The sequence below is a fragment of the Corythoichthys intestinalis genome, chromosome 9 (genome assembly GCF_030265065.1).
Source record: "Corythoichthys intestinalis isolate RoL2023-P3 chromosome 9, ASM3026506v1, whole genome shotgun sequence".
NCBI classification, from domain to species: Eukaryota; Metazoa; Chordata; class Actinopteri; order Syngnathiformes; family Syngnathidae; genus Corythoichthys; species Corythoichthys intestinalis.
The window spans coordinates 16,412,014-16,530,223 of NC_080403.1; the positions used below are offsets into that span (position 1 = coordinate 16,412,014).

The 118,210-nt window shown below is 41.9% G+C and overlaps 4 protein-coding genes across 10 annotated transcripts; 2 read left to right on the top strand and 2 right to left on the bottom strand.

The window, feature by feature from the left end:
- The first annotated feature begins 4,371 nt into the window (after positions 1–4,371).
- Positions 4,372–19,179, top strand: aldh4a1 (aldehyde dehydrogenase 4 family, member A1). 2 transcript variants are annotated; one of them, XM_057847109.1, is made up of 15 exons: positions 4,372–4,533; positions 10,304–10,400; positions 10,464–10,556; positions 10,634–10,681; positions 11,096–11,251; positions 12,311–12,460; positions 12,522–12,596; positions 15,420–15,607; positions 16,771–16,844; positions 16,912–17,108; positions 17,182–17,229; positions 17,310–17,462; positions 17,638–17,759; positions 17,828–17,946; positions 18,014–19,176. In XM_057847109.1, the coding sequence occupies exons 1-15, from the start codon at positions 4,490–4,492 to the stop codon at positions 18,124–18,126; spliced, it is 1,677 nt and encodes a 558-aa protein (XP_057703092.1). In that variant the 5' UTR covers positions 4,372–4,489; the 3' UTR covers positions 18,127–19,176. The 2 variants fall into 2 exon arrangements, with proteins under 2 accessions (XP_057703092.1, XP_057703093.1); XM_057847110.1 differs by lacking the exon at positions 4,372–4,533 and adding an exon at positions 5,082–5,137 and having other exon boundaries at positions 18,014–19,179.
- Positions 19,180–25,569: 6,390 nt separating this feature from the next.
- Positions 25,570–89,113, top strand: LOC130921367 (E3 ubiquitin-protein ligase RNF123). Of its 3 annotated transcripts, XM_057845184.1 has the most exons (41): positions 25,570–25,734; positions 30,460–30,571; positions 30,650–30,734; positions 31,030–31,109; positions 35,573–35,670; positions 35,741–35,795; positions 35,862–35,947; positions 36,010–36,096; positions 36,162–36,229; positions 39,366–39,491; positions 39,563–39,677; positions 39,752–39,856; positions 39,927–40,052; positions 41,046–41,138; positions 41,201–41,274; positions 41,345–41,462; positions 41,535–41,634; positions 42,019–42,080; positions 42,221–42,292; positions 42,398–42,518; positions 42,596–42,697; positions 42,830–42,930; positions 43,006–43,198; positions 43,272–43,417; positions 45,289–45,372; positions 45,434–45,541; positions 50,379–50,556; positions 50,635–50,709; positions 51,385–51,472; positions 51,540–51,627; positions 57,358–57,442; positions 57,654–57,680; positions 58,135–58,274; positions 60,936–60,992; positions 61,067–61,198; positions 61,266–61,341; positions 61,402–61,486; positions 79,300–79,448; positions 79,522–79,616; positions 85,230–85,315; positions 85,394–85,624. In XM_057845184.1, exons 2-41 carry the CDS (start codon positions 30,487–30,489, stop codon positions 85,497–85,499), a joined length of 3,957 nt encoding a protein of 1,318 aa, XP_057701167.1. In that variant the 5' UTR covers positions 25,570–25,734; positions 30,460–30,486; the 3' UTR covers positions 85,500–85,624. The 3 variants fall into 3 exon arrangements, with proteins under 3 accessions (XP_057701167.1, XP_057701166.1, XP_057701168.1); XM_057845183.1 differs by having other exon boundaries at positions 79,300–79,616; positions 85,394–89,113; XM_057845185.1 differs by lacking the exon at positions 57,654–57,680.
- LOC130921368 (amphoterin-induced protein 3-like) lies at positions 61,287–71,850 on the bottom strand. The gene is made up of 2 exons (XM_057845186.1): positions 71,495–71,850; positions 61,287–70,792 (listed from the first exon to the last, which is right to left on the bottom strand). Exon 2 carries the CDS (start codon positions 70,662–70,664, stop codon positions 69,321–69,323), a length of 1,344 nt encoding a protein of 447 aa, XP_057701169.1. The 5' UTR covers positions 70,665–70,792; positions 71,495–71,850; the 3' UTR covers positions 61,287–69,320.
- nicn1 (nicolin 1) lies at positions 85,160–108,743 on the bottom strand. 4 transcript variants are annotated; one of them, XM_057845190.1, is made up of 7 exons: positions 103,600–103,717; positions 96,055–96,225; positions 95,796–95,978; positions 88,433–88,549; positions 88,295–88,360; positions 88,126–88,237; positions 85,160–86,090 (listed from the first exon to the last, which is right to left on the bottom strand). In XM_057845190.1, the coding sequence occupies exons 2-7, from the start codon at positions 96,190–96,192 to the stop codon at positions 86,014–86,016; spliced, it is 693 nt and encodes a 230-aa protein (XP_057701173.1). In that variant the 5' UTR covers positions 96,193–96,225; positions 103,600–103,717; the 3' UTR covers positions 85,160–86,013. The 4 variants fall into 4 exon arrangements, with proteins under 4 accessions (XP_057701173.1, XP_057701174.1, XP_057701172.1 ...); XM_057845191.1 differs by having other exon boundaries at positions 85,969–86,090; positions 88,126–88,236; positions 88,298–88,360; XM_057845189.1 differs by lacking the exons at positions 85,160–86,090; positions 103,600–103,717 and adding an exon at positions 106,994–108,743 and having other exon boundaries at positions 87,252–88,236; positions 88,298–88,360.
- Positions 108,744–118,210: the final 9,467 nt, after the last annotated feature.

The window sequence follows — 118,210 nt, forward strand, 5'->3', positions numbered from 1 at the left end:
CAGTCTCTGAGGCATGGACTTGATGAGTATTCTTCATCAATTTGGTGCTAACTCTCTTTGATTGCAGTTGCCAGATCATCCTTGGAAGTTGGCACCTTGCTGTGGACCATGTTTTTCAATTTCCACCACAGGTATTCAATAGGGTTGAGATCGGCCATTTGCAGGCCATGATATTGACTGGATGAGTCTCCAAGGAATGCTTTTACAGTTTTAGCTCTATGGCATGATGCATTGTCATCTTGGAAAATGACTAACATTTTTTCAATTGAAGGGATAAGACAGCTGTCTCAAATTTCAATTTAACTTGTGCATTTATTGAAGATTTAACCACAGCCATTTCCTTAGTGCCTTTGCCTGACATGCAGCCATATATCATCAAGGACTAAGGGGAGTTGGATGTTTTCTTCAGGCAGTCATCTTTGTAAATCTCACTGGAACAGCACCAAATTAAAGTTCCAGCATCATCACCTTGTCAAGAGTCAAGAAACTGCATTGGACAAGGCGTTTGGTACTTAAAGATGATTGAAAGGCAAGCCCGTCGACAATGGGTGCAACCGGGCATGCTGTCCCGGGTCTCAGGACCATAGGGGCCACTGAATGACCCTGAATTTATTTTACTTTACATTCACATATTTATTTTTTATTTAAATCATTGTCTGATTAAATATTTTCTACTCGTGATGATATATACTTAAAAACTTGAACAACTGCTCTGGCGCACTCAAGGCTACACAACGTGCCCTGAAGCGGGAAATTAAAATCTGTCATAAAAACTGTAAACATGGAGAGTTGTCATAAATCGACGAGAAAAAATGACTAAGTCTTTGAAAGGGGGACAAGAAGCCATAGAATTAGGGCTAGAGTTTGCTGTGGTTGGCTGTTATGTCGGTAAGTGAACAACAGCCACTAACACTAAACGTTTACATTCGCGATCATCGTGACCACAGCCCGATTCGAGTCTGTCACCGGCCGCTTGTAGCCTATTGAGCTGCGGTATGACAAGACATGTTGCTCACGACTCTGGTCCGGCGGCTGGATTTATATATGGTTAACAACCTAACCATGCTCTCCATTGAGCGTGAGCTTGCTCAAAAACTAGATTTCACTGATATTATAAATGACTTTGCTGTCAAAAAAATCTAGGCGCATCACTGTTTGAGGGCTTGATAACCCCAGGGATGTGGAAGGGGCAAGCACAGGATGTTTAGTTATACTGTTTTGTTGCTTAACAGGCAGGCATAGCACTCTCAGTTGTATTGTACTGTAGCCTACATGGGACAATAGATGGAAATTGCTTGTTTATATTGTATCACATCAAATTACGGTCTGCTAAATCTAACTGTCCATCTCAAATTAGATAATCTGAAAATTTACACTGTCATTGCTTGCAAAGTGTTAAAAGTACTGCCTATGTTGTCGTGACAAGCCGGTGGTGAGGTTGGAGGGCCCTATAATGGTCTCTTGTCCCGGGTCTGTTGAAAGCCCTGTTGACAGGTTTGTAGTTTTGATCTGGCCTGAGAAGCTTCGGTAGCTATACGATCGAAAGCACAAATGTGTTAATCATCGTTAAACTTGCAGCCCAGTCTAAGTGTGCTGTGCCAACTCATTCATTGTGTGAGAGGCTGTTCTCGGCAGCGTCAAAGCATGAGTGGATTCTTATGAATTATATGAATGTTAAGGAAAGTGATTAAAAGTATGGCGATGGTGATGCAATGAAAAATGTGGGTGTGCCTACATTTTGTGCTGGTGCATCTTAAGGAAAAAAGGTAGGTGCTACCAGTGCTATCGATGAAAAATGTAAGTGTGGAGCCTTGGCAATACATATCGCAATGTTCATTTTTTTCTAATATCGTTTAAAGTGCACCAAAAAGAATGTTTATTTCATATTCCAAGCGGTGTTTTATGCTCCTGAATGAAATGGACCGCTTGGATGTGTGTGGAAGCAATCGTTTTATATGTTTAATTTTGACTCTTGCACCATTAAAATGAGTTACTTCGGACTCTGATTTAGGGTGAATGCGAATGTGACGTCACCCGGGTCAGCATCTCACAATACAGCAGTGCTTTATAGCGTGCAGATGGACTGCGGATTCATCTGATTTTTCGGATTAATTCGTTTATTTTTCGCATCACGCCAGCCAAGTGGCCGCAGAAATTTTTTGCTGCACCAGGGAGAGGCGTGTGAGCCTTTTTGGGTTTCAAAAGGTTCCCGTTCACTGCGGAAATTGGTCAAAACAAGCCCTACTACTGTGGGACCATTGGACCTACGAGGAAGTGAGTAAACATTATATTTTGTATTTTGTCACATACTGGGATCATGGCACACGTTTTAATACTGAGGTGGCTTGCATTTTGTGGCTGACTGTCCACCGAAAATGCCACTCGGCCGACGACCGGCAGCTTGTCACACACCCCCTTGCTGCTGGGAGAGTGCTAAATTTGGCTTATTGCCCTCTTTGTGTGCCCAGTGTTCTGTCAAATTTTCAACCCCATCAGAAATTGCAACTTTGACCCTATTTGGCATGTTATGAAATTACTTCACATTTGGTCTTTAAAGAGCATACGACAGGAGAAAAAAAGTCTTAAATAACATTATTATCTGAATTAGAATAATATTTTGAGACGATTCGACTATATACAACAATTTAGCAAAGCGCAGATGACGAGAAATTAGTCTTTTAATCTGCCGGTTAGCCACGCCTACCGTTATAGGGCTCGAGCGTCCCCAACAGGTGGATGACGTCAGCAGGAGACTGGGCTCATCGGTTTTACTATTCAGCCCATTGAGGGGGAATTATTCAGAACGAGGAAAACGCGACGAAGAGAGCCGCAAAATGTCATTGTTTCAGTCTCTCTACTCCAATATTTTTACAGGATATTCTTTTTATCCAAGTATTTTCCCTAATAGCTAAATAAATGGCTTGAGAAGGACCAGTCAGCCTGTCGAGGGGGAACTATTCACAACGAGGAAAACGCGACGAAGAGAGCTGCAAAATGTCATTGTTTCTGTCTCTTTACTTCAATATTTTTACAGGACATTCTTCTTATCCAAGTATTTTCCCAATTGCTAAATAAATGGCATGGTCATGACAAATTGCAGTCTTGTGCTAAATGGAATATGAAATAATAAAAATGCACTTATTCAGGACGACATGGCAAAATTACTCAATAATGGTCAAAACTGTCCACTTCACCTTTACTGTCGCACCTCCCGAACGATATTTTATGACACCTAAATCGGACATATGTCATTTCCCTTCTCTGGCTTCGGAGAATGTAAACAAACCAAGAGGCGTGACAGCTAGCCGACATGCTAACCCAAACCGAGTGATGTTTCAAAGTCTTCGAAGCGGAAAATCACACATAACTAGCCCGGATTATTTGACATGACGACTGGGTTGTCGATTGTCTTCGTGGATCGGCAAACCGCCCGGCGGAGAGCAATTTACAGTTCGTTCCCCGGAGGAGGGCGGCTGCAGCTGTTGAGCAGCTAATGTGCACGAGGAGAGCTTTTTACATGCCTATCAATGATCAAACGTAAGTAGTCCTTTATTTAAAGAAAGTTTGTAGTGTTTACTTTGTAATCGCTGTATTAATATTTGACATAATACAAAACAAGATGTTTACTCACTTCCTCGTAAGTCCAATGGTCCCACAGTAGTCGGGCTTGTTTTGGCCAATATCCACGGTGAATGGGAACCTTTTCAAACTCCAAAAAGGTGCACACGCCTCTCCCTCATACAGCAAGATTTTTCTGCAGCCGTTTGGCTGGCGTGATGCGAAAAATAAACGTATTAATCCGCAAAATCACCTGAATCCTTAGTCCTCATACACAACAGTACGGCTGGAAAGTGAAGAGGAAGCCTTCAACCGTACACGTCACAGCGCCCTCCTCCTTAATGCAAGACCGAAGCCGGAAGTCACTCATTTTCATGGCGCGGGATTAAAAAAACTAAATAATTATAGCGATCGCTTCCACACACATCCAAGCGGTCCATTTCATTCAGGAGCATAAAATAGCGTGTATTATGAAATAAACATGCTTTTTCTAGGCATAACCAGTGCAACTGATGCAAAAAGTAAGTGTGGAGCCTTGGCAATATTTATCGCATAGTTCATTTTTTTTTCTAATATCTTCTAAGCCTATCCAAAACAGAGCTATTAAAGTTATCTGGTGAATGACTCTTCTACTTTTGATATCGCAATATAATATCGCAACCCCCCCTCCCCGCCAAAATCGCAATGATAGTTTTTTTCCAATATCGTTCAGGCCTACTTCATATCCGTTATTCCAATTCCATCCAATGGCTCCATTAACTCATTTCTGCCATATTTCAGATGGTTTTTAATTAGTCGTATTAATCCCACTGGACACGGAGCGTTTACTGGAGGTTTGAGACGTCAGGTGTCGGGAGGCGGCGCCGCCGTCGTCGGCACTGTTACCTCCTCCCACGGACGTCACTTTAGTGCTCCTTAGTCTCGTGGAAACATGCTAAGAGTGACAGCGGCGGCAAGGCGCCACTCTTGGCGGGGGTGAGTCCTAACTCCGTCCGCACAAGAAAACCGCGCGTCTAGGGTGTTTCGCGCTCATTCGCGTCCCGGAGCGGAGGGAGACATTGGGCTCGGTCACCTCTGCTGGGAGTCACTTAGCTAATGCTAAGCCAAGTGTTAGCTAGCTGCCAGCCCTGGAGAGGGGCTTCCACTCATGGGTTAAGACCGCCCCTCTCCAACGTCACGCTAATATAAAATGTCAAGCTGCTTAGCCTCGGAGCTAACTTCACTTTTACGCCAATAAGTAACTAACTTTGAATTTCTGTTTGTATGTGCGTGACCGCTTGCCTTTGTAATGTTGTTACCGTGTTTAGTGGCTCTCTTATTTGTGTGTGTCTCTCTCTGATTGTGTCGTTGTCCTTTGTGTGGGACAAATTGTGATTTTTGTCCATGCTCATGTCCATGTGTGTCTATATGTAGGTGACTTGTTGGCAAGGTCCAAGAGTCGCTGCTCAACAGCTAAGCCAATGATCCCCGTGATCAGTATGTGTGACTTGGATTCTAACATGTTTATTTCGCCAAAAGTTATTTATTTATGATCTTGCATGCTTGAGCCAGCTGCACAAACAGCCGCACAAGCTTCACGGTAACTCATTAATGGTGGTGGGAGGGTTGGCAGCGAATCAAAGTTCAAAAAACGACAACAACAAAAAATATATATATATAAAAGACAGCAATTTTAAACGAGACTAGTTACCGTTTTCCTTTTTTTCAATTTCAAAGATATACTCTTTATTTCATTTTTTTGGGGGGGGGGGTTTAAAAATATATTTCCATTTTGCACCTTTTTATTTGTGTATGTGTTTATTATTTATTTGTGATAAAATGGAACGATACCATTTACTTATTTTTCTCTTCATTTCAAAATCTATATATATATATTTTAAAATAAAAAGGAACATATATGCTTTTTGTACTTTTAAAAAATATATAACATTAACAAAATGAGAATATTGACTATTTAAGCATTGGCTGCTAATGATGTCCAATCAGTTCAAAGTGGGAGGCTTGGCAGCTAATGATATTATTATTATTCATTCACTGCCACCCACACACTTAAAATGTATTTGGACATCTATAGGTGATAAATTGGTGGGAGGGTGCATCGTAGTTTGAGGAAGGATTTTTTTAACTTGAATTTTCTGCCATTGACAGCTCTGAGACATCCAATCCATTTGAATCGGGAACCTTCCACTTCAAATGGGTTGGACGTCCACTAGTGATAGTCTTAATGAAATTCACAGCAGATGGATGATTGGATCATGGATGTCGAGCTTTGTCATTTGCACTGAAAGAGTTAACAATTTCACATTGCGGGACGGACCCCTTTGGACCTGCTTCCGATGACAACAACGTGAGAGGACAGAGAGGAGGCTCACGACGTGCTGGTTGACCTTTGGCTGGTTTTCCACACCTAAGTTAAATGTTAAACCATTTGATGAAAAAAGGGAACTTTTGGATCTTTTTTCGCAATAACCGTAGCTGCCTTTAACGCTGTACGATATGACTATATTTATTACTAAAATGATATCAAACTTTCATCATTTGCCATGTCACTAATTCTTGAGAATTTGCCAAAAACATGTCTCACCTGGAAAGATGCTTATTCTGTTTGAAAATAATTACATTTTCACAAAAAACATGAATCAAATGTATAATCAGAGGGTTTTATACACATATGTAACGGGCATTTATTGGTGTACTATAAATCTAAATAATTTTGTGACATTATGCTGACCCATTGCCTTCAAAATCAGCTGTCCCCCGATGGGAGCTTTTCTTGTCAATTTGATAAAAAAAAAAAAAAAAAAAAAAGTAATTATGAAATTTAATAATAACCTTACCAGATTAAAAAGTTTATTGCTATGTTTATAAAAAACTACAAAAAGTGAATTTTGAAAAAAACTAACCATTTTCTGATTGATCAAAATGTGTCCCTCACCTCCTGTCACTACCGTCAGATTTTTTGTAAAATCAATAAAATCAGGCAAGTACAAGGTCCTCTACATTCCTGAGGACCTCTTTTCAAACCTTCACTTCTTCTTGGTTCAAGATCACTCAAGCTCCTATAAGTTTGCCATTTTCTCTAAAACCTGTATATATTCTTTTAAACTGCTTCTGTTGCCACCATAACATGTCACCACTGTATCTTTTGTGTATAGAAAATAAAATAAAATTATAACATAAATGTTTAATATTTAAGAAGAGGTTTGTGGCAGCTAGCAAGAGAGTGAAAACAAGATGGCTAATGTGGACTACCTCTGCATAGCATGGAAAAGACTACATTTTTGTCACTACCGTCAGATGTCACTACCGTCAGACTTTCTGTTTGACGATGGTGACATACAGACTGACGGTAGTGACGAAAATGTCCAAATGGTCCCTAAGGAAGGATTAAATATGATTTGCTGACCACAATTAGTACAATTATAGTTTTTTTTATTTTTTATCTATCTTTATTTTATCTGTATTTGTGTATGAGAATAGCAGAGTTTCTTATTTATTTCTCTTATAACGTTGATACGATTCACTTCTGGTCAGATGGCCCCAGCAAGCTGTATAAAAACCAAAAAAAACTTTTCACTTCTCTGCAGTGTCCCTCCAACTCTAGGTTTCCAGAGCACCACCTGGAACTTCTTCCCCACCTCAAATGGGAAGGGAGCCCCAGACGGGGTTGGAGGAACTGTGAAAAAGGCTGCAGATAGTCTTATACTGAGTGGAAAGGACATTGTGGATGGCAGTGTCTTTCATGAGATGGTTGATTGTGCAGTAGCAAGGTCTTTATTATCACAGAAGCTGTCATGCAACCATAAGATGCACTCCTAAGTCAGACACTAAAAGCTGTACCTACCACTCAGAAAATCCATCAGGTCATCCCAACAAACCAAAAAGACTTTGAGATCAAAAGCAGGTTGCTGTCCTGTTTCTCCAGTGAACCAAAGATTTTCGAATGTTTCAGCCCTACGACATGCCAGTTGAAGGCCAGCATACCCAGGGCCGAGGACGACGGTGGCCCACCGCAAAAGAAAAAGAAAAGTCCTCTGGCAATGCTCATGGAGGAGATGGAGCAGGAAGAGGAGAGCGAGCCACAGGAAGTGGAGAAAGGTGAAACACCAACCAGCAGGGTTCCACTTCCTGATGGGACTGTAGCCGATCTATTTGCTGATAAAGTTCAGTGCGGGGATTGGCTTGCAGTGATTTATGACAAGAACTGGTGGTTGGGAAAGGCTGTAATGGTGGATGCTCAGCATGAAGTGGTACAGGTGGAATTCTACCATCCTCATGGGCCTAATCCACAATTCAATCCAAAACAGGGAGAAGGGATGTGTGCTTCATACCATTTCAACATATTCTGGTCAAACTCGTGGAACCATCTGCACCAGGTCGTGCAAGCAGAAGAAGGGAGGTATACAGCCTGTCTAATGAAGTCATGGATTACATAGAGGAGAAACACGTACATTATAGGGGCTGACAAAGGTGAATGAGTGTTGGAGTGATAAAGTTGTCTTCTCTCCAACAGGATTATATGTTCAGTACACCGTTTATATGCACTAGATGGCAGTTTACAATGTTATGACTTAAACATTATTTTCCAATGTTAATTGATTATTCTTGTCTGTGATTTGATTATTTTGTTCTTTGATTGTTCCTTATGTTGCCAATCAAATATGTATCACAGTGATCATACTTTTTCTTTGTTTTGCAAATTGTTAAATAAAGTTGTAAAACAAAAAAGCATGACTGGTGGTTTATATTATGGAATTATATGTGAAAATGGAGGGCACCGTCACCACCGTCAGATATGTGTCACCACCGTCAGGTCCAATGTAACCACCGTCAGAGGGACTTTTATTTGCTTTAAATACATATGTTTGTAATTTGTTACTTCAGTGCTTCTGGGCTATAGAGGTAACATTCTATTTTATTAGAGAAATGGGTTTTTAGATTAAAAAAAACATTATTGACATATTTAAGTGAAAAGTAAACATTGGATTATGTAAGATCTTATAGAGGAGTATACTTGAAACGGTATAAAAAATAAAGTAAAGTGAATATTTACCATTTAACACCATATACGTGTACTTATAATGAAAGGCATTGGTTTGAAAGCTCCAAATTGGTATTGGACGAGAAAAGTAAAAATAAATTAGCTTTTTATTGTGTCTGACGGTAGTGACAAATGCAACGCAGTGACTCAAAAAGCATTTTTTTTATGAAAACGGTAAAAATTGGGGAGCTGACACACATTGCTGAACAGCTAAGACATTGGTCTATAATAACATTACTTCAGATTTTGCAATCAAACCCCCCCCCCACCCCCCAAAAAAAAAAAAAAAAAAAATTTAGGCAAATTCTGAAGTATCACTGATGTGTATCATGATTATTGCCATAAAGAGTTAATCTTGTAATGCACATTTTGGCCAGCAAATGTGCTGACTAGCATAATTGGGGATTACATATGTCATAGTCGTATCACCAACTGGCCTCAAAACATTTCTATCTCCACTCACTAGTGAGCCAATTGGTTCTGCCTGTCAACCGTATGTGAGTAACGCTTGTAAGACAATTGATAATAGCAACACAGACTAGTGATGTCCCCGATCCCATCACGTGATCGTAAATTTTTCAGAGGATCGGAATCGGGTGAAAAGGATCGAGTTTTTAATTTCGGATCGGACCACTAAAATTTGCCGTCATACCGTGTCCTGTGTCTGTTGGTGGCACTACACCTGAGCGTTTCACCCACCTCAAAAAAGACAAAAGTGGCTAGTATGGGAGTACTTCGGCTACCAAAATGAAACAGACGGCCGCAGCTACCGAGGAGGAAGGACAGCAGAACTTCCAACATGATTTCACATTTACGTGACCGTCAACTGTCCCTTTACACAAAATTAAAGATAAGTAAAACGCTATCATAAACATTTCCCAGCAGCTACAAGAGTTCACTCCAGCATTTTTAGTGTGTCTAGCGATGGTAAAACAAATATAACGAAAGCTTGTTAACGAGGCAGATAACGCGGCTAGTTATCATGCCAAGATGGCTAACTAGTTTCCTCTCTACCATTAGCCTACTTTAGTAAAGTCTTCTCTAATTGTAAACATCTTTTCAAAATAACATTTTCATAATAGAACCTGTAGTGTTTTTTCTCTCTGGTGACTCGCTGCGCTGAGAGTATGTAGGTGTGTGTGTATCTTGTGTAAATAATGATACAAGTCATACAAACTCTTTTTTTTTTTTTTTTTTTTAACCCATACATCTCAAAATAACACCTTTTAGAGCTACAATTGCAATACTATGATACCGTGAAGCAGCAGTATTTTTGCTTAAGGTTATCATACCGTCAAAATCTCATACCGGCACATGCCTTGTCACAAGTTATTTCTTTAAAAAAATGATTTGACCAATGTCAAAGCATTACCTATTTACGCAGTGGTTGCCATCGACGGTGCTAGAAGTCCAAATCCATTTGAAGTGAAAGGGTTGGGAGTGAATGAATGAATGAATGAATGAATGAATTGAATGTTCACTGCCACCCTCACACTTCAAATGGATTGGCTGTCTAAAAATCCTAGTGATAAACGTATTGGTTTGAGGGTGCATCTTGGCCAGAGGACGAACAAATTGGCTGCCATTGACGACACTGGACATCCAATGAACATTCATAAATTCGCTGCCAGCCCTACTAGTTCAAATGGATGGGATGTCTATGCGGTAACCTTTCAAAAGTAAGAGCTGCTGTGGTGTTTTCAGTCTGAAAGTATCGGCGTCATGCGCCAGCGTGTCGGTGAGAAACGAGCCCATCCTCGGCTTCAAACAGGGGAGTCCGGAACGACGGCAACTACTCCAGGTAGACTCCCTTTCCACATTTGAGCATATTTTTGGACCTACTGATGTGTTTTTGCTCCCAAAGGCGCTAGAGCAGGTCAAGTCCAGCACAGAGGAGATACCGTGCGTAGTGGGAGACCAGCACGTTTGGACTGCTGACATCCGCTACCAACTTTGTGTGAGTCGCGTCGACGCTGGCTCAACAATCGAGTCGTCGCCCTGACGGAGTCTAACGGCGTCATTTTCTTTTTCAAGCCCTACAACCACACGCATAAAGTTGCCAAGTTCTGCTACGCCGACAAGGTGACAATACCGCTTCTGCACAAAAATGGGCGCAAATGATATCGTGATTTCGAATGAGTCTTCCTATAGTTTAACTGTTTGTCTGATATTGACTGTGATAGACGTCTGTGTGGCGTCCCATCATCCTTCTGCTGTGAATTGCGTTTTTTGTTTCCTGCGTTTATTTGCCGTTTTTCTTTTCATCTTTAACAAGTTTTTGCAGTTTTTCACTGATTTGAAACTGGATTAAGAAAAAAAACGACAACCGCAACAAACAGGAAAACGGCGTTAAGGACAAAAACTGAAAAAAGAACAAGTAAAAACTAACGACAAACTCATCGAAATTCACAGCAGAAATTTGTAAAGATTAGACGTCCAGCACAGTCAATGAGTTAATGCTGCCGTTGAGCGCGATTGAATGATTGCTGCGTGCAGGCTCTAATCGAGAAAGCCATCGCGGCGTCTGTGGCGGCGAGGCGCGAGTGGGACCTGCGCTCCGTCCAGGACCGCGCTGCGGTCCTCTTCAAGGCTGCCGACCTCATCGCCGGACCGAGACGAGGCGAACTGCTGGCTAAGACCATGATTGGACAGGTAGCTGTCGGCGGCGGGGCGGGGCCAGGATGCTAGACGCTAAAAGTCCTACAAAATGGTGGTGTCCACTGTCCAAACAATTCTGGTTGTGACATCACAACCAGAATTGTTGATCATTCCTAGCTTTGTAGTGCTCCGCTAGCTAATACATCTTGACAAAACTTTCACACGACAACAAGAGAATAGAAAGCCTTTGGATAGCATGCGTGCAGAAATCTGCAACTCGTTCTGGGTGTGACATCATCATCATCATTTTGGAGATTTTTTTAGTGGGCGGGGCCAAGTCAGCTGAGAAAGGAAGACTACCGTATTGGCTCAAATATAAGACGGTGTTTTTGCATTGAAATCAGACTGAAATAGACGGGGTCGTCTTATATTTGCGGTCTAGACATTATACCCATTTACGACGCTAGATGGCGCTAGATATCATTGAAGCGATGTTCTGTCATGACAGATCTCAGCTACTCTCCCCATTCACGACGCTAGATGCCACCAGATATCACTGGAGCGGTGTTCTGTCATGACAGATCTCAGCTACTCTCAAATATGACCAGTTTGCATTATTTTATTGCAATGTTTTTCCTTATTCAGATTCGTTTCAAGACTACGGTTAGACAGACTTCACTTTGATGGTTAATGCAGTTTTTGCAATTTTGTTGTTTTATCACAATAGATTGGTTTATTTACATTTCAAAAACCAGAAGCCATTCATTTACAAATGTGATTGCACTTTAGTTTACATATTTAAATGTTCAGATATTAAGATTTGAATGAGGCAAAATAACATGCTTTTCCTCTCAAATATATTGTTATAATCATTTGTATCAGATGTACTGTAATTATTTTCTGTATAAAAATTAATTTGGTGTTCAAAAAATCTTTTTTTTTTTTTTTTTTTTTTTTTTAAATCGAGTCTTGAAAAAGGAGGGGTCATCTTATAATCAGGGCCGTCTTATATTTGGGCCAATACGGTAATTAGGATCTAATTTCATTATTAAGCCTTCTGGATGGATTTGTGTCAAAAATATTTAACTGCCACCTCCATGTGGGTCCCGGCAGGGCAAAACGGTGATCCAGGCGGAGATTGACGCGGCGGCCGAGCTGATTGACTTTCTGCGCTTCAACGCCAAACACGCCTTGGAGCTCCAGGCGGCGCAACCGCTGAACGCCGAGGGGAGCACCAACACGGCCGTCTACCGCGGCCTGGAGGTACTTTTGCCGCAAAGGCGTCGCCAAAGCAGCTTTTCTAGCCTCTCCTCTCCATCCTCAGGGCTTTGTGGCCGCCGTGGCGCCTTTCAACTTCACCGCCATCGGCGGCAACTTAGCTGCCACGCCAGCCGTAATGGTGAGTCTCTTGCCGGAAAGTCTACCGCAGAATTGCTTTTAAAACAGGCCGTCAGGCAGAATGTGCTAAAGAATGCCTTAAGAAAATACTTAAATGTAGTTACATCAAATAAGGGTAGTTTAAATACGCTATGTGACCAATGTGGTCAAGAGATCAACACTCTGCTTTAATGCTACCACAAGAAAACACAATGCTTAAAAGTATGAGAGGGAAATACATGTAAAATTATTGTAAGGCAATGAAAAGTGAATAAAAGTGAATAAAAGACTCAATAAAAACAAATATAGTGAGTACTCGCCGCTGCGCACTGGGCGTTGTGTAGATGTCTTGTAGCGTAGAAGGAATTGCAGAACACCGGTATTAGTATCTGCACCAATACGGCAGTAAAATGATCATCGATATCAGAGAATACTACAAAATAAAGTGCTGATGCTGCGCAATACGCGCTTTTCCACATCTAGTTTTCAACCGCTGGTCGTCCTAACCAAGACGGCCGCCAGCTCCACGCCAGTTGATGATACACGTCCAATCGTGTGCCATCCAAACATTTTTCTGCTGTGAATTTATTTTATCAGTAGTAGACATTCAATATATTTGGGAGGGTGGCAGTGAAACGTTCAATCATTAGCTACCACACCTTACACTTTAAAATGTATTGGACGTCTACCGCCATCAATTGCACCCAATGAGTAAATAGTAGATGCTTTAACATTGATCAAATAATCTTTTTAAAGAAATAAGTTCGTTATGACTTGATTTTCACATCATTGAATTGGCTTTGATGGGACCGTTGCCTCTACCAACATGGCCGCCCTGAGTGAGGCCATGTTGGTATGGGTTATGAAAGTTTTTTTTTTAATGCTTCTGCCGTGGATTTCTATGAATTTATCACTAGTAGATGTCCAATTCGCTGGAAGTGGGAGGGTGGCAGTGTATGAATGTGTTCATTCACAGCAAACCATCCCACTTCAAAAGAATTTGACATCTAGCGCTGTCATTGGCAGAAAAGCAGTGAAGAAAAGGTGTGACCAAGCCATGGAAACTAGATCTCTGAGATTACAAATTGCACAGCATCAGCACGTTATTTCTTATTACTATATCATACGGCTAAAGTCATTTTAATACTATATTGGTAACCGATTCCACCACTACTAGTTGTAGTAACCCTCAAAACTACAGTGGGGCAAATAAGTATTTAGTCAACCACTAATTGTGCAAGTTCTCCCACTTGAAAATATTAGAGAGGCCTGTAATTGTCAACATCGGTAAACCTCAACCATGAGAGACAGAATGTGGAAAAAAAAACAAACAGAAAATCACATTGTTTGATTTTTAAAGAATTTATTTGCAAATCATGGTGGAAAATAAGTATATGGTCAATACCAAAAGTTCATCTCAATACTTTGTTATGTACCCTTTGTTGGCAATAACGGAGGCCAAACGTTTTCTGTAACTCTTCACAAGCTTTTCACACACTGGTATTTTGGCCCAATCCTTCCATGCAGATCTCCTCTAGAGCAGTGATGTTTTGGGGCTGTCGTTGGGCAACACGGACTTTCAACTCCCTCCACAGATTTTCTATGGGGTTGAGATCTGGAGACTGGCTAGGCCACTCCAGGACCTTGAAATGCTTCTTACGAAGCCACTCCTTTGTTGCCCTGGCTTTGTGTTTGGGATCATTGTCATGCTGAAAGACCCAGCCACATTTCATCTTCAATGTCCTTGCTGATGGAAGGAGATTTTCACTCAAAATCTCTCGATACATGGCCCCATTCATTCTCTCCTTTACACAGATCAGTCGTCCTGGCCCCTTTGCAGAAAAACAGCCCCAAAGCATGATGTTTCCACCCCCATGCTTCACAGTTGGTATGGTGTGCTTCGGATGCAATTCAGTAGTCTTTCTCCTCCAAACACGAGAACCTGTGTTTCTACCAAAAAGTTCTATTTTGGTTCCATCTGACCATAATACATTCTCCCAGTCCTCTTCTGGATCATCCAAATGCTCTCTAGCGAACCGCAGACGGGCCTGGACATGTACTTTCTTCAGCAGGGGGACACGTCTGGCAGTGCAGAATTTGAGTCCCTGCCGGCGCATTGTGTTACTGATAGTAGCCTTTGTTACTGTGGTCCAAGCTCTCTGTAGGTCATTCACTTGTTCCCCCCGTGTGGTTCTGGGATTTTTGCTCACCGTTCTTGTTCTCATTTTGATGCCACTGGGTGAGATCTTGCATGGAGCCCCAGATCGAGGGAGATTATCAGTGGTCTTGTATGTCTTCCATTTTCTAATAATTGCTCACACAGTTGATTTCTTTAAACCAAGCGTTTTACCTATTGCAGATTCAGTCTTCCCAGCCAGCCCAGCAGGTCTACAATTTTGTCTCTGGTGTCCTTCGACAGCTCTTTGGTCTTGGCCATAGTGGAGTTTGGAGTGTGACTGACTGAGGTTGTGGACAGGTGTCTTTTATACCGATAATGAGTTAAAACAGGTGCCATTAATACAGGTAACGAGTGGAGCCTCGTTAGACCTCGTTAGACCTCGTTAGAAGAATTTAGACCTCTTTGACAGCCAGAAATCTGGCCTGTTTGTAGGTGACCAAATACTTTTTTTCCACTCTAATTTCAAATAAATTCTTTAAAAATCAAACAATGTCATTTTCTGTTTTTTTCCCACAGTCTGTCTCTCATGGTTGAGGTTTACCCATGTTGACAATTACAGGCCTCTCTAATATTTTCAAGTGGGAGAACCTGCACAATTGGTGGTTGACTGAATACTTATTTGCCCCACTGTAGTTATTTTTTATTTTTTGGTGACTTGCGTTTTAGGGTAATGTGGTCCTGTGGAAACCCAGCGACACAGCGGTGTCGGCCAGCTACGCCGTGTACCGCATCCTGCGCGAATGCGGCATGCCCCCCGACATCATCCAGTTCTTGCCGGCCGACGGGCCCGTCTTCGGCGACACCGTCACCTCATCGCCACACCTGGCGGGAATCAACTTCACCGGCAGTGTCCCGTAAGAATTTGGCGGCATCTCACGCTAACTGCAGACTTTGTGCGGTAACCAGCAGCTTTGCGTGCTAACCGATGGCTTTCCGCACTAACCAATGGCATTGCGTGCTGCGCGCCAGCTTTGTGCACTAGCCACTGGCTTCGCACGCTAAAGCAGTGGAATTGCGTACTATCTGTTGTAGGAGTGGGAACCTCTTGGTACCTCACGATACGATGTGGTTTGCGATACAAAGCTCACGATAACGATGATCTGATGACATGGCGATACAATTATTATCGATGCATTGGTCAGGAAATCATTCTAGGATATTCTAAAAAACAACTTATAAACAGAAAAACAAGCTTCTGCTGTGAATTGGAATGAGTTTATCACTAGTAGATGTCCAAGCCATTTGAACTGGGAGGGTGGCAGCCCTCCCAGTTCAAATGGATTGAATGTCTATGGCCGACAGTAGCACCCAATGCCAGGCAATGAGGTCATTTTGGGCCATTTAAGGTCATTTACCTGTTGATTTTCAGTTACTTCCTGTTGATTTTGGGGTATTTTATGGGTCACTTCCTGTTCATTTTGTGTTACAGAACAGGAAGTGACCTGGGAATCCCCCAAATGAGTAGGCAGTGACTCAAACTCAACAGGAAATGACCTTGAAATGCCCTAAAAGGAACACCAAGTGACCTATAAATGCCCTGAAAATCTGACAGAATGACTGTGAATGCTCTGGTTTAGAATGAACGAACATTCCCAGTCCAAATGGATTGTGAGTCGAGCACCGTCAAGGCAGCCTTAGAGTTAACTGAAACACTATTACGGTGGAAGATTTTGCTAGCAACTTGTTGGTTCCTTTTTTTTTTTTTTTTTTTTTTTTTTTTTTTTTTGACATTAACACTTTTTTAAAATGGTATCTCGATTCTTGCAGGAGCATCTCAATAAGCTTTTGTGATACAAAGTATCACGATATACCACTATTTCGATATTTATCACACCCCTAATCTGTTGGGTTTGCATGCTAATTGATGCTTTTCCATACTAACCAGAGGCTTTGCACACTAACCGTCCAATTGCACTAACTGCCGGTGTTGCGTGCTAACTGGCAGTTTTCCACTCTAACTAGAAGTGTGATGCGCGAACTGGCGGCTAGTTGTCCTAACCGCTGACTTTGCACGCAGGACCTTCAAGCGCCTGTGGAAGCAGGTGGCCCAAAACCTGGACACGTACGTCACTTTCCCCAGACTGGCCGGAGGTGAGGATCAAGCGCTCGGGCCGTGGCCTCCGCTCTTCTCATTCCTCTTCCCGGTCTTTCCCGTCAGAATGCGGCGGCAAGAACTTCCATTTTGTGCACAAGTCGGCCGAGGTGCGCAGCGTGGTAAACGGAACGCTTCGATCGGCTTTCGAGTACGGCGGCCAGAAGTGTTCGGCCTGCTCCAGGATGTACGTCCCCGCCGGCTTGTGGCCTGACATCCGAGGCCGGTTGCTTGACACCCTCAGAGACGTGCGCGTGGGAGACGTGCGTTGCTCCCGCCTCCTCCTTTTTAATTCCTTCCTTCCGCAATTGACATCCTCCTGCATTTCTCTTGCAGCCTGTGGAAGACTTTGGCGCCTTCTTCTCCGCCGTCATCGACAGCAAGGTGGCCGCAAGCCTCCGATGGGTAGGCGTCCCGCCCGCCGCTGCATGTCTTTCCTGACGGCTTTTTCGCTTTGGCACCAGTCCTTTGCCCGCATCAAGAAATGTTTGGAAGAGGCCAGGTCTTCACCCGAGTTGGAAATCATAGCTGGGGGCCACTGTGACGACTCCAAGGGATATTTTGTGGAGCCCACCGTCATCGTTACCAAAGACCCCTGCCACCCGATCATGGCTGAGGTAGACGTTGCCCGTCTGTCCCCAAAGTTGACATTTTTGTCAAAAACAAAAGCAGAGCTGGTTGTTATTTCTTCCTAAGACAAACTGAGCTTTTAAATTGGTGATTCAAGGCGATTTTTTGCCATTTTTACATGGTCGTCATTGAAGTGGACTTTGACTTGGTTTTTGGTGGCAGGAACTCTTCGGGCCGGTCCTGTCAGTCTACGTCTACCCAGACGATGACTACGAAGACATTCTGCGTCTGGTGGACAGCACATCCCCTTACGCGCTCACCGGTGCTGTCTTCGCCCTGGACACGTGAGCTCACCCCCGTACGGACAGAGTGTCTGCGTGACCCTCCGCGTGACCTTTTTCACCTTTTCCAGGAATGTGGTGGAACAGGCGTCCAAAATTCTGAGGAATGCGGCGGGGAATTTTTACGTTAACGACAAGTCGACGGGGTCTGTGGTGGCGCAGCAGCCGTTCGGGGGCGCCAGATCTTCAGGTGAGACTTGGGCGTTCGCTGTCGGTAGGCCACCTGGACGCCATTTTTGTTTTTCGCCATTTCTCAGGCACCAACGACAAACCAGGAGGTCCTCACTACGTCCTCCGCTGGACATCGCCACAGGTGGTGAAGGAAACACACGTGCCGCTGACAGAGTGGAAATACCCCTACATGGCCTGAAGGGGGCGTGGCACCCATCCATCCGTCCATCTTGGCTCCGCCCTCCATGCACTGAACTTTACTGTGAACGTCGAGCAACGCGGAAAACCGTTTTAAAAAAAAATGTTTTTATATAAATCCAATTGCAATGGTAGCCATCTTCTATTAAGAGTATTGTTAATATATGGACATTGTTAGTGTTGAAACGCTTTTGTTCCGTTTTTTTCTGTTGAATTTTATGGTCTTTACTGATTCTAACAAATTCTTTAAAAAAACTGTTCTCGTGCTTGCTGCCTCTGCTTTTGCATTCATTTTTTTTTTTAAGGATGTCAAGTCAAAGTTTGTTTCTCGTTTGGATAAGAAAGCTCTTTCAGCTAATTTTACACCGCTGACAACCGCTCCACCTTCGTGCTCTCCCCGTTCTACTTTAAAAGCCTTACTTCACCTGTTGGTGGAAATGTTTGCACGTTTCAAGACGGTGGCTGCATTCTCATACTCATTAAAAATAGTGTTAAAAACCTTAATTGGAAAAACAGAAGAATGTTTGTTCGAAGTTTCCAACGTTGTCACTTTGCTGAGGGCGAACTCAATGGTTTTGATGGAGGCAAGAGACAAAAACCTGGAAAGGATAACTATTACAGTTTTTGATCTATACTGTATAAGAAAGTTGAACATGAAGTAAGCACAACACCAAGCTAACGGTGTTCTAAAAGGGCTTTCTTGTCCGAACGGGAAACAAGTAATTTTTCCTGATGTCCCTTGAGGGGCTTCGTAGCCTTCAGGCCTATTTTGGTGGTGAAACGTTAACTTCCCACAGCACCTTCATAGACCTTCCGAAAAGATGCCCATACCACCACCTTTTGACGCAAAGGCGCGACAATATACAGAACCTCCCATTTGCGAGACGAGGCTCACAAAAACAATCTCGCAATATGGAAATATCAATACTCTGGTCAGGAAATCAATCAACAATAATTTACTGTTTACTAAAACTATGATTGAAGGTTAATTTGCCACTTAAATACTTGAAAAACATTTTGCGTGTTGCATTTCCAATTAGATTTGACAAAAATTGTCCCTTTTTTTTTTTTTTTTTTTTTTTGCATGTTTTTTTTGGGGGGACTTTTATTTGTGTTACAGTATTTATTTACAGAAATGTTTTACAGGAATATTCTCATAGACTGAGGAAAACAAGTTTTTAATAGAGATGTCACGATCGCCTAATTTTGCGTCCGAGTCACCTGATTTTGAGAATCAGCCAATGAAGTCCCGATCTGATACCTTTAAAAAAAATTAAAAAAAAAAGTTTTTCTCTTGTTTTTATATAAAACAAAAGTTGCAAACATGTTACAGTTTTTACAGTACTTCCTCCTCCCCTTTGTCTGGGAGTGTTGCAGGGTATAACGCATATATATTTTTGTATCTTTTGGCATTGTATTTCTGGATTGTTTTGTTACTTTTTAGCCCTTTAAAGGTAAAAAATAAAAAATTAGGCCTGAATGATATTAGAAAAAAATTAACATTGTGATGTATATTGGCAAGGCTCCACAGAGCCCACACTTACTTTTTCCATTGGTTGCACTGGTGCACCTAACTTTTTTCTTAATATGCACCGGCACAAAATGTAGGCAGACCCATATTTTTTCATTGTATCACCTTTAACGCCACACTTTTAATCATTCTCTAGACGTCGGAGGAGCGTGTAGCTGCCACATGGTCAACACGAATATGGCGTAAAATAATGCTTTACTACACGGCGAAGACGTAAACGGAGAGCAGTGTGCAGTTGTTGTGCAGCTAACATGGTAGGATGTGTCTGAGGAGAACTCTTCTACATGTCCTTCCATGATAAAACGTAAGGAAATAGTCCTTTATTTAAAGAAAGTTTGTAGTGTTTACTTTGTAATCGCTGTATTCGACGTCATTTTTAACACAAATTTGCAATTTCTAATGGGGTTGAAAATTTGACAGAACACCAGGCACACGAAGAGGGCAATAAGCCGAGTATAGAGGGGTGTGTGCAAACAAGCCGCTGGTCGTCGGCCGAGTGGCATTTTCGGTGGACAATCAGCCACAAAATGCAAGCCGCCTCCGTATTAAAACGTGTGCCATGATCCCAGTATTTGACATAATACAAAATTAGATGTTTACTCACTTCCTTGTAAGCCCAATGGTCCCACAGTAGTAGGCCTTGTTTTGGCCAATATCCGCGGTGAACAGGAACCTTTTGAAACCCAAAAAGGCTCACACGTCTCTCCCTGGTGCAGCCATAATTTTCTGCAGCTGTTTGGCTGGCGTGATGCAAAAAATAAACAAATTAATCTGCAAAATTCAGCTGAATCCATCTGCATGCTATAAAGCAATGCTGTATTGTGAGATGCTGACCCGGGTGACGTCACATTCGCATTCATCCTAAACCCGAGACTTAAGCTGGAATTCACTCATTTTCATGGCGCGGACTTCAAAAATTGAATATATAAAAGGATCGCTTCCACACACATCCAAGCGGTCCATTTCATTCAGGAGCATTAAACACTGCGTGAAATATGAAATAAACATGCCTCAATACGCACTTCAAGCAGAAAAAAAAATCTTTTTAAAAATTAAAAACCCAATCATTTTCACCTGATTTCTCTTCTGAAAAATGGCCCGATCGGCCCGATTTCCGATCACGTGATAGGATCGGGACATCCCTAGTTTTTGACAGATAGGCCGCAAAAAATAAATTCTGTTTAGAAATAGCTTTTCTTTTTTTTTGTCTTTAGCTTGTTTTTGTATGGTAGCATATTGTTGATTTCCTGACCCTGCACCGATAATTGTTTTATCGCCATATTGTGAGCTCATCATTACCATAAGCCTCGTATCGCAAATCGTATGGTATCGGGTAGGAACCACAATTATCGATACATTGTTCAGGAAATCATTCTATATTCTACAAATGACTAATAAACAGAAAAACAAGCTTCTGCGAATGAGTTTATCACTAGTAGACGTCCAATCCATTTGAACTGGGAGGGTGGCAGCGAATGATGCATCCCTCCCACTTCAAACGGATTGAATATCTGTGGCCGTCAGTGGCAGCCATTGCCAGGCAATGAGGTAATTTTGGGTCATTTAAGGTCATTCGCGTGTTAATTTTCAGTTACCTCCTGTTGATTTTGAGGTATTTTATGGGTCACTTCCTGTTTATTTTGAGTTACATAACAGAAAGTGACCTGGTAATCACCCAAATAAATAGGCAGTGACTCAAACTCAACAGGAAATTACCTGTAAATGCCCTGAAAATCGGACAGAATTACTGTGAATGCTCTGGTTTCGAATGAACGAACGCTTCTAGTCTAAATGGATTGGGCGTCGAGCACCGTCAATGCAGCCTTAGTGTTAACTGAGATCATAAGCGGAGTTTAAGGGGGGCAGCCCCCCCCCGGTGGCCAAAAAGTGTCAATGCATGTAATTGACTTTCCTATATATAAATTTAAAATTAAGAATTTTGCGGTAAAATATTGTCAATAAAAGTTATAGCAATAGTAATAAAATAAACAAACATTAATGAAATGAACAAAAAAAAAAAATTTTATAAAGGGTCAAAAATTATTTTTCTAACAGATCATGTGACTAGTACCTTAGATGGTCATTTGCTTTGCTTAGCCAAAACCACTCGAGGACCCAAGAGGCAAGATGAATATACGTAATTTTTTCAAACATAAGTTTTCAAAAGCGATAACAACTACAAAGCAAGAACCAAAGATTGAAAATATGGACCATGAAACACTTCAGACCACCGTCAAAATGGTGAGTTTCATTTTGCCCCACTAAAGACGCTAATTGTACAACAGAGCCACTACCGCTGTCTTGCCAATGTAGTTACCCCGGCAAAAATTGTGTTCCCTGGAGCGCGCACACACACATAAGTTATGTTATGTCTAACAATTAATTGAAGCCAGAAAAGAACCGTAGTTATATGTTTTGGACATCTGCGTTTATTAAACTGGAGAAACTCCATGCAGGACTTGAATTGCAGTAATACAAACAGTTACAGCTCCATCCTACGAGTAAAACATTGAAACATTGCCTTTTTTACATTCAATACGTATATTACGTTATACGACAGAAAAAAAGTTGGGGTTTTTTTTAATGATGGATGGGCCGTGTTTTAAAACTTCGTAGATAACTACATCACCAAAACACTGAAATCAAGGAAATTAGTGCAGCGCAGTGGATCCGCCCAGGGGATACAATTTTTGACGGGGCAAACTACATTGGCGCGACACCGGCGGGCGTACCATAGTCAATGGATGACGATTTTGGTGAAAAGTTTAGCTGTCCTAAGCAGCCTGATTTAGAATTCCCCTCAAGAATGATGGGAGACAAAAAACGCACATTTTGACCTTATTATTATAAATATTCTTGTAAGTTAATTTGATTTTTGACACTGCGTTTCGGTGTCATCAACATGTTGTGCCCCCCCCTGCCCCAAAAGTCAAACTCCGCCTATGACTGAGACACTATTATGGTGGAAGATTTTGGCAGTGGCGCCTCCAGAAATTTTTCATAGGGGTGGCCAGATGGGGCCACTTAAAATCTTGGGGTGGCCAAAACTAAAAGCTATAATCTCAAGTTTTCATTATATTATTGCAGTAAAAAGGTCAGGGGAAAACAATCAGAAAGACTTAAGGACACGGCTACTGATATACTTTGGTGTATTGTGTAATATTTTATGTTACTAATGATTTAATGTGCATAGTCCGTAACTGTCCAGTCAACATTTTGAGTTCCACAACAATTCTGTTTATTGTGTTATGTATATATTAAGCATAAGGTGTACATTTAACTAGGGCTGTCAAACGATTAAAATTTTTTAATAATCGAGTTAATCACAGCTTAAAAATTAATTAATCGTAATTAATCGCAATTCAAACCATCTCTAAAATATGCCATATTTTTCTGTAAATTATTGTTGGAATGGAAAGATAAGACAAGATGGATATATACATTCAACATACTGTACATAAGTACTGTATTTGTTTATTATAACAATAAATCCACAAGATGGCATTAACATTATTAACATTCTTTCTGTGAAAGGGATCCACGGATAGAAAGACTTGTAATTCTTAAAGGACAAATGTGAGTTTGTATATTGTGACTAAACATTGCCATCTAGTGTATTTGTTGAGCTTTCAGTAAATGATACTGTAGCGACTTAACTGTTCTGCCCAAATGCATGATGGGAAGTGGTGCAACCATGACTGTGTGTGGTGGCTGCAAATGCTATATCTTCTCTGCGTTGGGTACACTACAGGGTGTTAAGAAAAAGATCGACTCCTGTCATTCTTCCCCACGTCGCTTCCCACAATATTTATAGTTGCTGTGGGAGAGATGACAAAGCTTTTGCCAATTAAAAGCGCGGCCCCAATGAACGCTTTGATCTACTCCACTCACTTGACACTGCCTCTTATTGTATAGAAGTAGAACGCCATTGTAGACTGTTTGCGGCAATGCGTGTATGAGTCGTACTGCGAATGCGTTAATTGCGATAAATATTTTCACGTGATTAATTAAAAAAAATTAATTACCCCCCATTAATGCGATAAATTTGACAGCCCTACATTTAACAAAAAAAAAAAAAGATGCATTCATTTGGGATGGAATGCATAACTGATGCTACAACAATCTAACGATATACTGGCAAGTGGGGTGGCCAGGGGTGGCCACGGCCACCCCTATAAATTAGTTGGCCACCCCACTGGCCACCCCCTGGTGGCGCCACTTGATTTTGGTAGCAACTTGTTGGTTCCTTATTAGCAGTGTTGTTAATAACGGCGTTACAATATAACGGCGTTACTAACGGCGTTATTTTTTTCAGTAATGAGTAATCTAATTAATTACTTTTCTCATCTTGGCAACGCCGTTACCGTTACTGAGGCGGGAAAGGCGTGCGTTACTATGCGTTACTAAGTTGTTTGAATAAAAAAAAAAGTCTGAGAGAAACGGACTCACGGGGACGAGAGCAGAGCAGGAGTGGGGAAGACGCCGTTGCAACCGCGATGCTAGGTGGCTCCAATAATACCTGACTGGCTGCAGCCATAGCCGACAAACTACACCCACATGACACGGTAGATATCATATTATAGAACTAGATGCAAATGCTTGACAATGCTGCATTGCCAACATGTTTTAAGGACTACATGCGTTTGTAAACAGCCGCCATCTTAAAGCAGTAGACCTCTCAGGAAGGCCCTGATGTAGAGATCCTTCCTAGCGAACCTAAGTAATTTTTTTTTTAAAATCTAAAATGCTCCTAAATCGGCAAAATCTTAACTTAAATCTATCTTTAAATGATGAAACAGTTTTAAAACTTACACATGTTTAAAGTAGACAGAAGGGAACTAATGCAATAACGGGAGAAATTTTAACAACTTTAACGATTGATTCACAACTTTAAATGACTTCCACACATAGCAAAGGTTACTAGCTAGTTATCGCAATACCCTTGTGTCTAGTTAAGTGGAGGGTAAAGAATTGGGCTAGGGCCAATTGTCCCCCAAACCCTTTAAGCTTCACATTGTGTGACCTGTGTGTTTTTTTTTTTTTTTTTTGAGAAAAAAAAAAAAAAATCATTAGTTACTTTGCCAAGTAACTAATTACTCTTACATTCAGGTAACTGAGTTACTAACGCAATTACTTTTTGGGAGAAGTAATTTGTAACTGTAATTAATTACTTTTTTAAAGTAAAATTAACAACACTGCATGGCACTAAATGCGTTAGTAGACAGCCGCCATCTTAAAGCAGTAGACTTTTTAGGACGGCTCTGTTGTAGAGAACCTTCCTAGCGAACCTAAGTAACTTTTTATCTAAAATACTTCTAAATCGGCAAAATCTTGACTTGAATCTATCTTTAAATGATGAAACAGTTTTAAAACTTTCATATGTCCAAAGTAGAGAGAAGGGAACAAATGCAATAATGGGAGCAATTTTAACAACTTTTAACAGTTGATTCAGGGTAAAGGGTAAATTAGGGTAAAGAATTGGGCTCGGGCCAATTGTACCAAAAACCTTCACAAAAAACTTGTGTGTGGCCAATGTTTTTTTTTTTTTTTTTTTTTTTTTTTTTTTTGAGGGAAAAAAAAAAAGTAATTATCACCAATTACTTTGCCAAGTAACTAATTACTCTTACATTCAGGTAATTGAGTTACTAACGCAATTACTTTTTGGAAGAAGTAATTTGTAACTATAATTAATTACTTTTTTTCAGTAAGATTAACAACACTGCTTATTAGACATTGACACCTTTTTAAAACGATATCTCGATTCTTGGCAGAAACATATCGATACCTTTGGGGATACAAAGTATCACAATATATCACCATTTCGATATTTTGTCACATCCCTAGTATCGGGATTACGCTGCGGTGAAAGGTGCCGAAATGTGTTTCGTTACCATTTGTCCCCCGTGAGGAGCCGTGGCGGTAGGCGTGGCCAAGTCTGTTGTGTTGGATCTCGCGCTACCAACGAGCGAGCGACAAGAAACAAGTCCGAACGCATCTCAGCTTTTCCCTGACTGCCCGCTAAGGTGACAACTCGACTGGCGGAGACGACTCGGCCGAGCGTCAAGCGGCACAAAAGCGGTAAAAGTTTAATTTCAGCGCGACACCGTCTTCTCCTCTGGCGACGTTAGCCGTCTTGCTAGCGCGCCAGCTAGCATGCTAGGGCTAGCAGAGGGCTCGTCAGCATTCGGGGACCCCTGTCGTTGTCGTTTGGTGGAGGCGATGGGAATTTGGGGGCCGTTGACAAGTGTTTTGGAAACGTTTCGTGGCGTCGTGACGTCAACGCTGAAGCTATCGTTTCGCTATTTAATGACGCCATTTGAGGACTCATCATTTTGAGATGAACCCCTAGAAAAAAGTCAAAGACTCCCGCGAAACACGAAATTATTCATCAAGCCGCCTGCATATCAAAATGAGAACCTATAAAAAATTTGGTTTACAGTTTGGATTTTACTGCCTGTCATGTATCCCAACTAGTATTGTCACAATATAATCAATTTCGACTCAAAATCTATACTCAAAATACTCGCTATTACGTAATTAAAAATCCCTTAATTGACTTATTATCTGCCATTTAGTACGCTAGCAGTCCAGTCCATTTGAAGTGGGAAGGTTGGCAGTAGGGGTGTGACAAAATATCAAAATGGTGATATATCGTGATACTTTGTATCCCAAAAGGTTATCGATATGCTCCTGCCAAGAATCGAGATATCGTTTTAAAAAGGTGGCAATGTGAATGTTTAAAAAAAAAAAAAAAAAAAAAAGGGACCAACAAGTTGCTACCAAAATCTTCCACCTCCCACCTAGTGTCTCAGGTAACTCTAAGGCTTCCATTGACGTTGCTCAACGCCCAATCCATTTGACTGGGAACGTTCGTTCATTTGAAATAGGGCTGCGGCTATCGGTTATTTTACTAATCGATTAATTGATGAACTATTTAGTTCAAATAATCAAGTAATTGGATAAGAAACATAAAAAATAATATACCAGAGCTGAGGCTCACACGGTAAATATATAAAAAAAGAGGATCTATGTACAACAAAAGAACAATTGGCTAACTTACATAGCAAAATTCCGCTAACTTAAGTGCTATAAAATGCTAACGCTTTTTTACAATGCTCTTAACAAATGGCTCGGACACATATTCCCACAAAAAATGGCTAAATATGCCTTTAAACTAAAATACGGATGAATTAAAAAAAATCATAAGCTCAAACAAAAACTTAGCTTATGCTGGTCTTAACAGGGAGCAGATTGATTCAGCCATGTGAAATGAGGTAGACTAGAGGGCCGTGTATCTACCCAAATTAATAAAAATAAATGCAAATTTTCAAAACAAACCATTACAACGCCACTTTAATTAAACGAATACTTGAAGCCGGAAATTTTAATTTTGATCTTTTTTTCTAATCGAGGACTCGAGTTAATCGATTAATCGTTGCAGCATTAATTAGAAACCGGAGCATTCACATTCATTCTGTCCTATTTTCGGGGCATTTACAGGTTACTTGCTGTTCCTTTACAGGACGTCTACTTGTGATAAACTTATTGAAATTCACCAGAAAGATGACGCTTGGGAAGGATGACAAGTGCTCTTTGATTATGGTAGTGTGCTGGCAGCCATCTTGTGTGGGGCAACCAGTGATAGGAAACTTCTCAAAAAGTACATATTGTACAACGTCGGCTCGTTATTTCTTAGTGCTCCTGAATACTGCCAGCAATATGAATATTTATATAGTTCCTTTAAGTCTCTCTGTTGAAACTACTTGTACTATAAACTAAGATGGACAGAGTATCGATACTTTTGCAATCAACTATCTATTCAGTTACAACATTCCAGTCTCGATACTTTTTGTTACTTTTGACAATTCTAATCCCAACACATAAACGCTGGACGTAAATGCACATTTAACGCATTGGCTGCCTGTGATGGCGCTAGATTGGATGTCTGTGATCATGGACGCCACTGACGGTGTTAGTTATGGATAGCTGTCCAATCAATTTGGACGGGCGGGATTTCCTTTGCCGTTAAAGGCAGTAAATAAGTTGAAAAAAGTCAATGCTGAGAGCCTTACTGGCCTTGAAATGCTTGTCAAATGCATTCTAAAGTTAACCTGTTATTAATACTGTTGGCGGGGGCGGCCAGGGAGCGTTCCTTGTCACAGCTCCAGCATTAGCATTCCAAGCAACCAGACACCAACACTATCTTGCTGTGAGCTTGACTCATTGGCTGCCATTGACAGTACAAGATGTCCAATCCATTTGAAGTGTGAGGGCTGGCAGCGAATGAAAATGATGGGATTTCTACTAGTGATAACCTCATTTCAATAGCGTACTGCACGTAACACGTCTCCTTTGCTCATTAATATTCATGACGTTAGCAACTGTTGCTACGGGGTCAAACCCGCGTTTGTACCTCATGCTATAAGCATGTATGTAAATGGTGTATGAATGAGATGTTTACTGAGCTAAAGTTACCAGTTCTGTGCGAAAATGATGTCCCCGGTATCAAATTCACTGGTAAAGATGTGGAAGAACATATAAATGTTAGTTAAGGAGATGGCTTGAGTGCAAGGACTGAAAAAGATGAGAAAAAGTGTCGACCTGATCCAGAGGTATCTTTTTTATCGATACCTTTTTCTTGTGTGCTTTGCTTTAGGCCACTGACAATTACACTCTCCTGTTTCATCAAGCTGTCCTTTACCACCATATGCCCTGTCTTTCTTATATTTTATATCCCCTGATTGTCTTACGTCTCTCTACGACCGTTCTTGGGCGTAATTTATATTGCCATTTTTGTGTAAAAATCGCAAATGCTACTCGGTGATAGCCAACGAACACTTAAAATTTTTTAAATTAGTATCAAATCTTAATTCTGTTAATTTATTTACACTTCCCCCATACTAAGGTTGTTTCTTTACAACAGAAAAGGTAAAGCTGTTAAATCTAGAGCAGGGGTCCCCAAACTTTTTCCTGTGAGGGCCACATAACTTTTCCCTTCTCTGATGAGGGGCCGGGTCAGTTTGTAACAGAAAAAGTGTGACGATTGCAGGAGTGCCTAAATGTAAAAATTTATTGTTTTTCCGAAAGCCACAATCAAATAACCCTTTCTGGATTCTTCACGGAACAAAAGTAAATAGAATAAAATAAAAATAATAAAATAATATGATATAATAATTTACCATAATAATAACACTGTTAATTAAATAGATGATAACCAAATAACCCTCTTTGGGTTCTTCACAGAAAAAAGCCAGGAAATAAATAACACTTTTGGAAAAAATAAATTGTTCAGGGGGCCGGACCAAATGTGGAGGCGGGCCGTATCCGGCCGCGAGCCATAGTTTGGGGACCCCTGATCTAGAGCCTACCTGTAGGCATGAACAGGCTTACTACAAAAAGACCAAGGCCAAACTTGGCTACTTTATTTAAATATCCGTATTTTAGAAAAATAGGCCTACATGAATGTTGTTATATATTTAATTTTTTTTTTTTTTTTTTTTCCAGATCATTCATTGTCAGACAAGAGCAGCACTGAAAAACGCTAGGCTAAAAAAATAAGTAAAAATATCAAAATGGGTTACCTGTTCGTGGCAGACAATGGATAGGGATTGTCATCTGTTGGACCATGACCCCCAACAAAATGTTTACTGCAAATGAAGGTGAATGGCCTCACCTAGCTGGCGTTAAACTGGTCTTTTGGACGTCCACACAAGTTCATCCATTGTTCACATATTTCCCTCTGAGTTTTTGGCTTAGGGAAACGTATGAAGAAAACATCCTTCATATGTGGACAGTTTTAATGTCTAGAGTCGTTTCTACAAGTTCCGTAGCAGCAGTGTTTACTCTTTTTTGAAAGATTACCGGCGGAAAACAAGCAGTACTAGCATTGGTTGTATGCGAGCGCGCTTCTATTGTTGACCCCCTTCCGGTTTACAATGGTGACGTCATGCAGCCTTGCGGTCTAAAAATAGCATTCGTGCGGTACGCTATTGACAACAGAAACATGAAACCAAAATGGCCGCCTTGAGCCAACGTCCCCATCAAAGTCAATTAACTGACATTACAATAAATTCATTCAGCTTTAGTGCTGCAACGATTAATTGATTAACTCGAGTATTTGATTACAAAAAAAATATTCTAATTAAATTTTGCTGCCTCGAGTATTCGTTTAATTAAAGTGATGTTGTAATTGTTTGTTTTGGAAGTGTTTGCATTTAATTTTACTGTTTTGGGTGGATACACTGCCCTCTAGTCTGCCTCATTTCACATGGCTGAATCCAGCTGCTCCCTGTTAAGACCAACATAAGCTAAGTTTTTGTTTGAGCTAATGTTTTTTTCAATGCATTCGTAATTTAATTCAAAGGTATATTTAGCCGTTTTTTGTGGAAATATGTGTTTGAACTATTTGATAAGAGCATTGTAAAAAAAAACTTTGGCATTTTATAGCATTTAAGCTAGCGGACTTTTGCTATGTAACTTAGCCAATTGTTCTTTTGTTGTACATATATCCTCATTTAATTATTTTTTTATACCTTTTGAGGGTCAGGTATTTTATTTTTTTATGTTCCTTATCTGATTACTCGATTATTCGAAGTAACTAGTTCATCAATTAATCGACTACTAAAATAATCGATAGTTGCAGGCCTATTCAGCTTAATTTTCAACATCAGATTTTTTCTAATCAATGTCAAAGTATCTCTCATAGTAGTAAACTTTTAATGTTTTTTATTTACTGATGAAGTAAATATTCTCTGATTCTCCTGAGGTGACACTAACAAAAGTTTTGGTTATTTTGGACGGCAGGGAGGGCGTGGGCGGCGACCCGGCGGCATGACCTCCAAAGGCGCCGGTGGCACGGCATCAAGCCGTCGCAACTACAGGCTGGGTTTGGACACGGACAAAGCCAAATCCAGCGGTAACGCCGTCAAATTTGCTGCTCACACCTGAACGATTGCTTACGGTTGACGAGAACAAGGACTATTTTTGTCAACAGGTATTGTCAATGAGAAACTGCTGAGCGACTATTTGCATCACGTCTTTCGTTCCGGTGATGGCGCGCCCGCTCCGGCCTTGCTCAGGTCTGCACACATCTCGGAAATGTGGCCACTTTTCTGTTTTTGAAAAATGTTATTTAGCTTTGGATGTTACTTTTTCTCGAATTCCTTCTGCAGCCAGGTGGTAGTTTAGATTTTTTGGTGCGTGTGTGTGTGTGCGCGTGTGCGTGTGCGTGTGCGTGTGTGTGTGTGTGTGTGTGTGTGTGTGTGTGTGAGAAGGAAGCCTCGTCAACAGGTGGGGAATGGTACTCCGGACGGCCGTTGAAGATCGACTGACGGCAAAGCCTGGTGACTGATTCTTACTCTTGTTATTTTTCAGGAAGCCTCTGACTTTCCAGGGTCTGAACACACACCTGGAAAACTTGCTGTCTGAAGGAGAAAGCGTTGATGATGGCCCAGGTAGGCACTTCTTAAATAAAAAGCCCTTGTGTGCCTGAAAGCTGAAACATACAGGCAACATGTAAAAAACCCCCCTCCTTTTTATTTATTTAAAAAAAAATTCAAATAGGTCCAATCATAGACTTCATAATCAGTGTTGGGCACGTTACTTTAAAAAAGTAATTAGTTACATTACTCACTACTTCTTCCAAAAAGTAACTGAGTTATTAACTGAATTACTCTATAGTAAAAGTAACTAGTTACCAGGGAAAGTAACTATTTCCGTTACTTTAAAAAGAACTTGTTGTATGTCAAAGAATTTGAAATTTTCTGAGCAGTATTCGAGTCAGTGAAATAGAGAAGAACAGACAGGTAGCTAACTTGTTAGGTGCTTCAGCAGATTTGAATTACTTACCACAGATGTCGACAAAAGCTTTGCCCCGGGACATAAATTACACATTACATGCAGGATCTTTCCTTTGGTTTCGACAAACTTGAAATAGTGTCTGTATCTCCACCTCTTAAAGGACAATTTTTCTTCTGAATGCTCTGCCATCCAGACCCTGTGCATCTGTTTTGCGTGTGTGTTTGCCATACGCCCTGTTCCGGTTTGCCTGTATATCACCGGCTCTGATTGGCTTACCACGATACATGACTCTAACCGTCAGCCAATCACAATCACTTCCATTGCATCTCTCGAGGGGCTGTATTTAGGTAGGCTCGTTTCCCGACAATTCACGTCACCTTCAAAGCGTCTGCCGTCCTCAAGATGGAAGCAGAATTATTGCTGGCTGACAGTGGCAGATGGGAACGAGGCTAGCATCACGTGTAGCAAACACAGAAACGTTACCAAACTTTGGAAAGCATTGTCTAATTCAGACATGTCCAAAGTCCGGCCCGGGGGCCAAATGCGGCCTGTGGTCAAATTTTATCCGGCCCCCAACCTCTGTCATAAAATCAATAACGTCTGGCCCGCACACACTTAATAAATTGGTCAGCAGTACAGCTACCAGGATATGAAGTAGCTTACACACTAAATGCTGCTCCTCATTGATCCACTAAAAGGCAGCAGCACTCCAAGCAACATTACCCCGTGTGATCCTTTAACTCCAATTTTTTAAAATAGCGACAGTCAACAAAAAAAAGTTGACTGCGACGGCCGACGCTTCAAGGATAGGTGGATATTGGACTATTTCTTCACTAAAATACACAACAACTGTGTCTGCCTCATTTGAAAAGAGACAGTTGCTGTTTTAAAGGGTTCAAAATGTGAGGCGATATTGCCAAACGAGACACGCTGACATGTACGACCAGATTACAGGGAAGATACACAGCGAGAAAATGAAGCAACTTGAAGCTAGTTCATTTTCACAGCAGCAGTATTTTGCAAGAGCCCGAGAGTCGAAAGCGAACCCTACAAAGGCTAGTTGCGAGATTGTTGAAATTATGAATTTAAAAAAAATAAATAAATAAAGCAAATGTGACACACAGAATGGGTTGCTAAAATTTGCATAAATATATTGTTCTACGTAAAGGACGTCAGCCAAGGTCGATCCCCCACATTTTTACCACACCAAATCTGGCCCCCTTTGCAAAAAGTTTGGACACCCCTGGTCTAATTGAATGAGCAGGGACAAACAGCTTGGAGTCAGAAGTACGTGCGCTATTCTCGAACCTGAACGCACCCCAAGTCTTGGATGACAAATCAACAGAGCAGAGAGTCGACTCGACACGGCTGGTAGTTTCTTCAATTTATTCAGCGTAAGTAACGCACCGCTTTTGACCGTCAGTAACGGTAACGGCGTTGTAACGGCGGAAAAAGTAATTAGTTAGATTACCCCATTACTGAAAAAATAACACCGTTACATAACGGCGTTATTTATAACGGCGTTACTCCCAACACTGTTCATAATATGTTGATGGGACACGGTGCACGGGGCCGATTAATAGGGAGCCTATCTCCGTCAAAGCTAATCGACTGGAAACACAGACTAAAAGCTTTTTCCGTTGAAAATTCTTGTGAATAAATGCTTAAATTCCTGGATTCTTTATAGATATGGATGTAGAATAGTCTCGATTCTTGGTTAAAAGAAAGAAAAAAAAACCTGGAAAGTTAGCATTTATTTTACGTAAATATGTCAAATGTGCCGCTAGTCTTTAAGCCACTGTGGCGCCACCTTATCACCACAAAGAGCTTTTTACGTTGAAAATTCTTGAGAATAAATGTGTAAATCCCTGAATTCTTTTTAGATATGAACGTAAAACATTGTCGATTCTTGGCTAAAAGCAAAAAAAACGGGCAGTTAGCATTTATTTTACATAAATATTGCGAATTATGACGCCAATGCAGGAGCGGTTAATTTTTCCCATTGTTTTTTTTCACAACGTATCAAAATGCATGCATGGTACGAAAAATATAATAATTGTCTCAAACAAATCACTCCTGAGACAATCCTTCCTGTTTGTATGCGGTACAGCTTTCGTACTTTTCAACCTAAATCCGGTGGATCGCTGCATGTGTTTGAGAATAACTGCGACTGACTTTGACCGACTGAAGCGGAGTGTGGGACAGCCCCGTACTTGAAGGCGTGGCGCAGTGTCTGGCGAATGTGTCCCGTCAATATCATTATGAAGTCTATGGTCCAATCCATTTGAAGCAGTAAGGGGTGGCAGCTCCTTTATTTTTTTATGTAGTTTTTTTACAGTTTTTCCAGTCTAGATCAGTGCTTCTCAATTATTTTCTGTTACGCCCCCCCAAGGAAGACGTAAATGTTTCGCGCGCCCCCCCAACTCTCTGCCGCCACTGTAAATAGTATCATTCGTCTATATTACTATTATAAGTACGCCTCAGCCTAACATTGTGTCCTTTTTTTTCTATTAAAGAAAAAAAGTAACAGATCAACTTATAATAAAGTATAACTTTTTTTAACATTGTGTTGCTTGTAACAGAAAAGACTTAACGCGCATCAATTTGCCTGAAGTTAAAAAAAAAAAAAAAAAAGTCACATCCAAACTGTAAAAATACACTCAAGGTACATTTTTGACCATTTGATGCTGAAAAATAACATGTAATAAAATCAGTAAATAATAACAAATTCAAATTGATTAGAAACATTTACTCTTCAGGACAACATGCCAAAAAATTTGACCGAAAAAAAACAAGACTGAATAGAAGGGGGGAAAAAAGTCTTTGGACAGAAGGAAAGTTTTTATTTTCGCTGATTCACCACAGTGCTCACTGGTTTACTGATATAACACTGACAAAGCGGGACGATTGTGACAACTGGCAATATTCGGCACATTTTCGCTGAAAAACAATCAAGCGGCTTATCAATGAGATTGAGGTCTAATGTCTTTAAGTGGCGTCTTAACTGATTTGGCTTCTCCGCTATAATCATTTTTAGACTCAGTAAACAGTGGTCTTTCCTCATTTCCCACTATATTAAAAGTCAAAGGCAAACGGCCCGAAAAAAGCGCATTCTCGGCGGCCGAGGGAGAACCGTAGGTGAGGGCGGTGGTCGTGACGATCCCAAGCCGAAAACGGCACTTCTCGGCCGGACACGTGAGAACCGAAGAAGACAGTGGGTCGCTGCGTGAATCCAGCTCTGCATGAGTCTCTTCCGTGTGCTCTTGCTTACTTCAAAGATACTGCACGCACTTTGAAAATGAGAGCGCCACTGCCACCCACGGAGTGGATGTGCAAGTACACTTTATTCTAGTACGGCAAAAAAAAAAAAAAAAAAAAGCATGTTCCCCGAGGTCACTCGCGCCCCCCCTGGCATCGCTCTGCGCCCCCCTGGGGGGGCGCGCCCCACCATTTGAGAAGTACTGGTCTAGATTGAAAACCTGAAACCACAACAAACAAAAGAGAACTGCTAAACACTGCCAAAAAAAAAAAAAAAAACCCTCACAGAAACCGTGAATGCACAAACATGAAAAACCAAGATATCTCGAAAAAAATAAATGCAATTAGGATACACCCTGCCACAAATAAGTTTGTCAACAGTCAAAATCCATTTCAAGTAGGAGGGATTACAGCGAATGAACTTGAATTTGAAATGAGTTTGTCACTGGGAGACGTCCAATCCATTTGAAGGGGGAGAAATGATAGATGTCCAATCCATTTGTCAGCAATGTTCATTCGCTGCCAATTCTCCCACTTCAAATGGATTGAGCGCATAATAATGACAAACTCATTTTAGATTTGTTCATTGACTGCCAACCCTTTCACTTCAAATGGATTGGACGTCCACAAATTAGAAACTCATTTCAATTCACAACACAAAGATAATTTGACGTCTATCATTTTCAATGGTTCTGACAGAGATAAAGTGGTTTTATGAAAAGGAAACAATGCTGGCAAAATGAGTTTTGAACAAACTGTTTGTGGGCCAAAAAGAACAAGAAAATTTGTAATCGTAAGTGATGCAAAACATAAAAATTGCTTTTTGTGGTCCCCAACGCTAAATGTGTGTGTGGTCCAGAGCGCGAGGTGGAAGGTCGTCTGGGTCCTCAACCGGTGGTCCTGGACCACACCGGAGGCTTCGAGGGCTTGCTCTTTGTGGACGACGACCTTCTTGGGGTAAATGGCCATCGCCGTCTTTGTCGTTGCTTTTGCGCCGTCCCTTCACTTTCTTGGTTTTTCCTTCGAGGTGATTGGCCACAGCAACTTCAGCTCCATCCGGGCCACCACTTGCGTCTACAAAGGTAAGACTGCGACGAGTCGCGTTGACTTCCCCTCAACCTTTGACCCCATCTCTCCCGCTGTCGCAGGAAAATGGGCGTATGAGGTGCTGATCTCATCACAGGGCCTGATGCAGATCGGCTGGTGCACGCTCTACTGCCGCTTCAACCAGGAGGTGAGTAGCCCGCCGGGCGGCACGCCATCCTTCCGCCGGCTAATGCTTTTGTCGTCCACCAGGAGGGTGTGGGCGACACGCCCGACTCGTATGCCTACGACGGGAACCGGGTGCGCAAGTGGAACGTGGTGACCACCAACTACGGCAAGGTGAGCTGCCGACGGCGCCCGGGTCGATGCCGTTTGTCTTGACTTTTTGCCTCCGCTCGGCGCAGTCGTGGGCGGCGGGCGACATCGTCAGCTGTCTCATCGACCTGGATGACGCCAGCGTCGCTTTCTGCCTGTGAGTTTCTGCCATGTTTGATGATACACGTTCACTCGTGTAGCAACCAATCATCCGTCTGGCGTGAATTGAAACAAGTTTCTTTTTATTAGACGTTGAAGTGGGACGGAGGCAGTAGTGCTGTCGAAGTGCTCTGGGCATTTATGGGTAATCATATGTAAACAAAACAGTCAGCTTGTGGGGATTCAACTCAATGACTGTCAATAGCCACGTTTACATGCTGACTTTTATTCATACCGATTCAAATCATTCCGAATGGAAATTTCACATCAGCTGTTTACATGTCACTTCATCTATTCCGATCCAGCGTTTACATGTGTCTGCCTTTATTCCGAAAGGACGTTTGACAACTGCCGTCTGACATGCGCAGATTAATCAAAACAAAGCGTCACGTTGCAAAACATGGAGATCGATCGTCAGATCAGCTGCTGTTTTAACTTTTCGAGTGGAAACAAAACTTCAGAATGACACGCCGTTCATTTAAAAAGTTGTGTGGGTGCGCTGTGCGTGTGCTTGGAAGCCATGTTGCAAGTGACGTTACTTACGTCACCAAGTGACGTCACCACGTCAGTAAGGAGCATGTGCAGAAAGAACGCAACCAGACACCATTCCGCTTCCCTGTTTACATGATATAATTTTACTTCTAATCGGTTTGGGAAAAGGAATATTCCACCCCTGTGAATCGGAATGAAATTCCATTCGGTTTGGGCCTGTTCATTCCGAATGAGGTGTTTATATGGAACACATTTATTCGGTTTGAACAAATATTCCGATTGTAATTGGAATATTTGGCTCCATGTAAACGTGGCAATTGACAGCAAGCCATTTAAAGAACAATCCTTTACCGATGGCGTTAGACATCCAATTCATTTGAAGGGAAGATCTAGTAGCGAAGGAACGCTTGCTCATAAATTTTGCGGCATTTACAAGCCACTTTCTGTTGAATGTGGGGTCACTTCATTTTGATGACTTTGATGAAGCATGACTTCCGGTTGATGTTAGGTCATTTCTAGGGGACTTTTTGTTAATTTTGGGACTTAGTTTGTGGATTTTTTGTAGTTTTGATCTTTTTTGCACTTTTCCTGTCTCCCCCCCCCCCCCCCCCCCAATCCTTTGCGTTTTTTAAAAATCCAGATTCAAATTTAGCCGAAAAACTAACAAAAACACACAAGGTGGGGGGGGTTAAATACAGAAAAGGAAAGGAACACAAACAATGTACAGTAAAAAGCGTGATACTGTAAACAGAACATCAATGAAATGGAAAAACAATTGGGGGGAAAAAACTGAAACATTTTTTATTTTTTGAATTTTAGCTTTTTTTTTTTTTTTTTTTTTTTTTTTTTTTTTTTGCGAGTCACGCCATCACTCGAAATTACCGTAATTTTCAGACTATAAGGCGCATCGACTACAAGCCGCCACCCACAAAAATGGACACAAAAACTGCATTTGTTCACACATGAGCCGCACTGGACTATAAGCTGCAGTTGCCCTCACTGTATTATTGGATATTGACATCAAAAGATATTAACCGGTAACATCATTTGACAGCAGCATCATAATACTGTCAAAAGACCAAATGAACCACCATGAATCTTTGAACCAATTGGCAGCAAAGATTCATTGCTTCAAGAAGCTGCATTTGGCCATCACTGCTTCCTTGGGGTAGACGGTCAACCTCTGCTGCCACCCTCTGTCAACACTGTTGTCATGCAACATGCCTCCTATCATGCCTTGCTGTGCTACAGATGTAAATAACAATCAAAATTCATGTTCTGTGCTAATTATTTCTTCAGTTACTATTCCAGTTGTCTCATTAAGTGCTAGTTATGGTATTTGTTAACACTGGAGTTGACTCTTTATCAGTGGCGCCATAAGTCTCATAAGACTATCATAATTATAACATCACACTGTCATGAGCAATAATGAATGCTTATAACAGATGCCATTTAGTGTCTTCAGCCAAATTACCGTATCTCACTTTTGAATGGATGGAAAAGATCCAAGCTGGACATAAACGCAGTTAGTGACATAATTTGCCGGATGACACCTGATGACATCTGTCATACACATTCAGTAAAGCCCATGATAGTGTCATGTCATAATTATGACGGTCGTGTGACAGTCTTAGGATGCCGTTGTCAAATAAAGTCTTACTTATTAACCCAAATAAATCAACAAATAAGCCGCACTGGAGTATAAACCACAGGATTCAAAATGAGGGGAAAAAATAGCGGTTTATAATCCGAAAATTATGGTAATATCTCAGGCCCCCCATTTATGTACTACAAAATGTACCCAAGGGGGTGCCATTTGTTCGTGCTACACTTGCGTTAGTTGTTGGGACACCCCTCTATCAATGAGAGAGTTGTTAGCGCCGCCAGTTGCTGAAGTTAAAATAAGGAAGAACTGCAAGAGACGTCATCACTCGGAAATTACTATCGCAATATCCATGACTTTATAGCAGCACAAATGAAGTTTTACAGCACAAACAAGCACAAATGAATGGCACCATTGCGGTTTCGCTCTGCTGTTGATGGGGGGGGGGGGGGGGGGGCTGCGTGACGTCATCACTACAAACTAAAAGCATAATATTTACCATTTTAATCAAATTGGGGGGCTGTTTGACCTGAGTCTGACCTGTAAAATAATTTTAATATCTAAAAAAAAAGATAGCAGCACAAACAAAACTTTTTACAGCACAAACAAACACAAACGCAGCACAAACGACTGACATAATTTTTTATATAAATGTACATCTGATGTGGGGACAACTTCACGGAGGGGTTTTCGTTGGGTTTGTGTTGGAGTTTTTTTTAGTTTCTCTTCTCGTAGTGATAAACTCATTCCCCAGCACAAGAATGTTTAGGCGCCTTGTGATTGGGTGTCTCTCATCTTCATCAGCACGGAAAAAAGTTTTAAGGTTAGGGTTTGAAATGTTTTTTTCGTGGTGGGCCTTAAGCTTCATTTCAAATTGTTATGAGAACACACATTTTGTGCTTCGAAGAGCCCAATCTTTTGTGGAAAAAATCAGTTTGATGGTATTTCTGAAATTTCTCGTAGCGGGAAGTTGACCTCGTTACTCCATGTCTGCCCTCGTAGCGGGAAGTTGACCTCGTTACTCCATGTCTGCCCTTAGCAACGGTCAGTCATTGGGTACAGCGTTCAGCGACATCAAAACTGGTCCCGGCGTGGCCTACTTCCCTGCCATCAGCCTGTCCTTCAAGGAGTCTGTGGCCTTCAACTTTGGGAGCCGACCGCTCAGATATCCCTTTTTGGCAGCTTGCTTTTGCTTTGGCTTTTTGCTTTGATTTTTCTTTGACTGTCTGTTCGCACGTATCCGTCAGAGGGCTACCTGCCCCTGCAGGACCCGCCCGCCGCCGACCTGCTCAAGGCCCATAAGCTGCTGGGCTTCGTCAAGAACGTCCTGTCGTCCCGCATTCATGTACAGGTGGGTGAGCTCGTTCGTTCGCTCACAAAAACACAGTGATGTCAGATTAACGAGTGCCATGCCTGACGGATCAGGAGGACCGCGTGGTAGAGACGGAGCGCTCGGTGTGGCGTCTGGACGGCCAGCCCACGGTGTTGATCACGTTGGCGCACATCTTCAACCACTTTGCTCCGCTTATGGTGAGCAAGACCGCCCGTCTGTTGTCTCTTCGTTTTTCGCGCCGTGCGTTAAGCACGTGTGTACTTGTAGTGCAAGGTGTACCTGGTGGAGGACGTGCTGATGAACTTCCTGTTGGGAATCCTGGAGGGTGGCGGTTCGGTGGATGAGCACCCGCTTATACAACAGCTGCTCGACCTATTCTGGCTCCTCATGGAGGTAATAGCACATGCAAAAAGTATCCATACTAAAATTTTGTACGCTGATACAGTATTTGATTTCAAAAGTATCGATACTCGGTTATTTGTTTTTGCATGACCACAGGTCACCAGAAATTTGGTGTCAAATCCAATTTTCCACTGCTCTCGATAGTAATAGATGAATGGACAACTGAAAGTCCTGCCAGAATGATTAAGTTTCTATGAACTGATATTTTTGCATTTTTGTTGTAATCTCAGTCTGCCATTGGTAGGGATAGACGTCCATTTCATATGAAGTGGGAGGGTTAGCAGCGAGTGAACAAATGCTTGTTTGCTGCCACCCTCCCATTTCAAATGGATTAAATGTTTGCTAGTGATGAATTTACTTTAGTTGGCGGCAGTAGCATGAAAATATCTTTCATGGCTCCAACTAACATGGACTCATGGCAGCTGTATTTTTGGTAGGGGCCATATTTCCATTAATGTCATTGCATTGACATTGAAATCAAGTCATGACTAGTTTACCTCTTTAAAAGCTTATTTGATCGATGTCAAGGCATCTGCTATTTACACATCACCTGCCATTTACAATGCTAGACTTACACTCTTGTACGTATTTAGTAAGTATTTGAAGTGGGAGTGTTGGTAGCGAATGAACGCGCCAGTCTCCTACTTCGAATGGATTGGTCCTCTAGTAGTGATAAGCTATTTGGTGGAAGAGCGGGTTCATCTTGGCCAGAGGAACAACACATTTTATTTTTAACACTTCAGCTGCCATCGACAGCGATAGACGTCCAAGCCATTTGAAGTGGGAGCGCTAGCAGCAAGTGATTGGGTGTCATCATAGTGCTATCATAGTCAATGGCAAAGAAAGAGTTAAACAATTTTGTTTGTTTGTTTTTTTGTATTAAAAAAATGTTATGGAGTATCCTTTTTTTGAGTATCGTTATCGAGTGGAAAATCGTATGTTGATGACAATAACGGCATGAAATCATCACTTGTGTGCACGTAGGACTACGAGATCAACGAGTGCCTGAAGCAGCTTATGATGTCGCTGCTGAGGGCATACCGCTTCTCCCCCATCATCCCCGACCTCGGCTTCCAGGTAACAAGTAGGCGCGTGCGCTTGTCCGCTGTCGACCTTTGACCTCACAGTCGGCATTTCAGATCCACTACCTGCGTCTGACCACGGCCATCTTGCGTCACGAGAAGTCAAGGAAATACCTGCTTGGCAATGTCTTATATCCTTTTGAACATTTGCCGCCGCTCCTGGGGAAGCCATGGCGTGTCCTTTCCTGAATGCTGGCTCACGTTCGACGTGCTGCGCTCGGTGGTCTTCTTCTACATCAAGACGCCGCTGCGGGTCAAAGAGGCCGGGCTGGAGGAGCTCATCCCCACCACGTGGTGGCCCACGCACTCGGATAAGGAGGTGCGTCCCGGCCCGCCCCTTCCTGTCGTACGTAGGTGCGTGCCCGGACAAACTTGTCTGCTCCCCCGACAGGGAAAAGACGAGCGCGAGCCCAAAGACGAGAGTTCGGACGAGCGCTTGCGGCGGAGGGCGTACGAGCGAGGATGCCAGAGGCTGAAAAAAAGAATCGAAGGTCGCTCCGTTCCTTTCTTTTTGTACTCGAGACATTGCGTTTGGAAAGAAAGATGTCTGCCGGTGACAAACTAGGAATGTCATGTTTTTTCTAAGCCAAATGATTCAGAGATAATGTTGTACATATTGTACGTTAGGAGTGTGACAATATATTGATATGCTGATACATCGTGATATTTTGTTTCACTATAGCAATATTGGTAGCCATTGACGGTGCTAGATGTCCAATTCATTTGGACTGGAAGGTGGAAAATTACTATTACTTCATAACCCTAACCCTATGAAAAACCTTAAGAGCGTGTTCAAGTGTTACTGAAATTTCTACTAAGCAGAATTTGACAAATTCGCGTGAATTGGCTGAAAACCTACGTTTGTCTCCCTCTAGTGGTGGAAGAGCTGCAAGTGCAAATCCTCCGGTTGCTGCTAAACAACAAGGATAAGAGCACTGTACGTTTGTCCAACACTTTGTTTTTCAACATGGAAAGTTGTTCTTTTCATTGTGGCTTGAACTCATGGGGTGCCGGTTCAAATGCATCGGATGCCCACGCCGATATTAACTGTCCTGATTTTGGCCCGACTGCGTTTAGGGCGAAGCCTCCCGCTACATTTTCCTGAACAAGTTCCGCAAGTTTCTCCAAGAGAACGCCAGTAACCGAGGGGTGAGAAGCCCTTTTCTCGCATACTGGCTCGCAGCGTCGTTTGGGCACCGTGCTGCATTTAATTTGGATCGAAGCCGTAACCTCAAATGCGCTCCCAATCCTCAGCACCCCACGGCCCTGTGCCCCCCCGAGTACATGCTGTGTTTCCTGCACCGGTTGATCACCGCCGTGCGCGCCTGCTGGGACGAAGCCAGTAAGAAGAGTCCGGGCAGCCTCGCCAGCGATGGTACCCCGCCCCGCCATACAGCTTGTCCGCTCCCTCCCACTCCAAGACCAGTTAACATCTTGCCCACTTTGCTTCAGAGGCGTATGTGCCGCCGCAGCTGTTCTACAACGGGAAGGTGGACTACTTTGACTTGCAGCGACTAGGCGGCCTGTTGTCGCACCTCAAGAAGACGCTCAAAGGTTAGTCGGCCACCAAATACCTGCAAAGCATGTCGGTGCCCTTCCCCGTCATACCCAAATCTCTCCCGTCTTCCTGTCCTACAGGTTATTAGTAGGGTTAGAAATCAATGGTTTCACCATTTCCGCCCGCAGACGATCTAGCGAGCCAAGCCAACATCGTGATGGACCCGGCGGAGATCCAGGCGGCGTCCATGGACGACCTGGACGAGGACGAGGAGAGCGGTGGTGCACAGGTCCGTCCGGGCTCTGGGCCCCCGCCGGTTGGCCAACTTTGACTGTGGCTTACTTTGCCGGGCACCCCAATTCAGAGGCCCGCAGGAGCGGGGCCAGGCAGCGCCCCCGCGGCCCGGCCCGGCTGGCTGAGCTCGCCCACCCTGGGGCGGGCCAACCGCTTCCTCAGCACGGCCGCCGTCAGCCTCATGACCCCCCGACGACCCTTGGGCCAGCCCGAGAAGCTTAAAGTGCGCACTCTGGCCGTGGAGCAGCGTACTGAGGACGACAGTGAGTGTTTGCCGGTTGGCGCCTGACCGCCGACTTTTCGCTGTCTAATGTCTTGTTTTTTGTCACCCGCAAGTCGAGGGCAGCCATAGCAACGACGGCCTGCTGCTCGGGCGACCCGCCCAAGAGTCAGATCGACCCGTGGCCGACAAGTCGCTCCTGGAAATCACCGACGGGATTGTCATGATGTACAACCTCAGCGTACATCAGCAGCTAGGAAAGGTTCGGATCCACCGCGCTCAACCTTTCGTCTTGAATTTTTGCTTCTTCACCTTGTCGCTCCAGGTCCTGTCTCATAAGAGAAATCCTTCGGCGTGCGTGCATGCTCAGAAATGGCTTCGGTTCTTTCTCGGAAATGTCATTTGAAAACACTAGTTCTAATTTGCATTTACAGTGGTACCTCTACAGACAAAGTTATTTCGTTCTAGGACCGTGTGTGTAAGTCGAAATGGTCGTATGTCGAGCAGGATTTCCCCATAAGAATATTATAATTCCATTAATTCGTCCCACAGCCTGAAAGCCTACATTAAATCCTTAATAAATGATGCTGGTACTATTGCAAATAGAACCTGCAAAACCCCGGCCAAATCAAATAAATTATAAATAAATCTTGGAATAATATTATAATAAATAATAATAATAATTATTATTATTCCTGTCATAACGTAACGAATCGGGTTCTAATGTGGCGGATGTGTTTTGCGTGGTGTACCTGAACGCACCGCGTGGCTGACTTGACAGTGAGGGAGGACTTTTTACTTTCACTTTGTTCAACTACGGCGGACAGTAGGCATGTTGTGTTGCACAAGTTCTGAAATAAATGATTAAAAACCTGGCGATTATTTTGGTGCTGTCAGCAAAATTTAGAAAAGACTGGCGAACGAAGGTCGGGGGATGAATGTCCAGATCGTAGACATTCTACGACCGTATTGTCGAGCCAGTTCAAGGACGCGCACACCATGCTTATATTTTTCTACCATTTCCATCTTCATTTCAATGTTAAGCATCACCTTTTATTTTCTTTTTTCATCACCTGCACTAACATTCTTGGAACCCATGTTGATTTCTCTCACAAGAACATCCGCTTTGCGCCCGTCTTGCTGGAAAACAAAGAAACAGCGGCGCTGTCATAAATCGTTGTATTTCGAGCATGTTTTCTAATGTAGAAACAAATGGCGAGTCAAATTTTACGTCGGATATCGAAAAGATCGTGCGTGTAAATGATCGTATTTCGAGGTACCACTGATCAATTTGACACTCGAACAAAATAAATGGTATGTGTGAAGGTCTTTTTCAGATCTTATCTCACTGGCTGCAGTTGACAGAGCGAGATGATGCATTTGATGTGGGATGGATTAGTAGCAAAAGAAGCGACTAAATTAAAGAAATAACCCAAAATGAATAGGAAGTGACTATAAACAAGATGTCACCCAGAAATGACCCAGAATATATTTAAAAGAAAAAAAAAGACCCAAAATATATTTTTAAAAAGTGACCTGAAATCAACAGAAAGTGACTCAGGAATGCCTCAAAATAAACAAGAGGTGACCCAAAACAATCCCCCAATTTCAATAGGCCTCGATATCAACAAGACGTGACCTGAAAATGCTGCAAAATTAATAGTAAGTCACCAAAGTAAAATGGAAGTGACCTGGAATTAATCCTAAATGAAGAGGAAATGACCCGTAAATCTCCCCAAATTTATGAACTGATGTTCATTCGCTTGCAGACCTCCCACTTTAAAGGGATTGGACGTCCAGCACCGTCAATGACGTCAATACTGGATGGTTCTTCAAACAAATTGCTGTCAATGACTTCAATCTCCAAAGCATTATTTTTCCAAAAATGCCAGGTGATGGCGCCAAGGCAATTCTTCTATTAGCTCTTAGGCCACCATTGACTACCCTAGGTCTCCGATCCATTTGAAGTGGGCTCCCCCCCAGTCCCCTCCCTCCCTCCTCCCACTTCAAAAGGATTGGACCTCAACTAGAGATGAACTCAGTGTTATTCACAAACTAAAAGTTACACAGAACTGGACACGAGTTTAGTGAGTGAGCAAGATTGAATTGGTGACATTTTTCCTGTTTACGCAGATGGTGGTGGTGGCCGACGATGTCCATGAGTACGCGGCGGCTCTCAAAGACACGGATGAGAAGATTGCGCGGTGCCCGGCGAGGGTGAGCCGGACCCGGGCACCGCCCGCTGTCGCTCAGTCATTTATACTCTTTGCCGCCACAGAGGGCAGACATCTTGGACGAGCTCCACAAGAGTCGCAAGGTTTTCGCCGAGAAGTTGAATCACCTGAGTAGAAGGCTGGCCTGGATCAACGCCACCATTTACTCCAAGGTGGGGTGCGGGCACGCCAGGGTAGTCCAAAGTATCTATACCGAAATGTATCCTGATATATTTGATAGCAAAAGTATTGACGCTCAGCCATAGACTTCATAATGTATTGACATGACACATTCCCCATTCACTGCGTCATGCCTTCCCGAAGGGGGCCGTCCAACACTCTGCTTCATTTATTAGCAGTCTGTCACATGCAGCGATCTAACGCCGGATTTAGGTTGAAAAAGTACGAAATCTGTACTGCATACAAACAGGAAGGATTGTCTCAGGAGTGATTTGTTCAAGGATTCAAAATAATATATTTTTCGTACCATGTATGCATTTTGAAACGTGAAAAAAATCAATGGGAGAAATTAGCCGTCGCAATATTTACATAAGATAAATGCTACCTGCACGTTTTTTTTTGCTTTTAACCAAGAATTGAGACTCTTATATGTTCATATCTATAAAGAATTTAGGGATTTAAGCATTTATTCACAAGAATTTTCAAAGGAAAAATCTATTTCTTTACATATGGCAGCCGCTAATTTCCTTACTGTCTAGCCTCATAGTTCGTAATATTTACGTAAAATAAGTGCTACCTGCACGTTTTTTTTTTTTTTTTTTTTGTGCTTTTAACCAAGAATCAAGACCGTTTTACGTCCATATCTATAGAGAATTCAGGGTTTTAAGCATTTATTCACAAGAATTTTCAACAGAAAAAACATTTTGTTTACATATGATGGCCGGTAATTTCCTTACTGTCTGGTCTCATAGTTCGCAGTATTTACGTAAAATAAATGCTACCTGCACTTTTTTTTTTTGCTTTTAACCAAGAATCGAGACAGTTTTACGTCCATATTTGTATAGGAATCAGGGATTTAAGTATTTTTTCATAAGAATTTTCAAGGGAAAAGCTATTTGTGTTTCCACTCGGTCAGCTTTGACAGAGATAGGCCCCCTATGAATCAGCCCCGCACCCCGTGTCCCGTCAGTATATTATAAAGTCTATGGCTCAGCTATTTGTTTTTGGTCACCAGAAATTAGTTGTCATGGGGTACATTTCATTTTGCAATACTGATTATAATGGGGGATTTTTTGTCATTGTTAACTCATTGTCTGCCATTGACGGCGTTAGACATCTGATCCATTAGAAGTGGGATGGTGAGGTTGTTAGGGTTATTCAATTGAATTTTTTTGAGTATATATTTTTAATGATTACAATTTAATACAATGTTAATAAAATTAAAATTAATGAAATGAAAACAAAAAACAAAAACAAAAAACAAAACAAATACACTCTTGTTACGGCCTCATGTAACACTCTAAAGTTGATTTTTTTCCCTCCATAGTATTTAACTCATTGCATGCCATTAACAGGCATAGACATCCAATTCATTTAAACTGGGAGTGACGTTGATGGCGCTAGATGTCCAATCTATTGAACAAACGTCCCAGTCCAAATGGATTGGACATCAAGCGTTGTTAATGGCAGCCAATGAGTTAAATGAGTTCCTTGGAAAGGTAAAAAAAAAATGTCAGAATTCATGCATGGGATGATTCATCTTAATTATTGATCTATTATGTAGTCTTAAAAATAGTATCAAGTATTTTTGGAGTACAGGTAGTCCCTCAGTTACGACGTACTTGACTTACGTGATTTCGACTTTACGACGCCTGAGTCTCGTCCGCCGTTTTGTCTCCAGTCGTGTTTTTTTTTTTTCTTAAGTCGCATAACAGTGTACAGTGTGTGTTTGAGCTCTGTATTTTCCTCAGTCGAGCAGAGCTGTCAAATTCCCCTGCAAATATTTGTTTCGCCAATAAGGGAAGCTGTTGTCTCACTAAGGTTAATCAAAAATTTACATGATGCGCAACTTTTTTTTTTTGCGTGCATTGTTTTTGTTTTCCTGTCGTCACTGTACAATTCTAAGGTTTCCCCTAGGATTTTTTGAAGCTGTGGTGGAAGGTGGTGGGTTCATTGAAGTCAGACACCCCCACATGTTGTGCCGCGGTGAAATTGTTTCATATCATGACTAATGACAATTTTTTTTTTAAACAAGTTATTTTTTTCCAAGAAGAACCATAACAAAGATCTATTGGAAATATTTCATTAGCAAGGCTAATAAATTATTTCGCAACGTGAAAGTCTACATTTACTATGGAGTGTTGGGGCCAAATAAAAAATAAATAAAATAACTAAGGAATTAAGTTTGCTACGAGGGGAAATAAAAGTATTATTACGTAGGGGTAATGTAGCTGTAAACAGCTACGCATTTTATGCGCTCTGGACCACACTTAGACCTTAGCTGGGAGCTATGACGAGTCATTTGCATAAATCATTCTATAGATAATAGTTGATGTAGCTGATGCAATAGAAAAAAAAGTCAGACTATTAGTACGAGAATTAATGTTGAATTAGTCGCATGAGAATAAAAATCGTATTATTACGTAGGGCTAATGTAGCTGAATTAGCAGCTCCGTACTTCACGTAGCACATTGCCGCCTCTGTTAAAATCAACAATATTGAAAGCATCTTGTGTTTTAGAATCAGTTTAGCAAATATGAAAATCCTTAATATTTTGTCTCATCTACATCAAATTATGATCAATAGAAGTATTTATACTAATGCTTCGTCGTAGCTTTCGGCTACGGTACATTTACGTAAAATGCATAGCTTTTTACAGCTACATTACCCCTACTTAATAATACAACTGCTTTTCCTCGTAGCAATCTTTTTTTTCTATATTTGGCAATAATACGCACTACATTACTACAACAATAATAGTCCTTCTGTCAACGGACCCTCGTCCATTGACAACTTAAATCTTTTCTAAATACTTCAAAATACTCATTTGAAATTACTACCTTTGACATCAGCAATGAACAAATGCTATGCTTGGACGCAACAATTCGGGTAAAATATACGCCAAAAGAATCTAAATGTCATGTCAATGTCAACATTAAGGTTGTTTTCACAGGTTTAAACCAGAATTGCATTTATGAACTTTGAAATACCTTTCTGTTGATTTTTCTTCCGACTCGGCACTAACATAGTCGGACTTATGCTTGCAACATGAGGACCGATATTTCATACGACTATTGGCAAATAGTGCGTAAATAATGAGCTATTGATATATAGACTTATTGGTGAAGTATACAAATTATAAAACATCTCATTTGCAAGGTGTGTCGGCTTTTTTTTTTGGGTGTGGTTGTGTGCCACAATCTTTTATGTGTAGGGGAGACCCTGAATTCTTGAGACTATATTGTTAATAATAATTTGTTTACGAGTTAAATTAAAATGGTGAAATTTATTTTTAGTTTAATTGCAGTGAGCACACACCCAATTAGGATGCTTTCTGTTTTTACTAAGGAAGTAGAGTGCGATGCAGTAAGCAACGGTGTATTATAAGCAGCTCGACCTCGTCTAAGTTACTGAACTCAAGCTCTAAATAAGCTTCATAAGTCACATCAACTTAGCTGCTTGTTCACTAGCAGGACAAAGTGTTCTATAGAGCTGGGAATCTTTGGGCACCTAACGATTCGATTACGATTCAGAGGCTCCGATTCGATTATAAAACGATTATTGATGCACCCCCCTCCTTTTTTTTTTTTTTTTTTTTTTTTTTTTTTTTTTAAAGTTTTGTACATTAGTTCCAAAATTGTTCTAAAATACTCTCAGGCTAAACCAAACTACTATTTCAGTATCAAGTTAACATATAGCAGTAAACAAATATACAAAAATAACATTAAATAAAAAAACTCCAGTCCCCATTCTGTATCAGCAGCTTTAAACTACATTCAATTAATTTCATGTTGTGAATCAACCGTTAAAGTTGTTAAAGTTGTTAAAGTGTTAAAGCTCCCGTTATTCCATAATTTCCCTTTTGTCTACTTTTGACATGTGAAAGTTTTAAAACTATTTTAAAGATAGATTCAAGTAAATATTTTACCGATTTAGGAGTATTTTAGATAAAAAGTTAATTAGGTTTGCTTGGAAGGTTCGCTACAACAGCCTTGCAGAGAAGTTTACTGCTTTATAATGGCGGCCGTTTCTAACGCTCACATCTAGCTTTTTGCAGATGTGCTGCTACCGCTACCGAGTCTATATTGCATCTAGTCCTTTATAAATGATATCTACCGTAACATTATGTAGCTGTACATGTAGCAGCTTTTCGGCAGCAGTTCAGGTATGTTGTTGTGTTTTTTTATCTCGTGGCATGAGTTGAGCTAGAGCCGTGAGTTGAGCGTTGGCATTACCCGAGGGGCCGGGTAATGAGAAGCATGAAGTTTAGCTACTCCCGCTCCGTTCCGTCCCGTCCCGAAGACCGCGCGGCGCGCTGAGTGTGTTGTACTTCCGCTTTACTTGGCATATTTCAATAATCGGAATTTGGATGTTTGTGAATCGTTCTCGAATCTTCCACGGCCGAATCGCGAATAATCTAAGAATCGGAAATTTTGCACACCTCTAGTGTTCTATGATGTTTTTCTGGTTTAAAAGTGAAACTACAGTAAACATCAGTGAAACAAGAACTCTTATGTTTCCACTTTGGAACAAGCTCGCATACTCTGTGTACATTTTTCAACATCCACCAGCATTGATGGTTAGTACAGTATCTTATTTTTTTACCTTTTTTTATTGATTTGACATATAACACATGTTTTTGGATAGTTAGTACTTAAAGGGTTAATTCCGACTTGCATGGAAATTAGGGTTGTCGGAACGGAACTCGTTCGTAACCCGGGGACTACCTGTATTTATGTTAAGTTGATAATGTTTGTATCATGACAACATGCACACTCAGAGGGAACGAGACACTCATGACTCGCCTCATGCGTCCATCCATGTGCGCAGGAGAAGATGCTGGACGTGTACTGGCTCTTGCGTGTGTGCATTGTGACGGTGGAGCACGCCGACCGTACGGGCTCACTCTTTGCCTTCACGCCCGAGTTCTACCTCAACGTGGCCATGTACGCCTACAACGCACTCAAGAATTACTTTGGGCCCGCCGGCGGCATGGAGCAGCTGCCGGGTGAGTTGCCGAACCCACCCTCTATTCCACACACGAGTGTCGGCGGCCGCCAACCGAATTTTATCCGTCGTTCCTCAGGCTACCAAGAAACTCTGGCTCAGCTGGCGGCCATCCTGGCCAAACACTTTGCCGATCCAAGAATCGTCGGGACAGGTAGGTCGCGCGCTTGTCCGCTTAGCTCTTAAACGTCCAATCTACCTTGTGCTGGGAATTTTAATCTGTCACTTGTAGATGTCAAATAAATGTTCATTCATTCGCTGCCACCCTTCCCACTTCAAATGAATTGGACATCACCGTCAATGGAAGCCACTGGATAAATAGCAGAGGCTTTGACGTTGATAAGATTATCATTTGAGAAATAAACTAGTGATGACTTCATTTTAATGGCAATGCATTGACTTTGATTGGGAACATGACCCCTACCGACATGTCGCCCTGAAGCCATTTTGGTATAGTCCACGAAAGGTCTTTTCATGCATCTGCCATCATGCCAGGCCTCCTACTTCAAATGGATCAGATATCTCATGCTGATACAGGATGATATGTCAAATGGATTGCTGTCAATGGCAGGCATGGAATTGAATCCCCAAAAGATTGATTGTTTTTATTGGTTGGATCGTTCGTAATTGCAGGAGATGGCGCCGAAGCGTTTTTCTATTTGCTCATTAGCTGCCATTGACGTACAAATGTATTGGACATCTACAAGTCATAAACTCATTGAAATTCACAGCAGAAGTATGATTGGTTGATAGAGTTAACAAAAGGAGACACTCGGCCTCACTTGGCGACGAGACAGTCATGGACGGCGTGGTGTCGTTTGTCCCGTAGATATCAAAGACGCTCTGATGCAGGCGTTGGCCAGCTACGTGTGCTACCCGCAATCCCTTAGGGCGGTGGAGAGGATCCCTGAGGAACAGTGAGTCTCGTCCGCCTCGTAGCCGCCGTCCTCATACAGTTGTGTGACATGTTGCGCTGCCTGCCAGACGCGTGGCCATGATGAGGAACTTGCTGGCACCCTATGAGCAACGACCGTGGGCGCAGACCAACTGGATTCTTGTCCGGCTGTGGCGGGTGAGCTGCTCTCTTGCCCAATCCCAATGTATACAAAATCCATTTATTTTCAACCGTTTGAATTCATTGGCTTTTCTGCCGTCTGGCAGAAAAAGATTGAATCGTTTAGCCACTGACAAAAATTGACAACAAAAAGGAGGTCAAGGGTGTCCAAACTTCGGCCCGCGGGCCCACTGCTGCCCGGTTTTTATTGGCCTGTAGCAAGTGATTGAAAATATAATTGAATATGGTATGCGTAAATTCAGTCCACATTCTGTTGCATTTCTCAGCTTTAACACTAGATAGAAACTTAAACAGTGCCTCTCCGTTAGCTCATTGGATACCACCTGACAACTTGCCTGGCACCGCCAGACTATTCTCCCTGTATTTTTCAAACACTGTGAGAATAGTCTGGGACCCAGCTCCTTAATGGCCTCTCGAGGCGAACGAAATCATCCGTCCAATCAGATTCGATTATTTGCGTGACGTGTTCTTAACGAGCAACGTCACTCTTGCGCGTTGGAAGTCGTCTCCACAGCAACACAGATGGCGAACGGGAGAGCCGAGAATATGTTCCAATCCACGGTAAAATCAGTTTTAAATTACCAATAACACATCGACACAAGTCATTGACAACAGTCTGTCTTGCGCTAGCCATGTTGAATAAACTTCTCCATTCTCCGCTCGCGCTAGTTTCTTGTCGCTTTACCAACGTCACGTCCGCTTGTCGTTGATTGGTCCACTTTGATGTCTCTTTGTTGTGGCTTGGTCTGCCCTGGGATTTTGATCCGCTGGACGGTCGCCAGACTCAAATCGCTGGAACAGCAGTGAGTCTGGTGTACCAGGCAACCTGACAACATGTTGAGAGCATGTAGGCAACTAGAATGTAAGTATTTTGTTGTAGAGTCAGAACACAAACAAATTTAGATGAAAAAAAAATCAAATGTAATTAACTGATCTATTTTGTTTGTGATTTTCATTACTTTTATATGATGTCGCTGAATTCTTTCTATTTACGCCTAATCACTGCAACTCACGATTATTTTTGTAATCGATTAATCGGAGGACTTATTAAACGATTAATTGGATAACGTCACTTTTTTCAATTACCTTCACAATTTAACTTGAAGTTGTTTTAGGCATGTTGTAAGTAACGAAGACAAAATGGATGACCATTTCCTTCAAGAATAATATTTTATTACAGCTTCCTGACTTAACTGTAGTCTACAACTGTACTATTTTAAGTACATAAACCTTTAATAAAGGTTATGAGTATAAAACATAAGAATTTCTCAGTACACAAATAAGAAGAAAGTCCTAGTCATTGAAATAAAAAAAAAAAGTGTGTCATTTTTTTTATGTCGTGTGCGCAAAGTGCTGATATAAATTGTGTCAATTAATTATTTATGTTCTATAAACAAACCAAAACAACAAAATCGAATATAGAGGAGGCATACTGTAATGGGTCAGTTTTGTTAATCAATACAGTTGTTCATCAATACAATCCAAGCCATTTCAAAGCACACTCTCTTGTATGACAATTTAGTTTATTAGGAGTTTGTGTTGAAAGGAGACTCGAACCTGTTACCGTATTTTTCAGACTATAAGTCGCAGTGGAGTATAAGTCGCATTTTTGGGGGAAATTTACTTGATGAAATCCAACACATAGAATGGATATGTCATCTTGAAAGGCAATTTAAAATAAAAATACAATAGAGAACAACATGCTGAAAAAGTGTTACAGTATGATAATGTTACATGACGCATGAACAACGAAATGCGAATGTGGCCGGTATGTTAACGTAACATAGCTGTTAGTTATTCAGATAACTATAGCATAAAGAACATGCTAACAAGTTTACCAACCATCAGTGTCACTCCAAAACACCAAGATAACATGTGAAATGATATAATAATGTGTTAATAATAAAGATACACGATAATATCGGTCACCGATAATTATCGGCCGATAATGGCAATTATGACGTCACACAGATAATCCAGATAATAAAAAAATTCAACCGATAATGCAATCCGATAATTATATACTTGATTTGGCCTCCAAATGTGCGCAACCGAAGAATTCCGCACGCCGCCTCCTCAACCCCTCCCCTCTCTGAAGCCCCTGAGGGAGGAGGGGTTGAGGAGGCGGAGTTACACGACAAGAAGTAGTTGAATATTATGGCGGCTGTTACTAAAAAAACGACGCTCTCGCCATCTGCGAAATATGTACCGTAGAAGTTCCACGAGGCAGAAAGAAAGCGTCCTCATTCAAAACCACTAACCCAGCAGCCATTTAAACCTGCATCACAAAGATTTTTGGAACGAATACGAGGCTGCTGCTAGCGGGAATGCTAAAGCTATTGTAAACACTAAATTAAACTACAGGGCTTGTGACGATACAGAGTCGGGCTGTTTGGGAATGCAGCCCAAGGCGGGTGGTAAATTCGCATCTGAGGCTAAACACCGGCACGACTGGAGACCGATAGTCGGCAAGTAGCCGTCTTCCGACGGAGCCCGCCGCTCTGGCCGGTCCGGCAGGCCGCCGCCGAGCCCGGTTCCCCGGCCTCGGGACCTCCAGCGAACACCCCGGTTTCGTGGTGCGTTCCCCCACGGCATGCGAGCAGAGCTAGGACCCGAATACGCCGCGGCGAACCGGCCGGGGCGGGCGGATTATTCGGTACGTAGCTGCCGCCGAGACGAGACACGGTTTTTTCGAGCAGAGCCAGGACCCGAATACACTGCGGCGAACCGGCCGGGGCGGGCGGATTATCCGGTACGAACGTAGCCGCCTCCGAGACGAGATACGTTTTTTTTTTTTTTTTTTAACCTAAATGACCCGAGAGCCAAAGCCCCGGATAAAAAAATAATGCAATTTATACGACCACCATTCTTCATGAAAAAGTGATGTCCAGTAAGCAAGCTTATCATGACGGCACAGTGGTTAGATGATAATTTAAACATGGAGAAAACGAAGTCAGCCAGTCAATAATGCATTCAGTATGTAAAATGACGAGCGGTCAGATGACTTTGTAACGCTGCCTTTATTTTCGGCTTAACAAAACTCGGGCACAAAACAAAACACGCGGATGTGAGCTCCAACTCCGTCCAAATAGTACTGCCGTGTAGCAGTTTAGCTGCTGTAAAACAAATGTCGCGAAAGCCGCAAATGTAAACAAAGCGTTGCAGAATGGGTACATGACATCTCGCTCTTTTGAGTTAATCATTTTCACAGTGTGCAACAAAGCATATAACATTAGCAATCACTTTTCAAATTATTTAACTTATTTCTCTGCTCAATTACAGTCACAGTAGATAATCAAATTCTTAAATCAATATTCTGTAGCCACAAATATTATTCAAAATCTTTCCTTCTTCCAAGTTTTTTTTTTTTTTTTTTTTTTCTTTTTTAGGATTAAGTGTAATAATGTATTGCTTAAAACAATGCTGTTAAGATTATTTTCAGCTAGCTATTTTTCTTCCAAGAAATCTGAGAGAAATACACTTGAAGCGATGGCAGATCATTTCACTTATTGCCAATAGATTTACACTTAAAACTGACTAGTTTTAAGGAAGTGTGTTTTGCAGTGTATTAATGTTATATATGTTAGGAATGGCTTACTTTTTGTGCAACTTAGGTATTTACTCTGTAAGTAATTGTTGCCAAAGGTTTACCATTACACAATGTCAGACAATCTGTCATTATTTAGATGTTTGAATTGACGACTTGTTCATATTTTATGTTGAAAAAAAGAGCAATAAATTATATTTTTGGACAGTAATATTTTCTTTTGTGTATACTTTAAAATTTTACATAAATCTTTTAATAGAATTATTGGCTTGACATTATCGGTTATCGGTTGGAATGAGGAGGAAATTATCGGTTATCGGTATCGGTTGAAAAATGTATTATCGTGCATCACTAGTTAATAATTTCACACATAAGTCGCTCCAGAGTGTACAGTAAGTCGCACCCCCAGCCAAAGTATGAAAAAAATTATGACTTATAGTCTGAAAAATACATTATATGAATGTTTCTTTATAAAAAGAAATGAGACAACTTTACTATCTAACATCAACTCGAGTGCTATTATCAGGGGTGCACATAAGTGGTCCGCATGCGTACTGGACGTAGACAAACACGCTGGCCCTCAACGGCTTCCATACTTTTTTGCGTACCGATGGCTGACCATTGTATTTGCGGCGGACACGCGAAAATCACTTCTCAAAGAGGCAGGCCCCACTGAGTACCGGTAATTATTTCCGTGTTCCTCCACCCCCGTCAAAAGACAGACAGACGACAGAGACGTCACCGGAGCTACCGAAAAAATGGACTTTTGCTGAAAAGTGGCTGCAGGAGGTACCATGGCTAGAAGCAAATGATGCTCGCACGGAAATGTGGTACAAAATTTGCCGTGAGAATTCCAATGTCGCTAATAAGAGCAGCGCATTTTATGTAGTAGGGTCAAAGAATTTCAGCCATCCAAACTTTGAAAAGCGCAAAAAAAACAGAGCATGTGGCACTTAGGCAAACTATCGATGTCAGACAGCACCCCACTCGCCCTGCACAGCGCCATGCACTGACAAACGTGTTTTTGCTCGCATTTCACAAAGCTAAACATGCACGTTCAATGAGCTCTTATGAGGAGGAGGGCATCCCACTTTTACAAAGGCTTGGAGTTAATGTGGGAGCCGCATAATGCCCTTTATTTTGAATGAGTGCTTTTATGTTTATTTCTTTACATTTCACTTCGAAGTAATGGCAATTTTGTTGTGCCAGTTGATGTTAATCGAGCATTAATTGTTAATATAATTAATTAAAGGTAATTGGCTCTAAGTAAAGCTTGTCATAATTTTATCGCATCAGGCGGGTCGGCTCTCAAGCTCAATGAGGACCAAGTCACATCTCCAGGTCCTCCTCTTAGAACCTGGGCAAAAAAAATATGTGCACCCCTTGCTATTATGCTTCTCCAATACACAATACAAACGGGCACTTTAGATACTGATTAGCATAATCGCTAACTAGCTTCGTGCTCCATGCTAAGTAGTAACGTCTCATCAATAAAGAATACAAACAATACAATTGGCTTCATTTACTCACCTATGACGGAGGCACACTGGATCTAACAACACAAAAGACAATCTAACTCGACACTTCGTAATATTATTGATTCAGCAACCCAAATTGAGTGTAGCAGTAAACTCTGTCTCTTGCTCCTAATCGCACATTACAAACAATCAAGGACCCAAACAGGACTGCTCATAGCTGCTGGAAAAAAATCGATTATCAAATTCGTTGACAACTAATTTATTAATCGGTTAGCTGTTGCCGCCTTAGTTAATTTAAATCTCTATATTGCAATATCTTTATACCTTTGGGTTATTTTGTTGCTTGTAGCCCTTAACACATTCACTACCATTGACAGTTCCAGACATCGAATCCATTTCAGATGGGAAGGTTGGCATTGAGTGATCACGCCATTTATGTCAATAGACCTCCAATCCAGTTTGACTCCCAGTCAGGAATGGATGGGACGTTCGTCACCGTCTGTGGCTACCAATGAGTTCATCTTTCAAAATACATTTTTAAAAAATTTGTCAAATGAAAGTGGAAGGATTTCACGTTGGAGAAAAAAAAAGTTTGGACACCCCCTGAATTAGGTCAATAGAAGTCAAGTGCTTGGAAAGCAATGAGGATTTTTCGATGCCGGATCATGTGATCTGGGCTAATGGATTGTGCGTGCGTGGCAGGGCTGCGGTTTTGGCTACAGGTACACACGCCTACCGCACCTGCTCAAGACCAAGCCCGAGGACGCCAACCTGCCCAGCCTCCAGAGTACGTGAGTCCGCTTACCTCAGCGTGGCATGAGACGTGTGTCAAACGTTTTGTTATTTCTGGCATGACGGAAAGAGTTTCCCACTTTCGCTTTGATTGACATCGTGTGAGTGGGCGACTGGGACGTCCATCAAGCCGTGTTTGTCCTTCCTTCCCTCGCTCCTATTCACATGCACGCTCACACCTTTTTTTTCTTTGCATGCTTTTGAAGGGGACTTGTCCATTGCTAGTTTCCAAAGTAAGTTGTCCTTGATTTTGATCTTAGCCCGCAGAAAGTGCCCGCAACAAGTCATTTTTAACGTATTTGATTCGCTGATTGATTCTTTCTAATATTTTTGATTGATTATCCAGTCAAGAAATTAGACTTAAGGTTGTGGAATGTTTTTTGACTGGTATTCCATTTACCGTTTGATTGCATCTAAATTTCAAAATGTAAATCATACTTTGCTTTCTACTTTAATTTAAAATCATCATCATCATTTCATTATCGTTCACTGTTTTGGGTTCTGCTTTTATTTGAGTTGGATTTTTTAATCTTAGTTTAGTCCTGAATCCTGAGAACGCCAAAACCTTGAGTCTCGACATCCGATTGCATGCGACGTAACTGAAGCGGGATTTCGATATGCCGCAGCGAACATCCCGTGACGTTCGGGGGGACTAATTTGTCCATTTCCCGGACGTGTATCCTCCAGAGCCGTGTCCGTCGCTGCTGCTTCAGAGACACATGGCTCTGCTGCTGAGCACGGAAAAAGAGATGGGCGCCTCCTTCCTTAACAGCGTCCTCAATCAGCTCAATTGGGCCTTCTCCGAGTTCATCGGCATGATCCAAGAGGTGAGTAAAGGACCAGCCCGCTCCACGCTTCTCATTGACGGCGCATTCCTTTTCATTGGTCATTTCCTGTTGAATTTTGATGTTTATAGTCTCATTGAAGGACGTGCGATTGTTTTTTTTGATTTTTTTTTTGTTAAACACACAAACTTTTCTTTTACTTCATAAAAGCCGCAAGTGTGCATAGACATGGTCTCCTGGATTCCCTTCATATGTAATAATCCATAGACTTCATAATGTTATTGACGGGGCGCGGAGCCGATTAATAGAGGGCCTCCAATGTTGGCGTGGCTGTGTAAGACAAAGAGCTTTTTTTGTAGAAAATTCTTGTGAATAAATGCTTAAATCCCTGAATTCGTTATAGATGTGGATGTAAAACAGTCTCGATTCTTGGTTAAAAAGCAAAAAAAACAAAAAAAAAACGTGCAGTTAGCATTTATTTTACGTAAATATGTTGAAGTGCGATGTTAGTCTGTCAGTCTATGTGGCGGCCGCCATATGTAAACAGAGCTTTTCCGGTGAAAATTCTTGTGAATAAATGCTTAAATCCCTGAATTCTTTAAAGATATGGACATAAAAGAGTCTCGATTCTTGGTTAAAAGCAAAAAAACACGCAGGTACCATTTATTTTACATAAATATTGTGAAGCGTAATCCCAATGCTTTAGCGACTAATTTCTCCCATTCATTTTTTTTCACGTTTCAAAATGCATGCATGGTACAAAAAATATAATAATCACCTTGAATCCTCGAACAAATCACTCCTGAGACAATCCTTTCTGTTTGTATGCGGTAAAGCTTTCGTACTTTTTCAACATAAATCCGGCATTGGATCGCTGCACGTGTCGCTGCGACCGACTGCGAATAACTGAAGTGGATTGTAGGATCGCCCCCTACTTAAAGGCGTTGCGCACAGAAGGTCAAATCTGACCCGTCAATATCATTATGAAGTCTATGAGTAATCTTCAGCACTTACAGATGAACAGTCTTAGCTTGGATAAAATTGTATTACACACACTTTTTTTCCCCCAAAATCAACTTGTAAAATCATGGTGCGCATTATAAACGGGTACATGGATGTAGACAGAAATATATATATATATTACATATATATCCAATTTTTTTTTTTTTTATTGACACGGCCACGTTGTGTTGAAGAAACGTATGTGGCGACCCGTTGCCGACCATTACGGTACGTGACGTCACCATTTTGTTTCGGTAATACTTCACTGTAATCGGGCGAATGATTTCGTCTGTGTTAAATTCTGCTTTTTTCACTCTTCATAAAGCACAGAATTTAGTTTCTTGAACTCATTTGAGTCAACGTTTATTGCAGCCCCGCAACTCGGACCATAACAAACGTAAGCACACAGACTTCCTGTGTCCGTCAACTATATCTGTCCCTCGGGAAACTCAAACCCAAATAACAATAGTCCCTATTGTTACTGTCGTGTTGACAGCGATGAGCTCTCACGCATTTCCGACTTACGTTCTCACTTTCATTTTACTGTATCAATCCATGGAAGAAACATTTATTCATCATGATGAAACGAGCAAATTATACAGGAGCCTATAAAAGAAAAGTCACATCTGTTTTGTTTTCTCCTAGATTCTGGTAAGTTGGAGAAGTTGTCAAATCATATTATTACCGTAAATATTGTCAGTTTATGGTAATGTTTTGAACTACAAATGTGCTATGCTTGTGCTGTGTTTCACCAGTCAGTAAAATGACATTTCTTTATCTGTACACGAGCTGTTTTCTTGTATTCTTCTATTTATTGGTGCTAAAATTAGGGTGCACGTTATAAACGGGTACTATAATTTTCCCTAGATTTTACAAGTAAATTTGGGGTGCGCATTATACACGGGGGCGCCTTATATTTGGGAAATTACGTTATATGAAAACAATGTTGTCATGGTAATATAACCAAACAGAGCTATTCGAGTCATCTGGTGAAAATTAATATAATATAATAATAATATAATATAATATCGCAATAAATCGCAAACCGCCAAAAAGTCAGGGTCAGTTTTTTCCAATATCGTTCAGCCCTTACTCTGGGGAATTTTCGGGTGACTTCTTACCCTGTTAGCTGCCATTGACAGTGATGGATGTCCAATTTATTTTGACTGAGAGGATCAAATAAATGAATTTTCATTGGCCCCTCTCAGTCAAAATCAGAGCTAGAGTATCTACAGGTCACTTCCTGTACGTTTGGGGTCATTTTAGGTTCATTTATGCACTTTAGGATCATTTCCAGTTGATTTGGGGCATTTCCTGGTGCCTTCTTGTTGAGTTTGAGGCATTTCCGCATCACTTACTGTTCGTTTTCCGATTACTATCTATTGGTTTTGGGGCATTTTGGGTCACTTCCTGATCATTTTGGGGTATTCTGGGATCACGTACTGTACGTTTGGGATATGTGCTTTTGATTTTCTGGCATTTACTGGTCTCCAACTGTTAATATTGGGTTACTTCCAGTTGGTTTTGTGGCATTTTCGGGTCACTATCTGGGGATTTTGGGTCACTTACTTGTTAATTCATTGGCTGCCATTGATGGCACGAGATGTCCAATCCATTTCGACTGGGAGGGGTTGAATGAATATACTCTAATAATAATAATGAGCAGGTCGCAAACTAGTTGACGTCCGCTCCCTCCCGCAGATCCAACAGGCGGCGGAGCGCCCGGAGAGGAACTTTGTGGACACGCGGCAGCTCAAGGTGAGCAAGCGCGACACCCCTTGGCGGGGGCCGGAACGAGACATGCGCCGTTGATGACGCGGCCCCTCTGTCAGGTGTGCGCCACCTGTTTCGACTTGTCGGTCAGTCTGCTGAGGGTCCTAGAGATGACTGTGACGCTGGTTCCGGAGATCTTCCTGGACTGGTCGCGTCCGTCGGCCGAGCTGTTGCTGCGCCGTCTTGCTCAGGTGGCGCCCGCTGACCTAGCAGCGCATGACAGACCCCTTCCTGATGCATTGTGCTTGTGCGCCGCAGTTGCTGAATCAGGTGCTGAACCGGGCCACGGCAGAGAAGAACCTCTTTGACCGCGTGGTCAACTTGCGCCTGCCAGGTACGGCCGCACATTTCGCTGCACCGGCTGACGCGTGTTGACGTCTTCCTCGCTCGCCAGGTCTGGAGAGCGTGGACCACTACCCCATCCTGGTGGCCGTCACCGGCATCCTCGTCAGACTTCTTGTCGACGGTGACCGACACGGGTGAGTTGGGCTCTTCCGGTGCCGCTTCGCCAGAGTTCAAAAGTCATTTGCCGATGTCGAGGCTAGCACTTACGTGCTGTCGGAGTTCCATCCAGGGTGACTGTTTTGTAGCTGACTTTAGAGACATAAGCATCATTAGCAATTAACTCTTTCGGTCACATGGCGTTCACTTATCCCTTTGCTGTGAATTTACATGGGTTTATCACCAGCAGACGTCCAATCCATTTGAATTATGAGAGTGGCAGTGAATGAACGTCCTTTCGCTGCCAGGCCTGACACTTTAAATAGATTGGATGTCTTGCGCTGTCATTGGCGGCCAATGAATTAAAGAATAATTGATGGGCGGAAGAAGGAATCCCTAGAAGGGAGCGAATGAATGTTCGTTTACCCTACCAGCATGGCCGCCCTTAAGCCATATCGGTAGGATCGATGAAACGTCTTTTCCTGCTTCTGCCATCAACTGAAATGAGTCTACCACAAGTAGACGTCCAATCCATTTGAAGCAGGACGTTGGAAGTACTCTGGCCTAGATGCATCCTCCCACCTTTTAGTTTCACTCATAGACATCCAATCCATTTGATGTGGGAGGTTTGGCAGCGAATTACCATTTATTTCCCTGTTCCCTACATGGCCGCGCGAGGCTTTTTTGGTAGGGGTGATGAAAGGTCTTTTGATACTTTTGCCATGAATTGAAATGAGTTTATCACTAGTAGATGTCCAAGCGGTTTAAGGTGGGAGCGATTACAGTGAATGAATGAACGTCTAGCGCCATCAATGGCAGCCAATGAGTTAAGCAGTGTCTGACCAAGCCGCGATGGTAATTACTTAACATTCAAGTGAGTATGCAGTCATTTAGTATTAGAAATATAAATATAGTCATGTGAAAAAATTAGGACACCCCATTAGATATTCAGTACTTTATTAAGAAATGTTCACATATCAATGTCTGATCTTGTTTTTCTTTATCCCTTGAAAAGAAAGTGATTCAATTGCAGGTAAACAACAAAAATTAAAATTGTTTTACTCATGAAACCAAATATATCAACAAAAACACATATTCTAACTGTGGAAAAAGTTAGGACACCTTACCACCTAATAGCAAGTGTTATCCCCTTTGGCTGAAATAACTTCAGTGAGACGCTTTTTGTAGTCATCTACCAGTCTTTGACATTGGTCTGAAGAAAGTTTGCTCCACTCCCCAGTCCTCCACGCAGAATGCTTTCAGTTGTGAGATGTTTGAGGTTTTTTTTTGCATGTGCAGCCCGTTTCAAGTCACCTCACAGCATCTCAATGGGATTAAAGATTTGGGCTTTGACTGGGCCATTCCAGGACTCTCCATTTCTTCCTTTTCAGTCAGTCCTTGGTAGATTTACTGTTATGTTTTGGGACATTGCCATATGGCGGGATGCAGTTTCGCTTCAGGTTTAATTTTTTCACGGATGATCTCACATGTTCCTCAAACACCCTCTGATACACGATAAAATTCACGGTGGATTCTATGATGGTGAGGTGGTCAGGTCCTGCTGTAGCAAAGCATCCCCAAACCATGACACTTCCACCTCCATGCTTCATGGTTGGGTATGAGGTTCTTTTCATGGAATGCTGTATTAGGTTTACGGCAAACATGTCCTCTATTCTGGTGTCCAAATAATTCAAGTTTAGATTCATCTGTCCAAAGAACCTTATTCCAAAAGTCCTGGTCTTTGTCTACAGTACATTCACTCTGGCAAACTTAAGTCTGGGATTCATGTTATTCTTGGAGAGCAAGGGTTTCTTCCTTGCACACCTCCCATGAAGGTTAAACTTGTGATGTCTCTTTATAATTGTTGAGGCATGCACTTTCACATCAACAATAGCAAGAGCCGGCTTTAGGTCCCGTGATGACATTTTAGGTTCTGTGGAGACTTCTTTTAGCTTCTTGCGGTCTGCTCTCGGGGTGAACTTGCTTTGACGGCCAGACCTGGGCATGTTGGCGGTTGTTTCGAATGTCCTCCACTTGTAGACTATTTTCTGGACAGTGGAATGGTTGATTTTATATTCTTTTGAGATCTTTTGAAATCCCTTAACCAGACTCATAAGCGTCTACAATCTTCTATCTGAAGGCCTCAGACAGCTCCTTTGATCTCACCATGGTGTTTTCTCTCACTTCAACAGTCAGGGGCCACCAAACTAAATGTGAGGTTTAAATAAGGTAAACCTCCTTCAAAACACTGGGTAATGATGTTCTAATCATGTGCACTTGATATAATACCCCTGTGTGTCATTTTAGCCATTTTAAGTGGGATTGAATGTGGGGAGTGTCCTAATTTATTCCTCAACAGAAATTGCATTTATTAAAAATAACGTTTTACAGAAAGTAAAAAAAAAAGAAAAAAAAAAAGTCAGTTTTAATTATATAGTTCTATTACTTGAATCTCTCAAGATTGTAGAATTTGATATTAAATATCCATATGACCAAACATGTTGGAAAACACACAGGCTTCCATAAGGTGTCCTAATTTTTTCACATGACTGTATATATTAAAAGTATAGCATTGGTAAAGTATCGGCAACATTCCACACACAGCTGAGTGTCACAATTGGGTATCGGGAAGCATCTGTATGGGTCCTTGAAATCCTCAAAAATGCTTGGATTTCGATGTCGCACACAATATTTCTCCCTGTGTAAAAATATAAATAATTAACGCCGCCGGGCTCCGACCGGTGGCAGCGAGCACACCCGCCGCCATGGGCGAGGAAAATATAATAAATTTACTTTATCGCTACTACATGCTCATTCTGAAGTTGCTTTCCCTCAATGTCCCGTGTCACATCGTCGCTACCAAGAGTACGATGTATTTGAGTAATTACGTATTTTAATCACACGAACACTATACAAATAGAGTAGTATTTAAATGCTACATGTGCATTTGCTGTGGTTTTTGCACGACCAGTTCCTCTTTTTTCGACTGTCGATCCACTTCCATTGTTGCACAAGAAAACAGCCACTTATTTTAAAGGGATCCTCTATTTTTAAGACAAGTAATTCTTAAAACATAAATGTTAGTATGAGTTATAATAATTTGATATTAAAACCCCTCTTAATGTTTTTGTTTTAATAAAGTTTGTAAAATTATTTTAAGTGATAGGTTGCCATTCTTGTTACGTCGCAGTGCGTGACGTCACTGGCCCCGAATGCCGAAATTCCAGCTTGTCACTCGTTATCTTTCCCAACATGTCGTCAGTTCTACCCTTCCTATTTGAACCATATCTGAAAAGTGAAGAGCAGGACAGCACTGTTGGTTGTTCACAAGACGAGTTTCAGGGAAAAATGCGTGCAGCAAATACCTGATAAGACAAAAGTTGGGCAAAACTGGTGATGCAAGAGAGTCCTGTTGGTAACTCCGGTTGGGAGCGAGAGTGCATGCTGTTGGGATTCGGGAACTCCGGTTTTATTAGCAGATATTCAAGGTAAGCATATTGCATTTTCAAACATTTTCCCAATATAATTATGTAGATTGTTAGCATCCAGAGCTGTCGTGTGCTTTACATACAGTACAGGCCAAAGAGGACACCTTGTGTAATCCAGGTCTTGTACATTGTAACGCGTGGTAGCTAGGATACGTGTATAAAAGTACCAGAAAGGGGAGAAGCTTCCACTTATGCACATTTATTTACAAAAAATAATATTTCCACCTTGACCACTCTTCACTCGGGAGCTCAGCAGTACGCAAACACGCATTCCCTGACGAACTCCAACATTGTTGTAAGGTCCACGTCAGAGTCACTGTCGTCACTGTAGCGTGTCATAGTGCTTTAATTATTTAGTATGATTTGGGGAAAACTCCCACGAAGAATATTCAACAAAAAAGATAGCAATACTAATCCAAATCCACGTTTTTTACTCACTCGAAGATCCAGGAATTAGACCGATCCCATGGCAATATCGCAGCCGCGATTAGGCCGTCGACTCCACAAAATAGACTGATCTGAAAAGCCGCTGTGGGACCGACGAATAAAAATAAATGGACAGATCCAAAACCATTATTGCAGACGCGATGGGAGCCTAACTTGACTGAGGATCCAGGAAAAATGTTCGGGTGCCAGTTGTAACGCGTGGTGGGTAGGATACATGCATACAGGGACCAAAAAGGGGGAGAATCTTCCACTTATGCACATTTATTCACTAAAAATAATAATTCCACCTTGATCACTCACTTCACTCCCCTTTTTTCCATTTGACTGGAAATTGCATCCAAAAGCAGCACATCGTGGCATTTTACTTCGCAAGTTTAGGCAGCAATAAGCAATTGTTGAACACGCTACACATTCGGAAAGATACCAATTACGTCATCACTGCGAGCCCGCAAACCATGGCGCCAATTAACGGTCAAAATATGGACTAAATATTATAAAATATAGCCATTGATTTAACATTTTATGTGTTTCTAACAACATATTTTTGTACAAGAGAACAATTGTGGTTTATTAGAGCCTACATGTATTTAAATCAGAGGATCACTTTAAGGAGTAAAAGATTGTAGTAGCCTTGTAAAGAATTGTATTAGTTCTGGCGTGAATAGAATAGTTTGTTGTTGTGAACTACAGTTCCACATAAACGTGTATCGAGATATCATTTAGCTTAGTAATTGGAAGAGTGAGAGCCATTTTTTGTGTATGTCCCAAACTTCAAGAAGGCTCATTTATCAAGGTTTCCTCGGCCGTGACTTACGTGTCCGCCAAACGATATGCTATCGCTACGCCAGTACCTCGGCTATTTGATGGGCTCAGTTTGCCACAAAATGCTCACTGCTGAAAATTAGTCTTGAAAGTCCTTAAAAATGATTGCACTGGCCATGAAAAAGGTGTACAAACCCTGACTGCAGCAGCATCACAAAAATGGTTGAAATTCACCCTAATACAGCTGTTGTATTCCTACTTACGCGATCACGATATTAACCAGTCCAGTGGGGGGGGGGGGACAAATCTTATACAATAACGATGTTGTCATTTGGAGCTCGGTGAGAACTCATTGGGCATTCCTGATATCCGTTGCAGAGAAATGTTGCAAAGCATTCCTTCACGGCCGCTGCAAATAGTGCTGTATTTTTTATTTTATTTTTTTTTAATTCGATCACCTTTGGAAATGCTGCGTAGTCATTCAGTGTTATTGCGTTGCTTTTCATGGCTGTGTTTTAACGCTGAACGTCCATTACACGTTTCACTTTGGACTGATCGAAGTCCATCAAGCTCGGGATGTGCGACCGGAGCCGCTTTATTGATCCGGCTGCACTCCGAGTCAGCGCTCGGTCTTCACGCGGTAGCACTAATATTAGTGTGAGCTGGCTTTCCTGCAGCGAACAGTGATAGACGCTGGGCGCAGCTCCCTCTTTAATAGCAGCGAAACATGATCGTACACTGCTAGTTTTGTCATCTGGTTTGCGGTCATCAAAAGCGCTCACTTGTGCCGGGAAGCGCCCGCCCGTTCGTCACCGCAGTCGGCTCCATCCGACGATTGATTTTTGCCGTGCGGCCGGATCCTTTTTCAGCATGTGGCCTGATCGCATTTCGTCGGTCCCTTTCGGAACAATTTCCGCCACCCTTTGCCAATCAAAAATAGAAGGGGTGTGAATCTGTGGGTCACTTCTGACCCATCACACTCAAAACAGACTGGACGTCTAATGCTGTCAACGGCAGCCAAAGAGTTAACCGTCCCATCAGGACTTTGGGGAGTCAAAATATGGTCTCCAGGTTTAATTAAACAGTGTTACCTCAACATACGATCACTTCGACACACGATCTTTTCGACATGCGACGTAAAATTGATTCGCCATTTGTTTCTACATCCAATGACTTGCTTGAAATACGACGACGTAACAGCACTGTGACAGACGCATGGCGGATTTTCTTGTGAGAAATCAACACAGGTTTAACAAAGATTGGTACAGGTGGTGAAACGAAGTAAAAGGTGAAGCTTAACATTGAAATGGAGACGCAAATGATAGAAACATGTGAGCGTGGGGTACGCATCTGTGAACTGGCTCAACAAAACAGCTGTAGAATGTCCACGATCCCCATGGTCCTTCTCCGACCATCGTTCGCCAGTCTTGATAAGTCAAGGTGACAATAATTATTGTGGTAACATCGCCAAAGAAATCGCCAGCTTCGTCAGGTTTTTATCATTTATTTCAGAACTTGTCCAACACAACGCGCCTACTGTCCGCCACAGTTGACGGTGTTCTCAACAAAACATTAGAAGTGAAAGTAAACTCTCAACCGCACTGCTCCCTCTCTTTGTCATGTCAGCCACGCGGTGCGTTCAGGTACAGCAATAAACATCCACCACATTAGAAACCGATTCGTTACATTATTACAGGAATTATTAGTATGATTATATTATTATTCCGAAATTTTATTTTTATTTTTTTTGTTTTGCAATGTGCAATTGCCATTTTTAATAGTACCAGCAGTATTTATTAAAGATTTAGTGTAGGTTTTCGGTCTATGGAACGAATTAATGGAATTATAATGTATTCTTATGGGAAAATTCTGCTCCACATTCGACCATTTTGACTTACAAACAAGGTCCTGGAACGAATTAACTAACTAACTATGTAGAGGTACCAATATACAAGATTATTATTTTCTAAATGAAATGGAAGGAAGCACTGTTCAGGTGTCAACAAAGCTCAAAATCACTCTTCTGCCTAAAATGTTTGCGCTCACAAAATGCTTATTTTCTCCATTTTTGTTAGCTCATTGGCTGTCATTAACGGCTGGGTTGCAAGTCTACTTAGTGATAAACTAATTAGTGGGAGGGAGGGTACGTCTTGGCCAGAGGAAGAACAAATTATTTTTTTAAAAACTCATTGGCTGCCATTGATGGCGCTATTCGTCCAATCCATTTGAAGCAGGAGGGCTGGCAGCGAATGAAGGAACGTTTATTCGCTGCCACTTTCCTCCTGCTTCAAATGAATTGGAAGTCTACTAGTGTTAAACTCATTGAAATTCACAGCAGAAGGATGAAAGACTCTACCAAAATGGTTTTAGGCCGTCCATGTTGGTAGGGGCAACATTTCCCATCGATCAATGGATTGACATTTAAATTAAGTCATAACTAGTGATTTTTAAAGATTATTTTATCAATGTCAAAGCCATCTGCTATTCACCTCCAATCCTTTTGATGTGGGAAGGTAGGCAGCAAATGAACGCACTTCAAATGGATGTCTACTAGTGACAAACTCATTAGAATTCACAGCAGAAGGACGATTCGACTACTATTATCGTCAACGGCACTGACAGAGTTAGAAGTGGCGCAAATCAGTGAAACTTTTACTTCTTCTTAACAAAGAACCGAAACCTGGAGAATCATTTGTTTTCTCTGCTAGAAGAAGGGAGTCTTTTCTGTCATTTGTCGTTATGCTGCAACATAGCAGTTTTACGTGATCGAAATATTTGGGTTCGCGCTCCTTACGGATCCGTGTGTTAAGCTAAGCTGGTGAAAGAATGAGATGAGCTGTTGCTTAGGCGTGCTTTATTAGGCACACAGAGCGAGCAAGTGAGTAAGTGGAAGTAGCGCAGAAACGATGCAGTCAGTACAGCAAAAACATTCGCAGACAAAGTGCTCGCCATGTTTTATTCATATCATCGTGCTTCTTCCGCAATCAAAAAAGCGGCTATTCTTAGCGGCACTAATGGGAAACCCGCCGTTTCAGCGGCAAACTTTGTTAAAGTTACACACAAGCTTTAAAGGTTTACTTGCGAACGTGAGGACCTGGACCCTCGGGCGGGTCGTCCGTCTTCGCGATGCCAAAAAGTCACATTCCGGGCAAAGTGGAATCGCTGGAAGGAGCGGCTACAGCTGCTTCGGGGGCTCGTCCGGGAGCTTTTTCCGCGAACCGAGCCGCCCGTTCCGCCGTTCTTCCGCCGGCTCCAGAAAGACCACGTGTTTGTTGGTGGAAGAAACAGCGCCTTCTGATTCGACCCGGGCGGAGGCCCCTTCGCTGCGGGGGGTGCGGCGGCAGGGCGTCAGATACAAATACATGAGTACCAGGACAAGGCTGACCACGCAACCCAGCAGGGTGGTGTAGCCGGTGTTGAAGGATTCGTGCTCAGCCCCCGTGTGCGGGACTCTCACCGTCACCTCCACCTCTCGCGTCTCGTTGCGCCGCCCGGTCGCGTCCAGGGCCACGCAGAGGTAGAGCCCGGAATCCTCTGCCTGGGCCAGAGAGATCTCCAGACTCCCATTGGCGAAAGCCTTCAGCGAGCCGCCGTTGCCGGGCGGCGCCACGTACTCCAGCTTAGGGGAGACCCAGAAGAAGGTGACGTGTTCGCCGCTTAGCGCTGTGGTGCAGTGGAGCAACGCGGGGCGTCCCGCGTCCACCTCCAGCCTGACCGGGGCGTCGCACGGTTGTGGAAAATCTGGGAGGAAACGCGCCGCTGCGCCGCTTATCCCGTACATCAGGCAGGTGTAATCCCGGCGGAAGTCGCTCACCGCCGCATAGCCTCGCAGCTCCCAGAGGCGGAACATTCGGTAGGCGGCGCAGTCGCACACTAGCGGGTTGCCGTGAAGGTACAGGCCCTGCTGCAGTCCGACCGAGAGGCCACTCAGGTCCTCCAGGGGCAGCCGGGGGAGCCGGTTCCACGAAAGATCCAGCAAGACCAGCTCGGAGTGCCCCTGGATGGACCGGAAGGGAAAGTCAGTCAGCCGGTTGTGGCCCAGGTAGAGGCGGCGCAGCGCGCTTAGCCCCGCCAGGCCCTCGCCCTCCACCTCGGCCAGGAGGTTGTCGAAGAGCAGGAGCTCCTCCAGGCCCGGCAGGTCCTGAAAGGCGGCGGCCTCCACAGCCCTTAGCTTGTTGGACGAAAGGTCCAAGTGTCGCAGCAACTCCCCGGAGGAGTTTTGGAAGGCACCCGGCTCCACCACCGTCAGCCGGTTGTGCGCCAGGCGCAGTACGCGCAGACGCGGCGGGCCCCAGAAGGCGCCCGTCCGCAGAGCCGGCAGCCGGTTGTGGCTCAGGTCAAGGGTGGCGGCATCATCCGGTGCCTCGGCCGGTATCCGCTCCAGGCCCAGCCCCGCGCAGGTCAGGAGGTCGGCCGCACGTAGGCAGCCCTCCTTGCGGGACCGCCAGCAGGGCAGCTGCGGAGCCAGGCCCAGAAGAACCAAAGCCAGACCCCAGGAGGGCCGAACCGGGGCCCGCATGGCTCCGTCCGTCTCACTGAAAGAGGACCTTCCGCTCCTTCATGTCACGCGCTCCGCGTCGGCCTCCGTACGCGGCACTCTTGGCGTCTTCCGTCCAGATGGTATAAACGCCACAAAAATCTTCAGGGCTGCGCACACAAGTGGAAAAAAAACCAACAACAATTGGACAAATATGAAAAGTCTTGCCTACATGACAGTTGACAAATGTAGTTTTCCAATCTTCCTTCCAGTGTGAATTGCAATGTAAACATCTGATCTATTTGAAGTGGGAGGGTGGCTGCCAATGAATGAACATTCATCATTTGCTGGTCTTTTCCTGAATGATTTTGGGTCATTTCTGTGTGACTTCCTATTCATTTCAGGTCACTTCCCATTGGTTTTGGTTCAATTCTAAGTCGTTTCCTATTATGTTTGGGTTTCTTGCTGTTAATTTTCAGTCATTTCTAGGTGACTTCCTGCTTAATTTGGTCACTTCCTATTTTCAACCCTCCCACTTCAAACGGATTCAACGTCTAGCGCCACCAATGGTAGCCAATGAGCAAATGACAGTTGTTCTTCGCACTCTCCCTTCCACCACTGAGTTTGTCACTAGTAGATATGCCTTTCATTTGAAGTGGGAGGGTGACAGCGTCTATGCAAGTCAATGACTTAAGAAATGCACACACACACACATAAGAGAAACCTTTTTTAAACAGGTATTTGAATACAAATACTCTTCACATACTGGCAAAAAAACATGCATCATTTTCTAGTCAAACAACTTTGAGTGAAAGAGACATGCAGACATTTTGACAGACAATTGGCAAATATAGAAAGAGGGCGGCATGTACCCGCACAACAATTGTGGTCAGGTTTGTTGGCCTCAGGTCACAAGCGCGTGGCGGTCGTCTTTCGGCAATCGCTTCTGGTCTTTTTGTTTCATCCGTCCGCTTTGTTGCCACTTAACATCTCCTCGGGCCTGGCCTGGCGCCCTTCCTCCTCGCTTGGACCTCTTCCTCACGTGCGCTTCCTAGAGCGAACGAAGGCTCGCTCGGGTGTCGATGTTTCCTCGCTTTGGTCTTGTCGTCTCCTCCTGTGTGAACTGGTGATTCTCTGCGGGCGGGTGGGCTCCTCCCTCCCTTCCCTTCCCTCGCTCGCCTCGTCTTTTCCTTTTTTTCTTTGTTTGTCGGCTCCTGTCTCCTGATCACGTCTGCTCCTCATCCAGTATTTCCTGTTGATTCTCTGCGCACGTTGACTCATGCACAAACACACGTGGACGTTGTGCACAGGAGCACGTATAGCAAGCGCGTTCGTAGACTAGCGACCTCCGGGCGCCTCGCCATTTTCGATATCAGGCTCGCGATAATGATCTCCCAGTATGACGATACAGCCATTCTGGATCATCAATCTGTGTTATTCTATGATACGACTAATAACAGAAAAGCTGTTTCGTAATGGAAATATTTAAATTTTTTCGTGAAATTCTGTATACAACTTTTATGCCCCTTCCTGAATTTTTTTATGCATGATTTATGCAAATTGGATAAAAATTGTAGGGCTAGATACCTTTTGGGGGGGATTTTTTTTTTTATTTTTAACACAAGTTTTGGCTCGAATGGTAATTTTTAGGTGGTCATTTGAAAGATTCCCTGTGTCGCATGAGAATTCCGGTCATTTTGATATTTGAATGGTGTCGATGGGCCAAACGGTTTGGGTTGAGCGGCGCGCTGTAGAAATGCCATTAAAAAAAAAAAAAAAAAGGAAATAACATAGATGGTTTCTTTTGCATTACATGCGAAGCTCCCATCAATCATAATAATGTTATAGACAAATATCAACAGTCGGGGTAGGAACCTCTGGCTATTCCCGATACAATGATCTCATAATATGACGATACTACAGTTATTGATACACAAGTCAGGGAATCAATCTACCATACTGTACCATATGATTTTTAAAGCGTAAAATGGGCTTTTTAATGGAAAAATTTTTTTGTCAAAAACCTTTGTCTTCCTCACTGACGAGAAGATTTTAGTGCAACATATCTGGAAATAACAGCAATATTATTAATGTATAAATGTATATTATATCATAAATATACAGTGCCCTCCATAATTATTGGTACCCCTGGTTAAGATGTGTTTTTTAGCTTCTAATATATTTTTTTTATTCAAATAATATAGGACCTTAATAGAAAAAAGAGAAAAATCCAACCTTCAATACAAGTGCATTTATTCAGTGGGGGAAAAAATCCCACATAAAGAAATAATTATTTGACATCAAATAATATGTGTCACAATTACTAGCACCCCAGGTGTTAATACTTTGTACAAACCCCTTTTGCCAACAAAACAAGGTCTGGGGACTGAGATGGCCATGGGAGGAGCTTGATTTTGTGTCTGGTGAACCATTTCTGTGTAGATTTGGCCATATGTTTAGGGTCCTTGTCTTGTGGGACCGTGTGCTTTGGTCAGATGAGACCAAGATTGAGCTTTTGGCAACAAACACTCTAAGTGGGTCTGGCGTGCCACGAAAGATGCGCATGCTGAAAAGCAACTCATACCCACTGTGAAATATGGGGGTGGGTCAGTGATGCTGTGGGGCTCTTTTGCTTCCAAACGCCCTGGGAACCTTGTTAGGGTGCATGGCATCATGAATGCTTTGAAATACCAGGACATTTTTAAATCAAAATCTGTTGCCCTCTGCCCGAAAGCTGAAGATGGGTCGTCACTGGGTTTTTCAGCAAGACAATGACCCTAAACATATGGCTAAATGGACAAAGGAGCGTAAGAAGCATTTCAAGGTCCTGGAGTGGCCTAGATCACAACCCCATAGAAAATCTGTGGAGGGAGTTGAAAGTCCGTGTTGCCCAACAACAGCCCCAAAACATCACTGCTCTAGAGGAGATCTGCATGGAGGAATGGGCCAAAATACTAGCAACAGTGTGTGAAAACCTTGTGAAGAGTTACAGAAAACGTTTGGCCTCCGTTATTGCCAACAAAGGGTACATAACAAAGTATTAAGATTAACTTTTAGTACTGACCAAATAATTTTTTCCACCCTGATTTGCAAATACATTCTTTAAAAATCAAACAATGTGATTTTCTGGGGCGTTTTCCACATTCTGTCTCTCATGGTTGAGGTTTACCCATGTTGACAATTACAGGCCTCTCTAATATTTTCAAGTGGGAGAACTTGCACAATTACTGGTTGACTAAATACTTTTTTGCCCCACCGTGTGTGTGTGTGTGTGTGTGTGTGTCTGTCTGTCTGTCTGTCTGTCTGTCTGTCTGTCTGTCTGTCTGTCTGTCTGTCTGTCTGTCTGTCTGTCTGTCTGTCTGTCTGTCTGTCTGTCTATCTACAGTGGGGAGAACAAGTATTTGATGCACTGCCAATTTTGGTGGTTTTCCCACTTGCAAGCCATGTAGAGGTCTGTAATTTGTATCATAGGTTCTCTTCAACTGTGATAGACGGAATCTAATACAAAAATCCGGAAAATCACATTGTATAATTTTTAAGTAATTTGTATTTAACTGCATGAAATAAATATTTGATACATTACCAACTAGTAAATATTTCGGCTCTTAGTTCTTTTTTAAGAACCCCTCCTGTTCTCCACCCATTACTGGAAGTAACTGCACCTGTTTGAACTTGTTACCTGTATAAAAGGCACCTGTTTACATGCTCAAACAAACAAACTCCAATCTCTCCACAATGGCCAAGACCAAAGAGCTGTGTAACGACATCAGGGATAAAATAATAAACCTGCAAAAGGCTGGGATGGGCTACAGGAAAATAAGCAAGCAGCTTGGTGAGAAGGTAACAACTGTTGGAGCGATTATTAGAAAATGGAAGAAGTTCAAGTTGACGGTCAATCTGCCTCGTTCTGGGGCTCCATGCAAGATCTCACCTCGTGGGGCATCACTGATCATGAGGAAGGTGAGGGATCAGCCCAGAACTACACGGCAGGACCTGGTCAATGACCTGAAAAGAGCTGGAACCACAGTCTCGAAGAAAACCATCGGAAACACATTACGCCGTCATGGATTAAAATCCTACAGCACACGCAAGGTCCCGCTGCTGAAGCCAGTGCATGTCCAGACAGGTCTGAAGTTTGCCACTGACCATCTGGATGATCCAGAGGGGCAATGGGTCATGTGGTCGGATGAGACCAAAATGGAACCTTTTGGTCTAAACTCTGCTTGTCGTGTTTGGAGGAAAAAGGAGGATGAGTACAACCCCAAGAACACCATTCCAACCGTGAAACATGGAGGAGGAAACATTTTTTGGGGCTGCTTCTCTGCCAAGGGTACAGGACGACTGCACCGTATTGAGGGGGGATGGATGGGGCTATGTATCGCCAGATCTTGGCTGACAACCTCCTTCCTTCAGTGAGAGCCCTGAAGATGGGTCGTGGCTGGGTCTTCCAGCATGACAATGACCCAAAGCACACAGCCAAGGCAACTAAAGAGTGGCTCCGTAAGAAGCATCTTAAGGTCCTGGAGTGGCCTAGCCAGTCACCAGATCTGAACCCGATAGAAAAATCTATGGAGGGAGCTGAAAGTCCATGTTGCCCGGCAGCAGCCCCGAAACCTGAAGGGTCTGGAGAAGATCTGCATGGAGGAGTGGGCCAAAATCCCTGCTGCAGTGTGTGCAAACCTTGTCAAGGACTACAGGAAACGTTTGGTATCTGTAATAGCAAACAAAGGTTTCTGTACCAAATATTAAGTTCGATTTTTGTGATGTATCAAATTTCATGCAATTGAATGCAAATTTATTATTTAAAAATCATACAACGTGATTTTCAGTTTTTTTGTATTAGATTCCGTCCCTCACAGTTGAAGAGAACTTATGATACAAATTACAGACCTCTTCATGCTTTGCAAGTGGGAAAACCAAATACCTGTTCTCCCCACTGTGTGTGTATATATATATATACTGTATATTGTGTGTATATATATATATATATATATATATATATATATATATATAATATATATATATATATTGCAACATGTCAACAAATAGGTGTCTTTCTTAACCCGTTGCCTGCTATTGACAAAGATAAATGTCCAATTCATTTCAACTGGGAGGACTGACTTTGAGTGTCACTGATGGCCAGAGGTGGGTAGAGAAGCCAAAACTTTTACTCAAGTAAGACTAGCGTTACTTCAAAATAATATTACTGAAGAAAAAATAGTTATCCAAAAAATGTACTCAAGTAAAAAAGTATTTGGTAAAAAGAATATTCAAGTGATGAGTAAAATTATCAGTAACTGCTTAAAATTTTTTGTTTTTTCAAACAATGGTATTTTTTTCTGAGTTGTTATCGATATGGACTGTTGTTATAATGATACTGTATAATAACCCATTACATAACCAAATTAAGCCAAAGAAATAAAAAAAACTAAATTGAACATTAAATTCTGACAGGAAAAATAAATAAATAAATAAATACATTAAAAAAATGAAGCATTATTAAGCGTTCCTTCATAATTACTATCTTGACTTTAAAAGGATCATATCCGGTTTTCCGTGGTCAATCGGTGCCAAATAAAAACTGGGAGAGAGGTTAAAATCTGCGCTTTCAAGTGATGTTGAGGGTAGCACTCTATCAAATACTTCATTTTACGGCGATTTAAAGCCACCACAGGATTGAATAGGCTGGCGTGAAGTTAGAACAGAAAGCTTGCGTCTGATTGGTATAATGACTCATGTGATTATTGTTGCGACGTCTCATCGGTGAAATCGGTAGAACTACCTAGGAAATTCACCAGGCACGTCTCTACTCTTGGCATTGCTGGCAAAAAAGTAATAAATCTAATATGAAGAATAATGAGGAAAAATGTAACGACTCTTGTGTAGCCCAAGTAGTGGGGGCGAGTGTAATTGCATGTAATTGACTTTCCTATACAGTATATGATTTTAAAATTAAGAATTTTCCGTTAAAATATTGTCTATAAAAGTTGTAAAGTAATAAAACAAAAACAAAAATGAATGAACAAAAAAAGATATTTTTATGATGGGTCAAAATTATTTTTTGAACAGATCATGTGACTAGCACCTTAGACAGTCATTTGCTTTGCTTGGCCAAAACCACCCGAGAACCGAAAAGGCAAGATGGATATACACTACCGTACCGTCAAAGCGACCCCAAACTTTTGAATGGTAGTGTACGTAATTCTTTTTCAAACCTAAGCTTTCAAAAGCAACAGCAGTTACTGAGCAAGAATCAAGGATTGAAAATGTGGACCATGAAACGCTAGAGACCACCGTCAAAACGGTGAGTGGAGTTTCAATTTGCCCCGCTAAAGATGCTAATTGTACAACAGAGCCACCACCGGTGTCTTGCCAATGTAGTTACCCCCATCAAAAGTTGTGTCCCCTGGCCACGGGAGCGCGCGCACACACATTAGTTATGAGGGTTGTCGACTTAAACAATTAATTCCAGAAAAGAACCATAGTTATATATTTTGGACATCGACGTTTACTATACTGGAGAAACTCCATACAGGACTTGAATTACAGTAAGAACAGTCATAGGACATCCTACGAGTAAAACAGTGAAACATGGCCTTTTTTAATGTTCAGTATGTATGTGACGGTATACGACAGAAAAAAAAAAAGTATTTTTGGATGGATGTGCCATGTTTTAAAACCTCGTATATAACTACATCCCCATATAAAGAAATTAAGCAAACCAGTGCAGTGCAGTGGCCCCAGCCAGACTGGGGTAACTACATTGGCACGACACTGGTGGGCGTACCATAATCAAAGGATGACCATCTTGGCGAAAAGTATAGCCTAAGCAGCTTCAACTTAGCGTATTGGCCCGAATATAAGACGGTGTTTTTTGCATTGAAATAAGACTGAAAACGTGGGGGTCGTTTTATATTCGGGGTCTAGACATTATACCCATTCACGACGCTAGGTGGCGCCAAATATCATTGAGGGCAAAGTGACCCCTAATGGTTAATGCAGTTCATGTAATTTTGTTGTTTTTTCACAATAGATTGGTTTATTTTAGGGCTGTCAAAATTATCGTGTTAACGGGCAGTAATAAATTTTTTAAATTAATTACTTTAAAATATTTTACGCAATTAACGCACATGCCCGGCTCAAACAGATTAAAATGACAGCACAGTGCAATGTCCACTTGTTACCTGTGTTTTTTGGAGTTTTGTCGCCCTCTGCTGGCGCTTGGGTGCGACTGATTATATGGGCTTCAGCACCCATGAGCATTGTGTAATTATTGACAACAATGGCGGGCTACTAGTTTATTTTTGGATTAAAAATTTTACAAATTTTATTAAAAGGAAAACATTAAGAGGGGTTTTAATATAAAATTTCTATAACTTGTACTAACATTTATCTTTTAAGAACTACAAGTCTTTCTATCCATGGATCGCTTTAACAGAATGTTAATAACGTTAATGCCATCTTGTTGATTCATTGTTATAATAAACAAATACAGTACTTCTGTACCGTATGTTGAATGTATATATCCATCTTGTGTCTTATCTTTCCATTCCAACAATAATTTACAGAAAATTATTTCATATTTTATAGATGGTTTGAATTGCGATTAATTACGATTAGTTAATTGTTAGGCTGTAATTAACCCGATAAAAAATTTTAATCGTTTGACAGCCGTAGTTTATTTACATTTCAAAAACCAGAAGCCATTCATTTACGAATGTGATTGCACTTTAGTTTAGATATTTAAATGTTCAAATATTAAGATTTGAATGAGGCAGAATAACATGCTTTTTCTCTCAAAATATTATCATTTGTTTCAGATGTACTGTAATTATTTTCTGTATAAAAATTAATTTGGTGTTCAAAAAGTCTTTTTTTCAAACTTGAGTCTTGAACAAGAGGGGGTCCTCTTATAATCGTGGCCGTCTTATATTCGGGCCAATTTGGTAGATTCTTGTAATTTTATTGCTGACACTGCGTTTTGGGGTCATCAACATTGTGCCCCCTCTGCCCCAAAAGTCAAACTCCGCCTATGGGTGAATGAACTTTCGTTCTAGCGCCGTCAGTGCCGTCAAATGAGATAACAATGTATTAAAAAAAAAACTAAATACACTGGAATGAATAGGAATTGATCCAGAAATGGTGCAAAAAAAAAAAAAAAAATCCTAAAGACTAAAAAAACAGCAAAAACCCAGAAAAAGCATGAAGAATTGCATTTAAAAAATGACTGGAAAAAATTAATGAATGCAAAAAAGGGATTTTTTTTTTTTTAATCACAAAAAAAGAATAAATCAAGAAATAGAATCATTAAACATTGCATAAAATTTGAAAAAAATGAAATGAGTAAAAAAGACCCAAAAAAATGAAAATATTTTTCTCAAATTCGTATTGTTGTAAATGTCAATAACTCACTAAAATATATATTTTTTAAATGTTAATTGGCTGTCATTGATGGCGGTAGACAATCCATTCCTTTTGACTGGTAGTAAAAAGAAATTGGTCATCTAGCGCCGTCAATGGCAGCCAATTAACATAGACACTATTCTCCTGAAAATTTTGGTTGGTTCCTTATGTGGATAAGACTACAAAGTATGGCGCTTTATGGGCATATGGGTAGTTTGTCACAGCAAACGTGTTAAACACAGGCAGTGATGTGACATTGTATGTTCTGCGGCAGGACGTGTCGCGCAGCGTGCGTGCTGCTGTCGGACCCGTGCTTCCAGCTTCACTCCATCCGGCACCTTCTCAGCGACGAGCCGTCGGCGACCGTCTCCTCGACGGCCGCCGCCGCCCCAACGGAGCGCAAACATTTCTCCCTCAACGCATGTGAGCGATCCGCCCGCCGTCACCGTTTTGTCAGCGTTCTCTTTGTTTTTCTTGGGCGCTTTTGCTTCCACAGACAGCGACTACATCAGCGCGGACGAGAAGATGAAGGTGGAGAGCATGCTGGCCTTCCTCAGCAGGGAATCGCAGCAGGCAGCCACCAGCGCGCAGGTAAGAGGTTGACCCTCCCTAGCTTCACGTTAACCTTAATATTCAGCCAAACAACTTGATTTATACAAGCCTGTGCACATTGCGGGCATAAAACTTTCTTCGAGACGCAATGAGGAACGGACCAAGAGTAAACATCATGCTTGTCTTTACCCGGGTAATGACAATGCTCAACTCACGGCTCTGGCTCAACTCATGCCGCTAGATAAACAGAACACCTGACTGCTGATGACAGTCACTACAAACTACGTCCACATAATGTCACATGTATAAAGACCTAGATGCGAAATGACAGACTCGGCGGCGTTAGCAGGACATTTATAGAAAACTAGATGCAAAATGAAAGACTTGCCGGCGTTAGTAAACAGCCGCCATCTTAAAGCAGTAGACTTCCCTGGAAGGCTGTTGTAGCGAACCTTCCAAGCGAACCTAATGAACTTTTATCTAAAATACTCCTAAAGTGGCAAAATCTTGACTTGAATCTATCTTTAAAACAGTTGAATGTAGTTTAACTCATTCACTCCTTGTCATTTTCACCGGTGTTCTGCCAAAATCTCCTACATCGGCGAAACGTCCTACATTTGACACCCAAAGTACTACCGTGCCTTCTAAACTTGTTTTGTTTAGATGCATACAGGAATAATGTTCTAAAAAAATGCCTGCAAAAACACTTAAATGTAGTTATATCAAATAAGGACTGTTAAATAGGCTACGTGACTAATGTGGTCAACTGCTTCAAAGCTAACAAAAAAAACCATGGTTAAAAGTATGAGAAGGGTAATACATGCAAAAAGTATCTTTGAGGCAGTGAAAAGGTTCTAAATAACTAAATAAAAACAAAAATAGTGAGTACTCACCGCTTCTAACCCATGTGCGAATGCGTGTGGATGCATGCGCAAGAGCGCTGAGCATTGTGTAGAACATTTCGCCGCATAGTAAGGAATGGCCGAACACCGGTGCAACCCCCTTCGCTCCCGGCCGTTTTACTGGATTTTGACTGATTTTGCAAGGCCCACAGAAAATTCTGTTCTATTGCTATATAAAAATGGAACCCACCAAAAGAAAGATTACTCTCTTCTTTCAGCAGGAAAAAAAGTTAGTCCATATCTTTTTCCAATCTTTAGAAATCAGCATTAGAAAATAGCTTAGTTTGAGCAATTTTCCAATTTCTGATGAAAAAAGAGAAATTGAGCTTTTTGTGAAAGCATATATTTTAAATATAACTTTGACTTTTAACACAGCTATGTTTTGCTTTAGTTACATACCAAACATCTAAATAATGTTTTCCTTTTCCAAAATAACATAAACAACAAGACAAATAGAGCTTTTGATAGCAAAGTAACAATTTATTTGCACATAACTGAGAGATGACGCTGTTGTGGCAGCGACAGCCGGGGTAAACTTTTCCCTCATCGCCGCCTGTCTCTGCTCGGCGAGCAGCACGGACTCAACGGCATCGTCCGCTGCACTGGTGGTCCCGGTCGTTCTGCTTGGTCGTCCGCCGCCTAGTGTCCATTTGGTCGTCTTCCACCGGCGCCCCGACCGTGCGGTCAGCCATTCGTTCCGTTGAATCGTGTTGCGGGTCTTATCAAATACGCTACTGCCCTCCAGTGGCCAGTTTTATTGCTTTAAAATGGATTTTCAACGTTGTGTTTTGGAGCTAAGTTGAATCAGAACCCAGAGATGTCTATTGTGAAAAAAAAAAAAAACGTAAAACACGTATAAATTAGGGCTGTCAAAATTACCGCGTTAACGCGCGGTAATTAATTTTTTTAATTAATCACGTTAAAATATTTGACGCGATTAACGCACATGTCCTGCTCAGACAGTATTCTGCCTTTTGGTAAGTTTTACAGCAAGGCTTTTTGTGCTGTAACAGCGAACTCTTGTGGTCGCTTTGCGACATGGTTTATTTTCTTGCCAGTTCAGTATGGCTGCACGACGTCTCGGGCTGACGCCTACGTTGTAATGTTGTGCTTAAATGATCCTTGGACAAGATTTGTCCGTAAGTATGGTTGTTGTAAAGAATGTACATATTATGTTAGTAAGCGAAATGTGATATTTTTTGTATGAGACGCTTTTTGTTTGTGTTTAGTGAACCTGTATAGCGTGCTAAGCAAACGTTGTTGCTAATGCAGTGCTTGTGTACTTTTTTTTGTAGTTTTACGACGGTCTAAAGAGGACAATGGTTTGAGGCCATTTTATTAATAAATCAGATGAAAAAGGAAGAAGTCTGATTATTAAGGCGTCGTTCACTAGCTGTCTAGCTTTGGAAAAAGTTGGCGCTTCGGAGTGAGGACAGCATAGACAGATTTAAATGACAGTAGAGCGAAATGCCCACTAGTCCTTATGTACCGTATGTTGAATGTATATATCCATCTTGTGTCTTATCTTTCCATTCCAACAATTTATTTTACAGAGTATATATATAATTCACAGAAAAATATGGCATATTTTATAGATGGTTTGAATTGCGATTAATTGCGATTAATTACGATTAATTAATTTTTAAGCTGTAATTAACTCGATTAAAAATTTTAATCGTTTGACAGCCCTAGTATAAATACGTCTTTTGGACACTGAAACAATTAAAAATAGAACGTATTTATACGTTTTTGGGAGCAAATAAGTTAAAGCTGCTGATACAGAATAGGACTTAAGTATTTTATTTACTGCTTTGAACTTTTAACTTGATACTGAAATAGTCGTTTATTTAAGCCTGAGAGGATTTTTGTACGAATTTTGTAATTAATGTACGGAAAGAGGGTTGTTCCGATCATGTTTTTTTGCTCCCGATCCGATCCCGATCGTTTTAGTTTGAGTATCTGCCGATCCCGATATTTCCCGATCCGATTGCTTTTTTTCCCTCCCGATTCAATTCCAATCATTCCCGATAATTTTTCCCGATCATATACATTTTGGCAATGCATTAAGAAAAAAATGAATAAAACTCGGACGAATATATACATTCAACATACAGTACATAAGTACTGTATTTGTTTATTATAACAATAAATCCTCAAGATGGCATTTACATTATTAACATTCTTTCTGTGAGAGGGATCCACGGATAGAAAGACTTGTGACTGTATATTATGACTAAATATTGCCATCTAGTGTACTTGTTGAGCTTTCAGTAAATGATACTGCAGCCATGCCCCAATGCATGATAGGAAGTGGAACCATGATGGGAAGTAAAACCATGACTGTGTGTCGTGCTACCAATGGATATATCTTCTCTGCTTTGGGAAATAACTTCAGGTGTTAAGACAAAGATCAATTGCCACCTTACTTCCCCACAATGCTTCCCATGATATTTCTAATCATAGATCTGCAAGGTTTTAGCTAATTGTAAGAACGGCTTCAAAGGCTGCCAATATTCACTCTACTCATATTGCGCTGCCTTTTATCTCTTTATATTGGTAAAACTGTGTCATTACAGATTGAGCGCGACATTGAGTGAGAGGGTTGTGCAGCAAATATATTAATAGTAGAGATGTCCCGATCACGTCATTTTCAAAGTATCGGAAACGGCAAAAAAATATTGACCATGCCTTTTTTTAATACTTATGTATATTTTAATTATATCGTTTTCTAATTGTATTTAACGTTACAGACATAATATGTTACATTCATCCTGAGTGTTTAATATAGGTTTAGCGCAAGGTTATCATTAATATCTCGTAAACGGTGGCATTTACTTGATTGATAAATGAGTTAACGCTGTATGACGCTTTCACTCGCTGTCGCACTCAATCTGTTGTGACGCTACTTTCCCTCAAAGAGAGACAAAATTCAGCATTAATTGAGTAGAGTGAACCTTGGAAGCCTTTGAATCCGTCTCTCATTTATTTTAAATAGTGCAGTCCCTCTCCCAACGAGTAGCAGTGACATGGGCAGCAATTAGGGGAAGCTAGGTGTCAATAAATCATTGTCTTTACACCAGAACTTATTTCCCAAAGCACAGATGGTATATCCGTTGTTAGCATGACTCACAGTCATGGTTTTACTTCTCATCATGGTTCCACTTTCCCATCATGCCTTGGGGCATGCTACAGTATCTGAATTGAAAGCTCAACAAATACACTAGATGGCAGTATTTAGTACCAAGACACAAAGTCGCAAGTCTTTCTATCCGTGGATCCCTCTCACAGCAAAAATGTTAATATTGTAAATGCCATCTTGAGGATTTATTGTCATAATAAACAAATACGCAATTAATGCATGCGCTGCACGACCCACTCACGCATTGTCGCGTTTAATCTGTAATGGCGCCGTTTTACCTATACAGAGAGATAAAAGGCAGCATAAAATGAGCAGAGTGAATTTTGGCAGCCTTTGGAGCCTTTTTTTAATTGGCTAAAGCCTTACAATTCCTCTCTCTACGATTAGAAATATCATGTGAAGCAATGTGGGGAAGCAAGGTAGCAATTGATCTTTTTCTTTAAACCTTGTTATTTCCCAACGCAGAGAAGATATATCAATTGGTAGCACGTTGCACAGTCATGGTTCCACTTCCCATCATTCATTTGGGCATGGCTACAGTATCATTTACTGAAAGTTCAACAAATACACTAGATGGCAATATTTAGTCACAATATGTAAAGTCACAAGTCTTTCTATCCGTGGATCCCTCTCACAGAAAGAATGTTAATAATGTAAATGCCATCTTGAGGATTTATTGCCATAATAAACAAATACAGTACTTATGTACTGTATGTTGAATGTATATATTCGTCCGAGTTTTATTCATTTTTTTCTTAATGCATTGCCAAAATGTATATGATCGGGAAAAATTATCAGAATTGAATCGGGAGCCAAAAAATGCAATCGGATCGGGAAATATCAGGATCGGCAGATACTCAAACTAAAACGATCGGGATCGGATCGGGAGCAAAAAAACATGATCGGAACAACCCTAATTAATAGAGTTAAATATTTAAACGTGACACATTTTTTAATAAAATAATTGCCGCCGTTATCGGGATATTTTTGATAACCCTACCCTAAGCCTAAATTAAAGATTCTGGATTAGTGTAACATATTATGTCTGTAACGTTAAATACAATTAGAAAACAATTCAGTTAAAGTATATGTATTAAAAAAAGGCATGGCCGATATTTTTTTTGCCAATTCCGATACTTTGAAAATGACGTGATTGGACCCGATCGATCGGCATCACATCTCTAGTACGAAACATTAAAAGCTGATAATAGCTGGGGAGGGGTGTGCATCAATAATCGAATCGTAGCCTTTGAATCGTAATCGAATCGTTAGGTGGCCAAAGATTCCTACCTCTAGTGCCCAGTGCAAAGTCTTGCAAAAAAAAAAAAAAAAAAAAAAACTTTTTCATTCGGGACAATGGAGGTCAAAACCATTGGGTCGCACTTGAGATGAGAATAAAAACAGCGGTCTGTAGCAACAGTTCTATGTTTACAGTGAAATAAAATGTTTTTTTTCTTCATCAGAAATTGTTGCGACATGTTTTGGTCTTCAATAATAATTTAAATGTCTTAAAGTTGTCTTTAAAACCATTAAATTTAGACTTAAAACGGTGCAAGAACCCTGTCCACGGGTATGACATCTGGGTGCGTTTTGTCTTTTTTGCGCTTGCAGCCGACGAGCGAGGACGACCTTTGCCCCATCTGCTACGCGCACCCCATCTCTGCCGTCTTCAAGCCCTGCTCGCACAAATCTTGCAAGTCGGTGGCGTTCGCTCACACGTGTGTTCTTTCCCGCCTGGTTGTGTTTCTAAGCGAGTTCTCGCACTCCCTTTTTAGGGCCTGCATCAATCAGCACCTGATGAACAACAAAGATTGTTTCTTCTGCAAAGCCACCATCACAGGGGTGGACGACTACATCAAGACCCCTGCCTCGTCCTCCTAACACATGCATGCTGCTCCCAGAGCGTCGCGTCGGCGGCCTCCGTTGCACTTGTGTGTCTATTCCTTTGCTGTGTTTTCTCTCATGCAATTAAATTATTCATCACCGACAGGACGTGCACGTTTTTGACTAGAAAATAGTTGTTAGACGAGTCGTCATTGACCTCCGCCGGCGTCCCATTGATAAACTCCCGAAAATAGCCACGGTCAGACGAGGAGGAGGAAGGACATCTTGTCTATTTTTGCCGTAACACAATCTGCGCGTGCGAGCGGTACAGTCATTTGTTATTTCAGAATCAAATATGAATGAGCTCATCTTGTTGTCATGGTGACTTATCAACTGAAAAACCACGTAAAGGCGCGCGTCGCCCCCTGCGGGACGACTACCGAACTACGGTCATCCCAAACAGCGTTCATTTGTTTTTGGAGTGCAGCGCCTCCTTTCTGGACAGCTAGTGGCTAACAGCCTCTGGCTTACAAATGAAATGTTTTCTTCCATTTTACTTTTATTCACACTGTCAAACAAGAACAGAACAACAGAAATGAACAGCTTTTATGTCAGCGATAATGATTGAATGTCGTAACAGCCATCCACCTGCGAAAAAAATGAAAAAAAAAAACATTGGAAAACCAGCATGAATATTAACTCATTGGATGGCATTGACAGCAATAGACGTATAGCCCATTTGAACTCTCCCACTTGAAATAGATTGGACATCTCATAACTACCATAATTTTCAGACTAAAAGCCACTACTTTTTTTCATTTTGAATCCTGCGGTTTCCAGTGTGGTTTATTTGTTGATCCATTTGGCTTAATAGGTACCACTTAATTTGACAATGATGACAACTAGAGGTGTGCAAAATTTCCGATTCTTAGATTATTCGCGATTCGGCCGTGGAAGATTCGAGAACGATTCACAAACATCCAAATTTCGATTATTGAAATATGCCAAGTAAAGCGGAAGTACACAACACTCAGCGCGCCGCGCGGTCTTCGGGACGGAACGGAGCGAGAGTAGCTAAACATCATGCTTCCCATTACCCGGCCCCTCGGGTAATGCCAATGCTCAACTCACGGCTATAGCTCAACTCATGCAACAAGATAAAAAAACACAACAACATACCTGACTGCTGCCGAAAAGCTGCTACAAAGTACATCCATATAATGTTACGGTGGATATCATTTATATAGGACTAGATGCAATATAGATTTGGTAGTGTTAGCAGCACATCTACAAAAAGCTAGATACGGGCGTTATAAACGGCCGCCATCTTAAAGCAGTACACTTCCCTGCAAGGCTGTTGTAGCGAACCTTCCAAGCAAACCAAATTAACTTTTTATCTAAAATACTCCTAAATCGGTAAAATATTGACTTGAATCCATCTTTTAAAATAGTTTTAAAACTTTCACATGTCGAAAGTAGACAAAAGGGAAATTATGGAATAACGGGAGCAATTTTAACAACTTTAACGGTTGATTCACAACATTAAATTAATTGAATGTAGTTTAAAGCTGCTGATACAGAATGGGGACTGGAGTTTTTTATTTAATGTTATTTTTGTATATTTGTTTACTGCTATATGTTAACTTGAAACTGAAATAGTAGTGTGGTTTAGCCTGAGAGTATTTTTGAACAATTTTGGAACTAATGTACAAAACATTTAAAAAAAAAAAAAAGGAGGGGGGTGCATCAATAATCGTTTTATAATCGAATCGGAGCCTCTGAATCGTAATCGTAGTCGAATCGTTAGGTACCCAAAGATTCCCAGCTCTAGTAATAACACTGTCATAAGACTAATAGTTATGACATGACACTATCATGGGCCTTACTGAATGCTTGTGTCATTAAGCATCTGGCAAATTATGTCACTAATACCATTTATATCCAGCTTGGATCTTTTACATCCATTTAAAAGTGAGATAATTTGCCCGATAACAATAAATGACATTTGTTATAAGCATTCATACATGCTCATGACAGTGTCATGTCATAATTATGATTGTCTAATGACAGCCTTATGGCCTTATAAAGTGTTACCAAATACCATAACTCGCAATTAATGAAACAACTGGAACAGTAACTGAAGAATTAGCACAGAACATGAATTGTATTATTTACATCTGTAGTGCTGCAATGCATGCTAGGAGGCATGTTGGACAACAGTGTTGACGGCAGGTCGCAGCAGAGGTTGACTGTCTCCCCCAAAGGAGCAGTTTGGGCCAAATGAAGCCTATTGAAGCAATGAAGCTTTGCAGCCAATTGGTTCAAAGCTTCATAGTGGTTCATTTAGTCTTATGACAGTCGTATGATGCCGCTATCAAAGTGTTACTGTTTTGTTGTAAACATTCCATAATACAGTGAGGACAGCTGCGGCTTATAGTCCAGTGCAGCTTATCAATGAACAAATGCCATTTTCGTACCCAATTTGGTGGGTAGCGGCTTATAATCAGGTGCGCCTTACAGTCTGAAAATTACGGTAATTTGGTGGGAGGATCTGTCTTGCAGAACAATTGTTGAGAATAGTGCAGCGTAACGCCTGCCTGTTTGATTTTGGGTGAACTATGTGGAAGTGAATGGATGAGCTGTCATTTTTGGTGCCATAAAGAGTCGAGTAAGTGCCACTAACGTCGAAGCGTCCGACGGAGGCGGTGGAGGTCTGACTGGCCTGCATGACTTGGCTGAGTGCCCACATCTGCTGGAGGCTCCGAGACACGCCCGCCGCGTCCACCGCCGGGCCCTACCAACACACAAATGGAGCGGCGTTTACGAAAGAAACGGCCCGTTCGATTCAGGTGTACCTGCACGGGCGGGTCGACCGTCTCCAGGGCCAGCAGCCATTCCGAGAGCTCCTTGTCCGGCTCCTGCAAAGCGCCAACATAGAAAAAGGGTTTTCCCTTTAAAACAAAATAAAAAAACAAGTGCGTTTTACATACGGGTGGGGGCGCGCGTGGGTAAACGCGGACGTCCTCTACTCCGAATGAGGACCAGGACCACGACGGCTGCTTCAGGATCAGTCGCACGCAAGACACCTCGTCAGCGGACACTTGCAACTGAGCACAAAGCACATCATGCTATTGGCAACTTAAAAAATACAATTGCTTCATAATGATATTGACGGGACACATTCCCCAGACACGCCTTCAAGTAGGGGGCTGTCCCACACTCCGCTTCAGTCGCTCGAAGTCGGTCGGTTATTCTCAAACAAATGCAGCGATCCAAGGACAGATTTAGGTTGAAAAAGTACGAAAGCTGTACCGCAAAGAAACAGGAAGGATTGTCTCAGGAGTAATTTGTTCGAGGATTCAAGGTAATTATTATATTTTCCGTACCATGCATGCATTTTGAAACGTAAAAAAAATCAATGGAAGAAATGCCATGGTAAGCGCTGTGGTATTGGTGTCATAATTTGCAATATTTACGTAAAATAAATGTTAACTGCCCTTTTTTTTTTTTGCTTTCAACCAGGAATCGAGACTGTTTTACGTTCATATCTACAAAGAATTCAGGGATTAAAGCATTTATTCACAAGAATGTTCAATGTAAAAAGCTCTTTGTCTATGTTTCCACTCGTTCAGCTTTGACGGAGATAGCTCCCCTATTAATCGGCACCACGTCCTGTCAATATATTATTAAGTCTATGGGCGTGTTACAAAGAAAAAACTCAAACGACGAGAACAAAGTGATATAATATTATGAGAGTAGTCATACCTTGTCATATTATGAGATTAATGAGAAATATTACGAATTTTAAGTCATACGTTATAATACTTGGGCTGCAGCTATCGATTATTTTAGCAGTCGCTTAATCTAGTTCGAATAATTGAGTTATTGGTTTACGAACATTCAATTTATTGCAGAATAAATGTTCGGAGCTGTAGAACAAAGGCTTGTTAAGATTGCCCTCTTAAAAAAGCATTAAATGTGAATAAAAAATAAAATTCATTAATTTAAAAATAAAATACCTGAGCTAAGCCTCAAACGGTATAAAAAAAGATGAAATGAGAATTCTAACAAAAGAAAAATGGGCTAACTTGCGTTGCAAAAGTCCGCTAGCTTAAATGCTACAAAATGCTAACGTTGTTTTACAATGCTCTTGACATATACAATATCCTAAATTATGCATGCATTAGAAAAAAAATTAGCTCAAACAAAACTTACCTTATGTTGGTCTTAACAGGGAGCAGTTGGATTCAGCCATGTTAAATGAGTTATGTCATATTCACTCTTGCCACTAGAAGGCAGTGTATCCATCCAAATCAATAAAACTAAGTGCAAACACTTTCAAAACAAACCATTACGATGCTACTCCAATTAAACGAATACTTGAAGCAGCAAAATTTGATTCGAAGCTATTTTCTAATAGAATTACTTGAGTTAATTGTTGCAGCACTATATAATACGAGAGAAAATTGGCGATATTATGAGAAAAAAGTAATATTCCAATATACAGTATTACGAGGAGAAAAAGTCAAATTGTCATGTAACTTTAAATAATTTTACCAGACTAAATTTGGTATCGTACATATCCGTTCGTATGGCTGCAGTAAGGCTAATTTAGCAAAATTAGTTGCTACGTACTTCACATAGCTCTGAATGTTACATTATTAGCTGGAAAAAAAATCCTTTTATTGATTGTAATTTGGTGTTGATGAGCCAAAAGATGAAGGATTTCCTTATATGTGAAAGCGATTGTTAAATTTGAGATGCTCGCAGTATTGTTATTGTTAGCGAGGTCGTGATCCAATCACGTGACTAGAAATCGGGCTGATCGCGCCATTTTTCAGAGGATCAGAAACGGTGAAAGGATCGGGTTTTAATTTAAAAAGCTTGTATCTGCTGGGAAAATGCTGGTAGCTCTACGATAAAGGCACAAATGTGTTAATCATGGTTTAGTCATTCTTTGTTGTTGACAGGCTGTTTTTGGCAGCGCGAGTGAATTCGAGTGGACTCACTCAATGTAGCATTTCATCAAGACAAGCGTTTTTCTGATGAAGGCGGCACGGCGGAACAGTGATTAGAACGTCCACTTTACAGTTCTGAGATTGCGGGTCCAATCCCGGCTCTAGCCTTCCTAGGCAACTCCGCAACACAGTTATTGTGTCTTCGTGTCGCAGAGTCGCCATGTAAACTGCCCCTCCTAAAACAGCACTCGGTTCGGGTTAGCTTGTCGGCTAGCTGTCACGCCTCCTGGTTTGTTTACGCTTTCCGAAGCCGGGGCACGGAAATGACAAAAAACTCCGGTGGCATAAAATATAGTTTGGGAGGTGCAAGAAGTGGACAGTTTTGACCATTATGAAGTACCGTAATTTTGCCATGTCGTACTGAATAAATGCATTTTAATATTTCATGTTCCATTTAGCACAAGGCTGTTATTTGTCATGACCATACCATTTATTTAGCAATTGGGGACAAATACTTTGATAAAAAGAATAACCTGTAAAAATATTGGAGTAAAGAGACTGAAACAATGACATTTTGCGGCTGTCTTCGTCGCATTTTCATCATTCTGAATAATTCCCCCTCAATGTAGTGGCGCCACCAGGGGGTGGCCCTATAAATTTGTTGGCCACCCCGCTGGCCACCCCACTTGCCATATATCGTTAGATTGTTGTTACACAATACACCAAAGTATATCGGTAGCCGTGTCCTTCTCATATTCGCTTTGATTTTATTTGCAACTGCACTTTTCTGCCATCTGGTGGCAATTGTAAATAGAAAATTAATTAAAGCATAACTGTTCTACTCGATGCTTTTTGGCTGACGCAATCCTTAAGCGAGGGAGAAGGAAAAGGCAAGGGAGCCCACGAGGTTTGTGTACTTTCTTTATTTAATTTGCAATTATATCTCATACCTGTCAAGTTGTACGGTTTCGGCGTAATTTGTACAAGTCAGCACTGATTTTTAAATGTGTACGCCGTACATTCAAAATCTGTACGTTTTTCGTGCATTACGTTTTTTTTCCCTCCGTTAGAGTGTTTTGACCATGTAGCAAACGCGATGCTAGGCTAGGTGGCTCCAATATCTCCTGACTGTAGCCAACAGCCTACAATCTACGCCTAGATATCAAATGCTTATAGAACTACAAGCAAAATGACAGACGGCAGCGTTAATAAACGGCCGCCATTTTGAAGCAGTAGACTTCACAGAAAGGCACTGTTGTAGTGAACCTTCGTAGCGAACCTAAGTAACTTTAATACTCCTAAATCGGCAAAATCTTGACTTGAATCAATCTTTAAATGATGAAACAGTTTTAAAACTTTAACATGTCGAAAGTAGACAGAAGGGAACTAATGCAAAAACGGTAGCAATTTTAACAACTTTAACAGTTGATTCACAACATTAAACGATTTCCAAATATAGCAAAGGTTGCTATGTTTGTTTTTTTTTAATGAAAAAACAAAACAAAACAAAAAACATGAAAGGTAACACCAGTTACTTTGCCAAGTAACTAATTACTCTTACCTTCAGGTAACTGAGTTACTTACTCAATTACTTTTTGGGAGAAGTAATTTGTAACTAATCACTTTTTAAAAGTAAGATTACCAACACTGATTATGTAGATGAAGTCTGCAGAATGAAAAGTGACGAAAGCCAAGATTTCATTCTGACAATTTGTTGCCGAACACAATTTGCCTGCAACTATTGCTGATCATTTCTCAGAATTAGCAAAAAAAAATGTTCCCTGATTCAAAGATTGCATCGGTAAGTTAATTTTATCAAGTGACCTTTTTAATTTGTAATTGGACACACTAACGAACTACCTTCAAGTCAACCTGAATTGCGAGCTGAAGTGCAGCCATCAAGACATGATAGAAATTGCCAAAAGTGCTTCATACAATTATAACAAAAGTCACTGTTAAATTTTAGTAATCATGATATTGCTGATGATATTGTTCTTTGATTGCACCAGGTTATATGTTACAATATTATAAATAAATTCATATCATTTAAAACATTTGAGTTTTATTATTGTTTCATATTGCGAGCTATATAGAGCGTTGTAGGATTAGTCGCCAATTTGTAAGGGCATACATCACTATTTGTAAGATTGCCAACGGCCTCGGGTTGACAGGTATGATCTCTGTATTATTTCTTAAGTGTATTTTTCGTTGTGTATTAGTGTTGTATCGGTCGCGAACGATTCGTTCTTTTTGAACGAATTGTTTGGGTGAACGAGACCGAACTAATCACCATCTGCACTGATTCGTTCTATGAAGTTGGTGGCGCTTGTTCGCTGCGTGGGAGGGCGTTGAGCAAGCGGCAGCGTCTTCTGACATCGCACACGACCAATCAGACGCCAGCCTCATCGCGGGCAGGGGAGGGAGCGGAAACAGAATCATGGCGTATGTCACTCATTTCCACGTGTGGCCAATATGCAGCCAGCGTGCAGGCAGGGGGGAAAGACTGAGTTTTGTCACTTCCCGTTCAGTGATTCGGTCCTCCGGTTCCTGACCTAGCTTGCTGCTAACTTGACTTTCCAGTAATGACTATGCGGTGAACGAGTCATAAAATGAAAGGAAACGACTTTGTCACATATTTGTTAACGTGGAGCCTATCAAATGCTGCTCAAAAAGACAAAAACACCACACAAATCTAGCGAGCATGGTTTAGTGTTCTACTTTTCTCAACAGACTCGGGACTGTGCCTATGACGATATACAGTACTATCAAATTTACAGTAATTTAAAACACGCGTAGCTACGAGGCAAGCAAAACCTGAGCTGCGGTCGCGTGAAGGCAGTGAAGCGGGCAGAGAACTGTCACTATATGGAGGCTTCATGGCAGCGATATGTACCTCATATGTGCACAGAAAAAAAATAATATTTAGTATGATCACCATAATACTGATTTGCAATGAAACTGTATATACATGTCAATTTTTTCCGAGTGTTTTTTTTTTATTTTTTTCGTGTCAGAGGGTGTCGGTTGGTTTGACAAATTATGTCAATCCGTCCATCATGTGCTACTCAAGCGCCCCAAAAACAAAGCGCGCGGACACGGGAGATGTCGCAATATGTCTACATTTTTCTTAACAGACTAATGAGAGTAGAAAGGCGAAATCATAAAGCAAACAATTATTTCTCGTCAGCATTTGACGATCTGAGATGCGGGGACGACAGGGGAGCTGACCGGATTATTTTATTTATTAATACCAGTGCAAAAATTCAAAACGATCATCTTAATAATAAGAAACAAAAATACAACAGAGCGAGAGGTTAATATGATGTGTTGGCCGTTCCATAATTAGAAATTAAACTTTCGATTTATTTTTATTTTCGTGACAGCAGGCATGCCGCGTTGGCTGTTAGCAGCAGCATTGTATATGTGAGCAAGATCATGCTAAAGAAAGTCCGTGCGCCCCCGACCCCAAACCCCGACTTCCCCCTCAAAAGGAAAATGTTTAACCGTGTCCTAATTCGAAATGCAAGCACGAGCCATGACTTTGAGCCCATAGAACTAGGACAGACGACGCGGAAGTTCTCCCTCGCTTTTGCAGCAGCGGGAGGGAGACGAGGCTGTCTCTGAGAGCAGAATGATATCGCCTGTCACTCATTTCTGAAACTACGACGAGTGGTCAATGTGCAAGAGAGGGAGGGACCAAGCAATGTCACTTCCCGTTCAGTTATACTGCGAAGCGGTCTTTGGTGATTCGTTCGGCAACGTCACTTCCCGTTCACTAACCGAACGATTCATTTGGGTGGGGAGGGAGATGAGGGGGGCGAACGATTCGTTGAACGATTCGTTTGAACGAATCGTTTTACTGAACGAACCGGAATGGATTCGTTTACTCAAGTGAACGACAGATCCCGTCACTATTGTGTATGTGTTTGACCAGTTCTCACGGGTTGCCAAGGCTTGTCAAGAGCGAATTAAACCCTGATTTTTAATCAAACTTCGTGTCGTGCTCGTTGCAACATCCGGAGGAATCTTCATAATGAAAACCTGAAATTATGGCTTTTAGTTTTGGTGTGCCACCCCAAGATTTTAAGTGGCCCCATCTGGCCACCCCTATGAAAAATTTCTGGAGGCGTCACTGCCTCAATGGGCTGAATTGTAAATCAGATGATACCATGACCCTGCCAACGTCATCCTCCTGTTGGGGATGCTAGAGCCCTATGATGGTAGGCGTGGCTAAAGGGCAGATGAAAAGACTAATTTCTCGTCTTCTGCGCTTTGCCAAATTGTTGTATAGAGTCAAATTATCTCAAAATATGATTCTAATTCACATAATAATGCTATTCAAGACTTTTTTTTATCCTGTTGTACGCACTTTAAAGTTAATTTCGCAGCACCCAATGACCCACAGAGCAATGTTTCCCAATTTGAAGGAATATATTCACTTTACTCGGACCAGTATACATTAATAACTGTGTATTAATGCATTAATGTATATGCGAATTAATGTTAACTATTGCATTACATTATTTTTTGTAATTTTGTAAAAATTAATATTAGATAAGGGATTATATGAATTATTAGAATGTTACTTACACATTAGTTTATGTCTAAAAATGCATTAACTAATGTTAATTAAGGGACCCTTATTGTAAAGTGTTACCGAATTATATGAATGTTATGGAGAGTAATAATGGAAAATGGAAAAATGTGGGTGCGCCTACATTTTGTGCTGGTGCAAAAGTTAGGCGCGCCAGTGCAGCCAATGCAAAAAAGTAAGTGTAGAGCCATAGCAATATATATTGCAAAGTTAATTTTTTTCAATAAATATGTATACGTTATCCACAACACTCCCTGAAAAAGAGGAAGAACTGTAAAAAAGTACAGTACTGTAACATGTTTGGAACTTTTGATCAAATGAATTTTTTTTTTTTTTCCGGCATTGAATCAGGACTTCTTATCGGCAGATTTGGGTTCAAAAATATGAGATAGGGACATTTCTAGTTATTGTTATTGCACTACATAATGTACGTAGCAGCTAAATTAGCCGCAGTGCTTGTTGTACATTTTACGAAAAGATAAAACTTTAATCTCAATAATTTGAAATATTATTTAAAGTTACCAAACATTACAACTTTTTTTCGTGTCAAATGTAAAACTATGTCCCATTAAAAAAATTGTTCTCATATTATGTAGTATTACAACTTTAATCTTGTAATATTACACCTTTATGCTCGTAATATCGCGACTTTTTTCTCGTGGTATTACAACATGACTTTATTCTTGTAATATTAGGACTTTAATCTGGTAGTATTATTATTTTATTCTCGTAGTCCCATTTTTTCTTTCTTTATTCAGCCCTAATTACTCCGCCGTCATGTCACGACTTGCGCACGACTACCTGTTTCCGATGTAAGTTGTAGTAGTCGTGGGCCCCTCCTTCGGTGTGGGGGTTTTTCATGAGTGGGCAGTCCCTGAGGGCCGTACACCACTTGGCTGGCGCCCCCTCCCGGCCGGGACTCCGCCTTTGCAGCCTGATGCTCAAGAAGGCTGTGTAGAAGTTCTTAAAGGAGATTCTCTCAATCTGACAACAGAACAGTGTGACTAGCACCACTCGCTAGAAAAAGATTGCCAAGCCACAGTAACGTCGGCGGACTCACGTCGACCGTCTTCCCTGGAGGCAGGACCACGTCCACGACGCACACGCCGGAGGGTCGCTCACGCGTCCCGCTTCTGAAGCCCAGGAAGACAGGCGGCTTAATCGTGCAGGCCACGTCCTCGGTCGTGGCGGCGCTCATCTTCGACAGGCAACAATCACGCACCGTGGTTATCTATTTGAACACAGAGTGCATACACGGACAAAATTAGTGAGGCTTCCAAGGACGGCGCTAGATGTCCGATCAATTTGAAGCGGGACGGTTTGCAGCAAATTTCGCACTCCACCATCTCGGTTCAAATGGATTGGACATCTACTAGTGATAAACTCATTTCAATTGACAGCAGGGGCTCAGGAAGACCTGCCAAAATGTCCTCAGGACGGCCATGTTGGTAGGGGCAGTCCCCATCAAATTCAAGGCATTGACATTATTTCCCAGCCGATTTTTGAAAGATTGTTTGATCATCTTCAAAGCATCTGCTAGTTACTCAGTGACTGTCATTGACAGCTCTAGACGTCCAATCCATTTGAAGCAGGAGGGCTAGCAGCGAAAGAATGAACATTCATTTCAAAATTTCTGCTTATTACCACCTACAAAAAATAGCCGGAATAAAGGAGCTTCTGATTAAACAAGACATGTAAAAACTCATGCATGCATTCATTTTCAGTAGGTTGGACTATTGCAACAGTATATTTACAGGTCTTAATAAAAAAAAATTTAAAAATCAGTCAGGAAGCTGCAGCTACTACAGAATGCTGCTGCCAGAGTCCTTACAAATACAAGGAAGCTGGAGCACATTACACCGGTTTTGAAATTGTTACACTGGCTTCCAGTGAGTCAAATGATAGACTATAAAATACTACTGCTCCTCTACAAAACACGTAATGGCCTTGGACCAAAATCCATGCTTCATTTGTTGGATCCCTATGAAGCATCTAGACCCCTAAGGTTGTCTGGAAATAGTCTCCTGTATGTTCCAAGAACAAGAACCAAGCAGGGTGAGGCAACATTTAGTTATTATGCTCCTCATCTCTGGAACAAGTTACCTGAAGTTCTGAAGTGTGCTCAAACTGTTAGCTCCTTTAAAACACGGCTAAAAACGCTTTCGTTTATCACAGCCTATTCACAACTGTCTATATACAGTGGGGCAAATAAGTATTCAGTCAACCACCAATTGTGCAAGTTCTCCCACTTGAAAAGATTAGAGAGGCCTGTAATTGTCAACATGGGTAAACCTCAGCCATGAGAGACAGAATGTGGAAAAAAACGCAGAAAATCACATTGTTTGGTTTTTTAAAGAATTTATTTCTAAATTACAGTCGAAAATAAGTATTTGGTCACCTACAAACAAGCAAGATTTCTGGCTGTCAAAGAGCTCTAACCTCTTCTAACAAAGTCTAACGAGGTCTAACGAGGCTCCACTGTTTTAACTCATTGGTATAAAAGACACCTGTCCACAACCTCAGTCAATCACACTGCAAACGCCACTATGGCCAAGGCCAAAGAGCTGTCAAAGGACACCAGAGACAAAATTGTAGACCTGCACCAGGCTGGGAAGACTGAATCTGCAATAGGTAAAACACTTGGTGTAAAGAAATCAACTGTGGGAGCAATTATTAGAAAATGGAAGACATACAAGACCACTGATAATCTCCTTCGATCTGGGGCTCCATGCAAGATCTCACACCTTGGCGTCAAAATGATAACAAGAACGGTGAGCAAAAATTCCAGAACCACACGGGGGGACCTAGTGAATGACCTACAGAGAGCTGGGACCACAGAAACAAATGCTACTATCAGTAACACAATGCGCAGCCAGGGACTCCTCCTGCACTGCCAAAAGTGTCCCCCTGCTAGAGAAAGTACACGTCCAGGCCTGTCTGCGGTTCGCTAGAGAGCATTTTGACGATCCAGAAGAGGACTGGAAGAATGTGTTATGGTCAGATGAAACCAAAATAGAACTTTTTGGTAGAAACACAGGTTCTCGTGTTTGGAGGAGAAAGAATACTGAATTGCATCCGAAGAACACCATACCCACTGTGAAGCATGGGGGTGGAAACATCATGCTTTGGGGCTGTTTTTCAGCAAAGGGACCAGGACGACTGATCTGTGTAAAGGAAAGAATGAATGGGGCAATCTATCGAGAGAATTTGAGTGAAAATCTCCATCATTCAGCAAGGGCATTGAAGATGAGACGTGGCTGGGTCTTTCAGCATGACAATGATCCCAAACACACAGCCAGGGCAACAAAGGATTGTCTTCGTAAGAAGCATTTCAAGGTGCTGGAGTGGCCTAGCCAGTCTCCAGATCTCAACCCCATGGAAAATCTGGGGAGGGAGTTGAAAGTCCGTGTTGCCCAACAACAGCCCCAAAACATCACTACTCTAGAGGAGATCTGCATGGAGGAATGGGCCAAAATACCAGCAACAGTGTGTGAAAAGCTTGTGAAGAGTTACAGAAAACGTTTGGCCTCCGTTATTGCCAACAAAGGAACATAACAAAGTATTGAGATGAACTTTTGGTATAGACTAAATACTTATTTTCCACCATGATTTGCAAATCAATTTTTTAAAAATCAAACAATGTGATTTTCTGTTTTTTTTCCACATTTTGTCTCTCATGGTTGTGGTTTACCAATGTTGACAATTACAGGCCCCTCTAATATTTTCAAGTGGGAGAACTTGCACAATTAGTGGTTGACTTAAATATTTATTTGCTCCACTGTATTTCAAATTTCAAACTACCGTATTGGCCCGAATATAAGAAGTTGTTTTTTGTATTGAAATAAGACTGAAAAAGTGGGGGTCGTCTTATATTCTCCGTCTAGACATTATACCCATTCACGACGCTAGAGGGCGCCAGATATCATTGAAGCGATGTTCTGTCATGACAGATCTCAGCTACTTTCAAGTTTAACCAGTTTACATTATTTTATTGCAATGTTTTTCCGTATTCAGATTTGTTTCAAGACTACAGTTACAGTTAGACTTCACTTTGATGGCCAATGCAGTTATTGCAATTTTGTTGTTTTATCACAATAGATTGGTTCATTTACATTTCAAAAACCAGAGACCTTTCATTTACGAATGCAATTGCTCTTTAGTTTACATATTTAAAAGTTCAGATATTAAGATTTGAATGAGGCAAAATAACATGCTTTATTCTCAAATATATTGTTATAATTATTTGTTTCACTCAAATATATTGTTATAATCATTTGTTTCAGATGTACTGTAATTATTTTCTGTATACAATTTAATTTGGTGTTCAAAAAGTCTTTTTTCAAACTTGAGTCTTGAAAAAGAGGGGGTCGTCTTATAATCAGGGCCGTCTTATATTCGGGCCAATACGGTATTTACTTTTCATTCATTTTCTGCTTTATTTCCATTTCTGATTTCAATTATTATTTTTTAAATTATGTTAGTGATTTAATGTGATTTTTACGTATAATTTTATTTCCTGTTTCAGTTGTCTTTGTTTTAACGTTCTTTTTTATTTAATGTGATTTTTATTCATTGTGAAAATGTGATTTTTTACATGTGGATCTTCATGTGATGTAAAGCACTTTGACTTGCCTTGTGTTGAATTGTGCTGTACAAATACATTTGCCTTGAAAACTGATAACTCATTGGGATGTGGGGGTGCATGCCCCATAGGCCAGAAGAACAAGTTTTATTTTTTTCACGGCCAAACCCTTTAAAGTAGGAGCGTGGCAACGGATCATAGGCAGAGTTTGACTTTTGTGGCAGGGAGGGAAAAATGTTGATGACCCTGAAATGCAGTGTCAGCATAATATTAACTTAGTTACAAGATATATGCTCGGATAGTAGCTTAGCCCATGCTTGTACATGCAGGCATCCCAGCTGTGTGCGTGTGTGCGTGCGTGTTTTTCTGTCTTGCCTAGTGGAAAAGTAGACGCCTTATCCTTTTTGACTGAATATTCCAGCCAGCAACATTTATAATAATGTTAAAAATGAGTGGTTTTTTTCCCCCATCATTTTTTAGCATTTACGTTAGGCCTGTCACGATAACAAATTTTAGTGGGCGATAATTTATCTCATAAATCGTTGCGATATGTGATATTATTGCGCCCCACCCAAAAAAATAAAATTTAAACCAACAGTGAGAATACAGTATATATCATTAGATCAAGTACAACCATTTAAACGCAATAAATGTTCTCTTAAATTCAAAAATACCTTTTAAGAAATCACAACTAAAAAAGTAATAGACCATGCCTCTTTTAAGTAAAAGACAACAATATTACTACCACACAGAAACACAGAATAAATAAAATGCCTTTTTCAAGAAAAAAATAAAAATGCACTTAGTAACTTAAGCATTTAGGCAAATGAAAACTTTTCCCCTCATACCTTGTGCTATGGCGTTCCATGTGTAATATTCTGATTGGATGTTTTCCGAGGCACCCTGAAGCGCACGCAACGGTGATGTAGTTTTGTTCATGTGACGCGGCAGTGAGAGAGACAGACGTAGCCTGCTGAGAGCCACAGGTTGAGGAAGTATTGTTAGCGCCGTGTGTTAATAAAAAAGTTGTCAGCACGTCGTGTGTTTTTGAGATCATTGCCAGAAAAACACACATAATAGGACACCATCCAGCTTCCTTTTTAATGTTGTCCTTATAATGATGATCTCCTGCATCATAAATCACTTTGTGACTTTCCACCTCCATGATGGAGCATTCTTCGTCCATGTTCGCTGGTATTTAAACCGTGAATAAGCAACTAGGCTGTTGAGTCCACGCCCGGCTCAGCCCATTTTGACAGATGCGTCTCTAGCATATATAGAAAATAGCCTCAACCATCCGGCGGGCTTCAGCACGAAGATGTGTTTCGTGTATTTGGGCCTTGAGTCCTCGTCGCAGCATATTGCGTAGTTGGTAACAAGAAAGCCGAACTTTTAACAGCACATCTGCCGCACGCGTGGGCACGCACATACACGTGAGGCGATAAATCGCAGCGGGAAAATTACCGCCTTCATTTTTATTTACTGTGCGATAAATGCAATTATTGCATATCGCGACAGGCTTAGTTCACGTCTTTAGTGGAGCAAACCTTTGGCGGTGCTCTCCGGCGTTTCATGGTCTTCATTTTCAATCCTTAGTTCTCGCTGGGCAGTTGTTGTCGCTTTTGAAAGTTTAGGCTTGAAAAAATTACGTATATCCATTTTGCTTCTTTTGTCTTCAGGTGTTTTTTCTTTGGCTAGTCCCATGATCTGTTTGAAAAATAATTTCGACCCATTGTAAAAATATTTTTTTTCTTCATTTCATTCATTTATGTTGTTTGTTTTATTGCTTTACAACTTTTAGACATTTTACCGGCAAAATCTTAGTTTTAAATTCATATATTAGAAAGTCAATTATATGTAATGACATTTTCGGCCACAAGGGTCCCCCCTTAATCTCCGCGTATGCAGCGGATGCACATTCTCCCACGTCTACTAGTAGTGACAATCTCATGATTGGACATCCATCATAAAAATTAACTGAGTGCACGCCAGTGATGGCGATGGACGTCTGATCCGTTTGATCTGCTGCAATCATTCGTCAAAATTGGTCTTATCTCCTCACCCTAAACCTAATTCATTTATTCAGATTGAGAGAGTTTCTTTACAAGAGCAGTCACCATACTCAGCTCAAGTTTGCACTAAAATGTCAGTCATTGCACTGCTAATTCCACAGCATTGTCAAATGCATCTCACTTATAAGTGTAGTGGATAGTGCATATGCAATATTTGCACAATTATATCATAGCATTTTTGCACTGTTACATTAATATATACAGTGTAGGAGTGGGAACTTCTTGGTACCTCACGATACGATTTGCAATACAAAGATCACAAATAACGATGATCTGATGATATGGCGATACAACGATTATCGATACATTGGTCAGGAAATGATTCTTGAATATTCTACAAACAACTAATAAACAGAAAAACAAGCTTCTGCTGTGAATTGGAATGAGTTTATCACTAGTAGACGTCCAATCCATTTGAACTGGGAGGGTGGCAGCGAATGAACATTTGCTGCAATCCCTCCGACTTCAAACGGACTGAACGTCTATGGCTGTCAGTGGCAGTCAATGCCAGGCAATGAGGTAATTTTGGGCTATTTAAGGTCATTTACCTGTTGATTTTCAGTTACTTCCTGTTGATTTTGGGGTATTTTACGGGTCACTTCCTGTTTATTTTGAGTTACAGAACAGGAAGTGACCTGGGAATCACCCAAATGAATAGGCAGTGACTCAAACTCAACAGGAAATGACCTGTAAATGCTCGAATGAACAAACGTTCCCAGTCTAAATGGATTCGACGTCGTGCACCTTCAACCCAGCCTTAGAGTTAACTTAGACACTATTATGGTTGGAAGATTTAAGTAGCAACTTGTTGGTTCCTTTTTATTTATTTATTTTTTAGACATTGACACCTTTTTAAGACAATATCTCGATTTTTGGCAGGAGCATATGGAAAACCTTTTGTGATACAAAGTATCACTATATATCACCATTTCGATATTTTGTCACACCCCTACTACAGTGTATCACAAAAGTGAGTACACCCCTTGCATTTCTGCAGATATTTAAGTTTATCTTTTCATGGGACAACACTGACAATATGACACTTTGACACAATGAAAAGTAGTCTGTGTGCAGCTTATATAATAGAGTTAATTAATTTCCCCCTCAAAATAACTCAGAATATAGCCATTAATATTTAAACCCTCAAACCCCTGGCAACAATAGTGAGTACACCCCTTACAAATTACGTTCATCCCTAAATGTCCAAATTAAGTACTGCTGGTCATTTTCCCTCCAAAATGTCATGTGACTCGTTACAGGAGTGCTGTCAGCATTGCTGCAGAGATTGAAGAGGTGGGGGGTCAGCCTGTTAGTGTTCATACCATTCGCCGCACATTCGCCGAGACAGGCGGACTTTCAATAAAAGCTATAAAAAAATGAACTCTATTATATAAGCTGCACACAGACTACTTTTCATTGTGTCAAAGTGTCATTTTGTCAGTGGTGTCCCATGAAAAAACATACTTAATTATCTGCAGAAATGTGAGGGGTGTACCCACTTTTGTGATACACTGTATGCACAAACTGTCATTTGCACTATCATATAAGGTCAGCCGTTTGCCTCCTTGAGGACTGTAAATTGTGATATACGCACTTATTCACTGTATTCCCAAATTCCCAATCTGTGTACACTGCAATGTTAGCCTTATTGTACTTTAGCGTTTGATTTATGTGGTGCACTACCAAATTCAGACATGAATATCCGTTTTTTTTTTTTTTTTTTTTTTTTTTAACAATCTATCAAAGGGACGGCATTAGAAAACCATGCAAAATCATGCAATTTACCACGTAAACACGTTATAATATTTAAGGGTATGTAGATATTTCTCCTTCGATCAATGCTAGAATCCCCTTGCAGGCATATATTCATCAGTATCCTTTCCGTCAACTTTAATTTAACGTTAGCATTCATAAATGCTGCTGTTTGTTTAAAAAAAAAAATCGTACTCACGTTTTCCTACTTTAGGACCATGACCAGATCACGAAGCCAGGCTAGCGGCTATTAGCATTATTGCAAGGCTACTTCCGGCCTCTGGTAACCAGGGCGACGGGGCAAGTCAGCAAGAACGCTTCACCCTGTTGTTACATATAGTAGGCAGCCGAGGGCAGTCTTGTCCCGCGCCACGCTCAATAGCAAAGCAGAGCAGCCCCAAGAAATACGACAAGATGGCTTGAAAGGTGTATTGCAAAAATACTTGCCTGGCAGCATCAAGCCTTCCATTCCTTGCTTTCTCGGCCAAAAAAAGTCCGGTTTAAGTCCAAAAAGTACATTTATTGCTATTATAAAGTAAATATTTCAACCAAAGAAGGAGTAGGCAACCCACGGCTCTGGAGCTTCACGTGGCCTCCTTCTGGTAAAAAAAAAATAAAATAAAAAAAATAAAAAAAAATATATATATATATCACCGGCCACTTTATTAGGCACACCTGTTCAACTGCTCATTAACACTTAATTTCTAATCAGCCAATCACATGGCGGCAACTCAGTGCATTTAGGCATTTAGACATGGTTTAAGACAATCTCTTGCAGTTCAAACCGATCATCAGTATGGGGAAGAAAGGTAATTTGAGTGACTTTGAACGTGGCATGGTTGTTGGTGTTAGAAGGGCTGGTCTGAGTATTTCAGAAACTGCTGATCTGCTGGGATTTTCACGCACAACCATCTCTAGGGTTTACAGAGAATGGTCCGAAAATATCCAGTGAGCCGCAGTTCTGTGGGCGGAAATGCCAGAGGTCAGAGGAGAATGGCCAGAGTGGTTCGAGCTGATAGAAAGGCAACAGTGACTCAGATAACCACCCTTTACAACCAAGGTAGGCAGAGGAGCATCTCTGAACGCACAGTACGTCGAACTTTGAGGCAGATGGGCTACAACTGCAGAAGACCACGCCGGGTGCCACTCCTTTCAGCTAAGAACAGGAAACTGAGGCTACACTTTCCACAAGCTCTTCGAAATTGGACAATAGAAGATTGGAAAAACGTTGCCTGGTCTGATGAGTCTTGATTTCTGCTGCGACATTCAGATGGTAGGGTCAGAATTTGGCGTCAACAACATGAAAGCATGGATCCATCCTGCCTTGTATCAACGGTTCAGGCTGGTGGTGGTGGTGTAATGGTGTGGATATATATATATATATATATATATATATATATATATATATATATACATATATATATATATATATATATACATATATTAGGGCTGTCAAAATTATTGCGTTAACGGGCGGTAATTAATTTTTTAAATTAATCACGTTAAAATATTTGACGCAATTAACGCACATGTCCCGCTCAGACAGTATTCTGCCTTTTGGTAAGTTTTACAGCAAGGCTTTTTGTGCTGTCTAACAGCGAACTCTTGTGGTCGCTTTGCGACATGGTTTATTGTTTTCTTGCCAGTTCAATATGGCTGCACGACATCTCGGGCTGACGCCTACGTTGTAATGTTGTGCTTATATGATCCTTGGACAAGATTTGTCCGTAAGTATGGTTGTTGTAAAGAATGTACATATTATGTTAGTAAGCGAAATGTTATATTTTTTGTATGAGACGCTTTTTGTTTATGTTTAGTGAACCTGTATAGTGTGCTAAGCTAACGTTGCTGCTAATGCAATGCTTGTGTACTTTTTTTTGTAGTTTTACGACAGTCTAAAGAGGACAGTGGTTTGAGGCCATTTTATTAATAAATCAGATGAAAAAGGAAGAAGTCTGATTATTAAGGTGTCGTTCACTAGCTGTCTAGCTTTGGAAAAAGTAGACGCTTCGGAGTGAGGACAGCATAGACAGATTTAAATGACAGTAGAGTGAAATGCCCACTACAGTCCTTATGTACCGTATGTTGAATGTATATATCCATCTTGTGTCTTATCTTTCCATTCCAACAATTTATTTTACAGAATATATATATAATTTACAGAAAAATATGGCATATTTTATAGATGGTTTGAATTGCGATTAATTGCGATTAATTAATTTTTAAGCTGTGATTAACTCGATTAAAAATTTTAATCGTTTGACAGCCCTAATATATATATATATATATATATATATATATATATATATATATAATGTATGTATTAATATATATAATCACAGCTTAAAAATTAATAATTCGTAATTAATTGCAATTCAAACCATCTATAAAATATGCCATATTTTTCTGTAAATTATTGTTGGAATGGAAAGATAAGACAAGACGGACATAAACATTCAACATACTGTACATAAGTACTGTATTTGTTTATTATAACAATAAATCAACAAGATGGGATTAACATTATTAACATTCTGTTAAAGCGATCCATGGATAGAAAGACTTGTAGTTCTTAAAAGATAAATGTTAGTACAAGTTATAGAAATTTTATATTAAAATCCCACTTACTATTTTCATTTTAACAAAATTTGTAAAATTTTCAATCAAAAAGTAAACTAGTAGCTCGCCATTGTTGATGTCAATAATTACACAATGTTCATGGTGCTGAAACCCATAAAATCAGTCGCACCCAAGCACCAGCAGAGGGCGACAAAACTCCAAAAAACACAAGTAACAAGTGCACATGACACTGTGCTGTCATTTTAATCTGTTTGAGCGGGTTATGTGCGTTAATTGCGTCAAATACTTTAACGTGATTAATTAGAAAAATTAATTACCGCCCATTAACGCGATAATTTTGACAGCCCTAATATTTTCATACAAAGAAAAAAAACATTTGAAAAATAAAATTGTCACGTTCTGCTCCTGGTCAGAGTTTGTGTTGTTGCAGAGCCGACTGTGGGGGCGTTCCCGACGTCACACCTGCAGCTCATCAACAACAGTATAAAGACGCAGGCGATCCACTGGAAGGACGCCGAGATATTGATTCTTGCTGGTCGCCATTTGACATCCTTGCATTTCGAGTAACTTGCTACTTTGGTAATTTCGCACCCTCCGTGGGTTTTAGTCGCCAGTCGCTTTAGTTTTGTAAGCCTCTACCTTGTGCAGGTATGTGAGTGTATTTTAGTTGTTTTATTGGCTCTGTCTAGCACCTTGGTTTACCCTCGCGTTTGTGTATTGATCCCCGTCGACCTCCTGTCACGGACCCGTTTTGTTATTTCCCCTTTTTGCCGCGAATGCGTGTTTTTGTTTTGTATTTAATAAACCCATGTACGCTTCCTTCAGTCGTTTGTTGTCTGTTGTGAGGTCCAACCTTGTTTCCGCGTTCGCGGACCCTAACAGAATATCTCGGCCACAAGAATGGACCCCGTAGACAGCGAGTCCCAAGCCCCGGCGTCCTCAGACTCGAGGCAGCTTGTAGACCCGCACGATCGCGTTCTCCATGAGATCAGGTCAGCGATAAACGCTCTTACCGTTAACCTGCGCTTTCTCGAGGCACGTGTAGACCAGGTTTGCGCTCACCGCCCCGTCTCACCGGCGGTTACGGCATCCGTCCACGTTCCCCTCGCCTCTCCGCCGGCTCCGGCTTCCTCTCCGTTGCATGAGCCTAACATTCCGCACCCACCACGCTATGGGGGGGAACCCGGCTTGTGTGGGCAGTTTTTGCATCTGTGTTCGTTAGTTTTTGACCAACAGCCCCTCACGTATTCCTCCGATAGGTCCAGGGTTGCGTTCGTCATGAGCCTCCTCACCGGTAAAGCGGCCGCATGGTCGATGGCGATCAGCAATCATTACCTAGTGATACACGACTCATTTCCGGATTTTCTCGAGGAAATGAGGAGAGTTTTTGATCACCCTATTCGGGGTAAGGAGGCAGGTAGTCGCTTGCTCGACTTGACTCAGGGCAAACAGTCTGTAGCGGACTACTCCGTCTCCTTCCGCATTTTGGCAGCGGAGAGCGGCTTTGATGACGCGGCATTACGCTGTATATTTCGGAGGGGGCTACGCCCATTAGTAAAAGACGAACTAGCCGCCCGTGACGAAGCACGTGATTTGGAGGATCTTATAGGTCTGGCGGTGCGTTTGGACAATCGGCTTCTCGAACGGGAGCGTGAGAGAGGCGTGGAATGGCGTGACCGGTCGACGAGGGCCGTCATTGAGAGAGCTGATCCGAGGGCCGTCATCGAGAGAGCCGATCCAGCGGCGAGCAGGAGTGTCTTCAATCCGGCTTCTCCTCCCTCGCCTGGTCTCGGTGGGCAGTCTACAACAGGAGAGGCGCCCATGCAGCTCGGCGGGAAGCGGCTCAACACAAGGGAGCGTGAACGACGCATGGCGGCGCAGCTGTGCCTTTACTGCGGTGAGCCTGGCCATCGCGTCGCCTCTTGTCCATCAAACCCTCGTGCAGCCTGCAGGGGCGGACCTACTTCAAACAGCGGGCTCGCAGCGGGGAAGTCCCCCTCAAGAGGCACCCCACCGCGGCCATGTGAGTACCCGTCTACGGCCGCTAAAGCCGCAAGACAGCTCAAGAACACCAGACTGCAACTGCCTGGGATTATTACGGGGAACGGTCACAGCTTAAAGGTAACTGTCTTAGTTGATTCAGGGGCAGATGACTGCTTTGTGGATTATTCGGTCGTGGACTCGCTTGGTGGCTCCCTAATTAAATTGAAGGAGCCCCGGGAGGTACGGGACCTTAATGGAGACCTTGTTTTCACAGTTACCCACGAAACTGAAGCCCTCGCATTGGTTGTGTCTGGTAATCACGCCGAGCGTAGACCATTTTTTGTTATGCCAACCAAGTCTGCTCCAGTTGTTCTCGGGTTAACATGGTTAAAGCAGCACAACCCAGACATTGACTGGGAGGCCCCTAGGATCGTTAATTGGAGTGTTCACTGCCACTCCCATTGCTTACGTGCAGCGTCATCTTTCCCTGGAGCGTCAGTGCCGTCTAAGCCGGAACCGATCGATTTGTCCTTGGTGCCCTGCGAATACCATGACCTCAAGTTAGTTTTCAGCAAGACCCTAGCTAAGTCACTTCCTCCACATCGCCCCTATGATTGTTCCATCGATCTGGTTCCGAACGCCAAATTGCCCACTTCTAGACTCTACCAGGTGTCTAAACCGGAGCAGGGGGCCCTGAACGACTACATAACGTCGTCCCTCGCAGCTGGGCTTATCCGACCGTCCAAATCCCCAGTTGGGGCTGGGTTCTTTTTTATAAGTAAGAAAGATGAAACACTTCGCCCATGCGTTGATTACAGGGGTCTAAACGACATAACCGTCAAGAATAAATACCCCCTACCTCTCCTGGACTCTGCATTCGCTCCGTTGCAATCCGCCTCTGTTTTTACCACTCTTGATTTACGCGAGGCTTACCATTTGGTGAGGATAAAGGAAGGGGACGAGTGGAAAACGGCGTTTAACACTCCTATCGGCCACTTTGAGTATTTAGTTATGCCGTTCGGGCTCACTAACGCGCCAGCGGTTTTCCAGAACTTGATTAACGATGTTCTCAGAGACATGATCGGGCGGTTTTGTTTCATATATCTTGACGACATCCTTATTTTTTCCAGAAACCTTGATGAGCACAGGCAGCACGTACGTTTGGTCTTACAACGGTTACTCGAAAACCGGTTATATGTCAAAGCAGAGAAATGCAAGTTCCATTCCCAGTCGGTCCAGTTTCTGGGGTTCGTTGTGGAGAAGGGCCAGTTGAGAGCAGATCCAGCGAAGATACAGGCTGTGGTCGAGTGGCCTTCTCCGACATCAAGAAAGCACTTGCAAAGGTTCCTCGGGTTTGCTAACTTCTATAGGCGCTTCATTCGAAACTACAGTCAGAAGGCGGAACCTTTGACGAGGCTTACATCTATAAAAGTTCCATTTAAATGGACCCCAGAGGCTGAGGCTGCTTTCGTAGCACTTAAAAGTTCGTTTACTCGTGCTCCTGTCCTCACTCACCCTAACACCGATTTACCATTTGTTGTAGAGGTGGATGCCTCGGATACGGGAGTGGGGGCGATCCTGTCACAGCGTTCCCCAGTCGACCAGAGGGTTCACCCCTGTGCCTTCTTTTCACGTCGCCTCAGTCCCGCCGAACGTAACTATGATGTCGGTAACAGAGAGCTGCTGGCCATCGTTCTGGCACTACACGAGTGGAGGCACTGGTTGGAGGGGACGTCTGTGCCCTTCGAAATCTTCACGGACCACAAAAACCTGTCGTATATCAGAGCAGCCCGACGTCTGAATTCCCGTCAAGCACGCTGGGCCCTGTTCCTTACCCGTTTCAACTTTTCCATCACTTACCGCCCTGGGTCCCGCAACACCAAACCAGATGCTTTATCAAGGATCTTCAGCCCAGTCCACCACGAGACTGTTCCAGAGCCTATTGTGCCTGCTGTACGTGTGGTGGGAGCACTTCGGTGGGAAGTGGAGAGGAAAGTTGCCCGCTCGTTGCAAGACGGGAACGTACCGGTCGGATGCCCCAGGGATAAACTGTTTGTTTCTCAAGAGCACAGGTCTGAGGTACTAGAGTGGGGACATGCCTCTAAAGTCGCCTGCCACCCAGGGGTCTCCCGGACGCGGTTCCTAGTTTCCCAGAAGTTCTGGTGGCCTGGGATGAACAAGGACATCCGGGCGTTTGTTCTTGCCTGCTCGGTGTGTGCCCGCAACAAGCAGTCCCATCATGCTCCCTCTGGCCTCCTGCACCCACTTCCAATTCCACCCCGTCCATGGTCTCACATAGCCTTGGACTTCGTGTCTGGTCTTCCGGTGTCCAAGGGAAAGACTGTGGTGCTGACCGTCGTTGATAGATTCTCCAAGATGGCACACTTCATTCCTCTGCCCAAGCTGCCTTCGTCGCTAGAGACTGCAAACCTACTGGTGAATCATGTTTTTCGCATCCATGGCCTGCCCACGGACCTAGTGTCTGACAGGGGTCCCCAGTTTGTGTCGAGAGTGTGGAAAGCCTTCTGCAAAGCCATGGGAGCTACAGCTAGCTTGTCGTCTGGGTACCACCCGCAGACCAATGGCCAGACAGAGCGGGCCAACCAAGACCTTGCTGCTGCTCTTCGGTGCGTCTGCCACCAGCACCCATCTTCCTGGTCCACCCATATCCCTTGGGTGGAGTACGCGCACAATACGCTGGTCTGCACAGCCACAGGTATGTCGCCCTTCAAGACCGCTTACGGCTACCAGCCCCCTGTGTTCCCTACCCAGGAATCGAGCATCTCCATACCCTCGGTACAGCACCACCTACGACGAGCTCATAGAGTCTGGCGGGACGCCCGTGCAGCGCTTTCGAGGACGGCAGTGCGCAACCAGCAGTTGGCGGATCGTCACCGGAGACCGGCCCCTGAGTATCGACCAGGCCAGGAGGTCTGGCTTTCTACCAAGGACTTGAACATTGCTGGGGTCTCGAAGAAGCTGGGTCCCCGCTTCATTGGACCTTATAAGGTTGATAAGGTCGTCAACCCGGTAGCCGTAAGACTCGCGCTGCCTCCATCCCTCAGGATCCATCCAGTTTTCCACGTCTCCTTGCTGAAGCCTGTCTCCACCAGCCCGCTTTGCCCTCCGGAACCTCCTCCTCCGCCTCCGCGTCTGCTCGATGGTGACCCGGTTTACACGGTTCGGTCCATTTTAGACTCCAGGAAGAGGGGCAGGGGGGTTCAATATCTGGTCGACTGGGAGGGTTACGGTCCTGAGGAACGCCAATGGATCCCCCGCTCCTGGATCCTGGATCCATCTGTCATCCGAGACTTTCACACACGCTGTCCGGGGAAGCCAGGTGGGTCGCCAAGGGGCTCCCTTTGAGGGGGGGGTACTGTCACGTTCTGCTCCTGGTCAGAGTTTGTGTTGTTGCAGAGCCGACTGTGGGGGCGTTCCCGACGTCACACCTGCAGCTCATCAACAACAGTATAAAGACGCAGGCGATCCACTGGAAGGACGCCGAGATATTGATTCTTGCTGGTCGCCATTTGACATCCTTGCATTTCGAGTAACTTGCTACTTTGGTAATTTCGCACCCTCCGTGGGTTTTAGTCGCCAGTCGCTTTAGTTTTGTAAGCCTCTACCTTGTGCAGGTATGTGAGTGTATTTTAGTTGTTTTATTGGCTCTGTCTAGCACCTTGGTTTACCCTCGCGTTTGTGTATTGATCCCCGTCGACCTCCTGTCACGGACCCGTTTTGTTATTTCCCCTTTTTGCCGCGAATGCGTGTTTTTGTTTTGTATTTAATAAACCCATGTACGCTTCCTTCAGTCGTTTGTTGTCTGTTGTGAGGTCCAACCTTGTTTCCGCGTTCGCGGACCCTAACAAAAATTGCCCTCCCCTATTTTTTGTTTTTGTTTTTGAAAATAACATGCAAATCAAATGACCGTCTAAGATGCTCGTCACATGATCTGTTCGAAAAATCATTTTGACCATTATAAAAATATATTTTTTTGTTCATTTCATTCATTTTTGTTGTTTGTTTTATTGCTTTAAAACTTTTATATATACAGTATAGGAAAGTCAATTACATGCAATGATACTTTTCGGCCACCAAGGGGGGTGTGCACCCCCTGCCCCCCCCCCCCCTTAAACTGCGCTTATGGTTTTGGCTTAAAATACAGCAGTGTATTTTACAGAGGGGTGCAAGAGCAGAAACTGCTTTTTCAGCTTTGTTTGTGTTTTCCGCCATATATGTACTGTGGTTGCCAACAGTCCCGGATTGTGCAGGACTTCCAGGAATGTAAGAAGTTCCGATAGGCATTTGTATTGCACATTTGGAGTTTCATGATAATATGGGACAAAAAGAGACAACGTGTGCTTTTGTTTGTGAATACAGAACAATTCTGTTATCCAAGAGTTACTTGGCAACCTATAACACCAACTCAAATTATTGCTTCTTTTCTAGGTGCAATGTTAACGACAGCTTAGGGAGCTGCCTGTTGTTTTTTTAGTCACGTCAATGTGACAAACTGGGAGACATCAGCACTTGCTGCTGTCAGTCAATTCATTGTGCGCGTGGGTGTCCATGGCATGAGTTCTCTTCTTTCTTTAGCTTCCCTTCAAGTTACTCTTTAAGTCAAGCTCATATATTTGGGTAATTTCACACACAGTACATGGAGAGGCTGGCTATTCTGACAAGACCTCGGATGGCATGTCGCTGAGGAGGAAGAGGTGAAGGGGCTGAAAGTGAAAGAGAACACAACCAGTTGGCGTTAGCATTCATCAGTGTTGTGGGGCTTCTCGTCAATGGAGTCGAACAGGAAATACGCCCATTTACACCATTAAATCACGGACATGATTGGCTATGAAAAGAAAATGGCTATGAAAAGAAATTCCATAGAAAGCACATCATCCTTGTTTAGTTTTTATCATTTCACTGACACTCTTTAATGTTGCATCCATAACAATTTTGGCACCCTCCCACTGATGCCGATACTGTAACATACTTTGCGTAGAAATGTGCTATACAAATAAATGTTCCTCTTGGAAAAAAATTGCACATTTTTTGTCTTTTACTACTAAATTACTGCATAATCACTCAGGGGTGCTGGAAGTCACTCACAGCAGGGGGTGCTGAGGATCTTATTATGCCCTCACAGCAGGGGGTGCTGAGGATCTTATTTTGTTTTTCACATTCAAAAGCAGCCGTTTTGGCCCAACTTTGTCATGATCACGCTTTTTCTCCATAAAGGCATGCACAATAGCGGTACACACGCATTCTGGATAGTTTACGTACTACTACTAGGCTACTACAAAGACAGCGTTCTATTTCACTTACAGTGTGTGTGTGGGAGTTTTTGTATTGGAACTAAAAGCGCTTGTGTATTATAATGCAAATCCCCGCAGCTAGATGGCGCAATGACACAGAAACACATTTGAAAACTAAAAAGTCCAATAAGCCTCGGTTTAAAACTCACTTTTCACAACACTCAAATTAACGGTGCACGAATATCCAACAGCACTGTGCACGGCAGCAGCTCAACAGCAACAACAAACAATAATATGGCTACAACTTCTCCACTTTCTAAATCTGCTGCTAACCTTTCTTCGTTGAGCACTTTTATTAACTATCATAACCATCTCCATTTTTGACCTAGAATTGAATTTTAATGTCTCTGTTTTGTAAAGAAATAATCACTAATTCTTTTTTTTTTTCCGCCATGTTAGCGCTTCCTCTGTCAACAATTAACTTTTCTGTTCCAATCCTGCTTTATCTAACCTGACCTGGTAGCAAGCAAGGTGTCAGGTGGTGACCATGTTATTAACATTAAAAAAAACTTTAACATATATACAGTGCCTTGCAAAAGTATTCGGCCCCCTTGAATCTTGCAACCTTTCGCCACATTTCAGGCTTCAAACATAAAGATATGAAATTTAATTTTTTTGTCAAGAATCAACAACAAGTGGGACACAATCGTGAAGTGGAACAACATTTATTGGATAATTTAAACTTTTTTAACAACTTAAAAACTGAAAAGTGGGGCGTGCAATATTATTCGGCCCCTTTACTTTCAGTGCAGCAAACTCACTCCAGAAGTTCAGTGAGGATCTCTGAATGATCCAATGTTGTCCTAATTGACCGATGATGATAAATAGAAACCACCTGTGTGTAATCAAGTCTCCGTATAAATGCACCTGCTCTGTGATAGTCTCAGGGTTCTGTTTAAAGTAAAGAGAGCATTATGAAAACCAAGGAACACACCAGGCAGGTCCGAGATACTGTTGTGGAGAAGTTTAAAGCCGGATTTGGATACAAAAAGATTTCCCAAGCTTTAAACATCTCAAGGAGCACTGTGCAAGCCATCATATTGAAATGGAAGGCGCATCAGTCCACTGCAAATCTACCAAGACCCGGCCGTCCTTCCAAACTTTCTTCTCAAACAAGGAGAAAACTGATCAGAGATGCAGCCAAGAGGCCCATGATCACTCTGGATGAACTGCAGAGATCTACAGCTGAGGTGGGAGAGTCTGTCCATAGGACAACAATCAGTCGTACACTGCACAAATCTGGCCTTTATGGAAGAGTGGCAAGAAGAAAGCCATTTCTCAAAGATATCCATAAAAAGTCTCGTTTAACGTTTGCCACAAGCCACCTGGGAGACACACCAAACATGTGGAAGAAGGTGCTCTGGTCAGATGAAACCAAAATTGAACTTTTTGGCCACAATGCAAAACGATATGTTTGGCGTAAAAGCAACACAGCTCATCACCCTGAACACACCATCCCCACTGTCAAACATGGTGGTGGCAGCATCATGGTTTGGGCCTGTTTTTCTTCAGCAGGGACAGGGAAGATGGTTAAAATTGACAGGAAGATGGATGCAGCCAAATACAGGAACATTCTGGAAGAAAACCTGTTGGTATCTGCACAAGACCTGAGACTGGGACGGAGATTTATCTTCCAACAGGACAATGATCCAAAACATAAAGCCAAATGGAATGGTTAAAAAATAAACATATCTAGGTGTTAGAATGGCCAAGTCAAAGTCCAGACCTGAATCCAATCGAGAATCTGTGGAAAGAGCTGAAGACTGCTGTTCACAACGACTCTCGAACCAACCTCACTGAGCTCGAGCTGTTTTGCAAGGAAGAATGGGCAAGAATGTCAGTCTCTCGATGTGCAAAACTGATAGAAACATACCCCAAGCGACTTGCAGCTGTAATTGGAGCAAAAGGTGGCGCAACAAAGTATTAACGCAAGGGGGCCGAATAATATTGCACGCCCCACTTTTCAGTTTTTTATTTGTTAAAAAAGTTTAAATTATCCAATAAATGTTGTTCCACTTCACGATTGTGTCCCACTTGTTGTTGATTCTTGACAAAAAATTAAAATTTTATATCTTTATGTTTGAAGCCTGAAATGTGGCGAAAGGTTGCAAGGTTCAAGGGAGCCGAATACTTTTGCAAGGCACTGTATTCAATCCCTAAAGTAAAATATGTTATTGTTTCAATGTTTTATTTATTGATTTGTTTTTTTTAACAAAAAAAGAAATCTACCAAAATGCTTCTTTCCCCTCCCCAACACCAGGGGGTGCTGCAGCACCCTCAGTGCCCCACTTCCCGTGCCAGTGCAATTGCTTGACTGTAAAGTACAATAATTGCTATCATGGCTTGGTCAGACACTTGAAGTGCCTTTGATGGCGCTTGACATCCAATCCATTTGAAGTGCGAGTGAACGAATGAATAAACAAACTTTCATTTGCTGCCACCCTGCCACTTCAAACATATTTGAAAACTATGAGTGATAAAATCATTTAAATTAACAGCAGGAGGATTAATGGACACCACAAGATTGACAACCATCATCATTTTTGTGAAGGGTGACAAGTGCTCCTTTACTTACAGTGGTGTGCGTAACTGGCGGCCATCGAGGGTAGGGCCATCCACAGTTGGAAACTAGATCTGGAAACGTACTTATTGCACACCATCAGCACGTTATTACATAGCACTACCCGATACCAATGATGTCATTTTAGTACTGTATCGTCACGGTACCGGTGCAGCACAAACAGGCCCGGAGTGGGTAATTGGGAGGACAGGGACACTTTCCGGTGGGCCGGCCTGACATTTGGGCCGGTCGTAGTGGGGCAAATAAGCATTTAGTCAACCACTAATTGTGCAAGTTCTCCCACTTGAAAATATTAGAGAGGCCTGTAATTGTCAACATGGGTAAACCTCAACCATGAGCGACAGAATGTGGAAAAAACCCCAGAAAATCACATTGTTTGATTTTTAAAGAATTTATTCATCATGGTGGAAAATAAGTATTTGGTCAATACCAAAGGTTCATCTCAATACTTTGTTATGTACCCTTTGTTGGCAATAACGGAGGCCAAACGTTTTCTGTAACTCTTCACAAGCTTTTCACACACTGTTGCTGGTATTTTGGCCCATTCCTCCAGGCAGATCTCCTCTAGAGCAGTGATGTTTTGGGGCTGTTGTTGGGCAACACGGACTTTCAACTCCCTCCCCAGATTTTCTATGGGGTTGAGATCTAGAGACTGGCTCGGCCACTCCAGGACCTTGAAATGCTTCTTACAAAGCCACTCCTTTGTTGCCCTGGCTGTGTGTTTGGGATCATTGTCATGCTTAAAGACCCAGTCATGTCTCATCTTCAATGTCCTTGCTGATGGAAGGAGATTTTCACTCAAGATCTCTCGATACATGGCCCCATTCATTCTTTCCTTTACACAGATCAGTCGCCCTGGTCCCTTTGCAGAAAAACAGCCCCAAAGCATGATGTTTCCACCCCCATGCTTCACAGTGGGTATGGTGTTCTTCGGATGCAATTCAGTATTCTTTCTCCTCCAAACACGAGAACCTGTGTTTCTACTAAAAAGTTCTATTTTGATTTCATTTGACCATAACACATTCTCCCAGTCCTCTTCTGGATCATCGAAATGCTCTCTAGTGAACCGCAGACGGAGGGACACGTCTGGTAATACAGGATTTGAGTTCCTGGCGGCGCACTGTGCTACTGATAGTAGCCTTTGTTACTGTGGTCCCAGCTCTCTGTAGGTCATTCACTAGGTCGACCCTTGTGGTTCTGGGATTTTTGCTCACCGTTCTTGTTATCATTTTGACGCCACAGGGTGCGATCTTGCATGGAGCCCCAGATCGAGGGAGATTATCAGTGGTCTTGTATGTCTTCCATTTTCTAATAATTGCTTCCATAGTTGATTTCTTTACACCAAGCGTTTTACCTATTGAAGATTAAGTCTTCCCAACCTGGTGCAGGTCTACAATTTTGTCTCTGGTGTCCTTCGAAAGCTCTTTGGTCTTGGCCATAGTTGAATTTGGAGTGTGGCTGACTGAAGTTGTGGACAGGTGTCTTTTATACCGATAATGAGTTAAAACAGGTGCCATTAATACAGGTAACGAGTGGAGCCTCGTTAGATCTCGTTATAAGAAGTTAGACCTCTTTGACAGCCAGAAATCTTGCTAGTTTGTAGGTGATCAAATACTTATTTCCCACTTTAATTTGGAAATAAATTCTTTAAAAATCAAACAACGTGATTTTGTTTTTTTTCCACAATTGTCTCTCATGGTTGAGGTTTACCCATGTTGACAATTACAGGCCTCTCTAATATTTTCAAGTGGGAGAACTTGCACAATTTGTGGTTGACTAAATACTTATTTGCCCCACTGTATATGTCTAATGAAGCTGTCAGTTATACCTGTTTATAACGGCATTAACGCAACCCCCCTTTGCGCGATGGCCCTTCTAGCATCCCGTAGTGTGGAATTCAAGACCCCGCAACGCGCTCCCAATGCCGCCAGCTCTATTGACTTGATCCTGGTGAAACTTAATTTTGGTTTTTTAATTGCTAAAATAAGGCACGTTGAGGCAGCGTGACGAGCGTGAACCCCTCTGGCTGTTGGCGCGACACAATATGCTTGTTTTCTAGCATGTTTGGATGAAAGTACAGCAGTGAACCTACCGGCGTGTTGCGCAGCTGTCGTGGACGCCTGAGACGCCCTATATGCGGGCAAAAGCACACGGCGGCTCGGGTTGGCCTGCGAAATGTAACTTTGTCATTTTTAGACCAAAATATTGCACTCTTGTTATTTATTACTGCAAGGCACAGATACAGTAAACTGTGAATTAACGTGTAGAATGAACGAATATGAATGTTTTAGAGCACCAGAAAACCTCCTGCATGGAGGCTCCAGGCATTTCATGCTTCTGTCGCAGCCGCCCGA

Excerpts from the sequence above, each read along its gene's own strand:
- LOC130921367 (XM_057845183.1), top strand. The coding sequence starts at position 30,487 with ATGACCTCCAAAGGCGCCGGTGGCACGGCATCAAGCCGTCGCAACTAC. Across the intron at positions 30,735-31,029 it reads CCCGCTCCGGCCTTGCTCAG|GAAGCCTCTGACTTTCCAGG; the intron begins GTCTGCACACAT and ends GTTATTTTTCAG. Across the intron at positions 35,671-35,740 it reads TGGACGACGACCTTCTTGGG|GTGATTGGCCACAGCAACTT; the intron begins GTAAATGGCCAT and ends TTTTCCTTCGAG.
- nicn1 (XM_057845189.1), bottom strand. The coding sequence starts at position 96,192 with ATGAGCGCCGCCACGACCGAGGACGTGGCCTGCACGATTAAGCCGCCT. Across the intron at positions 88,550-95,795 it reads ACAACTTACATCGGAAACAG|TTGCAAGTGTCCGCTGACGA; the intron begins GTAGTCGTGCGC and ends CTTTGTGCTCAG. Across the intron at positions 88,237-88,297 it reads CGGTCGACCCGCCCGTGCAG|GGCCCGGCGGTGGACGCGGC; the intron begins GTACACCTGAAT and ends GTGTGTTGGTAG.
- LOC130921368 (XM_057845186.1), bottom strand. The coding sequence starts at position 70,664 with ATGCGGGCCCCGGTTCGGCCCTCCTGGGGTCTGGCTTTGGTTCTTCTG.
- aldh4a1 (XM_057847109.1), top strand. The coding sequence starts at position 4,490 with ATGCTAAGAGTGACAGCGGCGGCAAGGCGCCACTCTTGGCGGGG. Across the intron at positions 11,252-12,310 it reads CTAAGACCATGATTGGACAG|GGCAAAACGGTGATCCAGGC; the intron begins GTAGCTGTCGGC and ends GGGTCCCGGCAG. Across the intron at positions 17,760-17,827 it reads GCTGTCTTCGCCCTGGACAC|GAATGTGGTGGAACAGGCGT; the intron begins GTGAGCTCACCC and ends CACCTTTTCCAG.